This window comes from Teleopsis dalmanni, chromosome X, assembly GCF_002237135.1.
Source record: "Teleopsis dalmanni isolate 2A chromosome X, ASM223713v2, whole genome shotgun sequence".
NCBI classification, from domain to species: Eukaryota; Metazoa; Arthropoda; class Insecta; order Diptera; family Diopsidae; genus Teleopsis; species Teleopsis dalmanni.
Window position 1 is genome coordinate 62,257,529 of NC_051848.1, and position 126,972 is coordinate 62,384,500.

The window sequence follows — 126,972 nt, forward strand, 5'->3', positions numbered from 1 at the left end:
TCACCTTGCGTTTGAATATGAGTCGGTTATCGACTATTCGTCACATTCACGAATTGTAATCGGTGCTATGAACAAACAGTGCCAACACTGTCATACACTCAAATACAAAGGTGAATCGGCCGGTTTCTGCTGCACATCTGGAAAAGTTGTATTGCCACCATTGAATTTGTCGCCAAAACTATTGAAAGCACTATTGGCTGGAGCTACATCTCAATCTAAATTGTTTTTTCGTAAAATTCGCAAATTCAATTCGTGCTTTTAAATGACATCATTTGGAACAACAAAAATCGTTCAGAATGAGATTGGTCGCAATTTTCAATCAACGCTTAAGATTCAGGGTCAAGTGTATCACCAAATTGGTTCTTTAATGCCGATGCCCAATAATGATCCCAAATTTCTGCAAATCTACTTCATGGGTGATGAGAAGCAGCAAAGAAACGCACGTTGCCAGTACAACCATATCGAGCAGATGGAGGAGCAAGAAATTGTGGGTATTTTAGAACCGTTTTTAAAAAATCACAACCAGTTGGTCCAGTTGTTCAATACCGTTTCAAACCGACTGCTAAACGACAACTATACAATCGTCATAAAAGCAGACAAAGTACCATCTGGGCAGCATGCGGGCCGATATAATGCACCGACTATTAATGAAGTTGCAGTTGTTATGGTTGGCGACGCATTTGAACGTCAAGATATATGAATACAACGCAGAGATAACACAGTGCATACGATTGATGACAGTTATCGCTCTTACGACGCTTTGCAATATCCATTGATATTCTTTTTTCATTTAAAATGTAGTGCTTATAAGGATTTGAAAATATTTTTTCAAATAACATAAGTAATATTTTTTCAAATAACACAACATAAGTAATGCATGTGGACTTTTTGTAGTTCAAAAGAAAAAATCAATTCAAAATAATTTTCGTATTAAAATGCTAAAGGTTAAGTTGAATAACAACAAATATTATAACTCAGCTGAGCCAGGAAAATTAATTGCAAGGGGAAACAACGTTCGCCGGGTCAGCTAGTATGATATAATATAAAACAATTTATTGAATAAATTAAAGTTATAAATAAAATTATATAAACAATTAATTTATTCTTAGCACTATCCAACCAGTTCGTTTCATTTTCTTGAATATCCTGACACGATAGCAATTGTATATCATATATCAAAATTCAAATAATAATATTATTATTACCAGTTCTGCGTGAACGTACCAGTTGTATTTTGTACAATTTTATGATTATGCATAAATGAAATAATCTGTGACGTACTGAAACCCTTTTTGTGGTGAATACTTTTTCTCAAGTCCGTAGGCTATTTTGTATTGAGTTAATAAGTATTTAAGGGCAGTGTTGTTCTTTGAAGTCGTGCAGCGGCAAGTGCTTGAGAGATATACTTGAAAATTGAGTTATTTGGATTTAAAATTATTGTTTTAATACTAAACTTATATATCAACAATAATAAATTGTAATATTCAAACAAATAAATAAGAGTTAATTCTAAAATAATATTAATGTTTAATTTTATAAAGTTAATTAATCCTAGAAATTGTGAAGGCTGTAAGTAGGAGAAGTGGATTTTCTGTATTTGTTTCAGGCAATTTATTTAGTTTGTGTTTGGAATAGTTGGAAATTTATTTGGTACACTTCATGCGTTTTTGAATTATGAAATTGCTTTTATGAAAAATTTAAAAATAAAATCATTTATTTTCAAGAGCATTCGTTTCAATAGCTATGTTGTATTACTATCTTTTGCTTGTACTTTAAATGTGCTGAATAAATATATGGTCTGGTTTCTTGCATTGTGAGATTTCTTCCTGCAGAAAAATCATTTCCGACAATGTTCTTGTGAAAAGAACAGTATCGTGATTAAAACAAAGGAATTGGGAATTGTTTACTTCGTTCTAAAAATATTTGTTATGTCAAAAACATCGTTTATATACAACTATATATTCTCCTTTAAAGTTGTGATATTCCTTCTCCGTAACGCATATCACGGATGTATACAACATTGTTATAGTACGATTCATGGATACGGTCTTCAATTTGATGTTCCAATCAAGAATTTTTCTTACTACTCATTTCAAACTTACAAAGGTGTGTACTAAGGTATGAGTTCTTTAAATGCATACTTGGTTATTACATACGGTAATTCTGATTATTAGCTTCACAGAATTCATAGCTTTTACAAGGCTTAATAGAAAAAAAATGTATAATGCCAATGTGAAGACGCTCTATTTATTGAAAGTGACTTCTACCTACCATTTTTCAATTTGCTACTAAGACGTAACGATATATGTTTTGAATTTGAGGGATAGGTGGAAGTCTCATACTTAGGTCTGGCACAGTTAGGAAGTTCTTCTTTATGCTTATGATATCTGAATTTATAACATTCTCGAGAATCCAGTCGTTACTAAACCCACATTATTAAGACAGCGTTAATATTTTGAATAACTTGTGAACTAAAATACTTAAATTTTATTTCCTCGGTAACTCTACAAGTTTAAATCAAAAAATTTCCCGCCAGTATAGTATTCTGACGGCCAGACAACCCTCTGTACTGTTTGTAAAAAAAAAAAGAATAGACTGATAGTCTGGTATTCTTGACAGAAGTGGCAGCTGAGCCTCTTAATGTAGTTTAAAGATCAAGCTTACGTTTAATTTATTATTAAGAAGGGATGTGGCCCTGCAATTGTCAGGTCTATTGTGCCTCTTCTGGGCTTATGGTGCCCAGTCTCGTAAGATGGTATTATAGTTTACAGTGTCCCGTTAAAATTCCTGTGGTAATTCTAAGATTTTTTTGGTGTCCTTACAAACTTGATATCCCCTATTGTCGTAGATACCAATAAGTAATTTGAATTGTGTTTATACTCGTAGATTATCTTAGTATTTCTTTTTGCTCTGCTTCTCCTTCATTTTTATAAGAAAAAGGACAGTACTGTGGCCTAGTACACAGGAAGGTTCTGGCCCCATCAGCGGTGTGACTTCTCCTTTTTTGGCTAATTTGTCTGCGTGTTCATTTGCGCGTACGCCAGTAGGTCCTGGTAACTAGGAAATTGATACCTGATTTAATTCGCCGAGCAGATTTAGCTTTTCAAGGTGTTCTTGCATTAATCTAACATTTTCGATTAATCTTAGAATTCCAATTATATAAGGTTTGGTCAAAAATCTGTTTTCACTCTTTAGCTTCATCCATGTTCTAAGCAATTATGTCCTTTCTATATCCAGTTAGACACACACTGCGTAAGTGTGTCCTGTGGACACACATATCTTCAGGACACACTAAAGATATCACGCATGCTGCAGTTACTTGGAACTCCCAGGATACTCAGCTCGTTAAACAATTTGCCCGTCTCTTGCTGAGCTGTTCTTCTCCAAGTCGTTGCTGAGAGCTGAGAGCAATAGCACAATATAAAAACCAGTGGAAAACTTTTGTAGACTCCTTAAGTTCTTAATGAAATATGGAAATAATAATATAATATCTAATTGGATTCATAAAAATTTTTTAAATCTAAAAGTTGTAGTTCGTCATACTTTACTCAGGCTTCAAACAATTTATTACTTGAATAAATACCCTGCAATAGGGTGCAATTAATTTCTATACTTGTAGCCAAAAACATCCTTTATTTATACATGTATGACATATGCGCAATATCGTATATCTAGTACCAGAAATTTTTTACTGTTTTAACAGAACTATAACCTCTGTATAGAAAAGTTTCCTTTTCGTTAAGAAATCAAATCTTGATTTTTAAAAACTTTATAACGCCGCTCAAACCTATAGGTTGCTCCGAAATGATCTTATTCAGGAAGAAAGTTTAATTTCATCATATCTACTCAAAAACTATATTCGTTTAATATCATTTACAATATTTAAGAACTTGGTATGTAAAGGGAGACAGAGAGTAAGAGCATAAGCTACTTACATAAACAAATTGAACTGCTACAACTGAAGCGGGTTATGTTAGCCCTAACATAATACATACCTACATGAATGTCAATGCTAGGTAGGTAATAATGTTAGCAACATTAAAGCGATAATTTTATAGAGCGGACACTTAAAAAGTCGTAGTAATTCGAAAACATCAGCCTGATAACCAGCACTCAGTGCTTAGATACAATAACACTAATATTTAAGCACTAGTCTTAGTAATAAGAACATTTATATACAGTACAAAGTTCAAAATGAATTTATGATAAAATAAATATGGATAGGATAGGATAGGAATAAACGAGGTTCTACCTCCCAACAGAGCGGAGCGCTCCGACCATGATTGATCTTTTGTGCTGCAACAGATCGTAACCGAACAGAAGACACTGGAATGTTGCATCAGTATGATATTTTTTTTGAATTACCAACTTCACCACAAATTTAAGCATGATCAGAAGTCTAAGTAGCACAAAAACAATTAGTTTTGACTTGTTACGGCATGACCATGATATATCTGACAAAAACCTGGAAAAGAATTTTTAGGAAGATAGTGGTCGGATTGATTTCGGTACAGCTAGAAACATGGTAGTTAGTAGTACCAGATTCCAACATCTCAATATACATAAGGCAACATGGCTGTCACATGATCAAAATATAAGATCTCATATTGCTCACTTTTTGGTAGACGGAAGGCATGCTTCCAGTGTCTTAAATGTACGTACTGTCCGAAGACCAACCTTCGACCCAAATTATTGTCTTGCAGCCAAGATCCGCACGTATTTATGTGCGACAAAAAAGGTACGTGAAGAAGCACAGCGAAAGCTAGACATGGAAAAACTACAATTACAACGGACAGCTAATGACTTCGCTACGTGATTCTAACAATATCTGGAAAATGTATCTGTAGAAACCGTAATATGCGCGCAATAGAACTACATTTCCAACTCTATGCGTTTTGCTGCAGAAGAAGTAATTGACTAACCCGTAGACAACGAAACAGCTGGAACAACCAAAAGTGAAAAACGCAGCATACCTTGATATCTTGTATCAATATATTGGCAAAAGAAAAGGCAAGAGAAACGTTTTTTGAGGCGAAGATGATTCTAAACTTGCAATAGATGGCGATTAAATAATCGTCTCGCTTCCCGATCATAATGAAGTTAAAACTATAATGCGGCTCAAAAATATCAAAGCTGCAGGCGCCGATAGTTTACCGGTAGAGCTGTTTAAAGCTGGTGACGAAGAGCTATTAAACTGCACGCCACATCTAATTCGCAACATATGGTCAGATCAACACATGCCCAACGATTTTAATTTATGTGTACTTTGATCAATCCACAAAAAAGGTGATCCTTCAAACTGCGCCAATTATCGCAGGTTTAGTCTTTTAAATATCGCATATTGCACCATACAGCAGGACAGGCATGATAAGAGACTTATAAAGCTTGATTTTCGTTTGTCGAGAGAGAGCTTTATTTCACAATTGCTTACTTAGCCTGAAGTAATATCTGTTGTGAAGAGTCAAAGTCATTCATAACTTCAAACTTATCAACAGTGACATGGGTTCCCAGATGCTCAGGAGATATGTTTCTTTACAGAAAGCACTTTATTTTGTTCTCATTTACCATAAGACCCATTTGTTTTGCTCGTTTTTTTAAGTTGGAAAATGCCGCACTGACGGCGCGGGTATTCAGGCCATTATATCAATATCATCGACATACGCGAGCAATATTACACTATTGTAGAATGTCGTGCCAATGCGGTTTAAATCTGCTGCTCGAATTATCAGTTCCAACAATAGGTTTAAAGTATTCACATGACAATGAGTCACCCTGTCTAAAACCTCGTTTGGTGTTAAACGGCTCGGAGAGGTTCTTCCCGATTCGAGCTGGTGGTGTTGCTCAAAGTCATTTTACATAACCGTACAAGTTTTGCTGGGACACCAAATTCAGACATATGCCATAGAGAGTGCTTCCAATTGTAATGTCAAAAGCGGCTTTGAAGTCGACAAATAGGTGATGTGTGTCGATTTCTGCTTCTTGGGTCTTCTCCAGGATTTGACGCACTGTGAATATCTAGTTAAGGTTGGATTTGCCAGGTCTGTAGCCACACTGATAAGGTCCAATCAATTGGTTGACGATTGGCTTCAATGTTTCATGTAATACGTTTAACAGAATCTTATATGCGATATTTTAAAGACTGAACCATTTTTGTGGATTGGGCAAAGCACACCTAAATTCCAATCGTTGGACATGTATTGATCCGACCATATGTTGCGAATTAAGTGTGGCGTAGCTCTTCGCCACCAGCTTTAAACAGCTCAACCAGTAAACCATTGACACCAGCAGCTTTGTTGTTTTTGGGCCGCATTATAGTTGTTTTAACTTCATTATAATCACTTTAGTCACATCACTACTACCGTCATTTAGTAGGTTCGAAAAGTGATCCCTCCAAATTTTAAGCATTCTTTGGACACCAGATCACCATTTTCATCTTTGCAGGAATTAACTCCAGATTTATAACCATTTATCAGGCTTTTGATTTTTTGGTGGATTTTTCGTGCCATATTCGTACTCACGTCTTTCTGCTTCTTCCTTTTTTCGCTTAAAAAATATTTCTCTTCCCTTCTCCTTGAGGACGTTAACTATACTCGGCAAAAATTTTCCTCATATTGTTTACTGCGTTTATATTTGTGTATTTTAAAAAAACGTTGATTTCAGACTTAGGTATGACCCTAGCTGCTAAAGTACGTTGAAAAAAGCATGTGAAAAGGATAAAACAAGAACTTGAGCTAAAGTTTAAACAGATAAAATGGCATTCAGTGTTATCGACACGAAATAAACCCCTGATTTACAATCACATCTTAAAGCCTGTGTGGACGTACGGTACACAGTTATAGGCATGCACCAGTATTAAAAGTATTAAGAAATATTGTAAATGAGTCCTGGTACATTCGTGGTGCAGATGTATATCGTGACCTGGCAATCAAACACATCGTGGACGTTATAAAAACTTATGCTGTTACAATTAGTCAACGCAACTGACTACGCATGGAGATTAAAACGTATAATACTCTTTGACCTCACTAAATAATAACACCTTAACGTAAATATTTATAATTTTTCAAACTGAAAATGCTTGTTAGTCGTAAGTATATTTACTAGTTGAATTAATAAAACAAGAAAAAATATATGCTTACCATTTTTAAATCATGGAGAAAGTAAATAAATATAAAACATTAAATCAATACACATTTATTTTAAAATCTTTTGAATATTAAAATTTAAATTTTCAAAATTTAAAAAGTTTATTTAAGGTTTACTTCATTTCAATATTTCGGCTTCTCTCCTACGCTCCGCAGTGTAGTCCACAAATTTCTTTCCAACAGAACCTTTCAGGTTCGAGTCGGTTCCTCTCTGTCCCGTGATTTCCCCATCGACGCCGGCGTCCCTCAGGGCTCGGTTCTTGAACCCCTCCTTTTCAACCTGTTTATATCCCGCTCGCTATTAAGCAAATCTGCTTCGCAGACGAATGCCTTGTCTTCATGCGATCGTCTAATCCTTACCCCGTCTCCAATGAGATTAATGCCCACCTTAAATCTCTTTTTGACTATTGTACCATGTGGAAGATTAAACTCAACTCCTCCAATATCTCTGTCACTGGCCAGCAGCGTGATAGTCCCAGAGGTTTTAGCACCTCTAATATTTAGCTCAAGTTTAATAACTCTCCAATTCAAGCTGAAATGTCCCAAGCTGAAATATCTTGGCATTGTTTTCTCATCCCAGCATAACTTTATACCACATGTTGACTATGCCATCCGTAATGCCCGGATCAGGCATACTCAACATAAAACTGCACTTCGAAGACATAACCAGCTTAACTCCAAAGTTTTTCTGAGCATTAGTGCTCACACAAAATTTATACAATATTTACTACACGAATGCAAAAACTGAACGTTACAGCAAATTTTATCTTTTCTCATGATAAGGTGAGTATACTCACTGATTAATACCACTCGAGTAAATGATAAATATTTGTGAGTACTTCTGTTTGTACACTACTCTACTTAGAAAATTGTTTAAACTCATGTGTGATGATTTTCGTTAACGAGAATAGTTGTTAGACATATATGTGGTGAGTATGATTGTACGCATTCATATTCACCACACAAGTAATGTATAAGGAAAAAGTATATACCAACATTAGTTGCTCTTTATGAGCACCCTTTAAGTATATATATTATGACTATTTGCATTTCTTTGCTGACTACATTTACTAGACATCCCATAAATAATAAAATATGCATTTAACTGGTAACAAGTCAAAAACTGCAAAATTTGACGTAACAATCATATAGTATTGAATACCTGTAACAAAATGTTACGCTCCGTTGTGGTTATTTTAAGACATGAAAATATTACAATTTTAGTTAAAAAATTTTTAAAATACACGTATTCTAATTTGAAATCTGTTACATTAAAAATATTTATATATACAAGAATACAAACTATAAAGTTTGGAATTAAAAGAGTTGTCATAGAAATCATTACAATACAAATCGCATTTTAAATGTCGAGCCATCAACAAATCGAAATATTACATGAAATATATATAAATAACCCGATTGACGGCAAATGCCATAATCGTATAAGGATAAAATTAGATACTATGTAAATGAAGTTAGGTTTTTCTTATTAGTTTTCTTATAATTATTTATAATATTTATGTTTTATATATTATAAATTATTGAAAATGTTAATTTTGTAAATGTAAATATAACCTAAATTTAATAAAAAGAATACTACTACTACTATATATAAATAATATTAAAAGTCATGACAATATTTTATCAAAATGACAATTTTCTAAATCGCCCATATGTTATGAATAGCAATACGCATTTATTATTCCCATTAAAGAAAGTCCTTATGAAATACTCTTTGGTAAAAGTTGTTGAATTTTTTCTAATGCCCTACAGCAGTCAGAAGATGTCAAACACATTGATGGCGACTTGAACCTGCAGCCACTCAAGCTTGTGTGCAAAATTTAATTTTCAAGCGAATTTTCTCAATAATGGATGAATTCGCTTGTTTGCATATTTTTAATATTCGGAAAAAAAACTTAATTAAAACAGTATTTATAAACAAAATTTCCTATATTTTTAATATTATTACATTTTTATTAATATATAATTTATTATTTATTTGTTACTGGGCTTAGGTTGTTTATTTAACACATAAATTTAAAAAATTGTTTTTTATTTTTTTTTAAAATACATTATTAATATATTTATTAATTATTTAAATGAACGAAGAAAATAAAAAAATTTTTTTATTATTTTACTTTAAATCATATCACCAAATAAATCGTAACACCAAATTTGTACAAAATGATTATCCAAGTATACAAATGTCCGTGCATAGAAACAAGATGTCAAAACATATAACTTATTTATATATATATATATAGCAGAAAACGCAGTTGTCTATATATTATTATGTATATTATGATTTGTGAAAAACCATGTACATGTAAGAAGGGTTTTTCTCAAAATATTTTATTGTCAATATTCGAATACATATGTTACTTTGCGAAAATGTAACAACAGGAATAAAAGAAAAAAGCAATACTTGATCTTAACGCAGGTAACACTGCATAATCATTTATTTTACAAAAAACCCATATTGTATTTTACCTGAATACCTCTACTGTTTTAAATTTGTTAACAATAAGCAGGCAATAAAAATATATCACAACCTGTTTGCTGTACATATGAATGTATATATGTATGTACATATATTAAATTTTAAAAATTAAAGTTTGTAACTAAAATTAATATATGAAAACTGTACAATAGAGAAATTTAAGTGTTATTTTGATATACATATGTAAGACTTATTACTCTATTCAACAGAAAAACAATAATAAAAAAATTAGAATGTTAAAATAATATATTTTACAAACAAAAATCTCTTAATTTTAATATTAAAAATTTTTATTTATAATTATTTTAATAGAATTGTATAATAGAGATGTTTAAATATTAAATATGATTTTTCGTTTGTTGGTAAAATAATAATAATTTGTCATAAAAATTCCGTATGCAATGTACAATATAATATAGATATATGAATGCCATTTTGAGAATATTATTTAGTACAATATTTACAACAAGTAAGCATGTATGTATAGTGTATTTATAACACATTGTTATACCAATGATGTCTTGTTAATAGCTTTAGAAACACTCAAACGTTAACTTAGGTAAGACTAAAAGTTAAAATTTTTTGCTTTTACTCAGATCTTAGAGTCATTTGTAATATTTAGGTATTGCATATGATCAACAAATTCTATGACAAAATTCAAGCATTTGTTGGGCATTTTAGAGTGATACATCGGTTGCTAATATACCTACAAACGAGTAACAATAGTTTTCCAGATATAGCTTGTATTCGATGTTATCGGCGATAATGTCTGACCGTCTGTAGGGCATGCGTTACTATATGCAGAGTTGTATTTTAGTTAGAAACTGGAAATATTTAAGATATTTATACTTATTATTGTTCAATTACTGTTAATAGATTTTTATAGATAAATTTAGAAATTTTGTGTGTTATGTTTTAATAAATTCAACATGTATATTCTCTTATTTTTGCTGCATGCACATTGTTAACCATTATTTCTATATGTTGATGCAAACCAGCCTTAATTGTGACAGACAAAAGTATTATTTCTACATATATACAAAAATATGTATTATTTTTCAACACTATTTTTTTTATTTTTAAAGCTTAATAATAAATAATAAATAAAATCTTATATTATTTAAATTATATAAAAATATGTCAATATAAATACAAAATTTGAACTTCTAGCGCCATCTATTGTGATGATTTCGTTTAATATGTTGGTACGAGTTTGACATACAGTACTACCAACATAACATCGCAAAATGCGAAATGACTCAAAATTTGGCAAGATGGAGCCTTTCGCTTGGTTTTAGTAAATCAGTATCAGCACGTGTATAAAAAGTGCCAAAAAATTGTCGAGAAATGTTAGTATAATTGGTGTTATTAATTTATTAAATATAATTTGTGTAAAATTTAGTTAACGCTGCAAGTGATAAGTATATATTTAATGAAATTGGTGTTATAATAATCGAGTAAAATGAAGTTAAAAATATTAGGGGATTACTACCCAAGTTATTTGTCGTTTGCAAGATACTGTCGACTGGAAAAAAAAAAAAATGTAGACACTTTGATATAACAAAAACATCTTAAAATTTGTAACAATTTGTAAATAATTTAATATCGGTTCTAAGAGTTTTATTTTTTTTTTGAAAAAACCAAAAGTGAATCTAAATAAATTATATATATTTTGAAATGTCTGAATTTGTACAAAGATCAGAAGTACAAAAGCAGAGCAGTTTGTGAAGTTAAAAATTCTAGTTAAACATACTTTCTATTTGAAATGTGATAATATCAAGCTGTGTGAATTTCGTATATTAATTTTTATAACTTTAATTAGAAAATCTCTATAGGAATGTAAATGACTAATCAAATTTGCGAAAGTAGCGACATTTGATTGTGTGGAGAAATCATATACTTTAGCTTCGTCAAAAGAACAAAATCAAATTTACCGCATTCAACTATGTCGCCTTTTACGCTGTTGGTTTAATAATATCTAATTATTTGTGTAAAATATTTTGGAAAAGAATTTGCTTTAAATGCTTAACAACAAGTCATTAGAACTTTTTGGAGTTCTTTTAGTTTTTTTAAATATCTATTTTATGTTGGCCAAAACAAAGAACTAAGCTTCCTTGATTTTCCCCTTTTTCAATCTGCATGATTTGTGCCGGCAAGTGTCATTCACTGATACACTGACACGTGTTAACGGAATCTCCGCCTTAAAAAAATTATGAAAAAATGATAGCGATGAATGAATTTTTAACAGAAGTTTCTAGACAAACAAAATATTAATATTGATATTGATGTTGACAATTAGCTGGACTCTGCTAAAGTACTATATTCAAGATATCGTTTTAACTTATAGTGAAATTGATGCTAAAAAAAATTTTTTTTTTTGGTCTTGCGTTCTGTTGCGTCATATTATTTACATATTAAAATGTAGTAAGCGCATTCGCAAAGGTCAATCGGTCCGAGTGTTTATTAAATTTTTCTCTAAGAAATGTTAGTAGAGAGACCGAATGCGTTTGTTATAATATAGTAAACCAAAAAACGAATTGATAAAATCGTGGTGTTTGGCAAATTTTTTATTTATGAATAAAACAACTATTACCAAAAGTATTAAAATAATAATATTTTAAATCGATTCATTCAATTATTTAAAAACTAGCGCTAGTGGTGCAAGTTTCTATAATTTTGTTATCAATATTGTTGTATGTTTTGTTTGAACTTGCATTAATTTTGAAATCAACAATATTTTTGAATGTATTTAACATCACAATTTGTGTTTTTCTTTTTTTTGTTAATGTAATAATTCCTGAACTATAATAAATTCCTAGAATTTAATATAAAGAATTCCTAAAAAAAAACACTAGAGTTAGTGTTGAAAAATTACTTTTGTACTTCAACCGGCTTTAATATTGAGTTATCCCAACCTTTTTTTTTTTTTTTCTTTATCATTTGCATTGTTTGGTTGTTGTTTTTAGTTTACTCAATCTCGCAAATGGGGATGCAAGTAAAATTTGAGTAAAATTGAAATTACTACGGCTTATAGCTGAGCTAGGTACCAACTACCAACGTTTGTGTGTGAGCATGCCCATGAATTTTGCTTGAACACACGCTCAAACATTTAGATTTACCGCTTACAACACCCTGTTAGTTATCTGTCATTGTACTTACGTCGTTACTAGTGTTTCAATACTATCGTCTCGTAGTGAATTTAATTACGTTCATATTCTTGCATATCTTACCGTGTTTTAGAAGCGGTGCAACGAAGTTGAACATACGAACGCTGTGGTATATGCGTAATCGTTCTCAGTTCGATAAGTTTGTCTTGAGCGTGCACAAGTGAATTTTTGTTCGGCTAAATTTTATTGTTTAACGTTTGTGATTATTTAAAAAGAAAAGAAAAGAAAACCTTCTGTTTTAACGTGAATATGTAAATATCTTAATTAGTTTTAACTTTATTTATATAAACAAATATATATTGCAATTCTATTTTTTTTTTTTTTTGGGAAATTTTTTTTGTTTTTTTTTTTACTAAATATTTCAATATTTACAGGGATGAACGAAATGATATAACTCATGAAGGACCTGCTGGTATGGATCCGGAGGGTGTAATTGAATCAACTTGGCACGAGGTTTATGATAACTTTGATGACATGAATTTGCGTGAAGAACTTTTGCGCGGTATTTATGGTTATGGTTTCGAAAAGCCATCTGCAATTCAACAACGCGCAATCATACCCTGCGTTAAAGGGCGTGATGTTATTGCTCAAGCGCAATCTGGTAAGTCCGATTTCCCGAATGCTAAATACGAAGACCTAATACCTAGGTGCTAGGTTAATAGTGTTTTGAAATGCTTGCGCGTCGACGCAATAAAAATTTCATATTTATTAAAAACAAATTATATTACAATTAATAATTATTATTTAATCTCAAATATTGTGACAAAAATGGCTTCTCCATTTTATGTAAACATGTGCGGCCTTACCGGCTAATCATTTTTAATGTAAAAATATTATTGTGCAAAACAAAAAGAAAAGGGATATCATCCGATATTTATTTGTTTTCATAAAATTGATTTAACGATGCTCTAAATGTAAACTAAACTGTCGAAAACGCTTAGCGCACATTTTAGTGGTTAAGGTAAACAAAATATTGCAAAGTTAAGCGTGTTTCATATGTACACTTAAAAAAATATTGACTAGTAAATATTGAATGTGTCTTTTGTTTATATATATATATATATGTATATATATAAACGCGCTAAAATTAGTCAATATATAACTTTTTTTTTTTAATAAGATTTTAAAAACTAATATATATATATATATTGCCACTGATATTTCGACTATTGGCTATGTAGTTGTTGCTGTACGCAGGGATCTGCTTATGTAGTCGTTTTTCCGAGTACTTGCCGGTACTTGTTCGTCAATGAGTAACTTCGGGACGTAAGCGCCGTTATTCTTAAAACAATATTTCAATAATAATCTATATTATTGTTGTTGTTATAAGTGCGTAAATGTGATTGTGTAGTCTGAACAGAACTTATTTCTCGACGAGTGACTCCCGGAAATAGACGCGGCCATTATTGCAAAAATATTTCCACAATAGTCTGTATTGTTATTTGTTATTATAAGCGCAAGAATGTGCTTGTATAGTCGCTTTTCCGAGTACTGACCGGTACTTGTGCGTCTATGAGTGACTCCGAAACGTAGACGCGGTCATTCATAAAACGATATTTCGACAATTGTCTATATTGTTGTGTTTATTGTTATAAGCCGCGAGAATGAGCTTATGTAGTCATTTTTCCGAGTACTTGCCGGTACTTGTTTGTCTATGAGCGACTCCGAGACAATTGTCTATATTGATGTGTTTGTTGTTGTAAGCCGCGTGAATGTGCTTGTATAGTCGCTTTTCCGAGTACTGATCGGTACTTGTTCGTCTGTGAGTAACCTCGAGACGTAGACGCGGGTATTATTAAAACGATATTTCAATGTCCTATGTTGTAATTGTAAGCAGTGAGAATGTGTTTGTGTAGTCTGAACAGAATTTATTTTTCGACGCATAGGTCCGAGAAGTAAACGTAACCATTATTGCAATAATAGTCTATATCTATACAAATTACATACAATTAGTTTCTTGATTTTAATGTTTTGCAAACCTATTTATATTATTTTTTGTTAGCCATTACTAATATTTAATTATTAGTTTAAATAATTATATTATATTGAGGTAATAGCTATAATGTCTTTATAAATCCGTTTTTTTTTATTTTAACTAACAAAAAAAGCAAAAGTATTACATGTACTCATATTCTTTATATAAAATAAACGTTTCTTTTATTTAATAATTTTAGGTACTGGTAAAACCGCTACCTTCTCGATCGCTATTTTACAACAAATCGATACGTCCATTCGCGAGTGTCAAGCTTTGATTTTGGCTCCCACTCGAGAATTAGCAACTCAAATTCAACGTGTTGTTATGGCGCTTGGTGAGTACATGAAGGTACATTCCCATGCTTGTATAGGCGGAACAAATGTTCGTGAGGATGCACGCACTTTGGAATCTGGTTGTCATATCGTTGTTGGTACACCCGGTCGTGTATCTGATATGATCAATCGCAAGGTGTTACGTACAAGCAACATCAAATTGTTCGTCTTGGATGAGGCTGATGAAATGCTTTCGCGTGGTTTTAAGGATCAAATCCAAGATGTCTTTAGAATGCTTCCTACGGATGTTCAAGTCATTTTACTATCTGCCACAATGCCGCCAGATGTTTTGGAAGTTAGTCGTTGTTTCATGCGTGATCCAGTTAGCATTTTGGTTAAAAAGGAAGAGCTTACATTAGAAGGTATCAAACAATTTTATGTAAATGTTAAACAAGAAAACTGGAAGTTGGGTACCTTATGTGATTTATATGATACGCTTTCCATTACTCAATCGGTTATTTTCTGCAACACTCGCCGCAAGGTAAGTAACACAAACTTTATTATAAAAAAAACTTGAACTAACAAAAAAAAAATTTAATATATACGTACCAATCTTCAAGAAAATATAAGTTTCTTGTACAGATTTTCTATAGAATATAATCTATAATTTACAATAATTAAATAAACATTTGTGGGCATCAAAAAATTTAATATATATGTGCCTTTAATAGAATATTAGTTCCTTGTATAGATCTTCTGTCAGCTATTGAATTCATCATTTGTTTATGGATTAAAATAATAATTCTTAATGAATGTTTAAATTATTTAACGTAGAATGCAAACAAGCTTGGTAAAATATAAAAAGATAAATTTTTTCCAGTATACATTATATAACAGTATTCATATCCATATCAACATACGTTACAAAGGTCATTCACACAAAGCAAATGTCTGTCTTTAGTCTGTCTGTCTATTTTTGTTGATCTGAACTTTCTACCGAATCTAAAAAGTATGTTAAGAAATTTTTGCTGTGCTGTGATATGAATTCATAAATCCGTTTGTTGATTTTCTCCCCATATTCCCCCCGTCAGGATCTATAAAATAGATAACATGAAAGGAATTGCAAAAACGTATTAGGATGTGGTGGTAGTGTGAGATTATTTAGAAGTAAAAATAAATTGGGGATGGGTGGTTCAACGCGAAGAAGCCTAGCCACTTCTATGGTGCGGGTCCAAAGTCGTTTATTATGTTTTTTTTTTTTTATTTAATTCCATATTTTCAATATATTACATTTTAATAATAAACACTTATTCAACCTTAATAAACTATCTGATGTGGTTTACCACCTACCAGTCGTTGGTTCTGACTTCTTCTGTAACACCTTGATAAGTAAACGCATTTGCGCCTTGCTTCGCTATTATAATAGTGGATCATAGTCTGTAAATGGAAGTTTTTCTTGTATTTTTACACATATTACGGTAATATTAAATTATTACTTTTGGGAATATATTGAAAAATTATATGTTGTAATAGTTTTGCTCTCTCAAAGCAAAATACTACTTTCTAAAGTTGTCTTATTTATACAAATATGTTTAAACGTCCATCTGTCAATCGATATTATAAACTGAATGTAACTCTAGTTTCCCCCTAACAAACATTTAAATTGAAACCTTTTGTTATTGCTTATAAATACAAATTTTTTATATTTGCTCTTCTGTGAATAATACTGATCTTTATAATATACTTTTAAGGTTGATCAACTAACTCAGGAAATGACTAATCATAATTTCACTGTTTCTGCAATGCATGGTGATATGGAGCAACGTGATCGAGAGGTTATCATGAAACAATTCCGCTCAGGTTCTTCTCGCGTCCTGATTACTACTGATTTATTAGCTCGTGGTATTGATGTGCAACAAGTTTCGCTTGTTATCAACTATGATTTACCATCAAATCGCGAAAATTACATTCACAGGTTAGATAAATTATAATATAATCAAAAGTGTAATTAATATTATTATAAATCATATCCTTTACAGAATTGGTCGTGGTGGACGTTTTGGTCGTAAGGGTGTCGCTATAAATTTCATCACTGATGAAGATCGACGTATCCTTAAGGATATTGAACAATTTTACCATACAACTATTGAAGAAATGCCAGCTAATATAGCTGATCTTATATAAGAGAATCCAGAAAACCTGATCATTTATAAAAAAATAATAAAAACAAAGTAGAAACATCAGCTTTTAGCTTTTTCTAAATTTACTATTATGAAATTATATATATACATATAACAATGAAATAATTTTATTATGAGAATAAAAAGCTAAAAACAAATACAATATTGCTATTTTGTTGCCAATACATTAAAACATAAGGTGAAAAAAAACAAACGGAATAAGAAAAATGTGAAAGAAAGGCGTTTGCTATCTTATCTATATCTGGACAATTTACTACACTGATGTGGCAATGCAAAGATGCCTGCTTTTATAGCATGGGACCTGCATGTGAAGTTCCTTTGGGAAGTGTCGAACGATACTTGGTCGTCGCTGGTGATGAGTGGCTCCGGGACATAGACTCGGCCGTTCTTGGAACCGTAGAAACTAATTGGAGAGCATAGGCTGTAAGCCGCAACTAAAAACTTACTGGTTTCCGCATGAGGATTGATCCCTATGTCATAAGGCGCCAAACAAATAAAGCACGCAAAATTTATTTTAAATAATGGCTACATTATAATATCTTAAAGTTATAACAGTTATATTGACCTTAAGCCCGCTGGCACACAATACTTAATTCTTATCATATGTAAATGTTACGGTAATTTGTCATCATATCGCTGATATATTATTAACCGGAAATTTGTATGTCAACTGTATACTTATGGAAATGGCTTGTATTTACTTAAAAAAAAATGCAAGTCCCTTAACCGTATAAGGTTTGATAAGGCCTTGCGAGCGCAGCATACAAACGATTTTTCATTTCTTCTTCTCTATCTGTAACATTATTATCCCAGTTTTCTAATGTAGCGGTATATGGATCTATAATCTTCCCATTCTACAGATAATACCGTATTGTTTTCTTCATTCTTTACGATGAAGTTTAGAACGTCTGTCATAAATTATATAAAGTAGGTAGAAGTGAGGTGACTGTAGCTTTGCAATGAATAATATAACTGAATGTTCATATATGATCTAATGTTTTCCAGTTTTACTGTCATAGACTAGTTAGAAGTAAATGGACTCTATATAGATCTTAATAAACTATAGTATATTGGTAAACGTTAGTTTCCAAATAGAAAAAAACACAGATTAAAGTTGTTGTTGTTGTAGTAACCCGCTGGGACCTGTAAGCAGATAAACATGAAAGGAAACACAAGACGATTACATGAGTAGGGAATGGGAAAGATTGGGAGACAAGGGGAAGAGGAGAAAGGATGAGGAAGAGGGATAAGGAATGTATATGAACTTTCATCCTGGATCCAGGTGGAGAAATCTAGCCACTTCAATGGGGTGAGTCCAAAGGTTAATTGGACGAAGATTAGTGTGTGCCGAAGGACATGAAAACAGATGGGCGACGTCATGGGGAGAAGCGCTGCAGTTAGGGCACACGTTTTGGATGGACGTATTTATGCGAGACAAGTAACTGTTTAGCACTCGGCTATATCACAGATTAAAGTCAGAACAAATGCTTAAAGTACCTTGACATCCATGTTCACGTGTAAACATATTATCTATATTATTGTGGATAATAGTTGTATATATAGTTAGATATCTCCTATTTGTATTGACTATTGCCGTTTTCATTGATTGTTCACATTTTTTATAGATTTATTTTTTAGATATAAGGACTTCTTTAAGGCTTTTTGGGAGGTGTCGAACGACACTTGGTCATCGCTGGCGACGAGTGGCTCCGGGACGTAGATCCGGCCGTTCTTGAAAACAGCATATATTGTCACTATGATCACATTTACTTTACAAATTTATGTGAGGTGAACTGTCTGTAATATTACTTTTACAAACTAAATTTGAAACATACGCTGAAGACGTTGCGTTCGTATGATCGAAAACAGACAGAATATAACCACTAAAGTGAGTAACAATTTTAAACTAGAGAAAGATATATTGTTGATGTTAGTAGACTCATATCGCATTTGTGACTCAATTTCTACATAAGAGACTATCAGAACTTGAGAAATCAAACTAAAAAAGAAATGAATATTTTGGAAGAGATATCTAGCTTAGCAAGCCCTTAAATCTCCTAAAGGTTATAACATTTTCGAACCAAAAGTGGTGCTTCGAACACAAACACATTCAAAAGTTAAATTCAATTATATTTGCTCGTCTAGCAGAAACAAATTAGGATTTCATGAACCTTTCTTTATCAACGCATCTTTAAATTAAGTGATGAAAGGAAATCCCCACAAAGGTCAATGATATTTTGAATGAGTATGTTAGGAAAACATTTTGTCACTGATACTGTAGTATAATGAGATATATTAGCTAACTAATTATTTATAATCAGTATGAACATTACATTTACTAAATGAAGGAAATATATCAGGTTACAGTAATCAGAACTGTCACGGCAAATTTACCGTAACAGGCATTGGACGTCTAGTATGTTGTTTTGATATTAAGCTTAAAAGAAGTTAGACTAGAAATAGAATTGTATTTACATTTACAGGCAAATGTACATGAGTTGTTTCAAAACATTTTTATATATAAATATATGTACATATATGCAGAAATGCTAGCCATTTGCTGTTCCAATAAATCCAAAAGCCAAGTAAATAGATACCCGTCGAGAAACAGCGGAGATCGACACCATGAAAAAAACTCCATAATATTTTTAGTAATCGATCCACTTCACATTGTCCATGTTATTAATAAATGTTATTAATGTCGCAATAAACGACTTGACGATATTGAAGAGCAAAATTTAATGAATAATGGTATAACTAGAGTGCAGCACAGTTTCATAGAAATTCCATTATGTAGGTGCTTAACTACATTGACGTCATATGTATATATGTGTATCGCATATCACATTGTGCACGAAGTTTTTAGAAGTACTTGATAACAGAATCAAAAATTTTTAAACTCTGAAAATGATTGCAGATATATTGACAAAAGACCTGTCAGCACCCGGCCACAGTATCTGCACTGCTGTGCTAGGAATACAGATAATAAAAGGAAAGTGAGATATCATTAGAGAGTGGGTTGAGCATGAAATAGATAATGAGACTAAATTTGTATGCGGGTCGACTAGACGTGTTTCCATTGAGGCCTTGTAATATAAAATTTGCGTAGTATTTTTGGCAAAATATTAATAAAACTTTTATTATAAATGTGTGACGGACTCTTGACCACACACAAGTTCACAACTGACCATTTATAAGATCAAAAAAAATATCATTCATTTTTTTATAATCAAAGACAGAGAGAAAATGAGTAAACTATGCGAATGTTTATATTTGTATATATACATGTATGCTTTGAAGGTTTATTACTTTATTGTATGTGTTTAGAAAATATATGTAGTGTATAAATTAGTCACCAGGTCTCAATATACATATACATGTATGTGCGATTTTAATTAGTATTAATACAATTAAAAAGAGAAAAGTCTGTTTTGGTTGCGCTGGAATGTTAATGTCCTATATTCAATTTGTTATGGTACAATTGTTATGGTACCAATTTTTTTACTATATAGAAAATATTTTTACTATATAGAAAATTTTTTTTATTTGCAAAATTTTTAAAATTTTGGAATTAAAAAATATAAATACTTATATTTCCGAATTATTTTGTTTTTCAGATTATTTATAATTATTCGCAGAATAAAATGTTTATTAGAATGGTAGAGTAGACGAGGGACAGAGATAGCAAGCATTTCATGGCACATCGCACTTTTGTTTAAATCATAATTACAAATAAAACATATTGGCAGTTACTTATATATATAAATATAAGGCTCTGAATCTAAAAACTTAAAAATATGTATATGGGAATATTGTATACTATATCCCAAATAATAGATACAAAACAGATAATTTAAGCTGTAAACACCTTTAATTCCTTAAAATACTTTCAATAAGTCATTCATATATGTAATTGCTTTTGCACTATTATTATTATTTTATAAAATTAATTGAAGATGTGTAAAATTAATTAGTTAAATTATTAATCTATAAGAAAAAAACTTTTTTCATTTATATGTTGGTCGCCATTTTATAATGACTCCATTTTATTATAATAGATAGCTGTGGTGGAAAAGAAATCGAACATATAGGGGAATATATTATGAGTCATTGTGTGTTCATTTTACTGCAATGAAAGTAGATTAATACACATTTGTCTACTGTGGTGAATATAATACAATAATTGTACCCAACTAATAGAGAAACTAATTAACTATGATTTAGTGGTTGATAACTTATAAATTGTGATTTAATATAAAAATTGCATTAAGATTTTATTTTTATCGCTTTTAGACCAAATCCACATAAAAAATTTATTTTTTTTATAATTAACACCAATAAAAATATATTATTAATTTCTTTATTTATTTTTATAAACATAACATTAATTTCTAGATTAATAATAATATAATTTATTAACAAAATATTATTTTTTGTACTAATAATAGTGTAAATATTTTTTTACTTTTAGTAAATATTTGTCCCAAGGAAAAAATGCTAGAAATTAAAAGTAACCATGAAGTAAGGAAAACATGTTTGTAATTATAAATAAAGTCAAAGTAATAAACAACGATAAAGAACACATATTTTTATTTACATTTAATGGTAAGTTGCAATCTATGATAAAATAATAAAGATAAAAACGCATATATTTCTCCAATTGTTGGTTTTTATCGTATATAAGCGGGTTTAGAGAAGTTTTATTTATAAATAAATATAAAAAAAAAATAATTATTAAATAATTTAATTTTAACTTTTTATTAGCTTGAACCTAAAGTAAAAATATTTTGTAAATAAACATTTTATGTTAAATTGGCAACTTACCACGAAACTCTCAATTGGTGAATTTCTTCCCAAAGTTCAACTTAGACAAACTACGTCAGTTGCTGTAAAGAACTTTTTCTATTGAACTACATTAATCTATTCTATATTTTTGGTACCATCAGTGTTACTTTTTCGTTTCTTGTGAGCTCAAGTTAAGTTTAGTTATGCAAATGCAATTATACTTATTTATGTGTTTATTTTACCTTGCATGGTGGAGATGAAATTTAAAATCACTGTGTATTTATATATGCATTTTCATCTAAAAGTAAAACAAATTACAAAAATAGTCATAGATGGAAAATTAATAAATTGTAACAATTTTTATCAGCTTAAAAAAAAATTCGCATTTTTTTTAAGTTGGAAGGTGAGATATAGTTGTGATGTTTGTGATTAAATCAACTAGTACTAACACCCCACAGAAATAGTACCAAAAAAAGGAGTTTCAATAAATACAAGCAAAAAAGTGCCAGTACCCTTTGCCAGAAGACGAACGTTTAAATACTAGAAATACTTAAATTCGGGGACACGGCACTAAATTATTCAAAAGAAATGAAGTATCTAGGTGTCATCATAGATACAACCCTACACACACTTATCGTAAATTACAAATAAAGCCTTGAGAGTTGCACACTCCTGTAAAAGGCTATACGGTGAAACCTGGGGGCTTGAACCGAAAATAATAGCGTGGTCGTACAAAACTATAATAGTGCCAATGCGCACCTATGGCTCATCAGCATGGTAGCCAAAAGCTGATCAAGCTAAGACTCAAATGATCTTGAATAAAATTCAAAGAACAGCCTCCTTGAGCGTCACCGGCACGATTAGAACGTGCCCCATCGTAGCCCTGGAAATGATTACAGGACTCCATCTTCATCAGCTTGCGATCAGGATAACGGCAGCCTGTGCGTCCTTAACGCTATCTAATTAACACCAGTCATGGTACATTGATGAGTCCCAATTGGAAGACAGTCGCGTTGGAACGGGAATTATATTGCCAAATTTTCAGAAGGTAGTAGCAATGGGCAAATGACTTTCATTTTTCAGGCGGAGATCCACGCCCCTAAAGCCATCCGGTGGATGAAGCTGTTCAAAACTTAAATAAAACAGATATCAAACTCTACACGGAACTGGTAACAGACCATTGTAGATTGCGATACCATCTGAAAAAGATTGGTCTAACAGACTATGATTCCTGCCGACTGACAACAGTAACAGGAAACAGCAAAATATGTTCTATGCGCCTGCCAGCCACGTCAAGACGCAGACTTAATTATCTAGACAGTGGAATTTTAAGTCATAAATAGCTAGCGAAAATACGGCCCACAGTTATCACAAAAAGGGCTGTATAAAAGATCTTTAAGATCCCAGTGCATGCACAGCCTATCCATAATAACAATAATAATTAGGTCAACTTTTCTGTAATAGAATAATACATTGTTAAATCTCACAAGATCTCAAATTGACCACGTTGTGATAGACGGAAGGCATGCTTCCAGTGTCTTGGATGTACGCACTATCCGAGGTGCCAACATCGACTCGGATTATCATCTTGTTGCCATCAAGATTTACACCCGTATCTGTGCGATTAACAAGGTACGTAAACAAGCACAGTGAAAGCTAGACGGTGAAAAGGTGCCACCACAGCAGGCAGCTAATGACTTTGCTATTTGACTCTTCCAGTGTCTGGAAAACGAATCTGTAGAAACCGATATATATGCGCAATGGAATCACATCTCCAACTCAATGCGTACCGATGCAGAAAATATGACTCACTACGGTGGCAATCACCGTAGACAAAGAAACAGCAGGTACGACCAAGAGTGTCGTGACGCTACCACAGAGAAAGACGCAGCATATCAAGCTACCCTGCAGTCAGTTGCGACGCACGCAGCTAAAGAACGATATCGGCAAAGAAAAGGGAAGAGAAACGTTATTTGAGGCGAAAAAAGAAAGAAGCTAAAAGACGTATGTACAAAGATCTTGAGAACCTGACAAATGGTTAGAAACCTGAAGTTGATTCTTGCAAAGATGAAAATGATGATCTAGTGATAGATGTCCAAAGTATGCTTAATATTTCGAGGGATAACTTCTTGAACCTACTAAATGTCGATAGTAGTAATGTGACTAAAAGCGAAGATGATCATAAACTTACAAAAGTTGACGACTAAATAATCGTCCCGCCTCTCGATAATAATGAAGTAAAAACAGCTATATGCGGCTCAAAAAGAGCAAAGCTGTTTAAAGCTGGTCCCGATGAGCTATCAATAGGCATGCCACAAGCAATTCGCAAAATATGGTCCTATGAATGCATATCCAACGATGAGAATTTAAGTGTGTTTTGCCCAATCCACAAAAAAGGTGATCCTTCAAACTATTATCACGGGTTCAGTCTTTTAATTATCGTATAAAAGATTCTGTTAAACGTACTATGTAAAAAATTGAAGTAAATCATCAACCAACTGATTGGTTGTGACTTTAGACCTGGCAAATTCACCTTAGACCAACCTCCACTTGGTAGGTAGCTTGTCGTGGTTTGGGGGCTTAGGGCTGCAGTAAATCGTCTCGCTTCATTAACAGGGGTAGCCATACAACGAAATGTTACCTTCTGAAAGGGTTTTCCATGTTAGACAGGTCGGCTGATGAGCAACCAACTAAAACCTGTCGCTCTGGGTCTGTTTTTCCCAAAAGAGCGGCACACAACGACGTCTGTTTTCTCCATGTTAGGGGGGTCGAGTCCGAGTCCTTTTGTGCGTAGGGTGGCAGACTTTTTAAGAAACCTTACAGGGAGGAGGTGTTTTTGTATGACTGATGTCAGCGAAAAATTCTAAAGTTACGGTGCAGGAAGTTATATCCCCAGTACCGGCGATAGGTGTCGAGCGAGAGAGGCACCTGGCGTCCAGATCCTGTGACTTCTCAAATCCAAATCAAATTTCAAATTCAAATCAAACTTCTACAAGTAACACTGAACAGGGCGCGGCCTCCAAGCCAACTTTGGGTAATCAAGAAGCTATGGCTAGAGAGGGTGAGGGAGATCAAATCGGAGATCAATTTCTGAACTTACGCATCGACACAACAACCGACGATAACTCGTTATCACAGGTTAGCAACGTCGATGACATCAATCCAGAGGTTGAGAAAGTTTTACTTGATCCTCCTCAAAGTAATGGCTTAGGGGTTAATCCTACTAAAACAGAACTTATCCTGTTCACACAGAAAACAAAAATACCTACTTTCACCTTACCCAGACTGGATGGAATTACACTGAATCTTTCTTCGAAAGCCAAATATCTTGGTGTTGTCCTTGATTCCAAACTAAATTGGCGAAGGAATATTGAGGAGAGAACTAGAAAAGGACTAGCTGCATACTATGTCTGCAAAAATACCTTTGGAAAGCGATGAGGATTGTCACTGTACGTAGTATACGAAATGTACACTACGTAATGTACATCATCAGGCCTATCATTAAATATGGGTCTCTCGTCTGATGAAAAGCGTTGGACAAAAAATGTAATCCAGCCTGAATCGGAAAAACACAGAGATTGGATTGCTTAGGTATCACCGGAGCACTGTGAACTGTTTAGGACGATAGAGGAAATCACCAACACGGTGAGAAACAATTTATGGACTAACCGTGAAGACTGTGAGGTCACTAGAACCTTATGGCCTAGGTTGGACAAAAATGAAACGAAAAACTTCAGCAAACCTGCAGTTCGTGTGCTTACTGGAGCACTAACGGGGCACTGTACCATTGCACCTATCCTCCAACGGTAGCGAATTCCAACAAGCGGATTATGCAGGAGTAGAATATATCAAAAACTTCCTCTGTCTCTGTCCAGAACTTCAGACAGAGCGACTTCAATGTCTCGGGGATCGCTTTTCACTGACTTGGAAGAGATAACGAAAGCAAACTTATCGGATCTCCTTAACTTCATCTGGAAAACCAAATGGTTTAACAAGGATTACAAAGGTTAGTAACTCGCCTCTCCCGGCAAAATTTTGAAGGGCATCACAATGGGCAATATATGCCTACGAGTGGAAGGAGGCAGCACGCACCTTCGAACCTAACCTAACCTAGACCAAATATTCACAGTGCGTCAAATCCTGAAGACCTAAGAAAAACAAATCAACACACACCACCTTTGTCGACTTTAAAGCCGCTTTTGACATTACGACTAGAAGCATACTATATGTCTGAATTTAGTGTCCCAGCAAAACTTATACGGTTTTGTAAAATGACGTTGAGCAACACCACCAGTTCCGTTAGAATCGGGAAGAACCTCTCCGAATCGTTTGATACCATGAAGTGCGACTAGTTTAACCTAATGTTGGAAACAATAATTCGAGCAGCAGATTTAAACCGCACTGGTACAATATTTCACTAAAGTGTAATGCGTCTTGTGGTAAATAAGGACAAAACAAAGTACTTTCTGTCAACAAACAAATCTCCTGAGCGTCTTAGGACCCATGCCATGACAATTATAAGTTCAAAATTTTGAAACACATTGTTTATTAGGGAACTAGTGTAAACATCAAAAATAACCTCAGTCTACAGATTCAACGAAGAATCACTCTTGCCAGATGTTAATTCGGGCTAAGTAGGCAATTGAGAAAGAAAGTCCTCTCTCGAGAAAACAAAAATCAATTTCATCATGCCTGTCATGCTGTATGGTGCAGAAACTTAGACAATTACCAAGTAATCTTGGTTGTTCTTTGTGAAGTTGACAGCTGGTATTTGAATCAAGGATGGCACTGTGCATGAGTAATGCGTTCGCCACAAGCGATCCTCCTTAAGTGGTGTGTTCTGTGTCAAAGTGGATAAGCTTTGTTAACTTGCGTATTGTGCGTCTATTCCGAGTGACAATCATACTCATGATGCTACCATTGTGACATAGAATCGATGTTTGTTTCGTTAGAGGGCTCTGAGTTCTGTTACACTAACAGTTACGGCCCTGTAGTTCACCTTGTCGGCAAGGTGAACTGGCACTGTCGCCGGTTGAAGTGACACCTTGTTGCGTTTATTTATTTGTTGGTTGTGTAAAAAGTTAGATTTTGTTATCGAAAGAAACGTGAAACCTACGGACGAATTCTGTTTGTAGAGACATCATAGTACAACGTATTATTGGTGCCTGGTAATAGGATATTTTTATTTTTTAACGAGGAGTCTTGCCGCAGTTCACTTAGTTGTTTGGTTGGCTCGTTTACTTGAGGTAATCAACTTGGCCGTACCGTGAATTCCTTTATTTCGTGAGAGAGTATCGTTCACAGCATTACCCTATATGATGAATATCCATCGTGTATTCATATTTTCTGCTTCAAGGTTTTACCTATGGGGTTGACGTTTTATCAATTTTTACACTGACTTTAATTAGTTTCTGCAGTATGATTTGATTCCGAGTCACATAAGGTAATAAACGTCGGTAGAAATTTAATGTTGCTATAAATCATTTGAGCTGACATGTTTGCACAGACTTTTGAAACTTTAGAATATCTTGAATTTTGTCCTATTTGGACAATCTTTATCTGGTTGTCCGAATACGCATTTAGAGAAAAGGGAATACGCATTTCATGGCGTTCAACTTGATGAGACTGAATGATGTAAGATTGCGGTTGCTTCGCAATTTTTGGGAACTACTGAAATTTAATGGCATGCTTGTTCTAGATCGATGCTCGTAAATATCGTCTTATTATGCAACTTATATGAGAAATCAAGTATATGCGAGAACGGATAAAGATCCTGCCGCCTGTAATCGGTACAAGACCCATTTATTTGGAGTTTTTTGCCACGTGAAGAGGAATAGCTCATTGGCTTTTACTGTGACTCCGTATTCCATTTCGAGTATGTACTCGAACTGTCGTTTCGCTATCTCCTGAACTCAGATAGTGTGCTCTGCTGTCCGCTGATGATAATGCAATGTCGCACAGTCACTTTTTCCTGCCTGGCTGTAAAATTTAAAGGACTTAGACAACTTGTTGTACTCTCGTAAAAGCGCTTCAAAGTTGCAGATTTGGTGAAGAGCATCTTGAACGTAGCGTTGCTTTCAGTCATATTGATAAACAGCTCTGTAATGTTGTCAAACAATTTTTTTTTGCATATATCAACTAGTAAGCTGTATTCTTACAGTTGACTTATCCCTACAATAAGTTTCGTGCTACGACAAACTTGCACTTCATATCTCTTTTAAAACCGAAGTCAATCGATAGTAGATCCGCAGATTTTGATTTGTGCTTAGTTGCTAACAAATTGTGCGTTGACTTTGAGTTTCTGTGAATGTGTGGTATGAATGAAAAATCGACACCGATGTCGATGAGGTATCTTATTTTGGTTGATTTGTCTGTGACAAACGGGTGACGGATTATCTCTGTCCTTCGCTCTTCACTCCACTGATAAGGATTTCACTAGTTTTCCGTCTTCAGGTTTTTAAATTCACACGGGTCGATGCATTTTTTGCTTTCTGACTAAATGATAGGGGGTTCGTGGGAGCAAATATACAAGGCAACGTGTTTGATTGCATTTAACATGGAATATGCCAACGCAATCCTTGTTGTTCTCAATCTAAGCTGTCGCACAGTCTCCACGTGGCACCCCTGGATAGTTACCTGGATCCGCTGAGTAATGGACTAATAGTGCGTACAACGAGTCTTATCCCCAGGACTTTAAATTTGGGTAGTGCACAGGGTTGGCACCCGTTACGTAAAATCAGTCGTTAGTGAATGACGAGGGGATACCTCGGAACTGGAACTGGAATGTCGGGACCCTCTATAGGGAAGGTACCGCTATCCAAGTGGCGGAAGCCCTCAATAAATGTAAGGTTAGCGTCACCGTTATTCAGAAAATGTGATGGACAGAACAAGGCTGCTCTAAAAAAGCAATTTACGAAGTAAATTTTACGAGTAAATGAATTTAACTCGTAATGTTAATAAATATAAATCATTAAATTAATAATTATTTGTTTTAAAATTTCTTGAATATTAAGCCCGGTGCAGTTTTGAGTGTCATTCAAGTTGCGCTCTCTCTTGCTTAAATTTATTCTAGCGTTTGAACTTGAATGTGCTCAGAGTCAAGATGTATTATTCAAGCAAAATTTTTGAAGAATAAGGGTGTTTGCACACGCTGTAAGTGTGTTTGTGTAACCACCATGCTATTGACTGACGGAATGCAAGTTTTTGGGTATTATCATTCATAACATGTTGGCGAGAAGCTGATTGTTGTGCTCACCAAAATGTTGGTGAGCACGCCAACATGTTCGTTGAGTGTCATTCAAAGGTGCAAACTTGCAGTTTTAACTGTCAGTCATGGATTTTCTCTCTTGAATGACACTCAAAACTGTAAGTCTGCACCGCGCTCTAAGCGTAAAATTTTTAAACTTGTTGACGACATCCACTTAATCTTATTTGATTTAAACATTTCTTACATGTTTTTTAAATAAAGTTTGTATTTCAAACAAAGAATTAATTTTTAATTGAAAAAGCGTCTTTGAATATTTATGTTTACTTCGTCAATTGGAAAATAAAAAATTTTATTTAAATTATTTATAAGTGTATTAACTTTCAACTAATTATTTACTTGTACACATTTTGAAGGTAAATTAGTATCTTAACTTGAAAAAAGAGTAAATATAATATCCACCCAGTACAACCTCTTAACAAGAGCACATGTTATATTCAAGAAAGAATAAAAACGCAAACACTAAAAACAACAAACAACAGCGCTCACAAAAAATTTATACGAATGTTAAAACTGATCCATACAGCAATTCCTACTTTTACTTATTGTGTACTCATCAAGTGCACTCATTGATTCATACCACTCGAGTATATGATAAGTACTTGTGAGTACTATTGCTCGTACGCTACTCTGCTTAAAAATTTTTTGCACTGTTCTGACGCTGATTCATTAGCACCGACGCTTGTTTACGAAAATACTTAAACATCATTTGTGTGGTAAGCATGAGTGCGTATAAATACTGTATGAAAAAAATGTTTATACGCATCTCAACTTACTTTTTATGAATATACTCTAGGTATTAAAATTATGACTTTCCTTTTCTGTTTTGTATAATTTTTTTTCTTGTGTTTGTTTATCTTTAAACTAAGCGTACGCTTTATTTCTTTTAATTCACTTTATTTTACAATGTCAATTTAAACTTCAGATTTATTTTATATAAAGGTTATGTGTTTTTTTTTTCAATATATTGATTGCATTCCCTACTACTGGAAACAAAAATCCTAGTACCTCAGTTGATTACAATGTGAGTGAGAAAATTCTATTGCATTATTTGAATGTTTTTGTTTCTGTGATGTAAGGCGATTTTGGTTGCTCGCAAGTATGGCAAAAAACAGCAAAATGCTGGCCTTTACTGGTCGAAATGAACGCAAAACAACAACACTATTTTTTCTATCTAGGCCAATAGCTGCATACTAGCCACATATTTCTGCCAATAAAAAAAAAGAATTGCCAACGCAATAAGCGAGCTATTGTGAACCTTCGTTAGAAATTCTTACGAATATTGCAATTATATGTCAAAAATTATATGTAAACAAAAATTCAAACTAAGTTCATAAACTTCTTAAGTTTAAAAATTGGAAAAAAATAAAGATTTCAGTGTTTTATTTTGAAATATTCAACATTTTTGCCATTCCTTTTAATTTTGTATTCATTTTAATTTTCAATATATATTGATTATTTATTTTTAAACGAAATGTAATTAGTTTGCTTTATGTGTAACACTTGACAGATTGCAACAGTGATGCCAATGTCTCGCATAGCCAATATAGGCCAGCATACATTTTTGCCACACTTGCGAGCCACCGAAAACGCCTATTGTTACATAACTAAAGCGGGGAAATATTTATCGTTAAACTCGAATTGAAGTTTAAATAGCACAGACATCTCAAAATATTACAGTGTAAGCGCACTTACAGATTTACACATGCTTGAGGTTATCGATTTGCTCATAATTGGAAGCAAAGAGTAGCAGGATGTGATGTAAGAGCTTTAGTTCTCATATTATATTATATTAGGGGTATTCAGGCATCTGATTAGTTGCTTAGTTGATTCAAAAACTTCATATAAAAAAAATCAGCATTTTGATATTAATCAGTTGCTTGAACGACCCAAAATGCGTAATCTGATTAGTTTGTTGTATGCAAATGCCTTGGCAGCACTCGTATCAACAGCATCAGCGAAACATATGTTAACAGTGAAATACTCAAATATTCGTAAAATTTTAAATTCATTTAAATTTATCATATAATTTATCTTATCATATCATATAATTTATCATATAACTAAAATTGCAAACGTGTCAAACATCAAGAAGTAGAATATTCAATTTTATACTTTTTAATTATATTTTAACCCTTTAAAAATTATAGTTTTACTGAATTTTATTTATTAATTTATGTTATTATTTTTGAATTTTTTTTTTGAGACACCCTAGGCTTATAGCGCCGACAATTTATATTGGCAGCACTATTAATCAAATTTTCACTAACAGTAGATTCTTTGCTTAGTTTCTTTTTTGTATGCAAATTTTTGTTGTAATCATCTACAAAGCAACTAATCAGTTGCCTGAATACTCCTATTGTAATACGGGCACACATAGCACATTTTTTTAAAGTATGCCCATGCGATTTTCTATTCTCACATTACCACGTCCTATAGCTTTGAGAATATTATTATTAGCTGCAAGTATTGTTTTTTCATTGCACTGCTTAAAGTCTTCAAACATTTCATGAAGTCTGGCTTATGAAACTGTCATACAAAAAGTAAAAAAACCGAGGTATCTACAGCCCACATTCCAATTCTATTGCGTTTTAGAGGTCGTACTGGTTCTTTTTTTTTCCACAGAAGAAACCACCACCCACCAAAAGTTTGATGTGGACTTGAATACCAACACACCACCCGTGACATCAGAAGAGGTAATGCAGACATTGAGTTGTATAAAATATCATAAGGCATCAGGGCCGGCTGGAGTCCTCAATGTGTTGTTCAAGGTTGCATAACGAGCGAAATCACACATATTCGTGAATATATGTAACATCTGTCTTACTGAAGGAACTTTTTCCATACGAGTTGCAGCGATTGCTACTATTACTTAAACCAAGAAAACGCGTTATAAGTGGACGCCTGCAGCAGTATATGGAAAGTTGCACTGATCTTTCTGATAAACAGTACGATTTTCAGCGGACTAGGTAATGCGATTAGAACCGTAACAAATATTGCAAAGCTAGCTATCAATGAAGATACAATGAAATACTGTGCAGTCATCACGCTGGACATAAGAAATTCTTTCAACTCAACGAACTAGACTAAGATACTACTTTTTTTTAAAACTCTGAAAGTACCCGACAATTTGTTACGGATTATTCGCAGTCACTTGAACAATTGGATATTGCAGAAGAAAACATTATGAGAACAGAATCACCAGAAACGGTACTGATAAGCCCAAGAAGGAGGAAGATTAAACTTATAACTGATGGGTATGAAATATTGCCACAAAGAACAATAAAATACCTTGGAGTCATGATCGATGTAAGACTGACCTTGAGCACTAAGGCAGTGGCGGTAAATAATGCATTTATGTGAACATAGGTGGCCCTCCGGGTAATAGAAGACAACATCTGTCAGTGGTCATGATTCTGGTAAATTTTATGCCGCTCTTATATGAGCATCAGCAAATAAGCAACAGATATCTGTTATCACAGATATACAGACACAGTGCATTACGTGTTTGTTACGCTTTCAGAACAGTGTCTAATGATACAATTTATGACATTGTTGTAAAGCTACCAGTGAGCATACATGAAAAAAGGTAAGCCGCCTTTATGACAAGCAAGGCATAACACTGACGATAGATCAATAAACCACAGAATATATCAATATATTCACTTATATAATGGCAACAAAGATGCGAGTAGTTCTGTAAGGGACGATGGACCGATGTACTTATTCTTAACATTAAAAAAAAGTTACAAGAAATCATGTTGAAGTGGATTTAAAATTGTTGATGCATTTTTTGCTTAAATTCTTGCATTGCTTTGCGAAGTAACGACTCTTTCGCAAGAATTAACGTTTTCTTGAAGCTTGTCTTGTCTTGTGCTGGCTGTGGGTCTGGATATTTGCTGCTACATACTATTCTTATAGTATGTCATACTATTATAATCATATTATAATATATTATAATATTTATAATATATTATATTATAATATATTATAATCATACTATTATAATAGAATAAATATTATTTTATTAATAAATAATATATATAAATATAGTGAATAAAGCCGCTGGATGTTAATTCGGTAAACTATATCAATGTCGTAATAAAGCTCGTACAACTCGTGGTGCATTCGTTTGCGGTAGTCGCAGAGGACTAAATACTTTACGAAGAATTTTTTTCTCGAATACTCCCAATGCTGCTTCATTATTCTGTCCATGTATCTGCGGCTTGCAGAAGTACAGGAAAGATGAGTAAACTATAGAGTGTATAGTAGTGGCAAATATAAAATAGAACAGCCATCCAGGGCAACATGTAATTAGCATAAAATTTGTCATAATCAAAAATAACTGTCAAAAGGCTGATGCATTCAGGAAAGCTTACTGTGGTGTGGCATATAATCTGGAGGGGTTACAATACCGTATTTCTTCAAAAATGGCGAAAGTACGACAAATACTGCTACACTACTCTTGTGATTCTAAAAATTTTATGATGATCGACTTTTTTACTGTATAATTAAAGATATTGGCTTTATTGTGTAAAAAAGTATTTAGATGTGTAATTTTTCAATTCGATGATGTGAGTTAGCCGCCGAAATCATACGACTTGTTCCCATTCCAGACTTTTTATAAGATATCGCAAATGATCGTGCTTATATGAATTATCCTAAAATCGTGAAAATCGAAAAACTGTGAAATTATAGACAAGTTTTACCGGTTATGTATCGACAATGAATAGAAAATTACTTTAAAAAGATTCGCTACTACATGATATCTCATTCAGGAAATCTGAATAATGTTATATTTTACATTTAATGACAAGTTCCAAATAATATATAAGAATAAAAATCTGATCGAAATCTTAATTACAAGCGAACTTTATTTAAATTTACTTTTGGAACCACTAAATGCACAATCTTGTATAATTTTCATACGTTTATCGGATTTGATTGAACAATTTAGAATAATATTATAATTCTCATTTGCATAATTATCATAAGTAAATGGAATTTACTTGAATCCTATATAATAATATTGTAATTCTTATTTGCTTTACACGTTTAGATACTATATCTAGTACTATTTTATCTTATAAATTATTGCTTTTAAAAGTTTCGTTTAATATAAAGACTAAACATTAATATAAACACTAAAGTTTTGATACACTACCAAATTTTTATTAAAATAATGTTTAGAATGGGTTCTTAAGTCGTATAAAACTTGTCATTTATAGCTCCTTAACTAGAATATTTATGAAGATATCTGATGTGAACGTTTTTAGGAATCAAATATAAAAAAAGAAACAAATTGCCTTCCTTTTTTATGTATGTTTTGATGTTCTTTAATGTGCAAATACTTAACACTTTAAATTAAGAGAACGAGGTTAAGTTAAACTGCATTTTTAATCTACATCGTTTACATTATACATTGGAGATTAATTTTGACTTTTCTTTTTTTTTTTCTTTTTTGTTTCGTGTGTTTAATAAATTTCTGTAAATAAAGCATTTAATTACAACTTTGTGCAAATAAATTATAATATAAATTTAATAAATTGTTTTATAACAAAAATTTTAGAAATTTCAGTTTTATTTATGTATAAAACTATTAAACAAATTTAATAAAAATTTCATTGCATTTTAAAGATTTTAATATTTGTTTTGAATAGATTTCGACATTTCTCTTTCAATTTTTCTAAGATCGTAAAAAAATCTACGATATTAAGCCATATACAGAGTTGCACAGAAAAATAATCATCATTTTGAAAGAGATTTAAAATTAATTTCGATCGAAAGGAGATTAACTGTTATATGGAAAATCTGAAATTAATCAATGAGATTAGTACTTTATTCTTGATTATTGCTTTACTCAACTTTTTATCAGAGCTGTATAACGCACTGAAGTGTAAATATGATATAAGAAACAGTAGACATTTTCGGTGGCTGGTAATTGTTATAGAATTTATTAATTTATTATATATTAATAATTATAAACTGTAATACAATTAGATTTACAATTAATTTAAACAATTTGTATGTACTTTGAATAAAATAAAAATTATTGAAATGATTTTAAAATAAACATTTGTTTAATATTTTTCAATATATTCTATGTCTCGATTGCCTTTCCAATATTGCTCTAGAATTACGAATGGATATACATTTTATTAACACATTTTATTAGTACGGTTTTTGTGTTGTGTGCAATATGAATTATAAAATGTTTACACTAAAAATTAATTAATTTAAATAGAAGAAAACAAAATTAATATTAGAAGGGCAACTGTAATCATTTTTATGTTATATATTTTAATTAATTAATTTATTTATGTGTCTTAATATATTAATAAATGAAATGCTCATATTTTTTTAATGGTTAACTGGAATTTTGCAACATATTTCCAGTGAACATTCACAATAGATTGATTTTTAAATTTAGCAGCACTAAAACCTAAGACCAAAGAATACCTTACAAGAACGGCAACTCCATTGTGAACTAAAATTTGTTTTTTCGCACAACAACAATTTGCCGTAGAGCTCTTGAAAGTGTTAGTGAAAAGTGCACTAACACCAGCTGAAATCACTGAAATTTTTCACCTTTTCACCTTTTTCCGATGCTTCGAGTACTTTTGAGAACGGAATATTTCAAAAAGTTTACCATGAAGAGTGTAAGAAAGAGTGTGGTTTTGTTTTTTGGTTTTGATTTTTTGAGAGTAATATAAAATTTCGTTGCGCCAAATCATACAAAATTTACTGCGCAAATATTTAACAAAAAGTAGTTAAAATTTTGCAAACACTTTAATAGCAGTTACCAAAAAGTAGGTATAGCACAATTTTTATACCAAAAATTAAAAAATATACGTCCATATGTTTGCTGTCAAAACTGCAAAACAGACAGTATTTTAACTCTTTTTATAAGGGTACGCATATATTTCCTGTTAAAATTTTTTAATAGGGTTCTGAATACACCTGACTATAGGCAAAAGCTCTTGCGTGTAACGCATTCATAGGCTTAGTTTTCCATATGATATTCAGTTGACTTTTACATATAAATTAAATTTTTATTTTAATAATTTTTTTGCTTTTAGTTTATGTATATTTTAATTTGCAATTAATTTTTAAAAGTATTGTAATTATTATTCTGTTAATTTTGTATTTGTAAAAGTCTGTAAAAAATTATAACCAATATATAATGGTGGATATGCCTCTTGGGGAACCGGCACATAAACTCGGTAACGCACCTTTATGCATACCTCTTGGGTGGTGTGGAAAATGCATACCAAATCTTGAACTTTGGTCGAATAAACTACATAGCTAAATAAACTAAATGTAGAAATAGGAAAATACAAGGGATGTAAAAAATTTGTTATAGTTCTTTTTTTTAATTTTCACACAATAATGATGAAAGAAAATTAATTTTCATTTAATTTCTATGCATATTTCTAATAAAACAGTTTAACGAAAGTATTTTACTATTTATTATAAAATATTAGTAAGTGTGCATTTTATATTCACATTAAGATAAAAATATTTAAAACATAAACATAAGGCGCTACATGATAATAATCATATCCCAAATAAATTTATGTTTTTAAGGTCATTTAAATTCTGAAGAAAATATTCATATATTCTATACATAATCAACACAAATAAAATAAATGTTTTTAATATTTATATTATGTAAAAATTTATAATATTCATCAAGCAGATGAACTAAAAATGTATAGCATACATCTCGTTTAAATCTTGCATTAATTCTGGTAAATAATCAAGTCTATTTCATTTCCTAACAATAATAAATTATGTAAACAACTTGTACTTCTTTTAATTAAACTTAGCTAATATTTTTAAATACTTTAGTATTTATATATAAATATATTTTATAATCATAGTATAAAATAAAAATTTTTCAATATTAAAATTTAAAAATTGTTAAAAATTATATAAAAACATATCTTCATAAGAAAAACGCATAAATCCGACAATGAATGCGCATGCACCCACTCTTATCAATAGATTTTTCGCTACTGATCACACACTAATGTACGTAAATTAATAATAAGTATTATTCACCACATACATTTAGAGCGGATGCGCGCACATCCTCCCTTATCAACAGATTTATTGTTACTAATCAATTAGAAATGCATGCAAGGCAATGATACGTACCACACATTTAAAGGGAATGCGCGTACACCCTTCCTCATCAACATATTTTTTGGCACTAAATTTAAAAATTAAGTCTTCGCAGAGAAACACAATTTATCATGGATCACTTAAGTGCTGCCGTATAAAAAAGTGAATTGGTAGTAGCTTCAATCTTTGTTATTAATTTCACATCAAAACGGTATTTAATGCTATTATATCAAAATTGATTTTGAAATAATGTTTTACACTCTCAAAAAATATTTAAGAAAATATAACTCATTAAATAAGAAATATTCAAAACTGTTTGTTTTTATTTAATTAAAAAATTTGCTTCTACAAAAGTTTGTTGCCGAACGTAATAAATTAAAATACTATAAAATTCATATGAAAATAGCAACAAAAATTAATTTACTGAATATATATTACATTATTAAACAAACTAAACTGATTTAAATTAATTGATTCAAATTATTATATATTAATTTATAAATTTATTTATCATATATTACTTGTTACAATATATATTTTGTTTACGTAATGTAATATTATTAACCAAATAAGGAAGCATAAGTTTTTTATATTACTAAAAAGTTAACATATGATTAACAAGTAGTAGCAAATTATTATACTGCAACCCCAAAAAGAGAGCAATTTGATGTTATCGTGGTAAGATCACATGTATTTAATACGTGTGCCGAAATGTTATAAAAAATAAGTTTTCAAAAACAATTTCAAATGCACTCTCACGAAGTGGGCGGAGTTTCCGTTCTTGTAAAGATATTCTTTGCTTAAGACGTACAATTAATAGCGAGTAAAACCTAACTATGTAAATATTAGGAGCATTGTTGTTGCTTCACATTATTTCTTTTGTAAGTTGCGAGTATTTTTTTGCTACTCTGAAAGAAAAAATTACGGTTACTATTAATTAATATTTATTAATTAGTTCTTATCCTGATGATGACTATCAAGGAGATGATGACTATCAAGGAGACTCGAAATATCGAATATATTAAAAAATATTAAACTAACATTTAATTAGGAAAATGTGACCTGTAGCCGGAGATATATAAAAAAAAATTATTTCAATAATTTTTACTTTATTCAAAATACAACACACATAACAAATTGTATTCGTATACAAAATAGCCGAATATGAAATATATAAAAAATATTTTAATGAACCAAGTTCTCAACAAATTCAAAATTTAATTGGTGATACAATTTAATTGGTGATAACAATTAAAAATAAAAAATATAATTAATTAATTAATTCAATTATTCTACAGCTGGTTTATGATTTCGTTCTAATATATAAATACAGCAAGTAAAATTGTTAATAAAAACTTTCATAGCAAAAGTAACAAAACTCCAGCAAAAATATGCGAACATAAAAAGTCAAGTACGGCTTTGGATCAGTTGGTTAAGGTGCGCTGATTCTGAGCTTCACATTTGGCAGGACCCGAGTTCGATTCCTGGTACTTGCAGTCTCAAAAATAATTATTTACGAATAATTAAATATAAGAATTATTTCCAAGACCACTGATGAAGGGTATTTGGCAATACTCGAAACAGCTGTATGGTCAGCCAAAAATTCAATTAATTAAAATAATTTAAAAAATAAATTTTTGTTGTTGTTTCACTTCTGTTCGAAAACCTCTTGATACAATTTATGTTAGTGTTCTTTATTAGTTTCAGGATTAGCAATATTTTTATCTGAGTTAGGGGCTAATTTTGAATTTAATTTGAATAAAATTATTGCATTATCTACATTACGTTAATTAGGTTTAATAATGAGAATTTTATCAATAGAATTTTATAAATTGGCTTTTTTTCATTTATTAACTCATGTTTTATTTAAAGCATTATTATATATATGCGCTGGGGCGATTATTCATAATATAAATAATATACAAGATATTCGTTTGATAGGAGGCTTAAGAGTTTATATACCTTTTACATGTAGATGTTTTAATGTTGCAAATTTAGCTTTATGTGGAATACCTTTTTTAATTGGATTTTATTCTGAGGACATAAAAATTATTGTATATCAAAACTTAATCGAAAAATTAATTTTTTGCAACCCTGAAAGAGAACATTTTATTGCATTGTTTAGTCACTATTACTACTTACGCGTACCACCTGTAACAAAATGTTAAGAACTTTGTTGAGAGTATTTGAACATTATCTTAAAAACACTCACAGTTCTTATTAATTATTTTTTAGTTCACATGGTTGATTGGTTGTTGTCAAAAAAAAGTAATTATGAAAAAAACCTCTTTTACAGAGTTGCATTCGAAATTTCATTACTTTGATAAAAATATTTCATTTTTTGTCTTCAAAAAGACTCATTTTATTAGGTGTCATTTAATGGTAATAAAAATGCTTTGTTGATGAAATTGCACCTGACCATGTTTTTGGAAAAATAGAGAAATAATTATTATTATCTATTTAAATTTGAGAGCCCACGTTTCATATATTGTGTATAAGCATGCAGACAGGCATTCTCTCTGTTGTAAACAAATATAGGAAATAATTTAGATATAACATTTTAAAACAATATGTGTGCTTATTAGATAAAGCAATAGAATATATTTGTACGCATTATCTTATCGAACTTACGAGCAATTTAATTATTCAATTTAATGCCGTTTAGGTGCCAGTAGTTTAGCGATATTAAAGAATCAAAATATATTGAGCAAATAAATATTCATTATTCAGATGAAGAATTTTCACTCAGCTGAACGCTTTTGAATCTGAATAACTCGTGACATTGCGTAAACAATTGCTTTTGCACAATTTAGTTTCGTTCTCGTTGTGTTTGCTGGGTCTGTGAAATTGACGTTTCGTTTTTCTTTAGCGGAAGAATACAGGAAGTTCGGTGTTGAATTGTAAAATTTTGGAGTCGGTGTTTGTGATAATGAAAAATATATTCTAAACATTGCGAAAACTAAATCACACTAAATAATAATAATGGGGCAAAAGGTGTCTCGCACTGATTTTGAATGGGTTTACACGGAAGAGCCGCACGCATCACGCCGCAAATTGATATTAGAAAAATATCCGCAAATAAAAAAGTTATTTGGTTATGATCCGAACTTTAAATGGGTAGCCGGCTCTATGGTATTAATACAAATTCTAGTCCTATTTGTCATTAAAAATTTGTCCTGGCCCATGTTACTGGCGGCTGCATACTGTTTTGGTGGCATACTTAATCACTCGCTTATGCTGGCAGTGCACGAAATATCGCACAATTTGGCATTTGGACACAGCCGCCCGATGCACAATCGCATATTGGGCTTTATTTGCAATCTACCGATCGGACTTCCTATGTCAATATCTTTCAAGAAGTATCATTTGGAGCATCATAGGTGAGTGCTTATCATTGTCGATAATTGCGAACGCTTTTTATTTCAGCGTTTTTATTTTGAACGATGACGTTATCTTTTGTTTGTTCTTCTATTAATTGTGCAATTAAACACTCTTGGGATGTCAATAGTGACAAACGTAAGGGCGTTAACCAATTAAGTGTTCTATATAACATCTTGACGCTTGAATGCTTGAATTCATATAACAAAAAATTAATAAAACATTTTAATATATTTATATTTATTGCCGAAAAAATTTTCTTCCAACTATGTACTTGTATAAAACTCTAATCATCTTTGATTTACAATGACTAATAATATACTAAGATAATATATGCTTACTAATAGTTAAGATTTCGTTTTGTTTATGTGTTAGAAAATAATAAGTGCTATTCATGATTGGCACGTAGGCCCAAGTTAACAACTTAAGTATTGTTTAGACAACTTTCAAGCTTTCGCAATGCTCTTTCACTACCAGTAGGCACATCATAGGTCACCAATCAATAAACTAAACTTGATATCAATTAAAACAATTCTTGGTGTTGGCTACGCCTAAAGATTGGGGCTGTTATGGTTGTGGAGTAGTGCAAGCAATAGGATTTTCAATTGTCCAGAACCTTCTTAGAAAAAATGATACATACGAGTAGCACTGCTGGATTAACCATACTAAAAAGTTTTATATCATTTAATATTATATATATGATATATATTTAATCATATTAAATATTTTTACAAGAAAAAGGAATTTAATATAAAATTATATAGTTTATTATATAAAAAGAATATTTTGCTAAAGCAAATTTAATTCTATAATCTATAGCAATTGTTTTTAAAACAATTTAATTTAACTCTACTTAATTACTTGTATTTAAGTATGTTAGTTAGACAAAAACAATAATTACTATAATGTTTTATTACTATTATTATTATGTTTAAACACGAACATTAGGTGTCCGTTCATGATTGGTTTATTGTATCTTGCCCTATTTGTAATGCACTAAGTATTTGTTTTTGTAGGCCGTTGGAACCTGTTTGTGAAGTCCCTTTGGGTGGTATCGAACGGCATTTGGTTGTTGATAGCGACAAGTGGCTCCGGGACGTAGACCCTGGCGTTTTCGAAACCACTGAAGTATTTTGATCATTTGAATTATATACAGAAATATATTTATCGATAGAAAAGTATGACCATTCTGATTCCTAAATCAATTGTTTAAAGAAAATTTTTGTTCTATATTGTAAAAAAAAAGGTCTCTCTATTAGTATATGTAAGCATGTTTCTTTGTCTTCCTTGCATAGTTTACACTCATTGGTTACTGCTAGTTGTAACCGCACTTTTTGCTTGATTATAAGGCAATTATTAGTTATAATTCCAATAATTGTTTTTCATTCCGAGTTGTCTACACGTAGTAATAATTTAGGTTCCTAACACTGTCTAAAAGAACACAAGTTATAATGCCGGCTTTCTTAACTATATCTGCTGAAATTGAAGACTATACGCTTCACGGTTGAATTTGATCATTTAAATTATTATAATAATTAGGAATAAAAAAGTAAAAGACAAAATACTGATCTAGGCTTATAAGTAAAATACTTTCCCAAAAAATAAATCAAATCTATAATACATATTTTATCAAGAAATATGAATATCTTTCATAAATTATTTTATTTATAGTTAAAATTATTAGTTCTAACTAATTTGGTAATTTCTCTGATATTTTCAGCATTTAAGACGTTATATTATAAAACAAAGTCTGGTTATATTTAAAACGTTTACAACTAGTGCATTTAAGATCAAGAAACTATACTTATTTGTAATTCATAAATATAACATTATCAATCAGATGTGGTATTCAAAACTAATTTATTTCATACTGCAAAAAAAATTTCAAATATAATGATTCATAAATGGTGTTTTATATATTTATTTAAGCCTTTCACAGCGCAGGTGTTTGCAACCCACTAATCATTTCTAATTAATTTAAGTTCGTGTCTTCAATTACTTTTTGTCGTTATACCCCAAACACGTAACCTACTTTATGGATCATTGATAGGAGAGATGTCTGCATAAACAAATAGCTTTTAGGGCCTCATTTTTTAACTCTAATTGAGTGAATATAGTACTTATAAATCGTTACTACTATGATAAAGGGATTGTTAGGTTTGCCTTAAAGGGACGGACAGACTATAAATAGAATTCTGCTCCTTTAGCGCTATAATCTGGAATTCTTATTTACAAATTTTCTTCACAGAAATTTTTTCAATTAAACCCAATATCGTTTTACAAAAATAATAACATATCTTAGTTACTAAGCATCATACATTATCTCAATGCTATATATGTATAGGGCAATCCTTAACATATTTCAAATATTATCGCTGCAAATCAAAATAATCAAACACATCCAATATAACGTTTGACAGCGCAATATAAATTGAATATCTGATAATCTGCTTATAAAAAATTGAATAGACAATATATTTCCTAGATACTTTTGTTTACCAATTGTCACTGTCAGTGACTATCGGTAATTAGGTATGTATTTTACAATTTTTTTACGATTGATGACTCATTTTCGCAAAATTCACAGCTGTGAGTAAACCAAACTGCCTTGAGACTAACGCGCTTATCGTATTTGTTATGGAATTAGCAATAATTTTAAATATGAATAGGTGCAAAATAGCTAGGCTTTTAAAATATTAATAGTTAGAATAGTACGTGTAGTGCTCAGAACATCCACTTCTTGTAATCTTATCACACAAATACTTATAAACATAACAACAATTATAATTAATTATTAAATATCAGACTTGGATTTTGTTAGCTTGTCATGTGTCACTCTTCCAAGCGATTATTTTCAAAGTAAATTTTCGGTTACTCCCTCATTAAGTAGAAAATTTACAAATTGATATAACTGAACCAAATTATCAAGTTGCAGTTTTTATCATTATCATAATATCATTAAAATTGAAAATATAAACAGATTAACTCTTGTACGGTTTTCATTGTATTCTACGAGCTCAAACCCTTTCATTTGAGATAAAAATGAAAGAGATTTTTTTGTTGTTATTTCTTCACTACTGTGCGAATCCTTCTCGTTTGCTTTTCGTCATGGGACGCGCCACATTCGACAAAAACAAATCAACCTTAAAAATGAAAGAGATTATATTTTGATAAGTTGTATTAAAAGAAGTTTTTAGGAACAATATCAACCATAGTCTTCCAATAAAAAAAATATGGTAGGAGGAATTAGGGAATGATTTTCTTGTAGAGTAGTGATGATGATATAAAATTTGTATATCATCATTATGTATTATGTAGTATTATGTAGTATTTTTTTTGTATGTATTTTGTTGAAATTCAGGACAAGTAAAATATCACGTTCTGTAGCATCACCACTAAGATACTACGTATAAAATATTAATAATTTGTGGTTGAATATCAACAGAATAAGTGCAGGCTTTTCTAAATTGCACAATTGAATGTACCCTTTTTTGTTTGAAACTATATGACATCAAGATTCAAAATAGATAGAGATAGATAGATAATATGTTATTCTTTATAATAATAATATTTATGATTACCATGTTATTACGAGTACTTACTTATTTAGCCATTACAGACGTGAGTCGTGCTTGGCTGCGTCGAGTACTCTTCGTTTTCTTTAGAAGGTGTTTTTAGATGGTGGGTTCCAAGCCCGACACACAACGTCATATATCCATTAATAGTATATCGCTGCAGTAGTAAGCGTAGTAAGCATGGATGATTGTAGCTATCCAGTTGGAGCCACGTGGAGGCTGTGTGTCAACTTGCAAAGAACATTTTATATATAGTATATATCGTATCTTACATAAACTATATATCTCAGTAAACATTGAAAATGGACCGCATCTAGAAATCATTTCGCAAAGGTAAAGCACTTTAAATACGAAGCACCATGCATCACCCATATTGCTTTGAGTATATTTATTTGTGTGAGCATATATACCATATATTGGTTTATGGAAGAATGAAAGAACAAGTAATGCAACTTCTATAGGTTCTTAAAGAAGTAAATGAAAAGTATTTTAATTTGAAAATACAATATAGTTTTGTTGGTGGCCTAATATTTAAGCATCCGGTATAGAGTTTATAAGCAAATAATGAATATTTCAAATGTTCTAATGGGGTCGTTTTAAATCCTTTTTGGTGACAGATACAATTTGTTAGGCCCTTTCTGTGGTATTTTTGTCACATCGATTTTAACTGTAAAAAGATAATTTTTCGTCAGCGATATTGATTATCTATGTAGTTTCCATTTCATATTCAATGGGAACACTTTATTTTATCAACGTTTACAAACAACAAGAGTGAGAGAGCCCACCCTTGTTTAAGACCGTTTTTACATTCAAAAGCATCGTTAAGCTGCACACAGTGTAATACGCGACAGGTTGATTCTTCATAGCATGCCAGAAGTGGGCAATTTGTGTTGCTGTATAAACATTTGGTGTATTCCACATTATTTTGCGATGGGTTTTATATGCGAACATTGAACCACCGATTTTTAAATCATGGTTAATACATAGTTCGATTAGTAGCTCGCCATTTTCGTTTCGATTGCCGAGAACATATGTTATAGATATGCTTTTAAAATATCTAAAATTAGAAATAGAGTTATATGGGTATATTATAATAATTATTTATACATATGCCTTTGTTTTCTAAATAAACTTCCAAAGTTTTGGGTAAGCTCATCTTAAACTCATTTAGAAAATAGCTATAATCGCTTATTTAAAGAATTAAAGATCCCAGTATAAAATTTGTAATTATTATTTTATTTGGTTAAGAAGCGCTGACTCTGAGTTTCAAATTTGGCAGGGCACGAGTTCGGTTCCTGCTACTTGAAGTCTCAAAAAATTGTTTACGAATAATCAAATAAAAGAATTATTTCCAAAACCACTAATGATGGGTATTTAGCAATACTCGAAACAGCTGTATGGTTAGCCAAAAATTCTATTAATTAAAATAATTTAACAAAGAATTTTTATTGTTGTATTTCACTTCTTTTCGAAAACCTCTTTATTTTATTTTTTATAATTTGTTTTTTGGATATATAGTAAAGTCTAGTACAGATCTCCTGCAGTTCTAGTGACAGTTTTTCGTTTTTTGCCTTTAACGGTTTTCATTTACCTTAAAAAAGTATTTGTATAAAAAATATATTTCCTAAATTCTTTCGTATCTGTTATTACGAACAGTTCTAATTGGAATGGATGGTGTAGAGACGAAGTAAAAGCCATTGGATCAGATCAAAGTAACACAGAGAATTATATTGAAATAAAGCGAGAATTATTGGGATCAAGAATATGCAGGACATAGACAGATGAAAGATATTTCGAAATAATATCTGATCGCTATTAAAACATCACACAACGCACTAAGATACACCTGTACAATGCAAACGTAAAATCAACTTTACTATATGGTAGTGAGAGTTGGAACCTAACGGCAAGAGACGCACAACATCTACAAGCCTTTGTCAATCGTTGTCTACGACGCATCCTTCATGTATTCTGGCCAGCAACCATAACCAACAATGAGCTCGGGTTCAGAACGAATCAGCCTCTTATAACTGATGAAATAATGATGCGCAAATACAAATGGCTTGGCCACACGTTAAGAAAACCCGCTGATGATATCGCAAGAAATGTCTTAGATTTCAACCCTCAAGGCAGTAGAAGACCAGGGCGTCCACGCAACACTTGGAAACGACAAACTGAAGCCGAATTAAGAAATGCTGGAAAGAGCTGGAGTGAAACAAAACGTCTTGCATTAGATAGAGTTCAATGGAAACTATTTGTTACGGCCCTCTGTTCCACATAGGAATAAAAGGATTAAATAATAATAATTAAAAGTAGTAGTCTAAATACTGTCCACCTATTTGCAAAAATTAAATATAAAAATGCAAACTAATGCTCATAATTATATGAAAGCAATTATTTCTCTTGTCAAATACGGAAAATCATTCAGTTAAAAAGCGTGACTGAAATGATATCCATATCTTTTTGACGACCTCAAAAATAAACAAAAAATTATACTAAAATCGTGATATGAAATAGTAAAAGGCTGGCGAAAATATTGAGTTGTTGAGTTTAGAATGTTTGGTTTCGTCGATTAAATAAAAATTAACAATATAATTTAAATGTGTATAAATGAGTTTCTAAAAACACTTTTTTTTTATCAATATATTGATAAATTTTCAAATTATAGCTCAGAACAGTAAAATCTTTTGACGGTTGTAACCGATTTTTAAATTTTTACTGTGATTGCGTATCATTTTAATTTACTATTTTACTAGGAAGCTACTGTAATGACTAGTCTTTGGAGTTTCTCCAATCAAGTTGCAAAATTGTTGATAGCAACAACTGTAGCTATGCGGCATTTAACCGCTTTTAGCTCTAAGAGCACGTGCTATTAGATTTTAAGAATAAGTGAAGCACTTCGCTTTCCTTTCAGATAGCGCATCTTGTTATTGCACGAGTCAACCGTCAAATGTATTTGTTAGGTACGTTGATTACTATATCCATAAATATATAATAATGTAATCTAATGATTTATGGGTTAGGCTAATGCACAATAAATAATATGTATTATATTATAGGTTTTAACACTATATATTAAAACTATTATATTTATTTTATCATTTTTATTGGTTCATATAAGATTATAATTGTATGTCCCACCAGTCTAAAAAAGTCTGGTCAAATATATTATTGAATGTGTTGTGTATTATGTATTATTCTACTGAAGTCCATAGAAATATAATACACAAAAATTATATATCAAAATTCTTGTAAAATCAAGTTAAAATCTAGAAGACTGGGTCTTCCTTTCAATCAAATCTGTCGTAGCTGTGGGGAGAACGATGAGAGTGCATCTCATCTTTTTTGTTTTTGCCCAGCTCATGCACGTCGGCGACTTAGTACTTTAGGAGCCACCTCCCTTGAGGACCTGGACCAGATACATGATCTGATTTTAAATAGCATTTTATGCTTTGCAAAAGGTTCTAGGTGGTTTTAAACCCTGAGGTTTTCATTATTTATATACGGCATCATAATGGGCCAATAGGCCTAAGTTAAAATCCCTCTTAAAATTTAGCTAAGCACAGATATAGAATGACTGATACTAGCTAAATCAAATATATAGTTGATATATTTCGTAATGTTTTAGTGCGCTATAAAAAATTTGATCCCCTTGCATCTAGGAACTGCACTACTTAAATGTCGTAGAACTTTAGAATACTTTAGAAATTTTGTTCTTGAAAATGCCACCTTTACTCTAATTACATAGTGGGAAGAAATTTGCTCTTCCAGATTTTGTTCTTCAAAATGTCACCTTTACTCTAATTAGATACTGGAAGTAAATCTTTCTTTGTTCAACAATAAGGCATTTCATTATACGTTTTAAGAACAGCCGGGTCTTCGTCCCGCAGTCACAATATACCTACAAATAATTTATATAATATTTTATGTTTACATTGTATTTAATTGTGTTTTGCTAAAAAATTTTAAAAAAAATGATTAAAAACTGATTTAACATGAGATCTAATTTTTTGTTTTATTTTTACAGATATCAAGGTGACGAAGTGCTGGATACTGATATTCCTACATTGCTTGAGGCTAAATTATTTGACACAGTATTCGGGAAATTTCTCTGGGTGTGTTTACAACCATTTTTTTATATATTTAGACCATTGATAATAAACCCAAAACCTCCAACGCGACTTGAGATTGTTAATACAATTGTACAATTGACTTTTAATACTGTGGTTGTATACTTTTTTGGTTGGAAAGCAATGGCATATTTGGTACTTGGTTCCATATTGGCTATGGGTTTACATCCTGTGGCTGGGCATTTCATATCTGAACATTATATGTTTGCCAAAGGTTTTGAAACGTATTCCTATTATGGTCCATTAAACTGGATAACTTTCAACGTTGGCTATCATAATGAGCATCATGATTTTCCAGCTGTGCCTGGTTCGCGACTACCAAAAATCAGAGAAATTGCACCAGAGTTCTACGAATCAATGCCACAGCATACGAGTTGGACACGCGTTTTGTATGATTTTATAACTGACCCAGCAGTCGGGCCATACGCACGAGTTAAACGGCGGCAGCGTGGATTGAAGACATAAAGCTTAATTCTGAGAAAATAATTTCCTTCGTATATTTGAGTTTCATAATTTTAATTTATTTAAACACATTAAATTAAAAAAATTAAGTTATTTTGCTTTTGGCTTCAATTCAAAAAAATATTTGTTTTTTTATTAATGCCAATGCTAATTTTAAAATTGTTAGATATTTATTGAAAGAATTTCATCACTGTATTGCTATATGTAATTATTAATTTTATTTTAAGCAACTTTACTTTTGCATTGTAAACTTAATGAAGCAAAATTAACTGTGTTATTTAAATGTATTTGATTCTAAAGCTTCATTTTAAGAAATTTATTATATATATATATATATATATATATATATATATGAAACAATGCACTACTACACAGACTGGTTCAATAGACGTAAACTTTACCAGTTTAATTGCCGTTCCTACTAATACGACACTAGCCGCATAACTTATCCGAAAGATGCGCCTAGCTTAAAACGATATATTTTATATACATTTTTTATATAATGGCAAATATATAAAATAGTAGTTCATTAAAATCGTATCGGTCCTACTTTTTAAAAATATATTTTGTGCCTATTATTTGATATTCAATATTTTCATGTACTTTTTAATGAGAATATACATTGTTTAATGTAGAAATAATAATAAATAAATAAATACAAATTTACAGTAAAAATATATTTAAGAAACTAATGAGCTAATTATCGCTTACTTCTTTTTTGCGTGAATTGATTATCAATTATTTTGCAATACATTATGCAATTGCCTTTCAAAATTTATAAAATAAATATTAATAAAATAAATTTAAATATGTCTGTCATTTTTAAATGATACTCAGTGTTTAATTCACTTTCTTCCTTCACTAACTTCCAAAAGAAAGTGGCCTAACGCATTGAGATACCACTTACCGATTATTTTTTTTTTTCACAAAGAATGTGGAAAAAAAAAAAACAAATAACTTTGTGTAGGGTTGCCTACATCCTGCTGATTTCTTTCTCCAACAGAAACTTCCAATTTTCGCGCATATGTTAGTTTTCCTAATTGCCTTGTATACTACCTGAACGTAAGCATGGAAATCGAAGCCATCCGTGTTCAGTTCAATCAGGTGTAATAGAACAACAAAATGACTACGATTACAATGGATTATTTTTGTTTTAGTACTTAAGAAACCGATTCACAAATTTAGAATAGTACAGGGGAAGAATAGGACAGTGGGAACTGGTGAAAGGGTGAGGTATTAAATATATCCTATATATATTTTCAGGAATATTTTTATATAACTGGAACAGACTCAGTTTTTTTATATATTAAAGTTGATAAAATATTGCTCCGACAAATATCTTGCATTCAGTGTGTGATCGAAGAGATTTACTTTCTGGTGTCTATAAACAATGTTTTGCACAGATTCATGTTTTTCTGAGTAAGGAATGAAGCTCTAGGTCAGACATTAAAAGAGACACTAATAGAAGAGTACCGAAAGTCAATCTTTTCTAAAATTTAAAAAACTATAAGCAATACTTACTTTTTTCGTGTCTAATTAATCAAAAGATAACTCTAAGTAACCATAAAATTAATTGCAAATATTAAACCATTTTTCAAGAAGCGATCCATAAAAGTTTTTACATTTCGTTATCCTCCTAGTTAGAGAAGATAGTCCTTAGAATCGCCACCTATATTTCAAACATTAATTAACATTGTTTGGTCATATACACATTTCTAATTCTTTTCAAGAAAACTCTGGCTTGGATATTGTCTCATTATCGTTAAGATTTTGTTTTAGTGGTTATGACTTTAAGAGCAATCACACCCTGTGAGATAACATTTGTGTCACTTGTAATGTATATCCAAATTAAAATTACATCATAATTCAAAAAGTAAAACAACTTATTTCATAGTTTCCATAAGAAGTAAGTTACTTAAGCTAGAAGTAAATAAAAGAAAAAAAAAGAATTTTGATTCCTTTTATTCCATTGATAAAAATCTCAAAACGTCTCGATGCGAGTCCAGTAGCCGCCTCGTTGCGACTTTGGTAGACGCTTCGATGTGAATCTGCTAGACACCTGGATGCGAATCTGCTAGACGCTTCGGCGCAAATTTGCTCGACACCTCGATGTGAATTTGCTAGTCGCCTCGTTGTGAATTTAATAGATAATAATAATTGAGTGAGAACAATAGACAAGATTCTAAATTTGATTGATGACATCTCTAACTCTTTCAATTTTTCATGACGATCCTGCCATGTCCTTCTCAGCGGTGCAAGGTTACTATTATTTTATTAGATAGAAGATATTATAGAAGATATTATAGCTATTATTTAAATACCTTCGTGACAACTCAAAAAGCCAAGTTATTAACAATTTTGTTACCCTTTCTAAAAAAATTATATTAATTCGTTGACTTCTAGTTAAATGATAACCATCCCAAACACTGCTTTTCATTTCTCTTCTTAAACTTTATTTGGCAACAATTGGATTAAATTTAATGATTCCTTTAACTAGTGTCTCTTAGGTGTCCTGGAGCAAACTCATTTATTAATATTATTGAGGATTAATAAAATTATCCACAATAAATTTCACATCTATAACATACTATATTCACATCTAACACTTTGATCACGTTCTGATAAATCTGTGTGACCAATAGATGAACTATACCTTTGTTGACCTTGCAAAATATACAATACTTTGTTTCTTGATTGCCTTGGCCTAACCTTGTTGCAGTCACCAATGGTAATAATAAGTACTTATTACTTCACTTAATATTATTATAATGTATTTTTGATTATTTTATATTATCATTGTTGTTTTCAATTATGAAGTAGCAAACTTTTACTATCCCTTGTGGGTTGCTATCCTGTAATGGTGGTGGAGCTCAGTAAAAATAATGATTATTAGAATGCGACAGCTATTATAATAAACCCAATAATAGTGCCTCATTTCTCAATAAGGTAGAAAGTGAAAAGCGTTATATATCTAAAAACTAGATTATGAGCGGAGGTAAGTAAGCGAATCACTGTAAAAACGTATATTGATCTTAATAATTCATTTGAAATGTTAAAACATGGAATCAAACCGCAGTGGAAATATGTACATATATGTTTGAAGTATACCCAAAATTCTTTGATCAATTCTGTTGAATGGTAGTAAGTACATTAAATCTGGATGTGATAAACTCTGGGTGCAGCATTTTTATTCAATACTATCAATTTGAGTATGGGATCGACTCGAGCAAACCGACATTTTTATAGGTTTTATCTTTGATAATTAATTTAACAACTTGGAAAGTGCGCAATATGCAGAAAGATGGAAAATTGAAGCAGTTACGATGTGAATTTATCAGTTATGAGGTAAATATCCTGTAATCCAAGGATGCAGGTGGTACGGTAGATAAATATGATTTATTGTAGATGTAATATGCTGCCTCAGTTATGATATGTGGCGATTAAGAATAGAATCCTTTTATAATAATTATGTGTACTTCAGATAAGGAAATAAACATTTAAGATCGAAAGAAATTTAATGTAATTTTGTGTAGACACTAATTACTTTAATTTTAAATAATTTGTCCTATAGGTAAAAATCTATAGTTTTATAGAATGTATATAGCAAGAACTGCTTTAATTTATAATTATCGTGAATACATGACCTTATCAAGTATTTTGAATATGTTAATGAAGCCAATTGTACAAAATTTTATTTCTTTTAATGATCTTCGTATACTAATGTGTAATCTACTAATCCTGCTTTGTGTTTATCACAGATTATGCTAAATATTATAGCAAACCCTACATGCAGGGTTAAACTATATATACCAACTCAATCCTGGTCATGGTGAGTTTTGGCTAAATAATAATAATCTAAACCATATTGTTTGCATTAATAATAAAGTTTATCAATCAAAGTTTTATAATAAATATATAATCTAATAAAGAAAAATTGCAATAAAAATTTAATTTATTTTATAGTCTATTCACACAGCATAAGTAATTTAATTGTGCTCGTTTAGCTCGCTTCATTAAAAGTGTGTGTTCACACAACAAATCTTAATTTTAGTACAATTTTGTTTCTGTTTTGTTTTTGTAGTTGCACCGGTATATGAAAATGCCGACTTACGCAAAGTGCTGTTTCGCTTAGCATTAGTTTGTGATAATTATTCGCATAATTACTACAATATTTGCATGAAACTGGGATTGTACTTGTGTCGTGTGAATAGGCTGGATATTCGGTATATGCAAAAAAAACTTCATTCAAAAACTAAAGAACACCTTGCAAGGAAGCTAAGTACTCTTTGATTGAAGACAAGAGAAAATACCAAAGAAATTTTTTTTTATTATGTTACACGTCTGTAACATATTATTGCTCTTTTTCGGTGTGGCAGTACATTGAATTTATTGTTACTACTTTTTATTCATATACATTTATTTAATTATTAATACTGATTTTTATCAGTATTTGGTAGAACATCAGCTGATTCTCAATATTATGCAGTGTTGCACAAAAATAAAATTTATGAGGAAAATTAAAGTTTTTGAAAAATAAGTTTTGCTTTAATATTAAATGTGTTTATTTTTTTAAATATTTCTTGCCATTATTATCAAATATGTCTTCGTACATAAAATTACTAGATATATTCCGACAAGCATTTTATTTGTATTTGTTTTTTTTTTAAATTCAATGTTACGAAATTAATACTACGTTTACATTGTGAGATTAAGGTAATCTACATTTTTAATCTAAACCGTTTACATTATAAATTAGAGATTAATTTTGACGTTTCTCTTGTTATGTTTTGTTTTGTGTGTTTAATAAATTTCTGTAAATAAAACATTTAATTACAACTATGTACAAAAAAATGATTCTATAAATTTATTAAATAGTTTTATAACAAAAATTTAACAAATTTCAGTTATAATTATATATAAGATTTTTATTAAATAAATTTAACAAAAATTTCACCCCATTCAGAATTTTCAAATTTTCAATGTTTGTTTTGAATAGGTTTTGACATTTCCTTTTAAGTTCTTCTAAGATCGTAAAAAACTCTACGATATTATGATATTTACAGACTTGAACAGAGAAATAATCATCATTTTTAAGGAGATTTAAAACTAATCTCGACGAAAAAAAGATTAACTTTTGTATGGGAAATCTGAGATTAACAACGGGGTTAGTACTTTAATCTCGATTTTTGCTTTAATCTACTTTAAATCACATAATGTAAACGCTGTATACAAAAACAAAAATAGGGAAAAAATTAATTGAATTCTACTATTTTCTGTCCTCGTACCTAAAATCAAGTAAGTAAGTAAGACCGTTTATGATAGCGAGTTGTTATATAAAATACTGTATAATCGTATTGTATAAAATTTATGTGAATTTCACTAAAACACTTCTTCCAGTAAAATTGAAGTTAAGTCGACTAATCAATAACGTTTTTATCGTAATGGTGCGACAATTATATGCTAAAATGATTTTATAATTTTATTGAATTGAAAAGTGAAGATTATTAAATAATTAATGATATATTTTTGACCATCATATAACTACTTTGCTACGTAGAAGTAGATAGAATTTATGTATTGTATTGATTCTCCATATCATTTTTTAAAAACAAGCATTTTAAATAATCAATGTATTTCCTAACTCTCTAGCATGTAACGTATAGAAAACTTCACACTATTGAGATATGAAATAAATAAAATTTTTGTAAAAAAAAATATATAATAAGTATTCCACTTACTATGTTATATAAATTAAATAAATCCATTCTCGTAATCAATAATAAGTTTAATGAAATAAAACATTAAAATAAAATTTTCAATATATGTTTTTAATATTAGTTATGGGAGTAAGGCAATAATCTTATTATGCTATTAATAATAATAATATTATATTTATTTTTTGAACTTAAAAGTGCGTGTATTGTTATGCTTATTAATATATGTAAATACTATACATTAAGAATCAGGTGGTCTATTATGCCAACCACAGTTATTCCGATGCATTTAGGCAATTAAAAAAATAAGAGAATTTGTTCATTAATCTTTACAATACTTTAGCAATACTTGCGCAATACTTTAGCGAAACTGTCAAGTTTTGTTGACAATTGTTTGATTTTGTATCTATTTTACGTCCAAAAAAGTGTTGTTTAAATGTATAAATCTAAATTATCCATTAGTTCTACAACTGCAGAATCCAGCACAATATTCAATATATTTTGCTTTTCATTTTTTAAAATTATGCATATCGAATCTGAGTTATATTTTATAAGTACATATATACAAAAACAAATATTAGCTGTTTTAAATATTTGCAAGCCTAGTATGCATAAAATGCATTCACAATTATTTAGAAAACATTTAAATGATATTGTGAAAAATTATTTAATTAAATGCTTGTATATTATATGATGTACAACGCTAAAATAATTTTAATTAGACGTTCTAATATGAGATAGGCAATTTATTGCAGAAATGCTTTTCGTTACTACTATTTAATGACACAAATGCAACTATGTAAAATTTAGTATTAAAAATTATATGGACTCAAATCATTAAACATCTGGCAACTCATACAAAAGTAAAAAGACTTTGTTTCTCGTGTACTTCAGAATCATTTTCAGTTAGTCATTTGGATGAGTGGAAAGTGAGTTCTTTTGTTGTGTTTAAAGTTTCGAGTTTCATTGTCGTCAACGTCAGCCATCCGTGTGTGCCATTTTATTGTTTAAAGTTTTTGTATTTTACTGAAAAAAAGCAAGGTCTTATCATATAGTGCAAACTTTTAAATTTCGTTGGACTTTCAGCAGCGAAGTAGGTGGTAAAGCAACTAATTCTATAATAAAATCTAAAAATTTGTCTTAAAGAAATTTTCAGTCAGTTTTTTATATGCGGTTTTACGCACACAGGCAAACGTCATTCGCCGATGGCGTATTCATTTAGTGTTTGTAGAACGCCGACAAGCGATTGAAATTGCCAAAGTTTTCTTTAGTATTGTACATAAAATTTAATATGAATTTTTATTATATATTAAATTAAGAACGTGTAATATAATAATTTCAAGAAGAACGTGATACTTAAAGAAATGTTTCAAGTCTGAGTCACAATTGCGAGTCATTCGTGTATATGTTGTGTGCATTTAGAGTGTATCATATATATACAGAATATTTGCCAACATATGCACTCAATCAGTTATTCATACATCTATATATATATATATTATATATTAATACTTTATCGCCTTCCTCTCAATGGAGTGTTGCGCTCATCTGCAAAACGACTCAGTTTGTTATCGACTACTCTGATGGTGTGTACATAGTCACCGATATATTTTTGTATTTTCTTGTGTTAGTTACACATGTTTGGGCGGCTGCGTTTCGATTAATAGGCAAGAAAGTTAATGTACTCTTTTGGTTAACAAAAAAAAAAAAAACTTTTTAATATTAATATAATAAAATAATTTTAACTGACTTAATTGGAAGTCATTCGTATCAAAATGCTATTTTGACTATATATAGAAAGGAAGGAAGTTGCCTTTATGAAGATTTTTGCTTATTGCTGCCTGTCTTTTAGGTTATAATAGCTTACGCTTTAGCGAAACAAAGACAAGTGCGGAACTTTTTTTTTTTGGAAATTGATTCATTGCTAAAAACTGCTTTAACATTTTGTCTTCCTTTGCAGATATAAAAAAAAGTACATAAAATTGCATTAAAGTCGTCTCCTATTGAAGAAGATACATAAATTCGTCGACGAATTTAGTGCTTTGTCAAAAGTTAAAAAGTTTTGAATATTTTTCTGTGGAACATACGAAAATTTTAATCAATATGAGCTGGCAGGATTATGTTGACAATCAACTTTTAGCTTCGCAATGCGTTACAAAAGCTTGCATCGCTGGACACGATGGCAATATATGGGCCCAATCCAAAGGTTTTGAAGTAAGTAAAATTCGTAAACAATAATATCGCTAATATATAATTTTTATTATTTTAATTTGTGCTAATGATATGATAATTTGTGCATAAACTAACTGTGTGTATGGTGTCAAATTTTCAAAACTCTTTCAATTAACAATTATTATTTTATTTTTTATTTATCAAAACAAAAATGAAAACCGTGTTTGTTTTGGCAGCGGCATGTGGACATTTTTGTAAGTTAAACTTCAAAAATGCTGCAAGTTCAAGGGTGTGACCAACTCTCAACAATAGCAAGCAAGCTTGCTCAGCACGCAAGCAGCAAACAGCAAGTCCGTGTGAGATACACACTAAAACGGCATGACATACGCATACAGATATTCTTTATACCCACAGACTAATATTATGAATTCATAAGTGTGCACTACTTCATACCTACCCAACCACCCTGTTGTTGTATGTATTATTTGTTGCCGCCTGTCGCATTATTTTTCCACAGATATTTCTTTCTGGTGTTGATTATTCATTTTAATTTTTTTTTATCGCGCTACCATTCTTCGTCTCCTTATGTATAGTTTCATACTTTTTTACTCATGGCATAGGTTGACGTTTCCGTAAGTCAAACGACCGGTTGCTTTGTTTCTTTTAAATATATTTTTTATTTTATTTCTTTTCTTTTTATCACACATTTTTAATACTGATTAATATTATTCTTTATCAGTTATTTTAATAATGATCAATACATTTTAATTTGGTTTTACCAAAGAAGGTATTTCTTTGTGTGAATATATTTTTTTTAAATTTTTTGCTTAATGATGATTAAAAAATTATTTCTGCTTAAATTTTCTAGAAATAAAATTTAATTTATATATTTTTCAAAATTTTCTTACTATCTAAATTCGTACAGAAGTAATAACATAAAAAGGTATTGGTTTTAAAAATTATATTGTAAAAATACTTATGGTTTTGATTTTGTTTTTTGTTTTTTGTTTTTTAAATTTAAAAACTCTTTTTAATATATTTTATTGCAATATTTCCTTATATGCCAATTTGTATTTTATTGTTTCATTATTAGCTGAAATGTGAATGAAGTATATTATTGCAAATGTTAATGTCAAAATAGCAAGGACTAATAAAATCAAAATCACTGCATATATTATGAATTTAAAAAAGGATGTTTAAATTTCGAAATAAAACGAAAAACGTGACTGACTGTGTGTCTGTTCTGATGTGCTAAATATAAATACTAAGCGTGTGTTTTTTTATATAGCTGTCTCTTTGTTGTTGTGGTCTTTTGCTATGTACTTCTATCCTTTTTCTTTAAACACAACTTTCTGCCTTTTAAATTAATAATAAATACTCAATTATTACATCCTTAACAAAAAATATTGAAAAATTAAATTTATATAAAATGAACTGAATGAACAAAGGGTCGATCGGTTGGTCATATACAATATACAATATACAATATATGTGGCGAAATTAAAAACTTAATTGCAAGAAATAAATTTTGCATTTATTTCTACTATACGTACAGCATTGAAAAAAAATATTCTCTAATTTCTGTACTTTTTTTGCACTTATCGCACAATTTTTTAATACCAGTGAAGTAATTATTTCGGTAGTGAAATATTTTATCGCTGAAATTATATATTATTAAATGGTCTGAGTAAAAGGAAATATTTATCGGTATCAGTTTAAGATTGCAATAGGCTATTTAATCCATATAAAAATAAATTAAGTATCATCGACAACTACAGCGCGAACGACGGAAAGCAAAGCTGTTAAAAATGCAAATGCGGCGGCGGCGGCAGCGGCTGCGGCAGCTGCACTCCTTTATTATTAATACGTTTTATGTATAAAAATAAATAAATGCTCACAAAATATAAATATTGTGAACATGTGTGCCAACGGATTCCAACCCACAATTTCAGTCATATTTCCGAAAATGTAATCGAAAATTTTCAAAATGTTTTAAATGTTTTTTTTTTTGTTTCTTGTTTTTTACTTTTTACCAAGTTTTTTTTTATGAAAACTTGAGATAATATAAATATTCAAATCAAAAAACATTTATTAAGACTTCTTAAAAGCTAAAAATAATATTTTATTTATGTTCAATGCAATAGTATTTGGAATTTAAAGAGTGCCATATTGTCATATTTGTTTTTTACTTTATGTTGTTCAATAACTAATTGCAAAAAATGAAATACAAAATAAAAAAAAAATACATAGAAGTAGAAATTCAAAAAAGTACATTCCGTAAAAAAAGTAGTAATGAGAAAAATAATAAAGTAATATTAAAAATAAATGAATTAAATTAAAATGAAAAATAATATAAAAAAATAATAAAACGAATGTAAAATAAATAAATATAATATAAGAAAATAGAAGCAGAATATAAAAAAAATATTAAAAAACAAAGGAATGTAAAAAAATAAAAATAATGTAAAAAAATAAGAATAATGTTAAAAAAGAACATAAAAGTAATATAAAAAAAATAAAAGAAATATAAAGATATATAAAAGATATAAACCAAAATAAAAGTAATATAAAAAAATATAAAACAAATGAAAATAATATAAAAAATATAAAAGGAATGTAAAATAAAAATACAGAAAAATATTTAGTGATTTATTTATTGCATTATAATATTATATATTAGTTTAGTGATTTTGATGATAATTTTGTTTATTTGTTGATTAATTGATATGCATAAAAAATTATAATAAATATCAATGGTGAACAAATTACATAAATGTTGAAATAGTTTGGTAAATTTTTTTCTTCTTATTTTTAAGCGGAGAGTTTGGACTTAACTGTCCTTTCCTTATAGAATGAATCATATATATATATATGCAGTTGTACATAAATGTTGCCTTGACAATAATGCTTATGACGCGGATGTTGTAATATATGTTTAATTAAGATCATACGCATTTAGTAGTATAAAATTAGAAATTAATAAGTTGCTATTGCTATTAGTTTTTTAAGTGATTATTATTCAAAAATTTTAAAAATTAATTTTTAAATTAAACAAAAATTTTGATTCTAAGAAGTTCTAATAACCATTAACTGATAGTTTTTATCTTGCTTAAAAAATTGTAGATAATTGTTTGTGTTATTTAACAAATTTTTTGTATAGAAAATATAATTAAAAATGTGTTTTCACTATATGTCACTCCATATCTAGAAATTGTTTCCAGTGTATGCGAACCAGCCGCGATTATTGTCAGACAGCTAAACATTTAGAAATGTCCTTTTAATTGAGGGTGGTGTTTATGTGTCTACACTTTATCTCTCTCTCTCTCTCCAGTATATTTTTGTTATTTGAATCATAGTAAAGTTCAAATGCTATCATATATTTTTATATGTGCAGTATAGTTAGGGTTTCGAATCTGAAATTTTTACATACCGGTTTAAAAAAAAAATAAAAAAAATTAATCTATTGGATTTCGGTTTTCGGGACGGCAAAAAAAAAAGTTTTTCTATGATCGGCTTTTTAACGTGATAGCTTCTATATAAATATCACTAGTGAAGTATACTCAATTGTGTTTAATAGAAGTACAGTGTTCAAAACTAGACGGAGCAATGAAAATATTTTTTCTTTTCGAAAACTGTTTATTTTTTTTCGTTTCTCTTTACCTACCCACTTCGCTCCATAACATTATTACTACTCATTTGGCACTCCTTAGACTAGTAGGGATGGTATTTGAGGGGGTATCAGTTGTTATAATATTCTATCTTGAAATCCAAAAAAAAGTATCTAAAAAATTTAGAATTATAAAAAAAAACTATGTAAAATAAATAAAACTATATAAAATAAATAATACTCTATGTGGTGAATAAAACTGTATAAAATAAATAATACTCCATGTAGTAAATAAAACTATATAAAATAAATAAAACTTAAAATAAATAAAAGTATATAAAATAATTAAAATTATGAAAAAAAAAATAAAACTATATAAAGCCTACAAGCACATCATGTATAAAAAAATTAAAAAAGTCGAATCAAATTTTATATATAAAATATATTGTTTTCCATATCCACAAAGACGACAAATTCTACAAAATTCTGTTATTGGTAAATAAAAAATTAGTCGCTGAGGTCTTTATCTGAACTATTGAGTAAAAAAATCCTATTTGTGACGCTAGATTCCTTTTGCGCTTTTCCTTACACAAACACTACGAACCTAATTGGCATTCCGTCTTATTTTTCTCTATGTGCAGATTGTGAAAATTTCAAATTCAAAAATATTTCTATTGTATTTATGAGAAAATAGTTCATAACTTTTATAATTAAGTGAACGTGACAAGTGGTGATTCTTCGGTTTTTCGTTGGAATAAGTTTTGATTTCATCCCACAAGTGTTCAATTGAAATTATGTACCAGACATAGTGCACACATCCACTCTTAAATATATTCACACATCCGAACACAGAGTTCTAAATTTCTTTTTCACAATTTCTATGTTCTCTAGCCTTGTGCCTAATTACCAAATTTATCATTAGATCGGTAAACAAGTATCTTCATACTGTAATATCGTTTTTTTCTCTTAATTATCAATCTGCCGTACATATATATATAAATTTTTTTTTGTATTTGAACTATAACTATTATATCAATTTAAATTTGTCCTGTCTTTTTATCGTTTCTTTCTTTTTGAGTGTCTTAAAAAACCTTCAATCTCCCCTCATCAATCAGTTTAGAACTTTCCACTGTTTTTATCACAATTGCTAGTATTTAAAGTATTTTAGATATTAGCTGCCACTTCAGTTGAATTTTATATCACTATGCTATGCTTGTCTCATATATTATAAATATCTTTATGAATAATTATTTTGTTTGAAAAAAAAAATGAATTGTATTTTTGGATCTCTTTTTTAATTTTATAAATAAAGGATGATCAAACAAGATTGGAATTTGTTTTTCTTAATAAATTGATTATGTTATGAGATATGTGGTGTCTTGCACCATCTTGTTAAAACCATGCCACAAATAATCAGTAAACATGTTTCTGTTCTCCATTGACAATAACAGCAATGATATTTTCATTTTCAAAAAATATGTTCTAATTACACCTCCAGACCGTTAACCAGACTAAACTGTTTATGAATGTAAACGTGTTTTTATTAATATGTGGGTTTTCTTATTCCAAATCTGATCATTTTACTTATTTACAAAGCCATTTAATTAGAAATAAGCTTCATTGGCAAAGATAATATTTCCTAAAGCATAATCTTTAAAATTTCTACGCAATAAATGATCATTTGGTTCAACTTGTTGAGTGGTCTTGGAATTGTATTTTATACACCGTGAAATGCAAATCTTTATGAAGAATATTGCATGTGGGACCAACAGAAGGACCAAGTTCTTAAGCACTCGTTCACAATATTGGTTGTAATTTTTTCTTTCAGAGTTGTAAAAAAACAGCATTAAGTCTGGTTGAAACAAATTGGCATCACTTTTAAAATATGTTAAATGCTTATTTTTGACATATGTTTTTGTTGTGTTGTGTGTAATATGAAATATAAAAATTGTGAACACTAAAAATTAATTAATTTAAATAAAAGAAAACAAATGAATATTAAATTAATTATTTAATTATATTTAAATTAATTTATTTACTTACTATACTAAAAGTATGTTTACGTTTTAATCAGGCGGTATTTTAATCGTCTGAAAAATTACTATAGTATAATTTTGTTTTAAACTATAGTAAAAATTATAGTATGTTTTGTAGATCCATAAGTTGCACATAATGTACGATAATGTACCTCGTTTAGATTTCTTATTTTTTTAAATAAATTTTAACAATTTATTTAGGCTGAGAAAGTGTTTTTTTCTAAAGTAATTTAATAAACAATATTAGACACAGATATCAATTTTGGTGAGAATGCAAAAAAACATTCAAAAGATTTATTGCCAGATTTTTGCTTTCATCATATTTTTTTATATATTATTTAATATATATGTATTGTTTGTTTTATTTTTAGGTTACAAAGGAAGAGTTGACGAAGTTAATTTCTGGATTTGATCAAACGGACATTCTTATTAGCAATGGCGTTACCCTAGCCGGGCAACGATTCTTTTATATTTCTGGTACAGATCGTGTAGTCCGCGCCAAACTTGGTCGCAGTGGTGTTCATTGCATGAAAACAAAACAAGGTAACTGTAATATAATAAATATTACATAATTAAAAGTTCAAATATCTATATATTTCGAATAGATTTTTTTTATAATTATAAAAGGTTCATTTTCCGTGGAAGCTATAAGTAACTCTAACAACTTTTAAACAGTTTGCATATCTTTATTTACATTTATTTGGTGTACAGTTAAACTTCCATTACTTGAAGTACCATTTTGCAAAGAAAAGGTTCGATTTATGGAGACTTCGAGTTAGAGAATAGCTACACTTTAAATTTTGAATTACTCTCTGATCAAGTAGTTGCAATTTAGAGTTCATATTCGGCGCAAGAAATGTCAATTTTAAGCCAGCGACTGGCATTTCCACAAAGAAACAGCATAAGAAAGAAAACATTAAACATTTGGTTTGGAAAAAGGGACTTCCCCTAACAACAAAATGAATTGATACTTAAAACAAAAATTCGATTTATAGAATACGCTTTCCTATATTCCTATTGACATGTGACAATATTTTTATTTGAGTTATAGAGAAATTCGAGTCATAGAAGTTCAAGTTTTAGAAGCAGAATTGTATGCTTTCTAAAACCCTCTTGTACTCTTTTTAGTTCGAGTTATGGAAGTTTCACAGTATTTCTATTCACTTTGGCACAGTTTTTTCCTGTGAGATTTTTGGGAAGGAACCTATAGATTTTTGCTAATTATTAAAAAGATATTCCCCCAATGTTCAGTATTTTAGTATCTTAAGTTTTATTATACACGCTGTATCTTATATTTAAGGTGATCGATTCAGATTTGGTTATAAGGTTACAGAAAAACTATTGGCTTCGACATGAGTTGTGAGAAAAACTCATTAATTTGTTTTTCTCATTAATAAACTTATTTTTACCAAATATGAGCAAAACTGAGCAAATTGATTTGTATTAAAAATTATTACCAAAAATTAAACTGATCTGAACTGAATTTGGAATAGCTGCCATACAAATGCACAGTTCTATGAGAAACTTGTGTCAATGAACTTTAAATGAAACTGTGTGAAGGTTATTTAGTATTTAGCTTTTTATTTTATTTTACTGTATTTTTTTTATTAGAAAAGTGTTTTTTTTTTTTTTTTGCAATTTAGTATGTATTGTACATTCTAAGTGTTAGTTACTTATGGTTTAGATATTATTGCGGTGAATTTTTAGTAGTAAGTCAATAACGAGGTCACTGACGCATGTGTTCTATGGTTGTTTAGGTTTAAACGATTAAACTGTTTTTCTTAACCCTGATTATCTATTTTGCAAATCAAGAGGGAATAACACGAATTGAGAATGAATGCGACAAATTTAGTAAATTGTATAAAACAAATAGTGATGCTATGTTTAGGCAGAGCAAATATCTTTAACATGTAAATTAATGTACTTGGTTTCAGGACCTGCTATAGACCTAGGTCCCGAACTTATTTATTTTATTGTTAATCGCAAATTGCAAACGAATCGAAATGATATTTGTTTTGTTTAGTTGAAAATTTAATTACTTTATGATCAGGTTTTTTTTAAATTGAAAATCGAAATGTTTAACTAAATAAAAATTATTTATAATAATTTAAGTTTTTCTAGTTAAAAACATTAGTGAAAACCTTACAGAAGAATTATCAGTAAATATTTTTCAAATTTAATTTAGCATCATTTTTTTTTCCACATAACGAGAACTATTTTTGTAACGAAAAATACGTCATTGTTTTAAAATATAATGAAATGTTAGACAGACAAATTTATGGCATATCAGTTTTAGATTCCCATTGGGACCCGTAAAGTTTGTTACTATAATATTATTTAACGTCATACTTTTTTCATTGTGCATTTTATGTCTATACTTTATAAAATTTTGCGATAAGAATAATAGAATAATTACGTACTTAATGATTTTTAAAAGACTTTCTTGAGACTACATAGAGTATATACATTATATTTATTCGCTACATGTGTTTGATGAGTCATCCGAACTATTCACGCTTATTTAAAATTTTGTTTTAAAAAAAATTATGCATATAAATTGTTTATATACTAACACCACTAACATTTAAAATGGAATTACAAAATATGGTATTTTCATTAAGCAGGCAGATCTATTTAATAATTCCGCAATAGACTTGGTAACATAAATGCTATTTATTATTATTATTGATACTATACTTCTGCAAGAAGTTCAAGGTGTCTATGGAAGTTTTGTAGTTGTTTCTGTTTTGTGTCAGTGACCTTATCTCATTTCATTCGTCAATTTAATTTAAAATTGTTCTTCTCTGAGTTATCTGCGGTCAATGACATCCTTTAACAACCTAATGATGTTTATGTATGTCATTATCGTGTATTGTTTTGTATTGAGGTATATAATTTGCAAACTCTCCCATAATTATTGGGATATTTTAAAAACAAAACCTATTATTATTTTCATTAGCGTATAATTTTATCAGTTACAGATAGTTTGTAGGAACTACCAGGTCCATGTTACAGGACTCTATACAAAAAACAACTTGAATGGAATGTAATAGCATAAAATTTGAAAATTTTCACTTTATATATATATATATAGTAATCACTAATTTATAAAGATTTTCTTTTCTTAATTATATGTTTACAGATGTTTAGCCTCTGCTAGTCATCCTGATCAGTTGCTTGCTCTTGTTAGTTGCCAATATAGAGTGACATTAATCATGTATCACTTCATCTTTCTATCGCAGAGGCAGACAGCTTCTACTAAATTATATATTACCCGATACTGAATATTAAATTATTTGCACTAGTTTCTACTAGTCATTCTGATCAGTTGCTTACTGTCGCTAATTGTCAATACCGAGTAACATTAATCATGCATCATATGATCCTGCTTTTCAAAATGCAGACGTTTAATGCGTTATTATCGATTAGTGGGTATCGAATTATAAGAATATGCTGCACCAGTACTTTATCCCATTATTATTGTAGTATCCCGCTGGAAACTGTAAGCAGATAACATGAATGGTTATAGAAGACAATTACATGGGTGGTGAAGTGGGTGGATCAGTGGTTGGGAGTGTTGGAGGGGGAATGGATGGGTGGGATTTAATTGGACGTTAACTTGGGTCCAGACGGAATAACCTGGTAACTTGAATGGGGTGGGTCCAAACGTTAATTGGACGACGCCTTTTGTGCGTTGTAAGATAGGAGAACAGATATGCGAAGTCATGGGGAGTAGAGTTGCACTGTACTGCGCTATATCTTGGTTTTATCCCGTTGTGCTGGATGGTGAAGCCACCAAGGCCGTATCTAGTAGCTTTAAAAGACTTTATACAATTTTTTTTCCTTTCACTATCAAAAGTGATACTATGAAAGTGATGTTTATATCCAGTTTTACGAATATCATTAATAATAATTAAAATAATCAATAGTTATTGGAAAAAGCGGTTTTGGGGTTTTTTTTAAGTAAACCACTTATGTAGATTCTTAAGCAAGTATATTCTTCACTTCCTTCATCCTTCAATTTCGATTCTGTAGATCAATTCACAAAATTTTAAATAGATCGTATATTTATGCTTTAGAATATTATTTATTGTATTGTTTTGTAGCTTATGTCGTTTTACTGTGTTCAGTATTCTTGTCCATTCTTTATTGATGTACAAAATTTGTGATATAGTCCGTCCAATTAAGTTTTAGTATACAACGGTAATAAAATAATTCGAAGGATTCTAGTTTATTCATCGCAAGTCTTTGCAAATTAATGTGTGAAGAAAATATAGCATTTTAGACATAACAATAAGTGATAACAACAACTCTTGAGAATATTATAGTTTATTTATTTCGAAAGTGCAGTTCTTTGGAATGATGTTCATTGAGCTGATATATATTCTATATATTTTTGGGCACTTTTATTTCTAAACTAGTATAAATCTCATTGTACTAGTATGTCTTCTGCTTACAATTATGTACTATGTTTTCTAAAAGCCTTGAGACTTTTAACTGTAATTAGATTTATTTGTGTGTACAATTATTGGATATACCTATATAGATATATAGATAATTTAAAAAAAATAAAGAAATAAATTAGTAGTAATACCACTACTCTATAATGCAAAATAACTAATTTGTTTTTTCTTTTTTTTTTTTAGCTGTAATTGTTTCCATCTATGAGGATCCTGTTCAACCGCAGCAAGCCGCATCGGTTGTTGAAAAACTTGGAGATTATCTTATTACTTGCGGGTATTAGAAAATAATATTACTTAAAAATAATGATAAAAGTAATTATATAAAACTAATATTAAATCAAAAAACAAATCTAAGTATCTACTACAACTATTTTGGAATAATTTCATACAAAAGAATAAATATTAATAATAAATAAATAAAAACGAAATATTTTTAACTTATTTTCGAAATTGTTTAAAATTGATTCTTTTGCTACTAAATGTGTCGAAAACAAACCGTTTAAATATACTAAATAAAGCAAATTATGATAAGAATATAATTAGGAAACTCGTTACACAAAATTATAGAAAAGATCTACATATATTTTTACTCAAACTGGTGGTAAAATATATTGCAAACGGTTTTCAAGAACTTATCAAATTTAAAAAAAAAAAGGAAAAAAATATTTAATAAATGAATAAATAAAAATTATAATAAATAAACATTTTCAGTCTCTCCTACATACAGTTAGTCAATCATTATTATAGATATTATTAAAAATAACACTGAACCACTGAACTTATGTCAGCGGACTGGATGTATGGACTACACAGTTGTACGTAACAAACACATTCATTATGCAGACTAATGTATTTTTAGTAACACAATTAGAAAATATATATATACCATAAGATGTGAATTTGCTGATATATTTTATAATGTTAACATCTCAAAAGAGAGTACAGTCTTTCCTTGATTAGTCCAAAAATTTTAAATATCAAGTTTTATGCATTAATGGAAACAGAAACAAACAAACAAACAAACAAACAGAAACAGGAGAGCGAAACGTAATCAACATCAAAATAATGGAATAATATATTTATTTATTTAAAATTTATTAACGTAAGAAAAAAAATACTTGAACATATATAAATATTAATTGTGGAATCAGTTTTTTTTATATACAAATGTGTGTCGTGTTAACTTTTGCTATAAATATCTACGATTTAGCATATTCGTAGCATAAACGAAATGTAAACGAATGACATAAATGCTTTTTATGTTTATTTTATATGATACGAAGAACTAGATAAAAATGATCTGAGAACATTTAAAAGTTAGCCTCATCAATCCATATATATTTATATATATCTAAAAATATTTATTTAAATATATAAATATAATTATTTGTATAAATATATAAATATAAACATAAATATGTATGTAAATATATGAATATAAATATTTATATATGCATATACATAAATATTAACATTTGTATGAGTATTAACATTTATATTAGTATATAAATATTTTTATAAGTATATAAATATTTACACAAATATATAATTATTTATATAAATATATAAACATAAATATATAAACATAAATTTATAAACATAAATATTTATATAAATAAATACATATTTATATAAATATGTGAATATAAATAATCAATATATGAATATAAATATTCATGTATTTATACGTATATTTATATAAACATTTATATATTTGTATAAATATTTATATATATAATTATATCAATATTTATAAATATATTTATATAAATCTATGAATATAAATATTTATAAATTTATAAATATATAAATATAAATATTTATATATTTATAAATATATGAATATAAATATTTATATATTTATAAATATGTGAATATAAATGTTTTTATACTTATAAATATATAAATTTATATATTTATATATATAAATCTTATAAATTTATAAATATATGAATATAATTATTCATATATTTATAAATATATGAATATAAATGTTTTTATACTTATAAATATATAAATTTATATATTTATATATATAAATATTTATAAATTTATAAATATATGAATATAATTATTCATATATTTATAAATATATGAATATAAATATATTTATATATTTATGAATATTTTGTGTGAATATATAAATATAAATATTTTATATGCAAATATATATTTTTAATATGAATATAAATATTAATTATGTTAATAAGTATATTTGTATGAATATATAAATACAAATTTTTGTATGAATATATAAATATTAATATTTGTATAAATATATATGAATGTATAAATATATAAATACTTATATAAATATATATATATTTATATATATAATATGTTGATATATAAATATGAATATAAATATATATGACTATAAATATATATGTCTGTATAAGAAAATAAATGTATATGTATATATATGGATAAAAATATATATATGCATATATTCTTTTTTATATAGATTTATATGCATATGTGAATATATGTAGTATCTATATATATATATATATCTATAACAAACATAAATATATGTATTGGTATGTATATGTGTTCACAGGGCTAAACATAATTATATTACATTAATACTATTGATTTAAATAAAAAAAAAAAAAAGAATTTGCAAAAACCGCTTTGTTTTAAATTGTTTTTCACTATTTCTACCAAATCCAAAATTTATTCCGTGAACAATTATCGCATATAGAACAATTGGCATATCATATGGGTATACACCCATACAGACTGAGTTCTAATAGTGCTAAATTGCCAAAGAATTAAAAAGTAATTCGCTACTGTGTTATTATATGGTATATTTATATTATACATATATGCATTATAAGTAATTATTGAAATACTGGAGAGGATACCTACGCGACATGCATTATCTAGATTGCGTCAAAATCCAGTTCAAAATTCTGAACATTTTTCGTCGCAGATGACGCACTCAAACTCGCAAGACGTTGACTCTTCGAGAGAGTTTGAGTGCTTAGTTATTTGAGTGAAATGTCGTATAATGGTATATTATACACCAATATACCATATATTGTTTAATATTGGTCATTATTAAGATATCACAATTTGGGCATCATTTTACCTGCGTTGTGTAGCAACAAATTCATGACGCACCACATTTTGTCGCATGTTTGGGCGTGGAACATAATTCTGCAGTTAGGAGTGGTTTTGTTTTTATGAAAGCATGAGTAATAAAATATATACATGGGTTACATACATATATTTATTATAATACAAATATTGTTTTGTATATTATAATACAAATAATGTATTATTTATTATAATACAAATATTGTACTATTTATTATAATACAATAAAAATAATGCTTATTTTGCAATACAAAATTTTGTCGTACGAGAATCGGAGAGAATGGGGATGGGGATTGTGGATATTAGTTACTACAATTTGATAGCAGAAGTTCTCTTTGATATTATTTTAAGAATAATAGATTTTTAGATATATTGTTTAGCAATAATCGTATTGCTTTATGTTTCTCTGAATACTATTATTAGTTTAATATTTTGTATTTATTTGTAATTATGTTTATTTAAAGTAATAAATCTGACTATACGTATTTATAATTTGTGTAATAGTTATAAATTGCGTCTAATATTTTTTAAGTTAAAGCTAATATTATAAATATTAGCTTTTTTTTTGATTAAACTATTTCATTTGCTTATTTATTAAAATTTTATTTTTTATTGTTTAACAATTAAAAAAAATTAATACTAACAATTAAAAATAACACATTATCTTAGTGTATGTGTTTAGTAGAATGGCAATTATAAATATAATATATAAAATAATAATAAATATATTAATAATATATTATCTTATGAAATTAAAGTTTGAGAAATTATATTTACAATTTCATTAAAAACTAACCAAAGTTATACTAATTATATACCATTTGTATATCTCATAACATGATCTAATTCTGAACAATCTGACAGAATGCTGCGTTACAGTAATTATGTTGTGTATGCAACATTGTGTAGACTAATATTAGATTTTAACTCTCTCAAAAATCTGACAGAATGTTGCGTTGCAAAAAACAAATTGCGTACGGGCAATTGTGCGTTCATATTAAACTGATAGCACAAAGCAAAGTGTGAAATGTGCTCAAACTTGGTAATTTTTAAATAAACACTCAAGAGTACGCAAGGTTGCCGTAGAATGCTCTAAAATTTTACGAACGATTTGCAGTGTGAACGCGACATAAACTAAACAAAACCTGCTATTCCATGTGACACTACTTTCAACAGTTCTTATCTCACATTTTAATATGAATGGTGTAAAAAAAGAAAAAAGAATACTAATATTAATAAATAAATTTTTTTTGTTCACAACTTTTTTAAATAAAAAAATCTCTAACTCATTTACTGAAGTAATTAAGTTAAGTATTGAAAGTATTTATAATTTTTTTACTTAATTTAATTCATATGAATTACAAATGAAGCCCCTTTATTCTACTCACGCAAGCTGTTATTACACTAATTAACTGAAATATATAGAAAGTCTTTAAAGAAATTAAGAAATTTAAATTGAAGGAATTAAAATTAAATTAATTTAGCATTAATGACGAAAAAGTATTTCATTTAAGTAATTAATAAGCAGAAACATTTAGGAACTGCATTTTGAAGCCTAAATTATTCAAAAATTCTTCGTATCTATCTCTATCTCCCGAGTACTCTAATAAGTGCTTATTTTCAAGTTTCAAAATGTCGACTTGCGTACATAGACTAATGACTTCAAATTATTCTCATCAACCATTATCAAACCATTTATGTTGCTACACCGAAGTTACATTCCTAAAGATTATTTACTTAATCGAACATTTGTTTTATTAATTAAAAGATTTTTCTGGGAATATATTCAGTAGCTCAGTCTCGTTGAAATCAAAATTCTCTAAGAGTATTTTTATTAAATTTGGAGAACTAAAACGTTCTAGAAAACAAAAATAAGAAAGGTTTAATCATGTTACCACTTCATTAACATCACCAATAGTATTTTTCAAAGTGAATCCGTGGTTAAAGGATATATTTATATATATTATATTTATGTGACCATAACAACCCGTAGCATGTCTCCCCAGGCGCCTCTGCTGCGTGCGCGCCTTCTCCAGTCTCGTATATCAAGTCCAGTTAGTGCTCCCTCAACTTGATCACTCCACCGGAGACTCCGGAGAATCCTTGGTTAAAGGAATAAATTTGAAGGTGTTCTTTTCATTCAAATATTGTCCATCTTCTTCGTTATTAAAGTTATGGAGGCAAAAGTGAATTTCAAAGCTTCATGGTGTGGTACTTTCTAAACATTTGTTACAGGACATTAATTTTGTGATACATATGTTATGTAATTAATTAATATTTAAACCCAGCTTATACTTAGGTCTTTATATTATGATTTGCTAAACATCAATGAATAAAAAGAGAAACATTAATTGATAAAAAAGAAATATAACCCAATGAAAAGAAAAACATTACTTAATAAAAAGAGAAACGTTACTTAATAAAAAGAGAAACATTAATTAACTAGAAGAGAAACATTACTTATTATAAAGAAAAACGTATCTTAATATAAAGAGAAAATCACTTAATAAAAAAAAATTTTACTCAATATAAAGCGAAGTATAACTCAATATGAAGACAAATAGTGCTTGATAATAAGAGAAACATTACTTAATTAAATGAGAAACATTACTTCATAAAAAGAGAAACATTACTTAATATAAAGAGAAATATTATTTAATACAAAGAGAAACATTATTTAATAAAAAGAGAAACCTTACTTAATACAAATATTTCTTTAATTTAATATAGAGAGAAACATTAGTTAATAAAGAGGGGAGTATTACTTAATAAAAAATAAATATTAATTAATAAAAAGATAAATACAACTCAACAAAAAAAACAACATTTCATAAAAAGAATAACAATAAATAAAAAAAAAATAAATAAAATAACAATAAAATAAATAAAAAGAATAAACAGAGAAACATTACTTTAATAGAAGAGAAATATTACTTAATATAAAGAAGAACATAGCAGTATAAAGAGAAACATTACCTAAAAAAAGAGAAACGTTACATAATATAAAGAGAAATATTGCTTAATAAAAGAGAAACGTTATTTAGTAAAATAAGAGAAACATTACTTAATTAAATGAGAAACCATATTTAAAATAAAAAAGAGAAACATTATTTAATAAAAAGAGAAACTTTACTTAATGAAATGTGAAATATAACTCAATAAAACGAAGAATAATACCTAATAAAAAGATAAACTTTACTTAAAAAAAATAATAAATAATAAAAAAAGAACATTACTTAATAAAAAAAACATTGCTTTCTAAAAACTGACATTACTTAATAAGAAGAGAAGGAAAGAGAATCTTGACATAGTTGAAAGATTAACTACCAGTTCTTCGAGTATCGTTATATAAAAAAAGTACCCATTAAGATATTACTTCTTCAGTGGATATATATAAACATAAGCTAAAGTACAGGCGCTACCTAACAGCATCTGAATGGATGGAAAAAAGGAAAAATTAACTTAAATTAATAAATTTAAATTAAATTTAATAATTAGAAATTAGAAACTAAAAATTTCTTTAAGGAAAGAAAATTGTTATTGGAGTTTATCTCTGCAGGAAACTTTAACAAACATTTTCAAAATTAAAGTCTATACAAAGAGAAATATAAATTGTAATAAAGAGAAATATTTAATAAAAAGGAAAACATTACTGTGTGAACAGGCTGTTCTTGATATGGCATGCTTGTAATTGAAGTATTATTTGTTAGTAAGCTTCATAAGACGAAATAATACAACAGTTTCATCGGCATGCATTTCTGGTTTTACGGATCAGGATTAAACTATACTTGACCTTATGCGTCAGTGTCCATCATTGGTTTTGTCAAGTTTTAAAATGTTTGGGGCCCCTGTTCTTATCGATGTGACAAAGCTATTGTCCTACAAATTACAGTTGAATACTAATCCGTGGTATCACAATGACTCATTTTATGTGCGCAAGTGGGCTTTGGGCATAAGTCCGCGATTCCAACCTAACCTTACAGATTGTACAGAAGTGCATATAAGTTTATAATATTAGTAGTTATGGCATTCAATTAAAAAAGTTTTTTTTTTATGGAAATTAGATATTTCTAAAAGTTTAAGGTTTTGGTAAGATTCTTCTGTATGTGAAGCTTTGTTACAAGTCCATATAGATATATTCGATATTTATTTAATAAATTTCATGCAGAGATTTTATGATTTCAAAAAAGAAAAAGGGAACTATTGATATTTCGTAGAATCCAATAATTCCAAAATAATTTTTTTAAAATAATTTTATTATAAATTAAATTTGACATGAAAAATTTAATTGCTACAGCAAAATTTTGGTTCAGTTTCTTTTATGTGCTGGTCTTTTTGCAACTTTCCACGAGGGTGTCATATTACATCGAACCTCAAGCACTCTAAGGAAATGTATTAAGTCGATCACTAACATGACCGAAACGACGAAAATCCAATCAATTACCATGGCATTTTCTTGCAAGCTGCGCTGAGCAAAACGCAAAATTGCTGTCAGTGTTGCGCGCGTATCAGCAGTTTTTTTCGAAAATGAAAAAAAAAAAAAAATAATAAACAAATTTGTATATTTCGTTGCTCAACGTTTGATGAGGAAGTCAAAAAGGCAAGGCAATCAATGCAATGAGCAACGAACGACGAAATGCAAGCTCAACAGTTCATTTTGCTTTCAGTTTATGGACGAATAGCGAATTTCATAATTCCTGACAAAAGGTTTTCTATTTAAGTTTGTGTTGCAAGTGCTTGAGGTCTTCACCATTACTCCGAAAATTAGATTTCTGGAAAATGCACGGTTATAAAAACAAATTTTAGTGTCGGCATTTCAACTTTCTGAACAATTTTTTAGTTCAAGTTGATGCTATGCAAAGAATTAGGAGTCGCGGTCGATATTTTATATGTGCTTCTATTTTGTGAAAATTGAATATCTGTAATACAAAGAATCTGTGCAATAAAATAATAAATATTTCGTTTCGGTGCGTTCGCAAACTATATTGTAAAGAATATGATTTTTCTTACAAGTTTGACGGTTTTTTTTCTTATTCTCTGTAATTCAAAATGTGTGTTAACGCACTCATTTCAGTCAAAAAATGATGATAAGTCTGCACTTACCACTATTTGTGTAAAAATCACACCTACAGATACGGTGGATAAGCCCTACATTATGTGTCCTGGTAGAAATTTGCCACCATTTCCAACAACAAATAGTGACTTCAATACTAAAGATGAGAAGAACAATCCAATAACTCCTTATTCACCCACTACTCAAAGTAATCATCATCTTGATCAAACTGAAAATGGTAAACATATTTCTAAACCAAATATTCACTTATACGACAGCACACATGCGCCAATTCAGTCCCAATCATCCGCCAGTGAAAATAGTGGAAGTAATGAATCCAGCTTTATACAAAACAATAAATATCAACAAAATTTACCTCAACCTGAAACTTCATTTGAATATGGAATGAAAGCAGAACAAATACCTCACCATCAAGATCATCAGCAATACCAAGGAAAACAATTTATGAACACAAATTATGATCCAATGAATGGCCATTCTATTATAAATACTAAACAAAATCATGACGTCAATTATTCATTTCAACCATTTGATTCTTATTTTGAAAATCAATCAAAGGGCAATATGCACGCGAGTATTCAACCAAATTATGGATTCAACCAACAAAACGATCAAAACAATCAAAACAGCTTTACACCACTTTACTCATCGAGTATTCAATTAAGCCAAAATCCAGTCAACGAATATTTCACACCGCAATCGAAACAAGCTCTAATCAAACATAATTCCCATATTGAACAAAACATCAAACCAGGGGCTCACTCGTTAAATATTCAACAAAGCAATAATTTCGGAAATCAAGCAAATGGCTATTCGGAAGCGCAACCCACTCATGCTGTTACTGGATATAACTCCCAAATTAAAGAAAACATCCAATTTGACAATATGCAGCATCACCAAGGCAATGGAAATATGCCAGAAGGTAAACAAAATACTTATTTTAGACCACAATATTCAAACATGCAGCATAATCCATTCAATAAACACGCACCATGGATGTATAGAACTCAGCCTACAGTTGCTATTAATGACCACAATCCAGAAAATAAACAGAATATTCAAACTGCACCACAAACCTCAAATATGGGACACAACATTAATAACGAGAGTCAATTAAACAGAGATCTGTTAGGAATGCAGCCAGCACATCCTGTGCATCCCGCGCATGCTGTTAATAGAAATAGTCCAGAAGTTAAACAAATCATTAATTCTATGCGCCAATTCTCAAATAAGCAACCTAATGTATTCAATAGAAATCTTCCAGGGATGTATAGAGTTCAGTTCATAGACACGATGAATGCACACAATCTAAGAAATAAAGAAAATGTTCCTCCTGCTCTGCAATTCCGGAATATGCAACATAATACTAATATGGAACGTCAATCAAATAGAAATCTGCAAGGAATGAATATAGCGCAACCTATATTTGCTGTTAATGGCTATAGTTCAGAACGTAAACAAATCATGCATCCTATGCTCCAATCCTCAAATATTCAAAGTAACCCGATAAATAGCAATTTGCCAGAATTGTATAAAGTGCAGCCCACACATTCTGTTAATGAATATGATCCTGATAATAAACAAAATCTACATCCTACATTACATTCTTCTAATATGCAACATAAATCTATAACCGAGAGTCACTTAAAAAGTCATCTGCCAGAAATGCATATAGCACAGCCTATACATAATATTAATGGACACAATTTACAAGGTAAACAGAATATATTTTTAAATGCATTTACACAAAATAATCAAAAACAAGCGCAATCTCAATTTAATATTCCAACAGATATATTAAGAACAAATCAACCGCAAGCAGTTCCAACACCAAATAATGCACGGAGTAACATTAATAGATTATATATTTTATCAGAACACTCACCCGAGGAAATCAATAAAATTTTTTTTAATCAGGAGCCTTTGCTAAGTCAATCTCTTTTAACACCAAACCAAAATATTTACAACAATCCAACACATCTCAATAAGCAGAAAGATGGCACAAATCCAATATACAATAACCCACTGATTCATGTACCACAGTTTACTGAAGACAATTATAAAAAAAACCTTCCACAAAGTCCCAAAAATTTAAATGAAAATGTACATTTTGAATCAATCATAAATAAATCAGCAGCCAATGGAGAACTTTCGTTTACACAATCAATATCGGAGAGTCCAATAAAGTTAGAACTAAAACAACAACTGCACTTGCCAATTGAAAAGAGTGCCATTGAATATCCAAATGGTAACCAGACAAAAGAAATACAAACTAAACCCCAACATTTAGAAAGGCCATTAATTGAAGTAAGTAATAGTGAACGTTACCGCGCTGATTTTGATGAAGACATACTTAAATTACCTAACTGGGGTCTTTCATTAGAAGAATTGAAACGCATACCAAATATGCATACCGAAAATCGTAAATTCACAGCACAAACACATGTTCCACGTATGCCACAGCTACAATCGAATTTTGATGAATTTAGAAATGACCCAGTAATGCAACAATTCTATGGTTCAGTTAATACTAAGTCTAAAGAGTTCAATACGTTTAATAGAGCGGATCCCCAAATAGGAGCGAGTCCATTTTACTCTGCATTAAAAGAAACACCACAAACATTCACTAAACTTTTAAAGCCTAAAACTGCAGCATTTCCTAAAGATGGTATTAATACTGAAATATCCTATGATAATTATCATATTGACAATAAGCAGTCAAATAACAAGCAACCGATAATATCGCCACCTTGTAATTATTGTGTCATGCCAATTTCGCAATGCTGTGCTAAACCTTGTCAAACTTGTTCAGTGCAATCTAGTGGCTTACCATATAATACACAACGCTTAAATTCAGGCATTTCAGAATATAAACAACCAGTTGTAGTTGTCTTACCTGTCACTAGTCAGTCTCACCCAACAAGCCCCTCATGCTATGGTAATACATGGCCTACAGTTGGAGCAATTTCAAACTATAATGCACCTAATCCAACTAAGATTGAAAATATGGAAAATTCACCAATAGTCGGTAGTTTTTTATATAATCCACTTACATTATTTAAACCATTTCCAGGACTTAATCCATTTTCAAATTTACTTATGTCACCCCGAAACCCAGATGAAAGCGAGAAAAAAAAATCAGTGCAATCAATTGTTGGTGTACCTTTAGAAGAACATCGGACAGCATCATATAAGCTATCAAATGCACAAGACAATAAAACTGAACCAACCACTACGTCTACAGAAAAAATAGATCAAAACTTGGCAGCTTCTGAGCAGTTTCTTGAAGATACCAGTGTTGCTATAGCCGTTGAGGACGAATACACGGATAGTATTACCTCTGAAAACACTAACATTAACAGCGAAAATCATAAAATTACAACCACTGAAAATATATTATTTTCCGTAGATGATGATATATTAGCATCTTTAGAACCTGAATCTCAAAAAACCTTCAAATCATTAATAAGAACTGCTAAAATTTTTAAAAATAATGCTTCAAAGGAACAAAAACGAGCACTTAAACTGTCATAGGGATGTGTCGACGCTTTTAATTTGTAAACGGTTAGCAGTCATTTTAGAGCCGCAGTCTATATCGATAAAACCTATGCTAGAGCATTGCTGGACTTTATTGTAGAGATGTTGAGAAATTTATTTCTTTAATGTATTTATTTAAATTTTATTTCCAAGTTGTTATGCATTTGTGAATTTATCGAGATAAAGTTTTTTTTTTATTAATTAATATATAAATTAACATGATGTACTAAATTAATTCGAATAGACGATTAGTAACTGCAGAATAATAATTTATATGAATTTTTTATTTAAAAACGAGATTACAGTTCGAAATTGCGGAAATTATTTATGAGAATATAAAAATGAAATATAATTTTTGATAAGACATATATTCCAAACATTCTTATTCCTTAATAAAATCTTTAATGAATAATACTTAATAAATAAATTTGAACTTAATAATAAACAAATTTATCGAATCTTATTTTTTTATCGACATTTGTATAGTTTATGTGGTTAATTGATCATTTTAGTGGTCATTCAGTTAAAGCAGAGCTCGGTTTTCGTTACTAATACCTTGCTAAGGTATTCCAAAACGTGAACTATTCTGTTAAATGGATAGCAGCAATATTTATTAAAAAATAAATATTTATCTGCCATTGAACCGACTAAAGTCAAACGTCTGGTTGAAACTTCACTCGTATGGAGAATTGATTATGGAATAGTCTTTGAACTGCTTTACTTTTAAGTCATAATAGATTATAATTATATTTAAAACTTGTAATTTTAAGTTAGTATACATATAAAACAAAATCAATTCATCACGATTCATACTCACAATGAGATACATCACTATCATTGATAATAGCATCCATTTAATTAAAAATCAAAAATTATATATATAATATAAAAATTTAAACAAAAAAAAGAATTCTAATACAAGTATATAAATTAATTTTAAATTAAATTTAATTTTTAATTTAATTTAAATTATATATATATATATATATATGATATATATATGATATACAAATTTAAAATAAAAAAAAGAATTCTAATCAATTTATGATTTTAAATAAAATTAAATTTTTTATTTGATTTAAATTATATATATATATATATATATATTTTATGTTTAAAATAAAAGGAATTCTAATATATATAATATATTATTTTGAAGCACACAAAAATGAGAAGAAATACTTTTTCGTCCTTTTATCCTACTTTTTCGTTCAGAACAAACGTTCTGAAAATATTTGTAGGTTTCTAAGTTCCATAATTATTTTATAAATACGGCATGATATACTATAAACAATTCTTTAAACAACAGTAAACATTAAGTTTTAGGTACAATAATAATACCATGTAGTAAAAACGTGAACTTCTTTTCTGTATCAGGGCTTTTTAAGTTGGACTAGTATCAAAATGGGTTATGACTGCCACAGTTACAGTAACTTAAGGTATATTCTTTGATTTAGAATTATTACTATTTATTTCAGCTATTAGAGTAAATTTTTTAAAAAATATAGTAATAAACTTACTAAAGAAATTTATTACTGAACCAATTTTCAATTTATGTATGAGATGTCATCATTAATATCTCTAGACCCTTACGATAAGCTATGTTTCATATTGATTCATTATACCTAGTATTAATAAATCAATTTTGAATTTAGATATAAAATGCCATCATTAATACGTCAAGCTTCATACAATAAGTAGCGTTACTTTTTGATTGGGGGTGTAGTACCAATATATCTAGTATTGATACCAATTGATACTTAATAAGTAAGTTGCTCGGACATCTAAACTGAATTTATAATCATTATTACTTAAAACTTAATGAACTTTTATATTAATATTTAATTTGTAAATATATATATATGTAGTATATAATTAATAAAACAAAATTAATAATAAATGGTACGCGAGTATGTGATGAGTGCTTATATAGTCTATATAAAAGTGTGGTTAGTTGAAGTACCTATATACATATATATCAACTATGTTGATATATGAAAATAAAAATGTCTTCAATTTTGCTTGTTTCTTTTAAAAAATGAGAAAATAACCTAATTAATTAATATGATTTTAATTTTAAAAATATTTCAATAAAGCCAAACGTGTAGAAAAGAGTATATTGTGTAAATATATATATATATATATACACTGAGTATTGAGTGAGATTTTGCTACAAGCTACACGTTTGCTTTTTATTTAGGTTTGCTTGTTTATAAAAAATGGGTCGAAAGTGAAAAAGTGCTAAATCAGAGCTTTTGTAACACTCAATTTAGCATTTTTTGTCAGCAAAATCGTAGGAAGCAGAATATGTTGCGGAAAAGCATTCAAGCTCAATTGTTGAAATTGGATACATGTAGTTGGGTTTCGGGATTCAATGTAATTGGTTTAGTTAAGCATATTTAGCAGAGGTGATTATTTTTAAAAAAGTTAAGTGTTAAAAAGTGAAAGTATGAACTTTGCTGGGGCGATAGTGCTGTTATATTTGTGTTGTGTCTTTCAGGTCCCATTACTGCAAGCCAATTATGTGCAGTTTGGTGAAAGAAAGGCATTACCAGGTCAACCGGAATATTACTTGATGGCAGATGCTGGTACTTCAGATGTGGGAGCATATGATGATCTAAAACGCACCCATCGTTCGTTTTGGAGAAATTTATTTACGAACAGTGGTTTAAAAAATTTATTTGGTCGAGATGGATGTAATAATTGTTACAATGAAAATTATGATAATAATAATGTTGGTTATAATGCTATGCCTAGGCAGAATTCTTATGATATGAATACACCTTTTTCGCCATTACAACCACTTCGACAAATTCAATCGTTTCAACCTTTGAAGGCACTAGAACCCCTATTTAGTGGAGCATATCCAGACCTTGGGTTAGATGGTGATGAGGGTAATTATGAAAATAATGAAGAATTATATGGTAACGGATATGCTGGCCCACAAAATATGAACAATAATAATTATGGCGGTCCTGATTCAAATGTATACAATGCCGAAATGCCTTATGGTTCTAATAATAATAGAAAACAAAATTATAATTCTGGAACTTCTGAAGGTTACGGCCCAGTAAGACCAAATAAATATAGTTATAATAGACCTTCCAATAATTACGCTGGAGAAAATGCTGGGAATTATAATGGAAATTTAAATAATTATAGTGAGCAAGGTAAAAACTACGGCAAAGGAAATAATGGAGCTTACAATAATAACAACAGTGGTGGTACTCTAAACCAAAAAGATTGCAATAGTAATGGTTACAGTGGCGGTGATAATATGGCCATGAATAGTGGGTATGATAAATATAATACTAAAGATAAAAACAATTATGACGTTAATAACTATAACAAGAAAAACTTAGGTTATGGCGCTGCGCCATATAATGATAATAAAAATATGAATGGTAATTATGGTGATAAATGTGACGATGAAATGAAAAAAGGAGATTATAGTGTTGCTGGTGGTAAAACCGGTAATGAATATAGTCAAGACAGTAACAAAGCAAGCAAAAGTTATAATAGTACAAAAAAGCATGGGTTAGCAGATGGTTACAATAATCAAACAAATGATAATGATGGTGAAGATGAGGATTATAATGAAACTAACAAATCAAGTAAAAGCAAAATGAACTCAAAACATGGTAAAGGTAAAAAGTATGATTCCGAAAATAATGAAAAGAAAGATAACGATGATGATGATGACTACGAAGAAAACGATGAGGTAAACAAAACTAACAAGAGCTCAAAGTCTAGTAAGAGCAAAGCATACGACTCTAAAGGCAATCATCATAATAAAAAAAATGGTGATGACAATGGTGATAATAACGGTGATGATGATGATGATGATGATGATGATGGAGGTAATGCTGGTGATGATGAAAATGGTAAAACAGTTAAGGGTAGTAAAAGCACAAAGTCTGGTAAGAATAAAATGTACCATAATAACAAAAATGAAAATGATGGCGATGAAAATGGCGATGATGATGACGATGCTGATGACGCTGAAAATAGTAAAACAGGTAAAAGTCACAGTAGTTCAAAGTCCCCTAAAAGTAAAGTCCACAACTCTAAAGATGATAGCCCTAATGAAAAAGAAGATAATGATGATGGAGATGACGCTGATGATGATAATGATAATGAAAATGAAAAATCAGGTAAAAATTATAATGATAAAAAGTCTGTTAAAAAAAAAGAAGATAATGAAGAAGATGATGATGATGATGATGAGAATAAGGGCGATCAAGATAATGAAAAAGATGATGGAAATGATGATGAAAATGATGAAAATAAGTTATATAAGTCAATGCATGAATCGCTTAACGAGGATTTCAATAAAATGAAAATGTATAGTGCAGGTGCTGCAAATGAGGAACGACCACAGCTTTTGTTTCAGCCAATTATATATGTTTCTCCGCAATATCAGCCATCAAAATCGGAAGATCAATCTTATAATAAACAAACATACGGTTCCAATTCCCCAGCTCAAAGCAATATGGCTTATGGGAGCGCTGTTAAGTATTCTGGTGCTGCAGAAAAAGCAGTAAAAGTTCAATATAATAGTGAGAATTCCAAAATGTCTATGGCACCCACAATGGATAACTCGGCAGCTTCAAAAGTAAATTATGAAAGTACCTCATATAATAATGCACCGTCACCTCCATCCAATAATCAACAATCAACACCTTATTTAGCATTAAAGCCTGTTCTTTTACCAGTTTTTAGTCCATGTCAATATTGTAATAATGCACCAATACAACCTATTATCAGTCAAAATGGTTCTCCCTCTTCTATGACAGCATATTCTGCAACAGCTACACGACCAGATTCATCAAATTATATAAATGCAGCTGTAACTAAAGATAACAGCAATGTCGCAGCAGAACAAAAATGTGCTTCATCATCTGCAACTTCACAAGATAGTTATTCCAATAGTAATGATAAATTTTCAATAAAATATCAATCACAAAATCCTAATCATAACGCTTATAGCGGTATGAACGATGAACGCAAACAGCCAAATCAATATCATTCTTCAAATAATATTGATTCATCTGCACACATGAACTCTTACGGAAATATGCAAAAATCAGTACCAGCAGGGGTGTCAGAATGTGGAGGTCATAATCCAGGTCTAACAATCTTTACAGTAATTACTCCTTCATATGGAATTCCTGGTTCAACAGCAAAGCGAAAAATACAATACGATAAACAGTCTTCTCCACCACTCCAATATGCTCCAATTAAAATGACGATGGCAGATCAACCATATCGAGAGTGTCCTGAACTTTTCTCGGAATACAATAAAAACATGGAATATTCTGCAAAATCACCTAAGCCTGCTCTTATCAATGCTCACTACATTCGGTATTGAAGAAATCATTTTTACGACTTATGTTTTTTTATATATAAAAAATTTGTAATCTGAATAAAATTAAAAATAATTTTTAACTTTGTTTAAATTGTATAGTTACGTGAAGTGCAAGTTCAATTAATTGCAAGAAGCTGCAAAATAAACATTGCTGAGATATAAATAATTCAGAGTTTCTTAAGAAGATCAGCTGGAATGGAGCGCTTGCGGTTTTCCTTTGTTCTTCCGTTCTTTCGAGATATATATTAATAAATCGAAATTGAATGCTTTACTAGAATATATAGCTGTACTGAGAATTACATGCGTTTAAAATTACAAGCGCTTCTTTAAAGGCTTTTGCTCCTCTTAATTGCCTAAATTAAAAACTCGTTTGTAAGTAAACAACAATTGGACATACTGACATTATATTACTTTTCATATGCTTCGTAATACAGAAGTCAACATTTCTTCTAAGTTCTGACTTACAACCAAAATAACTTAAACTAATTCCAGATTAAATGTGGCCTATCAGGTAGTTAAACTTATATATATATATATATATATATATATATATATTTTAATGATCTAAATGATCCAAATAGATATAAACATAGAGATATACTTAAACTTTTGTAAAATAGTTGGCGTTGATTTTTTTGTAGATCCAATATCTTTTCTGCAGATAGCTATGTTACGAATTAATTATTTAACCACTACTAACTAAATCGTTTATATAGATATAATTTTTTTAACATAAAATTCAGATCACATTCATGCTTAAGTCAATTAATATCATTCATTTATGCCTAGTGTTGCCTAAACTTACGGATGTCTTGCTACTTTCATAAAGTATATTTAGATTTATACAGAAGATACAAAACTATAAGTGCCTCTTTTCATCATTTGTGGTTTGACCAGTGGCTAGGTTACGATTTTTTTTTTCATCAGTTTGGCTAGATAAGTTGAACGAGCACATTTTTTTTACATCTAAATATTACAGAATATGACAGATTTGATGTTCTGGGTAACTTAACTGAAGTGATTGCTTATTTTATCGTTTGATCGGTTCTTTAATCATGAAGAAAAAATTATCATTTTAGGTTTTTTAATGTCTTCGAGGTCTTTATTTTTTGTTTTTAGAAAATTTTATTTTTCTTATACTTGTCTTATTATTTTATGAATATTTTATGCTAAAGAATTTTCTACCTATAAGAGACCGTTTTCTTGTAATCAACCTTTGAAGTACTATACCTACCACCTTTTTCAACAAAGAATCAGCTTAGTATTATTACATATTAAACATATCTTTTTTATAAAAGGTGTAATAAAAAGAAATTCATTTACATAAAATTGAAGGCTTATTTACCATTGTTAAAATGATCGGATTTAGATCAAATATGCGCCGTTTTATTTGATAACTTGTTGCCATTTTGAAGACAATTTCATTATGCCTCTCTCATAGAAGTACTCGACCCTATTGGCAAAAAATTAAGAGATTTGATTTTCAGAAACCAGAGATTTGATTTTGACCACAAAAATCGGTTGCCATGAACACGAACGGATAGTAATCACTTGGTGCCAGGTCTAGACTATAAGGTAAATCCATAAGAACTTTCCAAGGAAGCTTCCAGAGTTTATGGCAAGTCATTATCAATGTGTTTGGTCTGGCGTTGTCCTGATGGAACACAATTCCTCTTGTCAGCTTTCCTGTTGCTCAAAGCTGACAGTTTCTGGGCAATTGCTTTCTTCAGCAGACTAATTGTTAACAGTACAGTTCCGAATTAAGAGTTTTGCTGTAGGGGAGCAGCTCATAATTTCACTAAACACACAGTAAAACCTTCCTAGGCGTCAATTCTGGCTTAGCAACTATTTCAACCGGTCACCGCGATCAGACCACGATTGTTTTTGCTTGACGTTGCCGTGAGTGCTTCACTTTTCATCACCAGAAGTGACCCGCTTCAAAATTGGGTCAATTTTGTTGCGATTCAGCAGTGGTTTGCAGATATTAGGTCCATTAGGTTATATTGCATTAACTTGTGTACATTGAGCTTCTTTTTGTATACAACCTTATTCAAATATTTCCAAACAATCGAAAGTTTGACAGTATCGATAATTTCGATGATATTACAGAGATTATTGACAATTGGCCTTTTAGTGTATGGTGTGTCTTTGACATCGAAATTACTGGAACGGAATCGACGAAACCAATATTGCGCATAATTGGCTGTTATAGTATCAGGAACATTAACATAATTCACATTTTCAGCCATCTGGCCTACGTTTTCACATATATTAAAGAAAAACTGTAAAATTTGGCATATTTTCTCTTTGCTAGTGTCCATTTTTGACGCGCGGTCGAACTAAACTGAGTCAACCAATTAGAACACTGTCAAAAGTTTTATTTAGTAAGATATATAATATTTCTAACAACATCTAGCATAACCCGATCGGACTTATATAACGCGAGTCACAGATAACTAAAGGTACCTAATGAGAAAATAATGGATTTTTTTTACTATACTTAATATTAAAATTGCAAAAAAAAATATTAATATTAATATTAATTACATATTAAATATGAAAAATTATTGATTACTTCTGGACTTTGTGAAAATGTGCGCCTATAAAGCCCTGCATATTCAGTTATCATAAACTAAGAACTTGTAAAACAAATATAAAAACATTTTATTAAGAAAAACAATAATATATGTTATAATATTTTTGCTCTATGTATAATTCTATAGTCGGGTTTGAAGTCATCATAAATCTAACGTTTCTATAATGTAATTTAGTTAATAATTTATTTTATTGTTCTAAATATGTAAATAAATATGTAAATAAATATGTAAATAAATATATAAATAAATAAATTATATCATAATATACGTATACTAGGATTTCTTAATGAATAGATATCTTTAACATTAGGGGACGTTCAAGTATTAAGTAATTTAAATTTTAGATTGTACTTCTCGCTCTATATATTTGTATGTATTACAAATTTGTATTACACCCAATAATTTAGTTACGTTTATATTATATTGAAACTTTGATAATATTAATATAATATTAATAATTTGATTATATTAATATTTAATAAAATTTGGTTAAATTAATATTATTTTAATTATATCATTATATATAATTATATTAATTATATTATTATTTATAATTATATAATTTATATTATAAGTGATATAAACAATTATATCTGAAATATATTTAATATAGATAATATACATAAATATAAAACACAGGCTCCACGGGGAGGTATGCAGATCTGAGGTCAATTATTGCTTAGTCTGATGAAGAGATAAACAATAATCCAGTCAAGGCGTAAAGAGCAGTTTTAAAAATATCCCGAGTTAAGAAAGAGTAAAAGTGCACTGGGTCAAATAGCTTAAACATAAAAAAAAACACAAAACACAGAAAAAAAATATAATTATAGACTCTGAATAATTATTACTTATAATTACTTACATTATGTGATTTTAATCAATAAGCACTTACCTCTATTAAATAATGTATGTCTATGAAATTCCAAAGAAATAACAATGTTGAATCTATGTAGGGAGACATACCATAGTAGTTCGAGCTCACCCTATTGGTGTATTATATAATATATTATATTGTATATGTTACATATATATTGTATGAAGAATATAATTTTTTTCAATCTCTACACAATCATTTTGTTTCTTCTGCCACACCTGAAAGAATATATTATGTTCTGGAAACAAACTCAGACAAATAGCAGATGAATAGGACTAGTTCTAATGAACACGTATAATGATATTAATATGATTTTTGAAGAAGTTTTTAATAGATTTGAAAATATGAAATCAGGCAAAAAAATATTAGTAAATACGGAAGTAATAAGTAATAACTATTAATTTTTTCAAGAAAGAAAATCCTTTGATGAGTTTAGTCTGAATGTCTAGTACGCATTTGTTATATGGTATACTAATATTTACGATTTCTAAAGTTGTAAACGAATACATATAGAAAAAATGAAGTCTGTTAATGTTTTGTTTCAAAACAAATTTGATATTTTTCTATAGGGCCGTAGTCATTGGAAGTTTCTGAAGTGCCGTCTGTATATAAATACATATTAAGCAACGGCCCTATTCAAGCCAAAGTGAAATGCTACTTTATAAAAATGTTTGAAATACTGAAAATCATGTCAAGACTTTCTAAACACTAAATTACCATTAGAGTCAACCATTTACGTTTGTAATAATCATAATAGCCCTAACACTATACGTATCATTTCTAGTATGTATAATTCATTAGAATCGATGTCCAAAAATATGTATTGGAAGTGATCCTTCTATTTACTATAAGAGTCCAACAAATATCAAGGTTTAAGAAAAAAAATAATTTGTCCTTGTATAAATTTTTTATTTTCCGTTGAGCTTTAACATTTAATTTTTATTAGTTAGTTAGTTTTAGTTAGTATCTATTATTGGTAATATTGATGATTGTTAAAAAGTCCTTGAGGTATATATGCTATAGCGTATTGATAATTTCCATGCAGAGGGTTGGCGTATGTTGGAACTGGTACTGAGTAGGCGCCTTGTGAGCCATAAGAACCGGACGATGAGGCACATGGTATAGCTGCTAAATTAGGTTGACAGCTGAAGAGATAATTTTTTGGGCAAGCCGGAGCTGGAATACTGCCACCTTTGCCACCATAACCACCACTGCTTCCTCCATAACCAGCAGATTTACGCAAACGGGTCAAGTCCACTTTTTGTGCGTTCTGCTCAAGATTGACCGATGGCAGTAAATCAGTTTCTAGGTCCTTACTAGCAGCTGGCGCAACAGGCGTACCAATAGCGGCTTGCAATACCACTGCAGCAATGAAAAAAATATATACGAACGATTTCATATTAAAATTTAGTAAAGAATCAAACGAACACTGATAGTTTTCTTAGATTTAGTTAATGTTTTTATAGCACCTTAAGCTAAATTGAGTTGAGAACATTTCAGTACCCAACCAAATCGTTTCATTTCAATAGGTCAGCTAAATTTTTATTTAGATTTTCGCTACGCAAACTATTTTGAAAAGTAGATAAAAATTTATAAGACATTTAAATTTAAAAAAAGTGTTCCACTTAGTTTAAGAAAAAAAAAACAAAAAATTTGCAGAATATTTATTTCTGCATAACAAAATGCAATGACCTAATTATATGCAATAAACTAAGTAATAATTTCATTGCATTTGAATCCAAAAAAAATCAGGTGAACTAAAAAGATACATTACATTTTCGTAAGACTGTCCATTCTATTTCTTACCATGAATTGTAATTATTAAATTTATATAAAAAGACAATATGCGGCATTTTGCCAATATTAAAAATAAAAGAATATTTGTCCTACTTAGAGTTTGGATTTCGGTTTAATTCATTAATAATAAACTGAATAATAAACAAAATCTGCTGAAAAAAAAAATTAAAGAAATTAAACGAATAAAATTTAATGAAAATAAACAGTAGTAATAATTATTTGGAACATTAAATGCTATAGAAAAAATAGTTTTTTAGAACGAACGGTTTAAGTGTCTTCAATCAGAGAGTTGAAGATATTTATTAGTATCTTCACACCAGTTTATACATATGTCTGAGAAATACCAAATGGTTTCGGTCGTTGTAGCCTTTACTATTTATTTCAAATATTTAAATATCAGATTGACGTCAAATACTGATTAAGAATAATTATGGATGGAAGGAAGTGTGTTATTGAAATGGATTTTGGTCAATAATTTTTGTATAAAACTTTGGACTGCGAAGTATTTTGCATACATATAAATCATATATATATTCTTAAAAGCATAATGTCTTAAAAACATTCTAAATGTCACTTATCGATGAATCTATTAATATACTCCGGACACAAATGTTCAATTATTAACCTTTTTAGCATTTTTTTTTACAGCTGATATATGTATGTTTAATTATGATGCCAATACTATTATAAATTTCAGACGATTTTTTAGACGATCTAAGAGATATGATCTCGGTATCGATATTGGTGAATCTATTAATCTACTCGTAACACATATGTTCAAGTATTAACCCTTTTTTATCATTTTTTTTACAGCTGATATATTCTTAATCTAAAGCTAACACTGTTATAAATTTTAGACGATTAATTGGACGATCTAAGACATATGATCTCGGTGTCGATATGGGTTGATTTATTAATCTACTCCTGACACAAATGTTCAAGTATAAACGGTTTTTACCGATTTTTTTACAACTGATATATGCTTAATCTGAAACCACATTTTTATTGTTTTTTTTTTTTATTACTCCTTTTACTTTTTAAATTAAATATAAATATATATATATATTTATATATATTAGGATCTCACTTCCTTCGATTCCATTTAAATGATGGATAATGTATATTGAAAACGAATAATATTGAGTGTCATTTGCAGTAGGAGAAGACATTTTAAGGTGTGGCGAAAGATACAAGAATACAAACCACTATAAAATTGGAGTGTTACGGTTAGACTAATTAGACTAATTATGGATTTCTAAATATGATTTAGTAGTATTCCATTATATATAATAGTAATACTTTGCATAATGATTTCTAATTACTTTAAATAATAAAGCATCTTTTTAACATTGATCTTGTGACCAAAAAGTTGTTATTGGTATGAATGTTACTTAAGTATAAACAAAAAATAGTTTTCACCATTTTAAAACATTTAATATTAATCAAAAATTTTACATATTATTTAGAACAGTTTCGTAAAATATTACAAATAAAAACTTTCCACTAGGATTTTTGAATTAATACAGCTAATGCTATAGAACATACGTTTACTATTAATATATATAGAGAAGTTATATATAATGACAATAGTTATTGACAAATCAGATTAAGAGTGTTGTTTCAACGGTTGTAGAAGAGGGCCCGTTTTAAGTCTTACACCTATAACCAGTCTCTCTGAACAGCACTGTTTTTTAAATAAAAGAGATTTGCATTATGAAGATCATGAAGTGCTTTTGTCTGTATGCAGTAAAAACTATTATTATATTACCTAATAATAAAAAAGCTTTTAATATATATGTTTATTAAGCTTCGAAAAGCTTACTATCAAACTTAGTTATTAGTCTGTGAGTTGCAAGTAGCTTATCATTGTGTTTCGAGCTTAATTTTCAACCGATTTGTCTCTTTAATATCTGGTTACAAAGGTTTTCGAAATAGCTAATGATGCCGATCGCTCAGGCTTACATAATTGACAAGGGATTTAATAAAGCTATATAATGTCAATATGGCTTCGTTTCAGAGATATTGGGTTTTTAAATTTTTACCAATGTAACCAAATTAAAAACTAATGTAAAAGTTGCACATACTATAGTTAACACTAGATCACATTTGTTTGTAGTTAGTTAGTATGATCATTTAACAAATTTAAATCTAGATATTTTGAGAAATAAGCTATGTCGACATATAAAGTAAAAAAAAAAGTTGTTCACAATAACTAACTAAGAAACCCGTTTTTAAATTAGCGATCTCCGGAAATCGGAATCGAGTAAAAAATTGTTGCTTTCGAGACTATAAACTTTAATTTTGCCAGAGAGACGTCATTTAAGTATTATATTTCTCTAAAACTTCAGTGAAATCATTATTTTAATCGATGACATATTTTTAGGCGGTGTGCTTACTGAAAATATAATATTTTAACATGGTCGTATATAACTTGAGTCACTTTAATGTTTATTACTATATATACATTACCGGACCTGTTCTGTGCACTTTATAAACTTGTCAAAATTGACTGTTGTAAAGGTTTTGGTATAGTGTGACATAAATAAAAAGCTCTTTTCCTTGTTAGTTGTCAATACTACAAATGCTGTTGATAACTATAAAAATATGCTCTTTTTAAGCATTTTTTTATTATTTGCATGCTTGACAAATATTCTTAACTAAAATATACGCTCTTTACAAGCATATTTTTTATTGTTATTTGAATGCAGGAAAAATGCTTTTGGCAACTTAAAATATGTGCTCTTTACAAGCATTTTTTACGAACAGTTACGAACAATTACGAACAGTTTTCTATACAAAACACTTTACACCATAGTGTGGTGAGAAGCACTAGGTACTTAAGCTTTGAAATTTGTCAAGATGTGTCCAGAATACCAAAGAGCTTTCTGCTATATAAAAATCAAAAATTTTATTAAAGAATTTGACAAATCTGTCAAGTGCACAAAATGGGTCCGTATATGTGTATATATTATTAAATACACAAAAAAAAGATCATTACTCAATTTAAATTGCATTAGTTGCTTTAAAAGTAGATTCTAGATAGATTCAGCAATTTATCCCATCGTACATAAATTTTTCGTAAGCTTCTATGGATTCGAAACGAGTTTATCAAAGAAAAAACTTCAGGTTTAAAAATAGAAAGAAGTCACGCGTGTCCATGTTTGGTTACTTTGGTGCTTTCCTGTTCTTTTAGCGTCCTGACTGTAATTTAGTGCAGAATGCAAGCCGAAATGTATGCGGATAATCATATTGAAAATCAGATTCTCACCAGGCTTTGTAGTCAAATGCGCTTTAGAAAAAACCCGTCTTTATTGATTTGATTCTTATTAAAAAAATAAGACCATAATCGTTTCTGAGTAAGGCTCATAATAGAATTGGATCACTTTTCCTCTAGCAACTACACATCAAGTTTTTTTTTCCGACATGATTATAAATTTTGATTCTGTAGGTCGTTATAAACAATTTGGTAAAGAAGTGCCCCTGAGTAGTAACAAATTATGAATTTAAAAAATAGTTAATACTAGTTTTACAATGCATTTAGTTCGTTTACTGACATTCACTATTACAAAGTCCACTTCTATCAACTTATTGAAATATAACATTTAGTCGTAAATGTTATATTTAAACATAGGTATAGGATCACAAATAAAATGAACCTTATTGAACGTATGAAGCATCAACGCTAATTAAACCTCTAAACTAAGTTACGAATATATAATTTTCATAATTGATTAAGTGACATTTGATTCAATTTTCCAGAAGAAGATCTCAAATAAGTGCTTCTGATAACAGTTTCGCGATCAGGAAATAGTAGATTTTTTTATATAATGTCTTTGGAAATTATATCTTATAGAGTCCGTTCCAGGCAAGGTACTAAAAAAGTTTTACGTTTAAATTAAAGGATATTAAATTCATAGTATACTGTACCGCTTTGCTGTCGGTGTGGCTTTTTGTGTTAAGTTATTCTGGTTGAGAACAGTATTGAGTTTTTAAAAGGTTATGGTATAACGAAATCCTGCAACAAATTCTAATCCGGCATGGATAATGATACTGTTATCCAAAATAAATTTCTAGTCAGACTTATTGCCATAAACTAGTGTCAATTCTCATTGACATCGCACAATACTTATAAATATACTTTGTAAAATCAGCTGATTTGATTACAATGGAGTATGAAATCGAGGTGAAGTGTTGGTCGTTATAAACAATTCGATTAAGAAATGTCCCTGAGTAGTAACAAATTATGAATTTAAAAAATAGTTAACACCAATTTTATAATGGCGAAAATATTAGTTTTAATTTAAAACTCAGACGGTTTTTATATTTATACAACTTGAATGAGTTAAGTAGACTCCAGGGTCTAGAAACTCAACCTTGATTTTCTACGATTTAAACTTTAAGGGCTATACTTCAACTCCAAGAGTTTACTTTCTTATATATTATGGGTTATCAACTTCAGTGGTTTTAAGAACCTCTACATCAGTGTTTAAAAATATTGATTTAAAACTTAAAAAAGTTTTCTGGGTTGAGAATTTAAACTAAAATTTTTAAAACGTATATTTTGTTCCTTTACTGACATGGAAAATAATAACGGTATTTTTTACGCATGATTTTCAAATGATAATTTCCGGATACTTTTAATACGGAATGAATTCTATAAAACCCATTTTTTTTTTCAATCAAAGTGCATGATATAAAAATTATGTAGACTAGTGTATTAAACTAGAATTTATGTTTTTAGAGTCGCACAGCAGGCACACTAAGATATTTATAACCTTTAACATTGTGTATTTTTCGATTGTTGATCATACAAAAAAATCCAATATTTTTGATCATATGCTGCTCTCCCGTCGGCGATTCGTTACGCTTCTTAAGATAAGCTACTAATCACAGCTTCATACAAGTAACTACTTAAAGACAACAGATTAGTTGTAGTGAGATTGTCCCATCGCTTGGTTTCTTGTTCGCATCTTCAGTTTATTCAGTGCGAGCTGTCTTAGGTTAAACAGCTCAGAAATAATTTCGGAATATTAAGTGTGTGAGTTTAAAATGTTATCAAACTTATATTCAATAAATGAATATTGCTAGTGAAAAGATTTTACAATATGATATAGTTGTCAATATGCGATAGAACGAGAGAAATCATAAAAAAATTGTCGAAACACGTTTTAAAAAAAATTATTGCAAATTTTTTTATTTGTACTAATGAGGCAACCTAAGATATTCTGTTTGAATTTCGTGTGTATAAGTGTGACAGTTTAGCTTAATAATTATCTTTTTAAGTAAAGTTTTAAATTATTTATTATTAAGCAACATTTACTTCATTTACTTGAACTTGAGTTTATGTTATATATGCCGTAATTAATAGTCTTACAGAAGAACTTACATCATAAATACTAGAGCGGCGATTCTCAGAATTTCATTGCATGTCAATATTCATTCAAATGTATAACAATCTTAAAGATATGAAATTTGTTTATGGGAAATTCATTAAGAATAAGTTCTGCTAACAAACAATGAGCTGGTATTTCAGGCAGAGGGCTTTGAGAAACCAACAATAATCTGACTGATATACATAGCACTTAATCAACTTAATGTTGAATACTCTCTTTTAATTCATATATATTCGTATATATATTGGTAATGTACTCCTTGACATACTTCGTTGTTTTTGTTTGGAAAAATATTCTCAAGGTTTAAAATTAGGGAGATGTGATGACTTACTGCTAAAAGGGTTTTTTATTGTAAATTTAATATATCAATAAAATCATTTCTATTAAAGAAATTTAATTAATACATTAATAAGGAAGAAGAGCTGTGTATACTACTGTAAGACTACTGTATGTACATATATTATTAGAGTGATGTATAAACATAAATGAAAGAAGATTGCTGTAAGTAAGTTTCAGAATTTTTCTTAATTTTAAATAAATTAATATGTAGCATTATTTTTGCTTTGAAGATACCAACTAAATCTGATTAAATTATTTGATCAGTAAAATTTCAAAACAAAATGCTTTAAAGTTTTTCGTTTCTTAAGAATTGTTATCATTATTCTTATCTTAATTAAAGTTAAACTTTTTTATTTTGTTAATGATTACATATGATGTTTACCAGGATTTTAGTAATACTCAAGTAGTATATGTTTTGATATACTCTTATTGATACTAAGGTCGTGTGCGAGTTAGGCTAAGTTGCGTTCTAAATGAGGGAAATTCTAAGTTGAGCCGATAATGTAGTGATGTGTCGATACGTGTTGATAAATGGCAAAATGTGTGCAGTGCAAAAAATCCCAAAAAATCTCCCATTTGGTTTAGCATCAACTTAGCCTAACTCGCACACGACCTAAGTGGGGAATTTTCGCTCTACAGCCTGGAGAACTGTTGTACCCATGGTTTGACATTCCATTCACTTATTGTTATAAAGTGGGAAATTTCGCATTACAATCTAAAGATATGATAGAGTACTAAGTCTATAGCACTTTACTAAGCCTAATTATGTATTTCTTTTAGTTTATAGATCAGCGCCGGGTAAGCCCCAAGCACTTTTTTTGCGGTCTCACTCTCTCTAAGTACAGTTAATTATTTTTGTTAGCAACTATTTCTTGTTTATATAGATTATATGAATAGCTTATATGGATATTCAAAAGAATAGGTTTCTTTCGGTTAGTTATAACTGATAATAATTAATTAATAAATAATAACAATTATCTGTATTTACCATCAGGGGATTAAGGTTGAATATGTGTATTAATAGTTATTTATAAAATAGTTATTTCAAAATAAATTTTATGTTATTAATTATATAAAATTACTTAAGATGTTAATTTTAGTGATAATTTTATAAAATTATATTATCTTTAAAATTTTTCATTTTTTTTAAACGTTTTGAGGAAACACATGGGTTCTACTTCGGACTATTATCGCACAGCATTGCTTTATGTTATTTTGAAGGCGTTTTTCATACATTTTTTAAGAAGTTGAAATCTTTTGAACCTCTTGATATTGTTTTGTCCAAAATCTAAATTAACAAATGTTGTTTTTATTTCCATTTGTTTGTGAACATGTTTTTGATTATCTAATATAATTTTTAATTGTTTGATTTGTTGAGCAAGAATTTCACGAATATGATTTTCAGTTTATAATACTTTTTTCTAATTTTATGTGTGAATAATTTTTATATTTCCTTTTTTTACAGACTAAATTGTTCAAAATGTTGCAGAAGGCATGTTTTGCTTTGGTGATAATTTTCGTTTTCGCGTGTCAAGCTCAAGAGGTTCAGCTAGATGATCTGATTAACAATATTTTTAAAAATGGCAGTTCTTTTCCACCAGTGCCTACAAAAGTGACTGTGCTCAATCCAGTACCAACAGTAAATAGAAATGAACCACCAAATCCTACACCCGTAGAACCAATTCCAGAAACTAACAAGTACAAATCATGTGGTCTGAATCGGGAATGTGTTCCTCGGTTTCTGTGTAACAATGGTGCAATTATTGAAGATGGTCTAGGTGTTATTGATATACGAATTGATAATGAATGCTCTTATTTGGAGGAGTGTTGTGATGTACCGGATAAGGTAAATTTATGACTTCTCAAAAAAAATATTTCTGAAATATTTTTATCTATTTGTAGATTACAGTTCCAATTGTAGATCCAGTGCCACCAGTGAAGCATGAAGGGTGTGGTTATCGAAATCCTATCGGTGTAGGTTATAAAATAGTTGGTGACAAAAATAATGAAGCTCAGTTTGGTGAATTTCCTTGGATGGTGGCAGTATTGAAAAAAGAAGAAACAATTAGTGAAACTTTAAATTTGTATGAATGCGGTGGAGCAATAATTGCTCCAAATGTTATCTTAACTGCTGCTCACTGTGTGTACACAAAAAAATCAGATACATTAGTTGTACGCGCTGGGGAATGGGATACGCAACATACAACGGAAATACTACCCTATCAGGATAGATATGTTACCGAAATTATTGTTCATGAGCAATTTAACAAAGGTTCTCTTTATAATGACATTGCATTGCTTATTACGAAAACTCCTTTCGATTGGGAAGAGAATATACGACCCGTATGTTTGCCTACTGCTAACATTAACTTTGATCATTCACGCTGCTTTGCAACGGGTTGGGGAAAGGATAAGTTCGGTCGAGAGGGGCAATATCAAGTAATTCTTAAAAAGATTGACATGCCTGTTGTACCAAATGATCAATGTCAAAGTAATTTACGTTTAACACGCTTGGGCAAATATTTCCGTCTTCACAGCAGCTTTATATGTGCTGGTGGCGAAAAAGACATGGATACATGCAAAGGAGATGGAGGTTCACCTTTAGTGTGTCCAATAGTTGGAGTTAAAGATCGTTATTACCAGGCTGGTATTGTTGCATGGGGTATTGGATGTGGTGATGAAAATACTCCAGGAGTTTATGCGAGTGTTTCAAACCTACGTCCATGGATTGACCATCAATTATCTCAAATAGGCATTGACTTTAAATATTTCACACCATAAAGACATTAATGTAAATAAAATTTACATAAAAATATATTGAAAAAGTTTTCATGCATTTTGAGCTATATGGGATTTCTTCATTATTATTACAATTGTTTAGAATATTGAAGAGCTAAGCAAATTAAGGTTTTATGGCATTTATATGAATAAACCCCTAACAAATTTGGGTGGCTCGATTTTTGTTAGGTGTGCTTTATTTAAATAAGAGAAAATGGACTGTTATGTTTGGCAGGTAGTGATTGAGATGCAATAAACTCATTCCTTCATTCCTTCAAATATTCACCCACTTTTCGTAATATCGTTTGAAATACATTTTTATCACCCCTAAAAAATGTATTGATATTTAAAATTTTTGAATATTTTTCTTATGTAAAATGATCAAAATGTTCACTTTCGAATGATATTTTTCAGCTCTACAATTACCTCAAGCCTGTTGAAGTTAACCCTACTTATTGAATAACTACTAAGAAAGAATTTTATTGATTTTATTGAACTTCTAGATGGTCAACTAATGTTTACGTAATATATATATCAGCTTGTATTGCATTTCTAAAGACTGCATTACGACCCTTGCCAAAAACAAACAGTTCTCCATTCCCTGGCACTATTTTAGTGACATATGTCAAATAGAACTGTCATCCACGGTATCAACTAATTTATTTATTTATTTTTAATATTGGGAAGTATTGCAAGAAATTCATATATTATAAAACTCAAAATAAGACTATATGTTGATTTATGGAGTAGAAAGTTATGAACATAGTGGTAATTATATATGTAAAGTCCTTGAAGCACATATATCACCATTACTTCAAACCAGCAAGAAACAAAAATCGTAATACTGGATTTTGAATACTGGAATACTGGAATCGAAAATACCGTTTGCCCACTTTTAAATCCTTTAATATAATAAACTTTTATAAGCAGAAAGATAAAAAAATAAAAATTTAAATGTTAAATATAAAGGTTCTAATTTGATATAAATATTTATATTAAAATCATAATTTATGTTTAATAACTTACGATATATTTTGTGTGAATTTTTAGGTAAAGAGTTACGAAGCTAATGAGAATTATAAATAAAAAAAAGCTGTATCGCATACTGTATTTATAATTCTCATTTATATGAAAGGTTTACGAAATGGTAAGTAGTACTGTAATGACTTTTTGCTCGTAGGTTATACTAGTAAGAAATAAAAATATTAGGTCACTATGGAATAAAAGAATTAGTGTTATATGTGTTGACATATGCCTAAATGAAGGAGTTGGTTTATTATTATATTCCTATGTGGATCGTTTATAATTTTTTAAATTTCTAACATACATCGAATCTGTAAAAATGTGGATCAAGATTGTGAAAAATAAGCGCTTCTAATGCAAAAGCATGTGTAGGCAGAAAGCAAGATCATTTTGCACTAATATTTGCAAAATTTATGAGAGTAATATTTGAAACCAAAGAAGATGATCCCATTTGATATTACACGTAATCTCTTTATTAATCTCTTATCTGCCGTTTTGTGAACATGTCATTATTCAGGGTTGAGTTTCGTGCAGTAAAAAAAATTTGAATTGCCAATATCAAGCCCTCTAATCAGTTTGTATGTCAAAAAATCATAGAGAGTAAGATTTCAAATCATTTAACTTATAACTAAGCTGGAGTTTTAAGGTTGCTTCCTATTTCATTTTCAATCATTCAACCTCGAAGTATTTGTCAACAGATAAGGGTAGCAGAAGCTCACTTTCAACATACAGAACTGAAAAGCTCTTCCAAATCTTAAGCTTCTACGGCAGTTCTTACATATGCACGATGACCGAGATTCTTTTGTGGTGCATCAACCTCCTGTGTCATTCAAAGACATGAATGTTGCGATTTTAGATATCTTTCTCCTACGGTCATTGCAGTTGAAATGTAAAATTTTAAGAAAGGTACTCTCGATTGTATAGGCTATACTTGTATGTTGTGAGAATGAATGTGTTAATTGAGGACTTATTGGTGATTGTAGACGAAATTTGACTTTCAACCACGTCATCAGTTAAATCGTGAGCAAAATTTAAAACAGATTTAACCATTATAGTAGACAACGCTCTATTACATTTTTTGCATATTTGAATTGTGGCCAGATTAAGAGCTGTTCATGTCAATATGTCGATCAAGAATGTGGTAGTACGTTATTATTTAATGTCACTGGTGGACAGTAACCATGGTGAAGAGTGAATGTGGTTTGTGCAGATTTAAATTCGTTAGCTTTAATGGGTCATTTATTTAGTCACACTTGAATGCTCTCTAGATTCGTTTGCAACTGACTAGCAGCGATTGTTGGCCCTTAGCCATGATCACTGTGTCATCAACAAAGGTTGCTTTTTGGTCTTACTTGTTCATTTAATTTCTTGTATTGTGATTTTTGGGATGGGAATATCCATTTGATTTGGTGTTTGCAGGAAAACTTAAATTTTAGCGTCGTTTTCGTGATTTCTGGACGGGTATGGTTGAAACACACTTTGGAGATGCTTTGCGAACGTTTGAGCGTTATAAATTCTGGATCTTGCCCACACTGTCCATTATACATTTTAAGGCGAGTAGCAAGTCATTACGAATAGTCGGTTGCTTCATTTAGAGACAATTCAGATAGGTTTTCTTCAATGTTTTTATTTTTGTTTTCCCTAAGGGTTTGTTCAAATTTTTTTATCATTTTATTTAAACGTCTTTTGTTTTCACGATTTTTTATTACTTGCCAAATCGTCGCAATCTACGTTTTCAAATTAACTGGTCCTTTATGCCTTTATCTATGTGCTCTTCTATGAGTTTCACGCGGAATTCTATATGGTTGTATCGTTACCGGTGTTAAATGGGATATTGGTTGTTAAATTTTCATTTATGAGGCTTCTGAAAATACTATAGTCAATCCTTTTGTTGTGTAATCGAGGCGCTTTGTTCTTTAAAAAAATTTTCTAGTTTATCTCCATAATAAAGGAAGAGGCGTCCAAAGAAAGGACAAAACTAAAATGTATGGATAATAGCGAGCTAGAAATGTCTTTAAATATGCAAAAATCAATCACGTCGTGGTCTACAGGCCAGTTAGTTGATTCACCAGTTGTTCGTGGAGCAAATTGTTAGCCTTCACAGCCTTTAACAATTTGTGTCCTCTTAGTGTGATTAGCCTGTACCCCAGTGGGTATGATTTGCATTAAAGCATCCAGCAGCTATAAATGTTTTACCAAGCATGTGGAAAAATTCCTGAGTTTTAATTTTTCGGTTTGGTGGCCAACGTTACTGATATTGTCTGAAGAAATGGTTTTTCGTGTTAGATCCGTGTTTGGTTGGCGCTGTATATAGAATATTTCGGAACTCTGAGGTGGCTTTTTTGGTTGAAGTAGATTTTAGATATTAATATAATATCAATATTTTAGTCAGTGAGGATGGTCTTAAATAAATTTATTTTGAATAAAAAAATATTACTTCTTAAATTTTGAACATGAATTTTTTATAATGGATTTGTAATACATAATAGTATAATACATAAAGAATATAATTCAAACAGTTAGAGCAATTAACTTTTGCAATATCAAATAATTTATGGTCTAATATAAGTTGCTTTACTGAAGTAACTTTACCATGTTTATAAACTTATTAGAATAAGTTTGCTATTCTTTTCATCCAATAGATTGTAATCGAAACAATTTTCCAAATACGAAGAAGATATTGTATTTATTTTGTGGTCTTATCATATCTTGTTGTGCCCTTAGCTTAAATATACATCTCTAACATATACATATCAGCATAATATCCTTTGAAATAACTTCGTTGATAAATTTGCTCCATGTATTTTATGAAATTTTCTTTCCGTACCATGCCCAAGGAGAAAAAAGATCATATAAAATTAAAATTATATAAAAGTATAAAATTAAATGCTCTGTTAACTGCAAATTTATAAATATATATATATATATATATATATATATATATATGGCTGGACTGTCATATTAAAAAAAAAATATGCTTGTTTTTTCAAAGGAACTTTTTATTTATTTTCCGAACTTTCAATTGATTGTATTATACCAAAAATTTAAATAAAACATTAAGCAAAAGTGTATATATTATATCAAAAAATTTTAATTTAGTTCGAAATTATTGATTAGCAAGTATTTGTCAAAGTCCATAATTTTTTCGGCCAGTAAAAGTGAAAGATCAACTAAAGTAAATTCAGTTTTGGCGAAGTAATCCAATAAAGTTAAAATAAATTTATAAAAGTACTAAATCCATTAAAATTATTATAAGTACTAACAATAAAATCGAAACAGTTTTAAACAATAGTATCCAAATAGTATTATAGGATACTAAAATATTACTATTATATTACTATATAATTATATGAAATAATATTTAAATAGTTATAGTATCCAAAATGGTGCATTTGACTGCATTTGATTGGTTTGGAAAAAGGCGAAAGTTTAAAAATATTGTAATTCAATATAAAAAAAATTAATATATTTAATAAACGGATTTTAAAACAACAACGAAATTAGCAAAATAAATATCTATAATGAAATTTAATTTAAAGATTTTTCTTAGCTGATAAATGGTGACTTGTACCTATGCATAGCAAAGAGCTGGGTTTGGATTCTTGTGATGGCAAGTTAAAAACTTCCCTCTAGAATCTTCATACCCAGATATTTTTTTTGAAGAGCACATCAAAGTGGAATAGTAAAGGAAAAAGTTTTCATATCTTAATGGTGAAATGAATTTTCGGTCATTTTTTTAAAATATACATGACAGACTTTTCTGGCAAAACAAGGTTTGTTATACCAAGTCTTTCAAAAAGTACTAAGCATTTCTTAAAGAAGTAATTGATTTCTCGGATTAAAAAAGAACATTATTGTATCTAAATAAAAATTTTTCTAATTATATATGTATAGATTTTGCTTTTCAAACCTAGGACAACTTATTTTATTAACTGGTTTAATTTTTTACCATTGAATTAACAGACAAAAAAATTTTTCAATGCTTAGTTCAGGTTCTAGTTCCCAGACTTACATATGTGCCAGTTGAAAGCAATTGAATTAAAAAAGAAGAATCGGACCTATTGAATTAATGTGTTAGTTGTTATCATATGACCAATTGCTTTGATTAACATAAATACTGAATCAAGGTGGCCTCAATTCATTTGTTTGTTAACAGTAGGAGAGATTCAAGCATAGCTAAGATTTAAACGGCGGCGAGTTCCAACAACTCGATTATGCAGGAGTTGCCAAGATGAAGCGGAGTTAGAATCTATCAACCACTTCCTGCGTTTCTGCCCAGGGCTGCAGACAAGGTGACTTCAATGTCTGGGGATTGCTTTTTTACTGGCTAAGAAGAGATAATGAAAACAATCTCCTCAACTTCATTTGGAAAACCAAATAGTTAAACAAGGATAACAAAGGTTAGCAAGTCAACTGTACCGGCATAATTTTTGAGGGCATCACGATGGGCAATATATGCCTCCGAGTGGAACTGCTGACAACTGTTAGCACGCGCTTTCTGAACCTTAACTAACTAAAACAGATTAAGTAGAATTGATAATTAGATAAATAATTTTTAGAAATAAAATATACATAGATAAACCTATAACAACTAAAACTCAATCATGTTGCCAATATATATGTATATGTAATGAATTTAGGTCTACTTGACCACTATTATGAGAAAATTTGTAAATCAATTATTATTTTAAAAAGATGCTACACAATAGAAATAGTGCCGGTTCAAGCTTTCATTTTTATAAACACTCGAATTGGTAAAGCATGCTAGTCCGATATTAATCAATTTTTATCAAGAACTTACAGCTTTAATATGGTTAGAAGCTTAGCTATATATATACCTTACTTTGAGTATAATTAAACTTATTACAATATAATTATTGATTTAAAAAAATTGTATAAATATTTTTTTATTTTATTTATTTTTTTTTTGTTTAGAAAGTGAACCTATATTACTTGGTTATTCTGATCTTAAGGGAAGGATAAATAAAAATTTTGGAAAAGGAATTAAGAATAAGTCTTTTTACATTGTACACCTCATAATAGTATAAATCAATAAAATCGGAATTTTACGATGGAACCTGCTTTTATCGTACGTATGAATAAATGCCTATCCATTTAAAATTTAACCAAAATATAGCTTTTGATTATATATATTAACAAACTATATATAGTATACAAACTTTGGATTCATATTTAAATAATACTAAAAAAATTAAGGGGTTTTCCAGCACATATAATTAGTAATAAATAATTTAAATGTTAAAATTCAACAATAAAAAATATGTATAAAACAAGTCTATATGTTAGCTTTAGCCTTGCCGAAGCTTAGTACCAATTCTGTGTATATGACATAGTATACATATAATATAATCTATTAATACTATTTTATTCACTATGAAAGTTGAAGGAATATTTGGTGTGGATGTTTTTTGATGATTGCATTAAATAAAAAATTACACTATAACTTGGTTCAGTTGTAATCATCTTATCTGTTATTACATTTAATAAATTAAGCTTAAGATCTAAATATAAAGTATATACTTAAAAAAATAGAAAATTAGGCAGTTTTTATAGCAGCTATATATTAGTCTGAATCTATATTAATAATATTTTATATATTCTTTCATATGAATAAAAGTACATACTGTATGAAATTTCATTTGAATATTTTATTTAAAAGCAAAGAAGACTTATATCCAAGAGTTTAACTTAAGTGACAGCTATAGAATATAGTAGTCCAATTTTGACCAATTCGACAAATGTAACGAGTCCGCCAACAAAGAATATATGTGCAAATTGTATTCAAATAGCTCAAACACTGAGAGAGTAGTTTGAGATGCAACAGACTGACGGACAGAGTTAAATAAACTCAGTTCGTTGAACTGATCAGAATATATACACATAATGGGGACCACGATCCTTTAATGAATCATTACAAAATCTTGACAAATATAATATACCTACATTTACACTTTTTGGTGTTAAGGGTACAAAAATGGTTTGATATATGTTTAGTTCCGAGCTAGGGTCACGACTTGAAGAAAACGTTTTACTTGACACGATGACAGTTTATAGCACTAAACCGATTAAATCAGTACATCGAAGTAACAAAACAGATGCACACAGTATTTATCGAATAATATATTTTTTGTTATATTGGTTTTATTTGGTTATTACTACAGTTTAAAAGTGTAGTTTTTACTTGTAGAGTCTATATTTTGGTATTTCTATATTAAAATTTATAATATACTCTTATTAGGTATATATGTGTGGTCTAACTAAAATATTAAATTGTATTTTTTAAAAAATTATTATGTTGTAAATAAATCTATAAAGTTACAAATTGTCATGTATACTATTATATAATGATATATAGGTAATAAACAGATATATATGTCAGTCGTCGCCGTATGGCAGTCGCTACATATTGCCAGGACTTGTTAATCACTGTATGCGGGGTTAACATATTATTCCGTAACGTTGATAATATTTCGCATATCACGATAGAGACTACAATTTCAAATTTGGTAGACGATAGACTAGTTAGTTATTAGAATAAATATTTAATTGAAATTTATGAATCTTGTTGAAAGTTATTGAAAGACAAAAATAAGTGAAAGGTCGAAAAAATCTAAAACATTCGGATACTTCTTATATTACAAATGATTGTTTTCTGAGCAGTCACGACGCACAGTGTAGTAGAATTAAAACTAGACTATCAAAATTCGGTATTTTTTCAGATAAACTTCCTTATAGAGGTAGGGACCAATCGGCTTACCGAAACCTTAGCAAATGAAGACCCAAGTACTGGATACTTTCTAATTTGTTTCCATATATCAAAAACTATAATAGGTCGAAAAAGAAGGTTTGGTGTAGAAGATACTTATATTTTATCACTAAAGATAAAAAGTTTCGTGACATTCAGTCCACTGCAACACCCACTTCCCATACCAAATTTTCGTAAAAAAGTTTTTTAATATTTTTGAATTCAATTTCAAGCAAAAAGTGATGCACTCATTAATTTTTAAGTTATCTGCAATTTTATGAAGTTTATGAAATTCAGTTTTCGCATAAATTAGCCAAAATTAAAACTCATATAACTTTTTTACTACTGATCGAAAAATAATGATTTCTATGTTTTTTAAACATTAAGATATGATTATAAAAAAAATTAAATTTTTTTAATTTTAATAAATACTAAAATTTAATAAAAGAATCGTTTAGAAACGCAGACATTTTTTATGGACTTTTTCACTTTTATCTGTTGTGCCCGAAAACTTATCCGGCTTTTCTCATAACATTCCGAGCGTGGATCTCAGTTGTATGGGAAAATTTTTTTTTAAACCATATTGGTTATTATTTTCTAGTATCTTGGTGGAAAAGAAAAAAGTGAAAAAAAAATATTAAAAAAAATTGAAATTAAGACGTGTCACAATTCTCTTAAAGTAGTAAACTTAGGTACAGATTTTATCTAACAGCGAATATCCCAAATTTAATTATGTCCTATTATTGATAGGAATTCAAATTTATATAGCATCACTAGACCTCTTTGCATAACTAGTTAGTATAGGTATATGTGTTATCATGTATTACATATACTATACATGATAGCGACACCAGATTATACTCTCTTAATGTAAATTAATGATGGTAGATATTACTTAAGATCTGTGTGTTATTAGCAACTTTAAAAAGATAAGCGGGTCTACTTTCAGACCCTTAAAATAAAATGAAATATAATTAAATAAGTAGAAATTTAACAGTTAAAAATATTTAATTCAATTATTCTACAGCTGATTTAAGGTTTCGTTCTAATATAACACAGAAGTGAATTCGTAATAAAATTTTTACAGCAAATTAACAAAATTCTAGAAAAATGTGTGAAAATAAAAGTCAACCACTACTTTCTGTCAGTTGGTTAAGGAGCGCTAACTCTGAGCTTCAAATTTGGCAGGCCACGAGTTCAATCCCTGGTATTTGCCAATTATTTACGAATAATTAAATACAAGAATTATTTCCACGACCACAGATGATGGGTATTTGGCAATACTCGTAACAGATGTATGGTTAGCCAAAAATTCAATTAATAAAAATAATATAAATAATAATATTGTTGCTGTAGTTCACTAGTGTTTGAAACTTCTTTATTAAATAAATAGATAAAAAAATAAATGAATTGGGAAAAAAAGAAATGGTAGATTCTAATTGCGGTGACAGTGATACGATTCATAAAGATATTTGAGTTATACCGCATTAACTTAATGTTTGTTAAATAAATTTAATTAATTGTATTAACATATTATTCATCAATGTACAAATTTAATGCTAGTAAGTTTATGAAAATAATCTCACATTAGTTGCTTTGCTTGCGTTCTAGATTATAGCCAGTTTACTTTATCTATGAAAAACTTAATTTCTTACACATTCGATCAGCTATCTAGAAAGACAAATAACTACATATATTGGATTATAGTGTTTCGGACAGTCTTTTAATTTCTTTAACTTTTTTTAATTTTCAACTTTAACTTTTTCAAAGTGATAGACTTTGAACCGCTGAAAATTGATATCAGTGTGCGCCGTCCAAAAACCATTTACAATCAATAAAACATCAAGAAACTTGAACAATGTAGTCAAATTTTTATCAAAGATTTACGCAAAGAAAAGGTCTGTACGCGGCTTCTGTTACACACTTCAACGGACTTCCGATACTACTAAAGAATTCATCATTTCAAATATATACCTATGTTCAAAATTTCTAGATGGAATCCAGATACAATCAAGTATGTTAGTTATTTTAACTGGTGATAAATTGTGCTCTTTCTAATCCATAACTGGTGATAAAACGTGTTCTTTCTAAACCGAGTTAAAACCAGAATGTCAAAATGCGAAATAGAAATCGCTAGAGAGCCAATAAAAGGAAAATTACGTTTTGAAAAGAGCGTCATCATGACAATGCGTATCATTATGGTACGTGAGTCCTTGACCACAAAATATTTTATTGTTATCGTTCATTTACCGTATTTACATGATTAAGTATTCTTGAAACTAAAATTAAAGATGAAAGAAAACCATTATATCATTCTGGTCATCCAAAAATTCTGAATAATATATGTACTAACGTCAATTCCGGCTTATGTCTATAAAAAAATCTTTGAAAAATTTCATTTCAAATCGGTGTAGACTTGCGGGAGATTACGTATAATATGAATACAAAGGAATAAACACTCTTCACAATTAAACCTTTGTATGTCATTTAAGCATGAGATACAGGATTTCTATTTGGTCGATAGGTGGTTAAACCAGTATCTAATATTCAAAAGGAAATTATTTCCATAACTTGCATTATGTTTGTAATTTTATTAAAAAAATGTGTTTCGTCTTTAAAAAAAATATAATATGCATAACTTAACATAGTAAATATTAGCATAAAAGAAATAGTAGCAAATACTAACCAGAATGTGCCCCGATCTCTAGGAATTTTATATCTTTACGCTCTTTATATATTAATGATTTGTATCGCTAATTTAACTATAATAATTTAATTAACTAATTTAACTATATATATCATTTTTATTTGATTTCTATGACTTCAAAAACTTGACAGAAATTAAGTCCACAAATTTATTTATCCGTAAAATCTTCTTAATTTATATTATTATTTAATGACAACAATATTTTATTTTTATGGAATTGGCTATATCTTTTTCAACAAGTGAAATCATTTTTTATGCAATTACTATATTGGCTTTATTGATTGATTGACAGTCGGAAAGATGTATCTTTCAAAATAATATCTGTTTTTAAGACTTTAATGTAAATACCGAATTCGGAATGCATGTATGTGTTTATAACACCGCCCTGAGATACTTCAGGTATACTTCAGATAATTCTTGACTTTATCTACGGCACATTATTTTTGTATTTAAAAACAGAGTGTAAGTATCCCAATAAATCTGTTAATCTGTAAAATGTTAGGTAAGCTAATAAATGTCTTGACTCAGTATAACTACGTTAAAACTATTTAAAGGAGAAAATATCATCGATATAAAAAAATGATCATCAATATAAAAAAAGTATCATTGCAACCGTTTTTAATCAATTTAAACCAAAACTTATGGTAGCAGTTATTGTTATTTATTACATAAATAACGAACCTAATCGGACTAGATTTCATGTATCATATTATGGTCAACATAATCGACTTATTGAACTTACCATTCTAAAACCTTGGGTCAATTGTGAGTGTTTATGATGAGTGAGTGTTTAAGAATTCACTTCATCGGAAATGTAAATATGTTACTGTGAACCAAAGTTAGGCTGTAAATCGGAAACAATCAATTGGACAACGTTCCCAAGAATTTGGACTTTGTTATGATAACCGGCGAAATATTATTTATAATTGTGTGCTTTTTAATATGTATGAATTTACGTGATTGGGCCTTAGGATAATGTGAAACAAATCCGTCATTGGTAAAAAATCTTTAGTGAAGAATTTCATTTTTGGAAAGATTTCGTAAGTAATAAAAATGATCGGATTTAGAGTAATGAAACTTCATATACTGTTAATGAAACAAATTTCTAGTCACTACAATGAATAGTAATTGGTTTATGATGGTTTTGTAGTTAATATATCTCAAAACACAATCAATTTTTTAATAGAGTTCAAAATATGTAGCTCTTATTTGCTCTTCTTTAATTTTAATTTTTTTTAAATTTAATGTTATTAAATTAAAAATAAAATTTATTTAAATTTTTATAAAATTAAATTATATATAAAATTAAATTAAATTAAAAGCTGGTGTTAATATTGTAGTTCTTAAGAAATGTGGTTCGATTCATTTAGTGGGGGAATACTTTATACTTAAAGAATTACACATAAAATATTTCGGTACGCTTCGCTTAATTTTGAAGAATCACTATAACTTTTGAATGATTGGCTTTAGCTGTATTCATTAAAAAAGCATAAAACTATATGATTTATACATACAAAAGGTGATTTAAAAATTTTTAATTAAAATTATAAAAGGCCAAATTAGATTAATAATACTATATAATATATAATCTTATAATGCTTTATAGTATTAAGGACGCTAATTCAAATACCCGGCGGATGGTAAAAATGTCTTAATTGACATCTTACATATATTATATTTATATATATATCAATATCTATGTAAGTTATCAGGAAATGTGCTGCAAACAATCCACATTGAAGATGATCGTTTGACCCTAAACAAACAATCTTCAATAATACTTATTGTATTATTTAAAGATTACAAACTATTTAAAGTGACCAATACTGTATCTTAATATCATATCGTATAAATATTGTAACTAACTAAACAACAAAGAAATAACACATTGTTTCAAAACTTAAATATATTATATTATCGGTCGTGATCAATAATGACTGACAGCATGGTAGTATATTTTATTATCGTTGCGTGGCCTCACCAAACAGCGGATTGTTTTATCAGGATTCGATACTTCGAATCCGTGCTATAATTATAGGTGAAGATTTTAGATGTTAGTCTTAAGAAATATTTTGAATAAAGTGGTAACAGAGGCTACAAAGAAAGGAAAATACTTAATATTGATTTGTATATGTATAGCTTTAAATATATTTATAGAAAGAGCTCTTCATTAGAGTTTAAAGTCACTATTACATTGACTATTTACAATTAAACAAAACCTCTCTCTAAGTCTCGAAGCTATTTATATTAGTGCAAATAAAATTCTATTAACGAATTTCCAACTAGATAGCGTCTACTTCGAAGATGTATAAAGTTTTTGCTAAGCGAAAAGCTAAATTTCGAATAACAGCGGCTGTTCGCTAGATATTCAACACAGGCTATCGAAAGCAATGAGCGTTTGGAACTCTAAGCAATATCTGGCGTGTATTCAACATCTCACAACGCACTAATATACGCCTGTACAATGCAAATGTGAAGTCAACCTTACTATACGTTGACGAAAGCTGGAACTTGTCCGCAAGCGAACCACAATATCTTCAAGCCTTTGCCAATCGCTTTCTACGACGCATCCTCCTTGTATTCTGGCTAGCAACCACAACCAATAGCGAGCTCTGGTTTAGAACGAATCAGGCTTGGACATACTTAAAGGAAACCTCCTGATGATGTCGCAAGAAAAGTCTTAGATTGCAACTCTCAAGGCAGTAGAAGAGAGAGTTGCACCCGCACATCACTTGGAAGAGACAAACTGAAACCGAATAAGAAACGTTGAAAAGAGCTGGAGTGACACAAAACGCCTTGTATTAGATAGAACTTAATGAAAACTACTTGTTACGGCCCTATGCTTCATCTAGGAATAAAAGGTATAAATAAATAAAATTGGAGCTTCTCTTAATTCGACTTAGTTAAAGTAACTATTTTTGTTTATTGCAAATTTAATTTGATATCAGTTAGATATATATAATATATCTATAACATAATATATCTGTAATATAGAGATTATATATATACCATGTCTATAACAGACAGTGCATCATATAGCGATACCACCAAATGCTAACTTTTTCCTAATACTATATACTATAAAATATTGCGATATTAGAACTCGTATAACATTTATTACCTAAAATCGAATGTTCTTAATATGTATGTACATATTTATGTTTAAATACACATTCATATTATTTTAAATAAGAAATGAATCCAATATACTAAAATTTTTTTAAAACAGTGCAACTAAATGATTTTTGAATTGTGTTAAGAATTCGACCTAGTTAAATGTTATATATTAAGTATATATTATTATTAATATTTTTAGTAGTAACATAATGTAGTTATACATATATTTTCTTTAAATTTTTTTAAATTTAAAAGTTGCTCTTAAGCATTTTACTGACTGTCGTATCCAAATATTGCAAACTAGAACATGCGTAAGCACATTTAGCGCTTTCAGAAACTGCTGAATGCTTCTTTTAAGTTCTTCTTCTTCTTGTCTTAATGCGATGACAACAGCTTAAAAAGAATTTAATAAAATTTTAATACTATAAATAAAGATTAAATATATTATATATTATATGTTTATATATACATATATGTTCATATGAACGTAGAATATATATTATAGAATGTAAAAAGTGAATAGCAAAAAATATAAAAAGTCTCAGTTTCAACAAAATCGGCATCAGTTGGATTAACTACTCTTTATAGATAACAAAAAGCTTCGCACTCAAGATGAAAACATTTGCAGTTATTTTAACAGTTTTCGCTGTTGCAGTTGCAGCTGACAAGGCCAGCTCAAAGGATATGGGTATGGTAGCCTCATCTTACGGTGGTGGCAGCAGCTCATCTGGTGGTGGTTATGGTGGCGGCAGCAGCTCATCTGGTGGCGGTTATGGTGGCGGCAGCAGCTCATCTGGTGGCGGTTATGGTGGTAGCAGCGGCTCATCTAGCAGTGGTGGTTATGGTGGTAGCAGCGGCTCATCTAGCAGCGGTGGTTATGGTGGTAGCAGCGGCTCATCTAGCAGTGGTGGTTATGGTGGTGGTTCGTCATATTCTGCTCCAGCTCCTCAACAATCATCCTCATATGGAGGTTCTGCTCCAGCATCAGCTCCATCATACTCTGCACCAGCACAATCATCTTCCTATTCTGCACCATCAGCACCTGCCTCCCGACCAGTATCTATTCCTGCTCCACCTTGCCCCAAAAACTACATTATAAGTTGTCAACCTGCTTTGCAACCCGTTGGATGCAGCTCATCAGGCGGTGGTGGCTATGGCTCAGCCGGTGCTTACTCCCAATACATCCCGACATACGCTTTACCGCCAGCAGCATTTCATTATTAGAAAACAATGAATCTAAACTGGTAACCACAAAAATAAAACGTGAAAAAAAATTTAAAAAAATAAAAAAAGAAAAAATCTATTTCAAATTAAAAACAAATGTTTTACTTTTCTTAGAAAAAACTTAACAATAATTATATTAAATTATAGGATTGAAAGGATTTTACGGCAAGTAGATACAGTTCAATTTTAGCAGACGACTTTTAAATATTTCGAAATTGAGTAATTTTTTCGAATTGAGTAATAAATTCACTTAGTCAGGCTCTCCGAAGACTCTTCAAAATGCCATGGTACATCTGCACGAATGACATGCTAAGAGACCTCAGAATAGACCCGGTCAAAACATATATAAGGAGCAGAACCCTGTAGCTATACGCGAAAACTGACAAGCTGCCCTACATAGCACTATTTAATTTCAGAGCAGTCACTAGCAAAGCTTGTGAGGATGACATAAATTAGTCAAAGAGAATAGAGGGACTTTCTAGAAACCAGCTAACTAGGGAGTATAAGTGCCAAGTTACATTGAGTCGGAAAAACCTTAACATAAGACTTAGTAAATAGGGTTAATAATATGTCAACGTAATATAAAAAATTAAACGCCATGAATGATTATATTAGCCTAAACAAATGCATTTAATTTATACTGACGCTAAGCCCTACAGACTATAAAGACCATTGCTAATCTGAATTAACAGATATTTATAGCTAGCTTAAAAATTAGTAATTCATTTCTTCTTGGTATTACTTAGACTGACAAAATTACAAGAAATGTATCAGTGTAAATTCATCAATAGAAGGTATGGATTGATGTGTTATTTATTTATAACATATTTATAATACTTGTTTTTAGGCAAAGTTCTACGATGGTTAAGGCGAAAATAATATAATTTATGAATATTTAAAAGAATATTTATGAATATCAGCTCCGCCGTAAAGGAGGAGGGAAAAGTACTTGCAAGGGTCTCGTGAAGCCGTAAAATGCGAGAAATACCCACCAAATAACATCTTGGCTCCACAAGCAAAGTCCTTTCATAAAACGCGAACGCAAGCACCTGGCGCGGTAAATTTAGACAAATGATTGGTTTTAAGGTTGACAACCTCATACCGTAAAAAAATTTATCCGTAATGAATGTTGAACAACAGCCTTGGATGTGCTAACAAAATTAAAAAAGTACAAAACGTTGGAAATGTTACTACTGGGCGAATTAACATTTTCATGCGAGACATGGAAATTACCTGAAACTGAAGCAAGCAAAATAGCAGTTTTCAAATGGAAAATACACAGAAAAATGTTTGACCCAGTCAAAGAAAACGGGAAGAATCGAATAATATACAAAAATGAGCTAGAACGGCTAGTTGAAGGTGATAAAATCAACAAATTTATGAAAAAAACACCCATTAAGACAGGTTGGACATGTGATAAGAATGCCGGATATGAGAGTACCGCTCAAACTTTATGAAAACGAAGTAGGAAACAGCAGAAGAAGAGGGCGGCCAGAAAAACGATGGAAAGACAGTGTGCAGCAGGATTTAGAAGAAAAGAACATAAGAAATTGGAAAACAAAAGCAAAAAACAGAGAAAAAAAGGAAGGATGTTGTTAAACAGGCTTAGGTCCTACATGGATTGTACAGACACGGATGATGATTAAATGTATATTCATTTAATGTTAAATCCATAGAAAGTGAGTTTTTAATATTCTTATAAAGTTTATTTTTGTAGACCGTTCCACAATCGTAACATGAAAAAGGAATATGCTCATCACCACGCCTTTATTAGGAAGACATGGAAAGCCCTATAAGGTACATATGTATATTGTTTAATATCTCGATAGTGGAAGTCCATTAGACCTTGGGTGTCCATATCTTTGACCTCCAACTATTCTGTAAGACAAATTTTATACAGAGTTTTTTTTGTTTGAAAATATGAAAACATATGCCATATGAAAACAGAAGAGAAATCAGAAATGATTGAGCCAAAAAAAAATAGTGTATCAACAAAGAATTACTTGTAAAATTTATGTGTGGAAAAGTTTGGCATTAGACAACGTGGCATTAGTCAAGACGGATCATTTTTGACACCACCGAGTGGTAATATGTTATAAATACATCTGTTTTAGGAGTAGTGTTGTCACCTATAATTAATTCTCATTAATTAAGTTAATCTCACCGATTAACTGACTATTGCTTTTATGTACCTAAACTTAAAACGAAGAATCTCTGGTTAGTTAGGTTAACTAACCGATGGAATTTCTTCAAGTAACATATGAGCTTATAAAATTTGTACAATTTTTCTATAATTACTTTTGCTCTCAATATTTATATATATGAATTTAAAATCAAAAAATTCAATTTGAATTGATAGATGAATATAAACATATTCATTTGTTTCTGAAATTAAAAAGTTTTTAAATATAGTTTAACAATATTTTTAATAAAAAAAATCTCTAAATTAAAGCAAGAGAATGTTAACCAGCCAGTCATTCTGACAGAAAACCTTCAACAACTGCTATAATTTTTGCAAATCATAGGTTAATTAACTGTAGAGAAAAAACAATAAATGAGCGCTTTGGATAACTGAATATTATCAAGAAGTTGGTAAAAAGTGGAAGGTTAGCTAACCAGTGATTTAACTGTGTGGATCTTACACTATATTGAAATAATATAAAATAAAAATTAAAAAATACGAAAATATAACATTCATTTCACACTGTTTTTTTATTATAAACTTAACTAAATAAAATTGAATAAAATATATATTATTTTAAGAATTAATATATATTATATATCAAGAAGACCACTGACGATGAGTACTTGACAATACTCGAAACAGCGTTATATGATCAGCCAAATTTCAATAATTTAATGAAAATTTTTGTCCTTGTCTTTTCTTTGCTACTCGAATCCGTCTAAATCGTTTATTAAGATATAATTTTTTGAGCGAATATTGGCACCAATATAATTGAATTCATAGTTAATTTTATTTCGGTCATTAGTATGTTTTCAGTTAAGAAAGAATGGTTTATAACAACACTTTTTGTGATGAAATTCCACTTTAGTTGTTAATATAACTCATAACTTTATGGGTGTTGAGTCAACTTTTCGTCGTAAGGTGGGATTAAAATGACATTTAAGAAAACTAAATGGGTATGAAGTAGAAAAGTCATGTGCAAGACAAAAATGACTTAAATAACTTGCAAGAAGAAAATTTTTAACAAAAATTATTAATAATGTATAAACTCAATTATGTTAATAACAATAATATAATAAAGATAAGAATTGTACAATATTAAAAATGAGTGTTAAAGACGGTGCCTATTTGTTAATTGACTACCACTCAAATTAGATCAATGAACTCAAAATTATTAAAATACAATAATATTTTAAAGAATCGTAGTAGAACAATATATTTATTACAAATTTTATACACATTTTAAACAAACTCGAATTGAAAGCACCGAATATTAAAGAGCAAAGTTGAAGGAATATCAATTTCAAGTACTCACTTACAGTAAATTCGTGAGAACTATTCCATTCGGCCAAAAAAGTTTTCATTAAAAACTTTATTATTGATATTCTAACCAGTAAAATCAATTTTATTTACTTATATCTAATTTACGTATCATATTATCCATTTTACGCTGCAAACTTATTGATCTTTTTAGTTTGTAATTTCTACGCGTGGTTTTGGGCATCTCCCGTATCAGCGGCATTGATATATTAAATTCCTCATGTAGGACTACATCGCGTCGAGCTCTTGACTCAGGCGTAGTTTGTGTGCTGCGGTTATTGGATTCGATCTTTTTCTGAGAATACAGTCGTTCTAAATTTCCTTTACTTTTATGATAATGTGCTAGGGATTTATGAGTCTCGTTACACAATCCCTCAATATAGTCATCAGAACTAGGAAGTTTAGAATAGTTTCTATTCATAATAATCGGTAGCGGTTTAATAGAACTTGTTTGTTTTAGTTGACCTTCCTGATTATAAGGGTAAATAGAACTGCAATCCATATTCAGTGAAAAAGGAGAGTATGTAGAAGATTTTCTGTTACTTTTAATATCTATTGAGGGTGTCGGTTGCGAAAAGTCATATTCTGCTTCGTTACTGCTTAATGCCTCATACTCCAAATCTAGTAGTTTAAAGGAGCTTTGTGGTTCTAATTTGAATTTATTTACACCCGCCTAAGAAAATAAAGTAATTAACAATATTTATGGCTTGCAGTTAATAATAATTTGGTGAATGTTTTACCTGTTTAAATTCTTCATATTTATTACTTTGCGTAACATTGTTGTTTCCGTAGACAGCGCTTTTGTCCAGACAATAAATACATAGAACCCGTCTGCAATTCATACAGACGTTCCGCTTCTGATGGCAGTCATGACAGACATTATTTTTAGCTAAGCAAACTGGGCATAAAGTGTACAATCTTTCGCAATTACTGCATACCAGGGAATAGCTATTGGACTCTCTTGGAAAGTTGGTGTATCTTTTATTTTTGAATAAATTGTTCCACTTTAGTTTTTGCTTCTCGCTGATTTTGAAAAAGAACTCCAGTTGACAACGTATACAGAAATCTTCATAGCATTTTAGTCGGACATTGCATTTGGGACAAAGTTTATCACTTGGAAAAAGGCACTCACTTTCAGTGTTACTGATACTTGGAGTTTCTGTTTGTAATTCATATTTGTTAGGTAGTTGATATCCACGTCGATAATAATGCTGAGCAGAGTTACTAAAATACTTATAAATCTTACTATTATCTTTGGCATTTTTAGCATCGCAGTTGTTGGGTGTGTCCCCAACGTTTTGCTTGTCGGGCAGTTTTTGGTTCATTTCTGTTCAATTTAAAAAAACTGCTTCATTTAGATGAGTTTTAGAGTCCTTTAATTAAACCTTTAAAAAATAGATTGTATAGTTTAAGCAAAATTTGATGACATTTTAATATATTTACCATTTCATCGCTAATTTTGATTGAAGCTAATTTCTACTTCAATTGTTCTTCCAAATTAATACTTTCAAGTCATTCGCAAAAACTCCTAGAATGTATATAATTGATTATATCTTTAACATTTTCACTAATTATCTAGTTTATAAAACAATTATAAGTTTGTGTATTATTTGTTTGTACAGAATTTTTACATATAATTAAAGAAAGAAAACAGATAATGCTAATTGCTGACGTTCATATTGTGCGAACCATCAAATGATAGAATAGTAATAAGCGGGGTACTAGCTCCCAACGGAGTGTAGGGTTATGACCATGATTGCTATTTTGTGCTGAACGATCAAATGATCTCCCATCACCAAAATCGATCAAACGATTCTCTATTAACGATCAACAAATTTGTTGCTGCTTTTAATGTTTTAAATTTTTTAACTTAAATTGATGGCTGATACAAATTGGGAGATCCACGATTGACAATTATTTGATCGTCTGCATAACACGGCCTAAAGCAGGCTGGATCAAATAAAATGTGGTTGAGTAAAAATGAAGGAGTGAGGATTTAGTCAAAGATTTTAATAGTTGAGCAAAAGAAATCTTATATATAAAAAAAAAATTTAAGTGTATTAGTACAAAACTAAAAAAATGATGAAAATTAACTGAACAGCAAAAATACTTTTAGGTATGTCTCCAAATGAATATATTAAGGTAAATTTAATTAAATGTGATATATATTTAAATAATTTTTATTATGAATTTTTACTTAATTGTTATGCAATAGTCCTACTAACACTACTACATTTTACAAACCTTGATTGGATTTCATTCTCTCCATGTAGTAACTCAACGTCCTAACGGATGTCTTCAACAGGTGCTAAATCTTCACTGTGATTACATTTTACACGAGTTCAGAGATAACAACTTCATTGATATATTTCTTATAGGATTATTAGTTTCACATAATTCTTCACTTTTGTTATAATTTTTATAGTTGTCTTGCAATAACTTATAATGTGGGTATCCTGAGCGTGGCTTACTAAGATTTATAGATAATCACTAATTGCATTTCTTAAAGATAATTCCTAAGTCAGTCTTTTCAGTAGCAAATGTGGAATTCATATAGTTTTTAAAAAGTTTTCAAGTTTCTGAAAATATATAGTAAGTATAAAATTACATTATAAACAATATATTATAACTGTATCAACTAAATTTATAGATTGTTTCCAGTGGAAATAAATTTAATTATGTTATGTTTAATCCAAAAACATACTTGTTTTTGCTCAAGTATGTCAAGTGTATAGCATTCTCTGGATAGTAGATTAGAAACCCTTAACAATGTCCATAAATGTTAAAATAAATACTTCGTTCCCATCTTTAGCAATCGTTAATTTTTTCGCCAGAAGTCGATCTAATGGTATAAGACTGTGGTCAAAATTATGCTGATATTCAAATTAGAGAACTTCTATTGTGGAAAGAAATTTAAGTATAAACAAAGTGTCAACTGTTTTAGCCCATAGTCTTATCTTAATTTATATTTTAACAATTTTATTCCGATTTCATATTAAGGCTTTTTTAAAAATTTTATGTTATTCATTAAGGTGGTCTTGAATACGATTTTAGAAAGATGATATTTCAGATTGAAACATCCTACTGCTTTTAAAGGGGTTTGAATAAGTGATTTAGTTAATATAAGTTATAAACTCTTTCTCTGTTCTGTCTCTGTATCCAGATCCATATATAACTATAAATCAATCGGTTTAATGCTTAGAACGATATTTAACTTGAATATATCAGTTACTGTAATGAAGTATTATATTATTAAGTATATATTTAAATAAGAGTTTCAAATAAAAATTTGTTATTGAATCGTTAGTTAATATAACAGTTGTATAAAGTTCTAAATCGATCCAACATTATATACCGTTCCATTTGATACTTTCATTACACACAATATTTTTTGAATAAATAAAATTTTTCAAGCCGAAATGACTGTAATCACTGAATAATACTATATAATATCACTGTATATAATAGTCTAATCTTCCAGTCCATGTATGATGGTTTACTTCTCTTAAAAACTTGAAAGCTTCAGTGAGGTCTATTTTTAAAATACATAATTTTAGAAGTTAATTAACTTAATAAAAAATAACTAAACTGAAGCATAATGCAGAGTGTTACACAATGGAGAAGCAAGCCAGGCACTCCCATCAATTACAGGTATCAGACAAAGATGCTTTCTGGAATAAACTGGCAATTAAATAACCCCCTTGAAGACCTTGATTACACTGATGATCTGGTACTGTTGTCCCACAGACAGGATCAAATGCAGTCAAAACTGGACGTGTTGGTCGCGTAGTCAGCGAACTCTGGTCTAAAAATAAATATAAATAAAACTGAAACTAACAATAGCAGTACTTTTTCAAAAGACGATCAAAGTATCACAAACGTTACCAGCTTTACACACCTAGGTAATGTTATCTCCACGTATAGTGGACCCAAAACAGATGTAAAAAGCCGTATCCAAAGAAGCCGTACAGCTTGTGCTAAGCTAAGAAATATATGGCATTCGACCAATATACGTCTAGAAACAAAGATTAAGATATTCAGCATCTGCGTTAAGTTACTGTAATAAATACGGCTCGGAAACGTGGGTAGTAACAAATGAAGTAAAAGCTAAACTGCAATCATTTGCCTCCGCAACATTTTAAGAATCTGGTGGCCGATAACTATCTCTGATGGAAAACTGTGGGTAGCTACTAATCAAACAAATATCAATTTGGAAGTGAAAAAACTAGGACACACGTTGCGTAAAGAATATAACAAAATACCTCACGCCGCTTTTACCTGGAATCCGCAAAGTTTCAGACGCAGTGGTAGACCATCAACAATCTGAAAGAGGATTATTTACGACAAAACTGGCAAATCGTTTAACGAACTAAAAGCTGTAGCTCGAAACAGAAACAACTGAAAAAATTATGTAGAACCCTTATGAGTTTGGACTAATTATAATGCTTTTAGAAATTTGTTTGTTGTAGAATTTGAAGCATAAATATTTTACTGTGTCTCCAGATTGAAACTTAAAGTCAATTTATAAGATTATTCCATTAAAACTTTTCAGAGCTGAATGTTGATAATGATTTCAATAAATTGCGCCAGTGCAGTTAGAGGAAATACATCTTTATCATTTCGTAAATGACCTCTGGCCACAATAGAGCACTGAAGGATGTCTTACTGATAATTTATATGTTTATGAACATCTTTTATATTTCACATTATAAGAATGTCGCACTATAGGACAGTTATACTTTGAATTGCCCAGATAAGTTGTAGTTATATTAAACATTTTCAACAACTTTTCTGTAACCTTTTTAAAGTAAGAACAACACTTGTGTAACCCTGACCAGTCCAGACACATATCTACATGTATAACACGTACCGTACTTCAAGAAAAAATTGAAAAAATTCTTAAATAATAGATTAGTTCATATTAAATACTCACCTATTTTTGCATATTTTATGTAGTTTTTTCAAATCCACCATCTTTAATTCGATTAAACTGAGAACAATTATCACTTTGTTGATAAAATCATTGTTTCATAAAGAAAACATTTTTTATTACAGAAATCGTACAGGCATAAACTATTGTGGAAGCAATTATAGCTATTTGTCTGGCAGTCAATTTTCCTTTCTGGTATATACATTTGGGCCAAGTAAATTGCAAGCCGAAAATAGTTTGTAATTTTTCAGTTGCCATGACCACCATATAAAACACAGTTCAGTTGTGGGCGAAGGTCTCAGCTAAAACTTCATTGAGTGTCACATGACGTCACATACCAGACAGTTACCTATTTTTCCAATTCATTTCGTTTATGTACTTTGACGCTTAGTGCACTAGACATTTTATATTTATAGTAATTTTACATCTCACACAGTTAAAGGCACATTCCGTTTTTCTTCGTTCTACGTTCTTGGTTAAATTAGGTATAATACAATGCACAACAGACTTGTGTTCAATAAATGTAGCGAGCACCAAGCCCTATCTCCGGTACAACGACACTCTTCATAGTGAAATCAGAAGTTCAAGTCATTGAGTATATATACTGACAGAGCAACTGTTTGAGAAAAAACTCAATTGCGGAATGGAACTTGTTCGGGTAGGGAGGACGGAATGTTTAAAGCTTCAACATTACCCTGTAGGAAATCGTGGATTACTCTAAGACTAGTTTAGGTATGATTGTTAGCGGACCGCAATGCGTTTAAGACTGACACGTTTTATATAAATATAAAATATATTACTTTACATAAAATTATTATTTTGCTATTACTCGTATGTTTGCAAATATATAGTATTTATTTTTCTTCATTATATAAATTTTTTTTTGGTGTTAATTACTTTTAATTATTATTTTATTATTACTCAAAAAATTGTACCAATATTTTAAAGTTCGTTTGAGTTTTTTCACAGCTTTATAACAAAAATTTGCTAAGGGCAATACTATAATATTAAAATGCAGCGCTGATTCTGAGCTTCAAATTTAGCAGTGCAGAGAGCTCGATTCCTGATACTTACGTGCTCAAAAAAAAATATTTACGAATAATTAAATTCAAGAATTATTTCCAAAACCGACACAACACGCCTACACTAAGGGTAAATCCACAGAGACAGCACTCCATGCCCTTACCGGTACTATTGAAAAAACTCTTAAATTAAAGGAATTTTGTATAGTGGCTTTCGTAGATATTGAAGGAGCTTTTAACACTATGCTTTCCAGTGCAATAGCAAGCGCACTCTCGCGTCTGGGTGTTGAGGATGCGCTCATCAGCTTTATCGGTCAGTTACTAACTGGCAGAATTATTGAAGCACAAATGAGTGTATCAGCAAAACACAGACGGGTCAATAGAGGTACCCACCAAGGGGGCGTACTCTCTCCCCTCTTCTGGAATATAGCGGTGAATGAACTGTTACAAAAACTGGGGAGAGCGGGACGCGGGATAGCTGCATATGCGGATGACATTGCATTAACAGTTACTGAACAATATGCTACTAATTTAAGGGATATCTTGCAGTATGGCCTGAATATCCTTAACATTTGTACACTGACATGTGGTCTCGGGGTTAACCCCAGAAAAACAGAAATCGTAGTATTTACCAGAAAACATAGGGTTCCAAATCTTTCTCCACTCTATATTAAAGGTTCTGCGATATAATTTATTGAGAAAGCAACATTTTTAGGCATTGTTTTCGATAGGAAACTGAGCTGGAAAGAAAATGTTTTGGAGCGTGCTAGGAAAGCAAACATTGCATTGCTCCTTTGTCAAAAAGCTATTGGTAAAAGGTGGGGATTGCAACCACGTATCGCTCAATGGCTATACACTGCTATCATTAGACCAATACTTCTGTATGGCATTGTCATATGGTGGACAGCTCTTGATAAATCTTCGTACTGTACTGTACTTAACAGGGTTCAGCGCAGGGCTGAACTCTGTATTAGTGGTGCTCTGTGTACAACACCAACTATAGCATTAGATATAATACTCAACTTAATGCCACTTGACATCATCAGTAAGCAGTTGGCAGCATCATCTGCCCTAAGACTTAAGGCTACATCACAATGGAAGGCCAGTGACTATGGGCACGGCTCGATTCTAAACATTTTCAGTCTTACTCCAAATAACATTGACTACACCTCTCCGATTCTCGACTTTGATAGGAAATTTATTGTTAGATTCCCATCCAGGGAAGCTTGGTTATCAGCAGGTCCCTCCCTGGGTGATAGTCTACAAATTTTTACTGATGGTTCAAAGACTGGGAACGGTGTAGGCAGTGGAGTTTTCTCAGAGGGGCTGTATTCTAGGTAATCATGCTAGGAGACTGATTCTACCGTTCAACCATTTTTGCCACAGTTGTGGTGAGGATGACGAAAGTGTCTCTCACTTGCTTTCTTCCTGTCCGGCACATGCGCGGCGTCGCCTTAAATTTTTGGGGGCTTTCTTTTTTGAGGATCTTGACGAACTTCGAGACCTCCCTCTATATAGCATCATAAGCTTTATCAAAGGTTCTGGATGGTTTTAGTCCATGGGTTCTAAATAATACGGTATCACAATGGACCTATAGGTCTAAGTGGATGCCCCTGGGATCGCCGTTATAACCTAACCTAACCTTTCCAAAACCACTGATGATGGGTATTTGGCAATACTCGAAACAGTTGTATGGTCAGCTAAAAAATCAATTAAATTTAAATTAAAATAATATAAAAAAGTTGTATAAAATTTATTGTTGTTATTTAATCTGCTCACCATTGACTCTGGATTAATTCTTTTTTTCCAGAGTACAACTTTTAAGAATGTTATATATTAAAATAATGATACACATCCTTATTGTCCAAGTGCTGCAATATGAGAATTATATTTAATATATATAAAAAAAATTAAAATTATCTAACATATATGTGAAAAAATTATTAATTAACATATGATTCGATTGAAATGGAGAAAGATCTTTCGTCAAACCAAATAGAGAAAGTCTGAATGGTTACTCATCTTCAGTTGTATGAAATTTACCATTATTTTAACAGTACTATTGACCAGCCAGTGAGTCATTGCCTTTAATTGATGATTGAGTTGATCAAAAGTCAACCATTGACTTCTGTTTTTCCAAAGTACACCTTATTTCATGCTACTGTTGGACGTTGTTCTTTTTCTTACTCATTGTTCTCTTCAAGTCATTAGTGAGAATAACAAGACTTCATTTATCAAATGTTTTGTCCTTTGCTAGCATTATTAATTTATAATATTAAAAATAAATAAAATAAAACATCATTAAAATGTTCTTCACGGAGCATCTTGCATAACTGAATCCTTTTGATAAGTTATAGACGCATAGCTACGATATTACATGATGGATATTCGTTTTAAGAATGTTGGAATGTTGGAGTATTATTCGCATAAGCACGATCCCTTGCATAAACTTATAAAGTATCCAATTTACCCAATTTACTTCACTGACACGTTAAATTACACATTTAGGTAATTTTTATCATAACAAAGTTAATACATAAAATTTTGCATGATTTCAGATGTGTACTCCATTTGAAACTACATATATCTTACATATATACCTTGAATTTCATACCAAAAAACTAAAAAAATTTCAAAAAAGTGGCCTTCTGGGGATTACACAGGTCTTTTGATATATACTTTTGGAGTCCGCATACCCAAGATATGACGATTTTGTTTGTTGACATACTTACTTAGCAAAAAATGCCTTCTCACTAAAGAAAAATTGAAGAGAGCGTACTAACTACAGAATCATCATTTCACTACAGAATCAACTTTTCATTTTTATAATATGATAGGAGAGTTCAATTCTGTATGGTCTATGGTCTCTTACACGTTGGCAATGAATATCGAAAGATGAGCTGCATAAGCTATACCGCGACTTTAATATGGCTACGCGCAAAAAAATTTAGTGACTCCGCTGGCTTAGTCAAGTCGTGTGAATGGAAGAAAGTGCTCTGGCTAGAAAGGTATTTGAATTGGTACCCGCTGGTGGACGTGCGCATCTTCGATGAAAGGTTCAGCTAACTGACTGAAGGCAGTCAGTACTACCAACTTGTGATAGTAAGCTATTGATCAGGCCACTGTCCGGCTTAGGCTACTGTACAGGGCCAAGGACGACTAATGTCTGCAATGGCAAACTATATAAGTATATGAGAGTGTAAAATTATTGCATTTGAATGAAAGTTGGGCAAAATTTTGATCGTCATTCGTTTTTAGTCTTTGTTTAATTTGAAAGTCAGTTTATTGTGACACTTGTCATTTGTTTCTTATTAAAAGTTCCTCATTGAGGTTTATCTTTTTTCCAAGCAAGACCGTTACTTTAAACCTAAATTAAAGTAATATTATTCTTTAAATATAATAGAGACCATTATTATCTTATCCAAAAGTGCGCTTAAGAGAGTTAAAATCAATATACTCTTAGACAGTCAATGAGTACTCAAAGCTTTAAACAGCTATACATTCACATAAAAAGTCCTTATGGAGTGTAACAATGTACTTAATCAACTAGCCACCTACAAGCAGGTCTCTCTGATTTGGTTACCCAGACATTAAGTACACGAATGCAACCAAAAGGCGGACTTTTATGTCAAAAAAGAAACAAAAGAGCCATTCATTGGTTTCAATAAAAAGAACATAGAATAGGAGATCAAAAAATGGATCCAATTAAGTATCATTGAATATTGAAATGGCATTCACGGCATAAATCATTCCAAAAAATTCTTGAATTTCGATGCAAAAAGAGCAAACATCGTTTTAAACCTAAACAAGAAGAGTCTAAAGTCACACACAAAATAGGTATATCCGACACAAATATTTGCAGATTCTGCTGTGATGAGGAAGAGGAGTCGATGGAATATTTAATCACCAACTGTGATGCACTAGGCCGTAGAAGAAACAAAATATTAGTTGCATAACAAGTAGAGGATGAAGACCTTTAAAAATTTCTTCCGAAGCAGATACTAAATGTCTAAATACAAAGGGGTGCACAATAGAGCAAGCTGGTCGTCGCAGTACAGAAAGGTCTTAGCCTAATCCATAAACCATTACATTAGGTACATTGGTTAAATATTAATGACTAAGGAAAATAATAAATATGGTATGATAATAATTGAAACACAAGTGGCTTTTATAGTATATGCCATTATATGCATCTGAAATCTTTCACATTTGTATAGTAATGGTTTTCTTTTATTTTTGCAGAAATTTTTATCTTTTTAATGCAAAATGCAATAAAATCTTAAAACTATTTCTTGTTATTAATTATTATTATTTTATATAGTTTGTTATTTGTTTTGCAGTTTGAACAATAATGATAAACATAATTAAACATCTGAATTTAATTGAAGCAGTTAATAGTTCCCGCTTGTTATTAGTTTATTTTTACATACATATATTGTTTTTAATTATTTGTTATATATATACGTTGCCTGTAATTTGTTTCTTAAGTGCCACTATTGTAATTGTAATCAATACATTCTTATATACTTATTAAAATATTTGTTAAATATACTTAAATTTATATATTAATTTATTGCTCTGGAATAAAGTAAATTTACTTTAAAAAAACGATATGTTGGGACACAAAGATAGCAATTTTTAATTTCTTTTAATTTCTTTTAATTTCTTTTAATTACTTTTAATTTCTTTATTTAATTAATGCGTACATACATGAGCCATTTATTCTAAAAGTGGCGTAAGAAAAATAATTTATAATTTAGTTTATTACAAAAAATATTAACTAATATTGTATGTTTAATAATTTTGCTAATTATTAAGGCAAATAAAAATGCATACTTAAAACCTT

At 29.8% G+C, this 126,972-nt stretch overlaps 9 protein-coding genes across 16 annotated transcripts; 7 read left to right on the plus strand and 2 right to left on the minus strand.

Moving 5' to 3' along the window:
• The first annotated feature begins 10,893 nt into the window (after window positions 1–10,893).
• LOC119687360 (eukaryotic initiation factor 4A) lies at window positions 10,894–17,399 on the plus strand. 2 transcript variants are annotated; one of them, XM_038101649.1, is made up of 5 exons: window positions 10,894–10,994; window positions 13,187–13,413; window positions 14,987–15,600; window positions 16,811–17,034; window positions 17,099–17,399. In XM_038101649.1, coding segments are annotated over exons 1-5 (1,212 nt in total). In that variant the 5' UTR covers window positions 10,894–10,992; the 3' UTR covers window positions 17,244–17,399. The 2 variants fall into 2 exon arrangements, with proteins under 2 accessions (XP_037957577.1, XP_037957578.1); XM_038101650.1 differs by lacking the exon at window positions 10,894–10,994 and adding an exon at window positions 12,913–13,063.
• Window positions 17,400–40,397: 22,998 nt separating this feature from the next.
• On the plus strand, window positions 40,398–49,680 carry LOC119689203 (sphingolipid delta(4)-desaturase DES1). Its single transcript, XM_038103980.1, has 2 exons — window positions 40,398–40,816; window positions 48,417–49,680. The coding sequence occupies exons 1-2, from the start codon at window positions 40,419–40,421 to the stop codon at window positions 48,982–48,984; spliced, it is 966 nt and encodes a 321-aa protein (XP_037959908.1). The 5' UTR covers window positions 40,398–40,418; the 3' UTR covers window positions 48,985–49,680.
• Window positions 49,681–55,591: 5,911 nt separating this feature from the next.
• On the plus strand, window positions 55,592–67,608 carry LOC119688008 (profilin). 6 transcript variants are annotated; one of them, XM_038102607.1, is made up of 4 exons: window positions 55,592–55,795; window positions 56,656–56,909; window positions 62,882–63,053; window positions 67,157–67,608. In XM_038102607.1, the coding sequence occupies exons 2-4, from the start codon at window positions 56,799–56,801 to the stop codon at window positions 67,252–67,254; spliced, it is 381 nt and encodes a 126-aa protein (XP_037958535.1). In that variant the 5' UTR covers window positions 55,592–55,795; window positions 56,656–56,798; the 3' UTR covers window positions 67,255–67,608. The 6 variants fall into 6 exon arrangements, with proteins under 6 accessions (XP_037958535.1, XP_037958536.1, XP_037958534.1 ...); XM_038102608.1 differs by having other exon boundaries at window positions 55,592–55,792; XM_038102606.1 differs by having other exon boundaries at window positions 55,592–55,788.
• A 7,200-nt stretch (window positions 67,609–74,808) lies between these two features.
• LOC119690203 lies at window positions 74,809–79,030 on the plus strand. Of its 2 annotated transcripts, none has more exons than XM_038105213.1 (2): window positions 74,809–76,863; window positions 76,915–79,030. In XM_038105213.1, exons 1-2 carry the CDS (start codon window positions 75,072–75,074, stop codon window positions 78,681–78,683), a joined length of 3,561 nt encoding a protein of 1,186 aa, XP_037961141.1. In that variant the 5' UTR covers window positions 74,809–75,071; the 3' UTR covers window positions 78,684–79,030. The 2 variants fall into 2 exon arrangements, with proteins under 2 accessions (XP_037961141.1, XP_037961142.1); XM_038105214.1 differs by having other exon boundaries at window positions 76,942–79,030.
• A 2,027-nt stretch (window positions 79,031–81,057) lies between these two features.
• LOC119662618 (probable cyclin-dependent serine/threonine-protein kinase DDB_G0292550) lies at window positions 81,058–84,131 on the plus strand. The gene has a single exon (XM_038072274.1). It carries the CDS (start codon window positions 81,136–81,138, stop codon window positions 84,055–84,057), a length of 2,922 nt encoding a protein of 973 aa, XP_037928202.1. The 5' UTR covers window positions 81,058–81,135; the 3' UTR covers window positions 84,058–84,131.
• Window positions 84,132–88,454: 4,323 nt separating this feature from the next.
• On the minus strand, window positions 88,455–88,938 carry LOC119662767 (vitelline membrane protein Vm26Aa). The gene has a single exon (XM_038072513.1). It carries the CDS (start codon window positions 88,922–88,924, stop codon window positions 88,496–88,498), a length of 429 nt encoding a protein of 142 aa, XP_037928441.1. The 5' UTR covers window positions 88,925–88,938; the 3' UTR covers window positions 88,455–88,495.
• A 5,325-nt stretch (window positions 88,939–94,263) lies between these two features.
• Window positions 94,264–97,869, plus strand: LOC119662023 (phenoloxidase-activating factor 2-like). The gene is made up of 3 exons (XM_038071562.1): window positions 94,264–94,360; window positions 96,520–96,900; window positions 96,957–97,869. Exons 2-3 carry the CDS (start codon window positions 96,535–96,537, stop codon window positions 97,833–97,835), a joined length of 1,245 nt encoding a protein of 414 aa, XP_037927490.1. The 5' UTR covers window positions 94,264–94,360; window positions 96,520–96,534; the 3' UTR covers window positions 97,836–97,869.
• Window positions 97,870–111,998: 14,129 nt separating this feature from the next.
• Window positions 111,999–112,706, plus strand: LOC119690267 (keratin, type I cytoskeletal 9). The gene has a single exon (XM_038105288.1). It carries the CDS (start codon window positions 112,058–112,060, stop codon window positions 112,667–112,669), a length of 612 nt encoding a protein of 203 aa, XP_037961216.1. The 5' UTR covers window positions 111,999–112,057; the 3' UTR covers window positions 112,670–112,706.
• A 3,371-nt stretch (window positions 112,707–116,077) lies between these two features.
• Window positions 116,078–121,647, minus strand: LOC119662671. The gene is made up of 5 exons (XM_038072351.1): window positions 121,108–121,647; window positions 118,419–118,753; window positions 117,618–117,702; window positions 116,915–117,559; window positions 116,078–116,847 (listed from the first exon to the last, which is right to left on the minus strand). The coding sequence occupies exons 4-5, from the start codon at window positions 117,497–117,499 to the stop codon at window positions 116,260–116,262; spliced, it is 1,173 nt and encodes a 390-aa protein (XP_037928279.1). The 5' UTR covers window positions 117,500–117,559; window positions 117,618–117,702; window positions 118,419–118,753; window positions 121,108–121,647; the 3' UTR covers window positions 116,078–116,259.
• Between the last annotated feature and the right edge of the window lie 5,325 nt (window positions 121,648–126,972).

What these genes read in the sequence shown, in the direction of transcription:
- LOC119662023 (XM_038071562.1), top strand. Translation starts at nt 96,535, where the DNA reads ATGTTGCAGAAGGCATGTTTTGCTTTGGTGATAATTTTCGTTTTCGCG. An exon ending in GTTGTGATGTACCGGATAAG is followed by an intron (nt 96,901 to 96,956) that starts GTAAATTTATGA and finishes ATCTATTTGTAG; the next exon opens with ATTACAGTTCCAATTGTAGA.
- LOC119690267 (XM_038105288.1), top strand. Translation starts at nt 112,058, where the DNA reads ATGAAAACATTTGCAGTTATTTTAACAGTTTTCGCTGTTGCAGTTGCA.
- LOC119687360 (XM_038101649.1), top strand. An exon ending in TCTGCAACACTCGCCGCAAG is followed by an intron (nt 15,601 to 16,810) that starts GTAAGTAACACA and finishes TATACTTTTAAG; the next exon opens with GTTGATCAACTAACTCAGGA. An exon ending in CGCGAAAATTACATTCACAG is followed by an intron (nt 17,035 to 17,098) that starts GTTAGATAAATT and finishes TATCCTTTACAG; the next exon opens with AATTGGTCGTGGTGGACGTT.
- LOC119662618 (XM_038072274.1), top strand. Translation starts at nt 81,136, where the DNA reads ATGAACTTTGCTGGGGCGATAGTGCTGTTATATTTGTGTTGTGTCTTT.
- LOC119662767 (XM_038072513.1), bottom strand. Translation starts at nt 88,924, where the DNA reads ATGAAATCGTTCGTATATATTTTTTTCATTGCTGCAGTGGTATTGCAA.
- LOC119688008 (XM_038102607.1), top strand. Translation starts at nt 56,799, where the DNA reads ATGAGCTGGCAGGATTATGTTGACAATCAACTTTTAGCTTCGCAATGC. An exon ending in CCCAATCCAAAGGTTTTGAA is followed by an intron (nt 56,910 to 62,881) that starts GTAAGTAAAATT and finishes TTTTATTTTTAG; the next exon opens with GTTACAAAGGAAGAGTTGAC. An exon ending in TTGCATGAAAACAAAACAAG is followed by an intron (nt 63,054 to 67,156) that starts GTAACTGTAATA and finishes TTTTTTTTTTAG; the next exon opens with CTGTAATTGTTTCCATCTAT.
- LOC119689203 (XM_038103980.1), top strand. Translation starts at nt 40,419, where the DNA reads ATGGGGCAAAAGGTGTCTCGCACTGATTTTGAATGGGTTTACACGGAA. An exon ending in TATCATTTGGAGCATCATAG is followed by an intron (nt 40,817 to 48,416) that starts GTGAGTGCTTAT and finishes TTATTTTTACAG; the next exon opens with ATATCAAGGTGACGAAGTGC.
- LOC119662671 (XM_038072351.1), bottom strand. Translation starts at nt 117,499, where the DNA reads ATGAACCAAAAACTGCCCGACAAGCAAAACGTTGGGGACACACCCAAC. An exon ending in AATATGAAGAATTTAAACAG is followed by an intron (nt 116,848 to 116,914) that starts GTAAAACATTCA and finishes TTATTTTCTTAG; the next exon opens with GCGGGTGTAAATAAATTCAA.
- LOC119690203 (XM_038105213.1), top strand. Translation starts at nt 75,072, where the DNA reads ATGATTTTTCTTACAAGTTTGACGGTTTTTTTTCTTATTCTCTGTAAT. An exon ending in TAATGGACACAATTTACAAG is followed by an intron (nt 76,864 to 76,914) that starts GTAAACAGAATA and finishes ATCAAAAACAAG; the next exon opens with CGCAATCTCAATTTAATATT.